Source organism: Cinclus cinclus, chromosome 4 (genome assembly GCF_963662255.1).
Source record: "Cinclus cinclus chromosome 4, bCinCin1.1, whole genome shotgun sequence".
In the NCBI taxonomy this organism is placed as follows: domain Eukaryota; kingdom Metazoa; phylum Chordata; class Aves; order Passeriformes; family Cinclidae; genus Cinclus; species Cinclus cinclus.
The window spans coordinates 26,627,748-26,769,368 of NC_085049.1; the positions used below are offsets into that span (position 1 = coordinate 26,627,748).

General features: G+C 41.7%; 7 protein-coding genes across 15 annotated transcripts; 3 read left to right on the forward strand and 4 right to left on the reverse strand.

The window, feature by feature from the left end:
* The first annotated feature begins 1,192 nt into the window (after window positions 1–1,192).
* On the forward strand, window positions 1,193–22,208 carry KRAS (KRAS proto-oncogene, GTPase). Its single transcript, XM_062491839.1, has 5 exons — window positions 1,193–1,267; window positions 2,115–2,353; window positions 7,769–7,947; window positions 9,690–9,849; window positions 22,086–22,208. The coding sequence occupies exons 2-5, from the start codon at window positions 2,243–2,245 to the stop codon at window positions 22,200–22,202; spliced, it is 567 nt and encodes a 188-aa protein (XP_062347823.1). The 5' UTR covers window positions 1,193–1,267; window positions 2,115–2,242; the 3' UTR covers window positions 22,203–22,208.
* On the reverse strand, window positions 21,892–29,729 carry ETFRF1 (electron transfer flavoprotein regulatory factor 1). Its single transcript, XM_062491840.1, has 4 exons — window positions 29,717–29,729; window positions 28,674–28,779; window positions 28,325–28,570; window positions 21,892–22,406 (listed from the first exon to the last, which is right to left on the reverse strand). Exons 2-3 carry the CDS (start codon window positions 28,716–28,718, stop codon window positions 28,355–28,357), a joined length of 261 nt encoding a protein of 86 aa, XP_062347824.1. The 5' UTR covers window positions 28,719–28,779; window positions 29,717–29,729; the 3' UTR covers window positions 21,892–22,406; window positions 28,325–28,354.
* Window positions 29,730–29,832: 103 nt separating this feature from the next.
* On the forward strand, window positions 29,833–58,230 carry LOC134043479 (dynein axonemal intermediate chain 7-like). Of its 5 annotated transcripts, XM_062491841.1 has the most exons (16): window positions 29,833–29,952; window positions 30,428–30,448; window positions 32,425–32,473; window positions 34,053–34,144; window positions 35,120–35,221; window positions 37,479–37,616; window positions 38,358–38,504; window positions 39,403–39,506; window positions 40,596–40,872; window positions 42,600–42,705; window positions 45,015–45,172; window positions 45,871–46,015; window positions 46,270–46,484; window positions 47,064–47,231; window positions 47,414–47,527; window positions 48,112–48,641. In XM_062491841.1, the coding sequence occupies exons 1-16, from the start codon at window positions 29,950–29,952 to the stop codon at window positions 48,385–48,387; spliced, it is 2,115 nt and encodes a 704-aa protein (XP_062347825.1). In that variant the 5' UTR covers window positions 29,833–29,949; the 3' UTR covers window positions 48,388–48,641. The 5 variants fall into 5 exon arrangements, with proteins under 5 accessions (XP_062347825.1, XP_062347830.1, XP_062347828.1 ...); XM_062491846.1 differs by lacking the exons at window positions 29,833–29,952; window positions 47,414–47,527; window positions 48,112–48,641 and adding exons at window positions 49,364–49,523; window positions 58,128–58,230 and having other exon boundaries at window positions 30,274–31,166; XM_062491844.1 differs by lacking the exons at window positions 29,833–29,952; window positions 47,414–47,527; window positions 48,112–48,641 and adding an exon at window positions 49,364–50,376 and having other exon boundaries at window positions 30,274–31,166.
* Window positions 54,655–81,299, reverse strand: ARFGAP3 (ADP ribosylation factor GTPase activating protein 3). Of its 5 annotated transcripts, none has more exons than XM_062491847.1 (16): window positions 81,165–81,299; window positions 75,438–75,556; window positions 74,814–74,886; window positions 72,275–72,406; window positions 70,739–70,825; window positions 69,337–69,412; window positions 69,002–69,058; window positions 67,885–67,931; window positions 66,688–66,833; window positions 64,553–64,678; window positions 63,994–64,116; window positions 61,350–61,487; window positions 60,497–60,620; window positions 59,528–59,618; window positions 56,239–56,360; window positions 54,655–55,586 (listed from the first exon to the last, which is right to left on the reverse strand). In XM_062491847.1, exons 1-16 carry the CDS (start codon window positions 81,231–81,233, stop codon window positions 55,569–55,571), a joined length of 1,548 nt encoding a protein of 515 aa, XP_062347831.1. In that variant the 5' UTR covers window positions 81,234–81,299; the 3' UTR covers window positions 54,655–55,568. The 5 variants fall into 5 exon arrangements, with proteins under 5 accessions (XP_062347831.1, XP_062347832.1, XP_062347833.1 ...); XM_062491848.1 differs by having other exon boundaries at window positions 61,350–61,505; XM_062491849.1 differs by having other exon boundaries at window positions 69,337–69,417; window positions 70,738–70,825.
* A 22,943-nt stretch (window positions 81,300–104,242) lies between these two features.
* On the forward strand, window positions 104,243–111,818 carry LOC134042987 (killer cell lectin-like receptor subfamily F member 1). The gene is made up of 7 exons (XM_062490955.1): window positions 104,243–104,411; window positions 107,969–108,046; window positions 109,169–109,267; window positions 109,861–110,001; window positions 110,360–110,511; window positions 110,965–111,077; window positions 111,686–111,818. Exons 1-7 carry the CDS (start codon window positions 104,330–104,332, stop codon window positions 111,816–111,818), a joined length of 798 nt encoding a protein of 265 aa, XP_062346939.1. The 5' UTR covers window positions 104,243–104,329.
* Window positions 111,819–113,981: 2,163 nt separating this feature from the next.
* On the reverse strand, window positions 113,982–119,797 carry LOC134042988 (C-type lectin domain family 2 member L-like). The gene is made up of 5 exons (XM_062490956.1): window positions 119,626–119,797; window positions 118,887–118,970; window positions 117,941–118,125; window positions 117,131–117,231; window positions 113,982–115,528 (listed from the first exon to the last, which is right to left on the reverse strand). Exons 1-5 carry the CDS (start codon window positions 119,657–119,659, stop codon window positions 115,411–115,413), a joined length of 522 nt encoding a protein of 173 aa, XP_062346940.1. The 5' UTR covers window positions 119,660–119,797; the 3' UTR covers window positions 113,982–115,410.
* Window positions 119,798–125,311: 5,514 nt separating this feature from the next.
* LOC134043359 (killer cell lectin-like receptor subfamily B member 1) lies at window positions 125,312–132,792 on the reverse strand. The gene is made up of 7 exons (XM_062491551.1): window positions 132,711–132,792; window positions 130,629–130,703; window positions 129,986–130,072; window positions 127,793–127,858; window positions 126,751–126,893; window positions 126,009–126,118; window positions 125,312–125,462 (listed from the first exon to the last, which is right to left on the reverse strand). Exons 1-7 carry the CDS (start codon window positions 132,790–132,792, stop codon window positions 125,312–125,314), a joined length of 714 nt encoding a protein of 237 aa, XP_062347535.1.
* Between the last annotated feature and the right edge of the window lie 8,829 nt (window positions 132,793–141,621).

Here is a 141,621-nt window from a genome sequence, read left to right on the forward strand (position 1 = left end):
GGCTTGGAGCACCCTGGGATAGTGAAAAGTGTCCCTGTCCATGGCAGGGGGTGAGACTGGATTATCTTTAAGGTCCCTTCCAACTCAGGCCATTCTGTGATTCTGTATTTCAGTTACAGGGAGTTACAGTTTTAGCCTTTTAATAAGAAATCATGGTTTACTATGCATCTGTTAACTTGTTAAAGAACCCCAAACACAGTGTTTATTAACTTTTTTTTTTATTCAGAGCTAATAAGCATACCTTGCATTTCATTTTGAAGGCTGACCAACATTATTTGCTTTCTAAGTGTCGCAGCAGTTGCACAAAGCCTCTGCTGATGTTTCCATGCTGGATAAAGTAGCTCTTTGTGTGTAACCAGGCACTGCCTGTCCACATATCGAGCCTGTCCCAAGCCTTGCAATGGCTCTCGTGCCTCTTCCCCTCCAGGGTTCCCATGGGCAGTGAGGGAAGGGGGAAACAGCGAGGAAATGCTGCAATTGTACACATTTCCCTTCGCTGCCCTCGAGTGTACACTTCCCGGACAGACTCTTTCCAAATGTCTCCTCCAAGCCTCTCCCTGGTCCCAAACCTGTATCCTCTGGTCCCATGGAACCCCACAATGGGTCAGGCTGGACAGGATCTGATGCCACCTCCTTGCTCCAGCAGGGCTATTCCAGGGCACAGAATTGTGACCAGATGGTTCTGGAATATTCCCGGTGAAGGAAATTCACAGCCCTTCTGGACAATCTGTGGAAGTCATTTTTCCTCCTGTCCAGGTGGAACCCCCCGGGCTCAGTCCCTGCCCATGGCTCTGGTGCCATTGCTGGGCCCCCCGGAGCAGAGCCTGGGCCCTCCCTGCTCGGAGCCCTGCCTGCACACAGGGACACCCAGGGATGAGGAGGCTGAACAGCCTTTCCAGTCCCTAAATCATCTCCGCAGCACCCGCTCCAGGAGCTCCACGTCTCCCTCATCCTGAGGATCCCAGGACTGGATTCGGGAGTGGCCGGATGCGGTCTCGAACCCGCGGCCCCGCGCTCGGCAGCGGGAGGGAGGTGCCGGCGCTGCCGCAAGCGGCGCTGGAGCGCCGAGCGCATCGATCGCGGCCGTCCATCCGTGCATCGGTGCTCGGCTCCCTGGGCAGCGCCCGCCCAGCCCTGCCCGTCCCCCGCCATTTCGCACCGGGACGGGAAGGGAAGGGACGCGGAGCGGGAAGGGAAAGGAGAGGAAAGGAAGGGACGCGACGCGGGCACGGCGGGTGCCGGGAGCTCCCGCGGCGCAGCCAGCCAGGTACCGTCTATCCCCACCCCATCGAGCCGGGGCGACCCTCTTCCTTCCTTCCTTCCTTCCCCTCTTTCCCTTCGAGGTGGGAAGCTCAGCCGGCGCCCCCCTCCTCCTCCGTCGCTGGCTCCCCCTCCCCCGTTTCCCTCTCCTGTCCCGCACCCCCGCTGCTCCCGCCGGCATCCCCCGGTGCCGCATTCCCGGTTCTTCCCGGCGGGAGGGGACAGGTGGCCAACGCCCTGCGGGACCCGGCGCTCGCCCGAGACATCCCCCACCCCTCCCCGTGCCTTCCCGGATTCCGTATTTTTTCCCCCACCCCTTCTCCCAAATCCCTAAACCCGGAAAGTTGGGGCGGCGCGGGCGCGGCGCTGGCGGGGGCAGAGGGAGCCGGGGCGGGGCGGGCGATGCCCCGGAGCCGAGGGGGTCCCGCAGGCACGGCTCGCCAGGCAATTAAAATTTTATAAAGCCCACCTAAACTGTGTAGGGGAAGCCGCCGGGGGAAGCCGTGCTCGTCCTGTCCGGGCACGGGAGGCGCGTTCCCGGCTGTGAGCTTCATCCCGAGGGGAGCTGGGACGCTCCGGGAAACCCGGGCGGGCTTCGGGAGGCACCAGGAGGAAGCAGCGGGGAACTAAATCCCTGCACGGATTAATTCCTTGCACGAAATAACTCTTTTGGCCTTTCCCGGAATACAGTGACTTTTAAATTTATTTAGTGTATTTTGTTTTTTACTTATTTCGTGTTCTTTTAATCTCGTGTGTGACCGCTGCCTGTCGGCCGAGTGCCCGCTCTACATTCCCTGTGTGTGTAGGATTTGAGGAGCAGCATTCCCTCATCCCGTTTTTGTCTTGTCTTGCAGGGAGGGAGCTGCTTCCCGGTAATAGTAGAGGATCCTGACGCTGGATGAGAAGGCACCGGCAGCATCCTCGTTAGTGGGAGCCCAGCCCTGCTTAATGTTGGTTTCTTTGTCATCAGGTCTGCTAAAAAATGACAGAGTATAAACTTGTGGTGGTTGGAGCTGGTGGTGTAGGCAAGAGCGCCTTGACAATACAGCTAATCCAGAATCACTTTGTGGATGAATATGACCCCACGATAGAGGTAAACACTTTGATCTCATACTTCTTGTGAGGGCTGATTATCAGGTAATAATGGTGATTGTTTGCTTTGGATGCTTACCACAAGGACAGGGCTTTATAGTAAAAAGAGCTCAGAGATAATGGCCTGCATAGGAGACAGAATTGCTGTGCTTCTTGATCTGGCTGTGGAACAACAGCTGCAGTAAAAAATTACCAGTTTTGATCAATTAAAAGCGTGGTGTTAATTGCCATGTATCCTTGGGCAGATTGGATGCTAGGATCTCCATGATAAAGTATTTGCAACTCACTTGAAAATGGTTGGTGAAATGCTTCATAGCTTTCTGCAACCTCTTAAATGGGACATTTTCACTCTGATAAGAAGGAAAATTAGTGGTTGTGAAATGTGTGTGCCAGCCTGTCTCACCTCCTATCACTGGGAGCTAATTCATACACAGGGAGAAATGTATTCTGGTACATTACAGTGAATGAAGCAAAAATTTGTGCCTGTTTTAATTTTTCTCTGTTTAAACACACCAGTGCATATTTTCCCTATCTAGAGAAAATGTTACAGGATAGCTTCTGGAATGGGTTATTTGAAATACATAGCTCAGTACCTCAAAGTTTGAAATTGTGTTTAAGCTTTCAAAGTTGTGCTGTTTTGAAGGTTTATAATGAGCAGGCCAGCTCTGCCTTTTAAATATAAGAAAAATACTGGTGTTGTCTGAAATCTCGTGTGGATCGTTACATTTCACAACCTCAGACTCTATAAAAGGAGAAATGGCACCATAACTTACCCCAGGTTTTTATGTTCCCAGCACTGAAGCTCCTCATCTCATGACTTCATTTATATGTTTATCCAGCAAGGCACTTCCACGCTCACTTGAAGGAATCACAAGGGTTTAAATCTGGGCTTAAAATGGAGACTTGGGAAGTGTGTAGGTAGTAATTTTCAGGGAGACACAAGCAAGAGGAGCTGGTGCCCCGAGGTGGCACAAATTTAGTGAGGGCTTGAGCCCAAAGAGAGATGTGTTGACTAGAGGTTGTTTTATGTGCCAATGTGTCTTCTATGTTTCTTGCATGGCCAAATAACATATTGCTTTCAGGTTTTGTGACTAGACATGTACAGAAAACTGACTTAACACCAACAGAGCATCTCTTTCAATGACTAAGATATGAAGTCTTACAACAACAACCCCAAACACTCTAAAATCACACAAAACTTGCTGAGAGGAACAAGCCAAATGGGATTTTACTTTTTCCTGCAAAAGGACCTTTGGAGGCTATTGGTCTCTGATGGTTGTTCATAATTACCTGGGTTTCTCTTAGGCTAGAAGTGTGTTTAAGCACTGCAGAAAGTGCTGTGCAGGTTCCATCTTAAAATTTGTCACTGTGTAAACAATTTAGGAGCACAGAAACTTAAATGCCAGTGTTCCTGGAGGACTTGAGGGATTTTGCTATTCAACCAGCTGAGTGATTTGAAGGACATTAAATGCATTTTAAAATGTAAAGTAATAAAATGAAAATACAGTTCCTTATAGAATGCACCTGAAAATCCCAGAAGTGTGTCTTTTGTTCATGGAATCATAGACTCGTTTGGGTTGGAGGGGACCTTAAAGATCATCTTGTTCCCATGGGCAGGGACACCTTCTACTAGACCAGGGTGCTCAGAGCCCTGTCCAGCCTGTCCTTGGCCATTTCCAGGGATGGGGCAGCCACAAATTCAATCCATGTGTTTTTTAAGAATGACACCAAATTAACTGGTTATTAATCAACCGAATAGGTTGATGCCAAGGATTTGCCAGTGTTCACAGCATGTCACATGCAGCAGCATTAATTTCTCCTCCTTTTACAAGTTCTTGTCTACTAGATCCTATTCTTATCTTGTAAATTCTGAGACCTCGAGGACAGAAACACTATCTTCCTCCTCCTGGTAACTGGCCTTGTGTGTGCCCACTTGTGGGTAAGCAATAATTCAGTGCCAGCAAGGGCAGACTGTGATTTGGAGTGGCAGGCAAAAATAAAAAATTGTGTTTAAATGCTCCAGTTCAGGCTTGGGCAGAATCCCACTTGTCTGGGTAGGGTTGGTAATGGTGCTCCCTGTGTTGGTGCAGTTGTGATGCTGATCAGAGAACAATGGCTGTGGAGTGGGTTTTAGGCAGTATGAGGAGATAAGGCTAAATTTGCCTTGACTGGTAAATAATTAGGAGCGTTCAGTGGTGTCACTACTGTTTGCCACTTGCTACCGTTTCTTTTGTTGCCAAACAGCAGTATACTCCTTTTCCCTGCAGATAATCAAGCTAAATAATTTGGGGTAAGATAGAGAAGATAGTTTAGTGTTTGTTGGTATATTTCATAACTACACAGTTACTGAATAATTCTAAATATTTCCTGTGATTAACAGAATGAAACTCCACACTTCTAAAATTCTCATGAAGACATGGTGTGGTGCAGCAGAGGAAAAGCCACACTAATTACTTAATCACAGCTGCCTTTACAGTGTTAATTTTGCTGCTGTATTTTGGTGGAATAAACCTAATGATTCAACAAAGAACCTGGCTGGAAAACGTCGAGTTTCAGGGCTTTAGTGTTTTATTACTTAAATCTGAGCACAGCAGATGGTAAGGCAGGGGGAGGACTGAAAATGAGTGTTTGGGTGGCTGCAGTTGTTCAGATAGCGATGCTTTATGTGTGTTTCACAGTCCAGTGCTTTATTTGAAGGAGATGTCCGAGCAAGGATTTATAGCCAAGCAATTTTAAGTGTTTTATTTTAAATTAAATGGGTAGCAACCATTGTAAATCTGGTCTGAGCAGTTGGGGCAGTGCCCTCTACCGGCCGAGGTTGAGTAAATCTTACTTGTGATCACTTGCATTTCTTTAATTTTTAGATCTTTTACAATTTCAGGACATTTCAGCCTTAATTTAAACGTCCCAGTGCAAGAGCGGCTTTCCTAGCTGCTTGTCAGAGGTTTTGAAATTGGATTAGCCAAATCCCTTGACTGATTTAGGAATACTGATATTTAAATCCATGTTCTTAAATGACCTGTGCCCTCGTGAAACAAGCACCAATATTTAGTAATAGCTTAGTCTCAGCAGCTGTGATATTTTAGCATTAAATCTTTGGTATAATGGAGTTTTGTGGAGTCATAATTACTTGCCTGGATGGGATTTATTAAGCACTGGGTTTTCTTTTTTTTTAGCTAAATTCTGTATGTAGTTTAAAGCTGAGATTTCATATCACATTTTCTTATCAGTGCTTGTGAGCAGATGGAATTTAACATAACTCCTTTAACATAATTCTTTCTGTTTTTTATGGCTTGCAAAAGGCCAATAAAATCAGGTTAAGTGATCAGTGAAATTTTTAAAAGTTGCATACTATATACTGGGGAAAAACTGGAATTTCACATTTGAAGCTGGGTAGGAATGAGGAGTTAATCTTCTAGCATTATTCTTGCATTGTTTCTCGTTTCCATTTTGTTTTTATTTAATAGTGTCAAATATGATTTCAGATTTAATGTTTTGGAGAGAGGAGGGGGGAAAAGGCTAAAAATCAAAATATTTATTATTTCATTTGTCTGGAAATCATAAGCTTCAATTTTATCTCCTGCATCTTTCTTTTCATTCTGCTTCAAGTCCCCTGGCTAGGCAGTCACAAAGATTTTTCTCCCTAGAAGTGGCAAAGCAACTTAGCACCTCAAAATAGTAAATTTTGTATCTGTGCTGTGCTTTATGCTGGTGCGTCTTGGCTGCTGCTTCTAACATGGGAAGCAGTTCTTAAAAGTGATTTTCTTTTCTCTAAAAATTATGTTCTTTGATGAAAATCACTTAAAGCTTTTGTTTACAGCTCTGTTAAGGGGAATTTTTTTCCCTTTGAAGTCTTTAAGATGGAAAGGAATAGTACAGGCTTTTCAAGAACTGTTTTTCATATTTTTGAGCTAGCAGTCAAATTTCAAGAAGAGAAAATGCAAAATTGTGAACATGTCTGGTATAATGATTGAAGTTCTGCTAGGACTGTGATAAAGGTATCCTAAGACATGGGGGATCTGCTCTTGAATAGAAGTGTTGGAATGAAGATGCATCCTTAGGTTTTGGGGGGTTATTGTAATTGTTTTTTCTCTTTAAGCACCAAGATAGAATATTAACTTTATTTTAGAACATGTTGAAGCTTGTGTGTTTCTCAGCTGTATCAATATTTAAATATGGCTTATAAGTTTCTGAAGTAACTTACCCACTTCTTACCTGAACACTGAATTTGCACTTCTGTGAAACAAATAGTCCCAAAATCATGTTGGAGGCAAGCTTTTATTTTTAAGGTAAACAATAAGTATTGTTTTATCTGCTGTCATGAGCCTGGATGACATTTAACAGTAAATGTGAGATTACAGAGTTGACTTAGTTTAAAATAGTGGTTTTTTACAATTCTTTCCTGCTTGTTTCTTAGCATGAGCAACAGGAAAGAAGAGAGTCTTTTGTAAAATTACAAATTGATAGAAAGTGCCTAGGAGCAGTTGTCCCGTGCCCAAAAATGGGTATAAAGGGAGAAAGGTTGTTCTGAATTCACCTTGCAGCTGGCTAGAATTGCAATTTTAATTCTTTAATTCCCTTCCCAGTAGCTTAGGTTTGCTCCTGTGTAGTGTTAGAACAACAGCAATGATTTGTTCATCTCTGGCTGAGGAATCTGAAAGGTGATAGCAGGAGTTTGTCTTCATAGCTGTTATTTGTTACAAGAGCTGCTTACTGGGAATAAATTCATGGTGCTGGTTGATGACACCTTTTCCAAACTCATTGCCATGGCTTTATTTCAAACACAGAGGTGTTTATAGGAGTTACTGGGCATGTAATGCTCACCTTCTTACTGCTAAAGCTGAGTACTTGTAGAGGCCTGGCACCAAAACAAGGATGTAATAAAATCTAGCTGGTGGGACTTTGTGCACATTTTAGCCACTTGAGTCAGTGACCTGAAAGCTTTGATTTGATAGCATTGAAATAATTTGTTCTGACATCTCTGTGAACCAGCCCATCAGGGTTTTAACATGGCTCTGTTGGTCTGTCCCAGCTGAATAGCTTGAATTTCAAATATATCAGCTCAACTTTGATAACTTAATAAAATATATTATTATACACACTTGCTTTGGCATACAAAACAGATTTCCTGTCCCAAACACTAAAGGCTTTTTATTCTTCACTTCCTTTTCAGTGGCAAAGATTTTTGGAGTTGTCTTACTTGTGTGTTCTTTCTGGTTTATTTTTTTGTACATTATTGTAGCATAGAATGAGGGACAAATTGTAGTTGAAAAAACAAAATTAGTAGATTGAGCAAGCTTGAAGTCAAACCTTTTCAGTCTCTCTTATTGTTGGTAAGTAATTTGATTATCTCCAGATTTACTGATGTTCAAAACCTTACCTGTTTGTGGTTAACCAAGGTGTATTTTTTTCCTAGGATTCCTACAGGAAGCAAGTAGTAATTGATGGAGAAACCTGTCTCTTGGATATCCTTGATACAGCAGGTCAAGAAGAATACAGTGCAATGAGGGACCAATATATGAGAACAGGGGAAGGCTTCCTGTGTGTGTTTGCCATAAACAATACAAAATCTTTTGAAGATATTCACCATTATAGGTGTGTATATGAAGAGATAATCCATCAGCTCATTTATTAGGTGGGCAGGGGGCTTGTTCTTCCTCTATATAATACAGTGATCTCTCATGAAATAGGGAAAATCTGAAAATTAACAAGACTGCAACTTATTTGTGCATCTGTTAACTGGAATTTTGGGTGATCTGAAAATCCGCCTCATGCATAAATGAGGTGTAAATTATTGTGACTTCGTATTCTGAGTCAAGGCTTACCCAAAGATAAGTTCTGTCCATTCCATTGATAAAATCATTTGCTAAGAGGGAAAAATTGAAGGTGTTTTTATTGTACAGACAATAATGTCAGTTGCTGGTTTTGTTAGGGGCTGGAGGGAGAAATACCTGGGCGATGTGGTGAAATGAATAATCTGTGTGAGCCCTGATGTCTGAGAAGGACAGTCACACAAAACTAGAGCTCCAAAATGACAGTAAAAACAAACCTGTTAATAATTTCTTCATGTTATCTTCTTTTGAATAATTAGTTAAGAATTCCAACTCATGCTTACTTTGTCAACTACACTAATTTAGAAATAGAAGCAGTCTGGTGATTACCATAACAGATCATTTATAACTAAGTACCTTTACCTTACTGTTGCCCTGAACTGTCCCTGGGTATTCTATTAGAAGCCAGTGCAATTTGCACCAGAGATCACTGAGTTCATCAGCCTAAGGTTAGTCCCAAACATGTGTTAATCTATCCACAGTTAGGTGGTATAATAATAGTAGTAATACCATCATAAACGAGTTTCCTGTGGAATTAGAGGAGGAAGGGAAAAAGGCAAGAAGGATGTTGCTGTAAGGGGAAGAAGGAGCATAGAGGTTTTCATGAGGAATTTTTGTTTTTAAAGAGAGTTGCAGATTTGCATAAGAAGACCTTCACAGTTTATTTCAGAGAGTGTTGGGAGTTGAGTGTTGGAATTTCTTCTGTGCATTGACAGACCTGTGGGTGACCTTCCAGGCTTGAAGCTGAACAATCATAAAGAGCTGGAAACAGTGTCTATATTAATTAAGGAGCACACTGCTAGATTATTTGGGAAGGCAAAAGTAATTAAATTAGTGATTTTTGTTCAACATTCTTCCAAAGTATGTCTGACATCTTTCAGGATGCTTTCTAACTGGTGCTTGACAGGACTCCTACAAATTTCTCTGTGTAGAGAGCCAGACCAGTGGTCTTCAAAGTTTTGAACCCCCAAAGTGCAGAATTTTTAATGCTGTTCTTAATTAAAAAACAAGATAAAATCACAACCTCCCTGCAAAACCAAACCAAAATCAAGACAGCAGACATGGAGCTTTTGGCAGTATTTTGGCAAATGAAATGAGTATTATGAGTGTTGAATATGAGAGGTAAGTAGTAAGATCTTTAAGCTTATTCTGGTATTAGCTGGTAAAAAGTAAAAAAAAAAAAAGTAAAAACCAAACAAAAAACAACAGGGGAAAAAAAAAGCAAAAGCAAAAAAAAGCACCCCAGTGTAATGACATTAACATCTGTAGTAGTTTGTGAAGTGTCAGGCTGTTGGTTGGTTGGTTTGTTTTTGTTTAGCAAGATGCTAAACTTGATGGTGACAGGATTGGTCAATGTATTTTTAGTGGCCTCCAATAGTGCATATGCAGTAGATTAACATAAAAGGATGGTGTTCAGCTCTGTTAATTTAATGTTTTGACGTTTAATTTAATGTTTTAAAAATCTACCATATAAATTGTTAAATACAATCTCTTCTTTGTTTTTAGAGAACAAATAAAGAGAGTTAAAGACTCAGAAGATGTCCCAATGGTGCTAGTAGGAAACAAATGTGATTTGCCTTCCAGAACAGTAGACACAAAACAAGCTCAGGATTTAGCAAGAAGTTATGGAATTCCTTTCATTGAAACATCAGCAAAGACAAGACAGGTAAAGCTCAATACTTGCCACATGCAAAGGCAGAGCTCTCACCTGAATTACCATAATGTTAATTATTCCAGGCATTGACATTTGCTTAGTCATATCAATGGATGTATTTGTGCAGATTGGAAATCCTTGGGGTGTTTCTTCTTTCTGTCAACTTACTTATAATTGTTAATTGTTTATTGATGAGTGATTGATTTGCTTCAAGTGGGCAGACTCAGAGTGAGACCTGGCCTGCTGTTGCTCTCCTCTGTCAGGTGGTTGCAGTATTCTTAATCTTGTGAGAGGTTTTAATAGAATAAAAGCACTTCCTGTTAGAGGTGAAATGCTTTTTTTTCCCCTCAGCAAGAGGATTAAACAGACAAACAGCTAATTAGTTTATTCTGGTTTATTCTGGTTTAAGTGTTTTCATTAATAACAAAAGATTTTTTCCTTGAGGCATTAATTCTCTAAGTAGGGGGACATGCTTGATACACCTAAGCAATTGACCTTAAGGTTATTTCTGAAATTCCTGAATTAGTTATTTGTGTAAAATGATACTTTTCCTAGGACTTGAGAGCTCACTGTGGGTTTATTGTAGCTCAGTGGTCCTTTCAGTGCCTCTCTTGGGCTGTGTGAGGGCACAGGTGACAGAGAGGCACATCTGAGCTTTCAGGAGAAGAGAAACTCTACAGATAGAGGTGGAACTGGTTCGGTACTTCTGGAAGAAAGCAATCTTGAAAAATGCTGGTTGCAGGTTTCTCTTTTAAGAGCAAATATTTTACCATCAGTACGAATTGGATCAGGCCTGAGTGGCTCCTACTCTGCATAATCAGAAGTGCAGCTTGTGAATCAGGAGTAAATAAGGGCAGAATGTTGCAGTTTGAGTAACTGCTCAGAATTTCTGTAGAGATCCAGCTACATCACTTGGCAGAATCTCCTCATAGCTTGTAAGGCATTTTTGGATCTGAGAAATGAATATTTTATTAGTGCAAACTTGCTCTACCAACCCAAGTTCTTGACAAGTTGAAACCTGGGCTAATTAGTAAAACTTCACAAAGAAATGCTAACATCTGGCAACAAAGAAAGTCTCTGTCAGGTAGGATTAAAAAAAAACTAAAAAAAAAAGAATTACCAAACTCAAATGACTGAGAATAAATTAGGCCACATGAGTGTCCTGAAGAAGGGGGCATTACAGGTGAACTGAATAGTGACAGTGGCTTTGTTTGGAAGGTGCTGTATTAGTGGCTGTCATGGAGATAGGAGGGTAAAAAAATAACTCTGAAATTACATTTAATGTTTGAAACAATAGAAGTGCTGCTCCAACATCTAGGTTTTACTTCGTTCAGACTGTCTTATACAGCATTAGGCTTTGTTGGGGAAATACTCCTTTTGCTTAGCCACTTCTGTTAAAAGGGATATTTTAAAACAAAGATGCCTAGTGGACTGTTTAGAATCTGTTGGATTCGAAAAATTGGCACCACTAGGGATGGCTGCTGATTCTTTCCCAGTGCTGTTCAGAGCATCTTGTGCTATGAAATTCCTTCATAGGATGCCTTGTAAATAAAATATTTTTGAAAAGAAAAAAGGCATTGGAAAAAGAACTGGAATTTAGTTATAGCAAGAGGATCTAAATACTAGTGTATGTGATTGTATATACCTGTGTGTTTATGTGCACAGAATGATTTTTCAGTCACACTGTCCACATATATAAAAATATATATACACATTCACACGCACACACCTTCTTCAAAAGTAATTTTAAATTGGGGGAGTCAAAGCATTTTGTGAGCTGCATATGACCCATGGGCTATAGTTTTATTCACTCTTTGTCTGAAAGTCAATATATAAATAAAACTCTGGTGCTCTCTGTCCTCATGGAGAACTTCCAGATATGAAGAGATGCAGCTGGTGGTCTTCTGGAATCTGGGGGAAGTCTGCCATGAACATTTCAAAGTAGGAACCTGCTTTTCCATTCCTGTCCTCACCTTCCCCAACATGGAAACATCATCACTAATGCCTTGCTGAAAGTGATGAGGCATTTTCCTGCCTGTGCCCGGTCCTGCTGGAGCTCAAAGGGAATCAGAAATGTTTCTGCAGAAGGAAACTGGGAAAAGGTGGAGATGGGAGGGAGTTGTCAGAATAGACTTTCTTGATTGCCAGGATACTTTTTTTTAAAAGGATAGCATTGCATGCTCATGCAGGATGATGTCTCAGTTCATCTAAGTTTTTAAGATTTTTATAAATTGATAGGCAAGGACAGAAAAGAGAAGAATATTGAAATGAAGTACAGAAATAATTGTTCTAGAAGTTAGTGTGTTTGGGTTCTGACTGAGTATAAAGATATGAACTTCAACTCACAGCAAGAAGATGGTGTTTTAAGCCAAATCCCCCTGTGAATTTTCAAACAAATCATTGAATTAATCAGGGAAACCTCACCTTAGTGGGCCACAAAACTTGGGTACAAGGCTACAGATTATTAATACTTTCAGTTGGACCACTGACCAAAATCAGTATAATGTAATTTATGAAAAATAGTGATTGTCCTGTTTCTGAATGTAAGCAAGTGGCTGTACTGGTAGTTTTCTAAGGCCATGAGCAATTACTCAGCCTTTCACAATCCTTATGGAGAAGGGGATGAATGGCTTGGGTTTATTTTGATTGCTGATTTTGCTTTTCTCTGTTTGACATAAGCTTTATATTCAGCTTCTTCCCTGTCTACATGAGCATGTAGCTCTCAATATTATCAATAATATCAGTGAGAGATGAGCGACAAACTTGATTTATCCCCACCAAAGTTTCACCCACCTTTCTTTATTTGGCTTCCCCTTGCCTGGAAATTACACAGGGCAGAGCTGTAAGGCTGTAGCCCCAATGTGGCTTGATTGTAAGGCTTTGTTTCCCTTGGAACATTTCAGCTTTACTGCTGGTATTGGATTTACAGGAAAAGCAGATGAATGAGCATTATTGCAAGCATAATAAAGGGTTTCCCAGAGTTTCAGGTCTCGTTATTTAGAATATATGCTTAAACATACTTTTGAAGTGTGTAATGAAGAAGTAGTTCACCCAAATCACCATAATGCTGTTAAAAAAGCATTTTTAAACTGACATTTATTTCAGCTGTCTGATGTACAGTGGGTTAGGCCCCAGCCTTGTGATCAAACTTAAGCTGAGAACTTGTGCCTGGTCTGGTGAAGTAACTGGGGCAATATTTACAGAAATTCATTCCTACATCTCAGTGAAAATTCATGGCTAACTGATAACTCAGTTTGCTTGAACCATTTTTTAAGGCTTTGTTGTGTCTGTTTAATGATATTGTATCACTCAAAGCCATCTTTAATCCAGTTCCTGCCTACAGGGTTCGTCTTAAAGCTTTGTTTTCAGTAAGTTTTAACTTGGTCAGACTTTTTACACTGGGGGTTGAGTTTTTTCATGTCACTTGTCTGTTGTAAGTTGGATCTTTCCTGGAAAAGCTTAGTCCTTCCCTAAGGACAAAGCTTCAGGGGAATAAACTTCTGCTTGCTTTTAGGAGATCAGCTGTGATCAAGTGTTTAAGGGTGGGCACAGAACAATTTTTGAGTTGCAGGGCTAACTTTCATTAGTGCTACAGAAGTGGAACTTGTGACAGTTCCTGTTTGGGATACTTTGGTCTGTGTTTGAAACAGCCTTTGTTTGCACATGGTCATATTTTAAATGGAATGTTTGGCTGTCATTCAGGAGGCAAAAGCACCTCAAAAACATTGCTTCAAGGTCCTGGGTTCCTTGGGCTGTTTAGATTTTGAAGTTTTTAATAACTACCAAAGGGTATTTTTGCTTCCAGCTCTGAGAGCTAAAAGAACTGGTTAGTCCCATTTTATATATTTGTGGTCATTGCTTACTGAAGGAAAAAAATACTGAAGAGTCTTAAATTAAAATTATTTAAGTTTGTAGGATTGGCATCTGGCTCTTTAAAATGTCACCTTGTGCTAATGATATAAGCAAATATGTGCCTTTCAGAATAATCTCTTTGAGCAGGGTTCATAAGTCTATTCTTGGTGGTGGCAGTAATACCAATTTCTGTTCCACTCTGTCTCTTCATCTCTCTGCATTGCTAAAGCAAATTACAGCTCCTGTTGGTGATGGGAAAGTTGGCAATAAATGTTGGCTCAACTCTTGTTACCTAATTTCTCATGTGAAAGCTCCCTAATCTAATTACACCTTTCTGCTGCAAAACAGTAGATTTGCAAAAATGTTGATTCTTATACAGCCTGTGCTTTGGCACATAGCAGCTGATCAATGTTTGCTGTTTCCACTTAAGAAAGAAACTTCCTGCCAGAAAAACATGGAAGTATGAGCTTTACTTGGATTTTACATATTTAGTGGCTTCCTTTGCATTTTGCAACGTGTCAGACCTGGAATGTAAGACTTGTCCATATTTTACTACCTTCTAAGAGGGCACATTATGCATCTATAGGGAAATATTATCCAAGAAATAAATCTAATTCATTTAATCTCTAAATTGAAGTGGCTGTAGTTCAGAAGAACCCCCAGATAAGGAGCAGTGTGTTAAGTGTTCAATGTGATAACCTGTGGCACAGGTCATGCAAAATGACCCAGTAATTATGGCAGTAAATGCTGGCTGGCTTTTGTTGCTCAGTGCATAATACAAAGATGAAATGGAGAGAGGATTTATGGGAAAATCTGCCAAATAAAAGCCCAGACTGTCCATTGGTAGTAATAAAGCTTTGGGGCTTAAGTGGTTGTGCTGCTTACCATGAGTGTGTTCTGGTTTCATTTTCAAATGATGAGTTTGTATTAAATTAACAGCCTTGTTGATCTGATTGAGGGGAGACAAGTACTGAGATTGATAGTAAGGCAGAGGAGAGAGAGATTTTCTCCTGCCTTCAAAAGCTGCAGTGGAACATTTTTCATCTTGTTCTAATAAGAGCATTGTCACAGATTGATCTAAATCCTTAAATTTATGCACAGGTATGCTATTTTTGAAATATTATAACTTAGAGCTGGTGCTGTATTTCTTTATATTGTATTTGGTTAAAGATGTCTACAGTCTCCACACACTTTTTTTTTTTTTTTAATGCTTATAGTGTCATATCCAAGTGGCCTAAATGCAGAGCTGCAGAAAAGTAACGTGTAAGACCAGAGAAGTAAAACATGTAGCTCTGTGTCATCCATGGAACACAAGGAGCATTTCTGCAGTAGATCAAAATCTGAGCAGCAGAACTTCACAGGTTGTTTGCATTTAGTTGTTGTGATGGGACCATCGTGGTTGCTAAGTCTGGCCCAGAGGAACAGATCAGGTGTGTCTGTTTGATGTAACAAAGCTCTTAAAGATTACAATAATAAGTATTTGCTGTCATGGGTCAGGTTTTTATCAATTTAATAGCACAGTGCATGCTTTGTAAAGTTAGTGGCTTTAAAAACAGCACTGCCCTAAATTTATTATTCTTAGAAAGTTTTATTTCTTTATAACAACTTAGGAAATCACCTGGAGGGCTTTTTTCAATACTTTGTTAGCTTGATCCACAGATTTTTGCAGAGTTCCCCTTCCTACCTAAAGAACAGAACATAAAGGAGCTTGCTTTTCTTTGACCAAACAATAACATGTTCTCACCTTGGCTCAGAGCTGCAAGTGGGTTGTTTAACTATGTGTGTTCATAAGCACTCCCCAGTTAACAATCTAATAAGGTTTAGTGCCTCCTGCATGCATCCATGCTCACAGAAATGTGGGAATAGATTCAGTGACACAAACAGTATCATTTTCAGCAATGGAAGAAAGCAAGTCTTATTCTTTTTTTAGGCTCAGTGTTACCATGCACAGAAGAAAAGCAGGACTTGAAGTGTAGATATTCACAATAATTGGTAATCAATAAATGTTGAATTAAGTATTTATCAAACAGCAAGAGAGCAAGGCCAGCATTTTAGATACATAAGTGAAGCTCCATACTTCTTTCAAGTAAAGCTCATAATTTCAGTGGTTTTGTTATGGTTTTTTTTTCCCCCTTCTCTGGGTGTCCCAGTTTGTCTCAGTCATTAACAAAGCGATTTTTAAGGAGTTGTGTTTTACAATGCAGAGAGTGGAGGATGCTTTTTATACATTGGTGCGAGAGATCCGACAGTACAGAGTGAAAAAAATCAGCAAAGAAGAAAAGACTCCAGGGTGTGTGAAAATTAAAAAATGCCTTGTAATGTAACAGGGTAAGTTTGTCATGTACCAGGGTATGCGTTGCAAATCGCTTGCCAAATAAAACTGATTGATGGTGTCTTGCCAATCAGATTTTTTGTGGCTAATCAATGACATAATCTCAAACTATCAAACCAATCATATTGAAATGTCCTGAATATGGATGTACTTTGTTTCGTGGCGTTTTGATAAATGGATTAACAAGAAGTCTTTACTGCATGTTGAATTCTTCATCTGGGAAACAGAGGCACAGTTCTGAGTGGGAAGAAGTTAGGGGGAAGGAGTTTTATTAAGAGTATATTGCAGATGCTGTTTGAACTGAATGTTGGTTGAAGCCTCAGGCTGATGAACTGAGGGGAGAAGATTATAACACTTATAAATCCTCCTCAGATTCAGAAATAGGAGGTTCTTAATCCAGCAAAACTGTATTTGACGGGTGTACATATTTTTTTAATTCTCAGGCCCTTCCTTATGCCATGTTATTTTTTCCTTGTTTTTCCCCAGCTTAAAAAATTTACCCTTGCCATTTTGAGTGTTTTTTTGGTCAACTGTAATGCCATGAGGGATCCAGAATAAAGCTTCACCTTTTTTTTAACAGCCTTTACAAGAGGTGGGGGTGAAGGAACACAGGAGGAGGAGGGGACTAAACAAAAACCAACAAGAAAGCACCAAAAAACCCCAATAGCTAAATTCTCACAAAATCTATATATTCCACTATAAGAAGAAAGGGAGGAAGTGAGAACAGAAGAAACTGGTATGGAAGAAGTGCTTGTTGAAATCACTTCCAGTGCTTTTTTAGCAAACCATCAGAGCAGCTCCTTGCAGATACTCCTATCCCACTAATTCTTTACCTCTTTCTGCACCAGTGCAGAGAGTGAGTTGTTACTCCTTATATACTTGTTCAAATGGAGGATGACCTGGAATTTCCCATTGTGTAAAAGAAAAACTATTCATTTTTCAAGGTGTGTGTACTTCAGAATATGTAGCAGAGAAGTAGTAGAATTTGGATTGTATCCTCCAGAGAGTGTCACAGTTTGGGAATATTCTCCTCAGTGAGGGAGTTTGGTATCTCTTTCTGGGGAAGAAATTTTAATTCATACCAGTTTTTACTAGATCTGCTCAGACTTCTCAGTCTCAGCTTTTAAGTGATGAATGACTGCTCAGAGGTAATTATTTAGGTTTTTTTCTTTTCTAAAGAAAAAGGTGGAGTCCACTTTCCTGGAGATGTTCAGGAAATGACTGGATATGGCACCTAATGCCATGACATAGTTGACAAGATGCTGATTAGTCAGAGGTTGGGTTTCATGCTCTTGGAGGTCTTTTCCAACTTTAATTATATGATTCAATCACTTTGTGATCCTCTTTCCATCACAGGTTTCCTTTGCTGGGAACTGGGAACTTCAGTCACAAAGCTCCCTAGTCTTGCATCCAAATATTATTAAAATTGATGCTATCAAAACACCTTGTTTTATCCTTCCCTAGCTATCAAAAAATAGCAAACAGAAACTGGGCAAGATGACTTTTGATGAGAGCAATAGAAATTAAATTGCTTAAGCCCTGTAACCTTCTGGAAACCAACTCTGCAGTTACTTGTGTGTTACTGATGGAACCATACCACAAAGAAGCTTTTTTTTTTTTTTTTTTTTTTTAAATGCTGGGACTTGAAAGATCCTGAGTCCTGTCTGCTTTCCCTTCCTGTTGGGAGAATGAGATTAGGATTTTTGGAAAGAATGTAAGGTTCTTATTTTTCTCTCAGTGAACACATGCTTTCTTTCTGCCAGCATCCTAGTTTCTTTCTGGTGATGTCCAAGGGAAGTATTTTTGGGGGGGTTTGGTACCATTTTTTTTGTTGTTGTTGTTCCCCATGAGTGAAATCTTTTGTCAGCAGGGGATGTTGTTGTGTATTGGATGTTTGTTGTTGTGTTCTTTTTTTTTCCCTGCACCCTGTTTAGAAAATGGTCTTGGATCTAAGGCTCTAGAACTTCAGAAGTTTGCTTAGGGAAGAAATCCTTTGCCTTTATTCCCAAGTGAATTCTACATGGTATTGATAGGCATGTTTTAGCAACTTTCTGTTTAGGGAGTTAAGCTGGAGGAAGCATATTTCAAAATTATGGCACAGCTGTTCAGTAGTGATTTGAGTGGAATGAGAAGTCTGATAATTAAACCAGCCTGGCTTGTATTACTTTCCAGTCAGTAAAAAGAATGTATTATTTTAGTCTGATGTGTAGTAGGTGGCTAAGGAAAGCAGCACCTGATGGTGTGAGCCTTACAGCTGGGATTTTAGACTTCAGAAATATTCATTGTAACACAGAGTGCCATGAGAGTATTTTGTGAATAATCAAGTTGGATGGCTCAGAGTGTTTTTCTACCTCTTGAAATACTGTTTTATCTTCTTGCTGCCTGTGGGATGCCATCTTAAGTTGTATTAGTCTTGCACAAGGAAACTGAAAACTTTTACTGCCCAGAATGTCATGAACTGCTGAAGCTTTCCAAGAGTTTCATTCCTTTGGCTGTTACACAATAAAGCAGAAAGGACAAAACATCTTTTGCTCCATTTGTAATTTCCAGCTAGCAGGAAGAAATTTCCAAAACTCCATGAGAAATCCTCAAAAGAACTCATTCTGTGAAAGTGAGAGATTTTTTTATAAAAAGCATGCTACAAGCAGACATCTAGATAGTGTAGTCCAGGTTGAGCTGAGTTAATAGGGAAAAGTTCTACATTTGAATTTAGAAATGCCTAAATTCTTGATTAGACTGCAATATAATAGTTTCTCTCCATAGTGCTACAGAGGTGGACAAATCACTTACTCCTCATGACTGATAGGTGTGTATGTATATATGCATTAGATATATTAAAAAAATAAAAAGAACTATTACAATTTAGAACGTGTTTAAGGGTTATTTTTTGGGGCTGGGACTTCAAGGCATTCCAGTTCCTTATGATTTTGGTGTTTGTTATTGCCAGCCAGACTGGTTGTCCAGTCTCGTGTGTGCTTGTGGTCATGCAGCCACATCTCCAGACTTCTCTGCAGCCATGGGACCATGTGGGCCTCCAAAGCAAACTGTAGGCAGGAGGATGCTGTTCCTGGGGGATCAGTTCTGTTCCTGTTCCCTCTGCCCTTTGGAAGAGCAAGGTCCAGGAGCAAGGCCTGTCAGTGCACCGTTAGTGAAGAGTTTAGTTCTGAGCCTGCACAGAGAATTGTGACTTGCTAAACTGAGCCTGGATGTAAAGCTCCCATTCAGTGCATCTTAGATTCCCCAAAGGCTTGCACACAAGAAGTGCATTGTCAGAAGGAGGAAGGTCAGCTGCCTGCAGTCTACTGAAAAGAGCTGACTGGAAAAGTTGGCAGCCTTTGATCTCACAGCACTGATGCCTTCAGGGACCTTCTGGAGACAGAGTATCCACTACTTACATTTAAAATTTAATGGGCAGGCTGAAAAGTGCAAGAGCTCCCTTTTCCCTTTGTTTTCTACTTCTAACTCACACGTGGTCTAAGCATAGTTTTGTATGTCATGTTCTATTCATGACCTGAATTGAAGACAAACTGTGGTAGGTACCACAATAATGTGGTAATAATCAATAATTAGCGAGGCTTGGTCTACAAAGGTGTAAATGCAAGGATGAAAGCCAGGTCAGTTCTGTAACAGGGCCTAGTGAAAAGTGTTGCTGCCCACAGCTCTTTTAACCCAAACCATTCTATGTTGCAACATGTGCTGTATTTGAAAGATCATCTTCTTACTAGGTAGAAAAAAAAAATTCAGCCTTTATTGGGAAGTCATGGGTTTAAAGGTTCATGATAGTATCTCTGGTTATTTCTTTGTACAAGTTATTTTCTCTGCATTTGTTTTAAAACAAGTTTAATGAGGAAGGATTTCTTGTTTGAAGACTTAAATTGCAGCTTTTAGGTGTGTCTCATTTGAAAGCACCAACTGAAAGCCAATTCTGAAAGGTGGTTCTATAAGGCAGTGTGAACACTTTTGGGCAGAGGTTGTTCTTACATGGCTCTTGAGTTTCAGGAATGAAACTGTTGTTCTGTCTGTTGTGATAGATTATTAGTGCTGTCCTTCTTCTTAATACTGAGACCTGCAGTGGAATCATGAAATGATGCTACTTCTATAGCATTTTCCTACTTGAGCATTGCTAAATATTCTCTTTTTGCATTAATGCCGAAGCTGTTAGCAAAATACGCTAATTCTCTCTAAAGTAATGGCAAGTATTTTTAATTTTCCAAAAACAAATGAGTGACATGACCTTTTGCAGAAATAAGCTATTCTCCCACTAGGCATGCTGCATCCATTTTATATTGGTCATTAGTGCCTCAAAATGCAGACCAAGTTGTTGCAAGGTCTTGTAATATGCAAAAGTGTGCTATTAATATTGGGAGGTACACTGCCAAGGACTTAGAATATCAGTTGTGTGTAAATGTTTTATGAACTTGAAGGTTTGAAATAAATTTAGCTTATACTGAGTGCTGCTTTTTAGGTGAAGCTATTTCACACTTCCCTGTTGTTTGGACTTTGCATATTAAGTTTCATCACCACTTAGAGTTTGGCTGTAACAGTAATGAATTTGGTGATTTTTGGCTTTTTGTTTTTTCAGAGCTCACTTTCAATTCTTTACTGAAGTAGGCATAGAGGAGGAAATGCAGAGTGCTACTTTTTTTTTTTGGCAGCTTGAAGGGAAACTTGTGTGGCTGAATTTCTAGACCCACTTCCATAGTGATGAATTTGGCTTCAGTGATTCAGTAACATTTCTCAAAGATACAAGGAGTAAGGCAGCAAAGAATCAAGAAAATTTTTATCTTGAGGATTGTCTAACTGCCTGTTCTCAAATTATTAAATGTAAAGGCAGACTGACAACTTGAATACTTTAGTGGGACTTGAAGCAACCTCAGAGCAAGGCCATAAATTGTTTCCCATAACTAAATTGTACCAAAGTACGTTGTAGAGCCTTGTACTTGATAGTGGTCCATATCAGGCTTTTGGATTTGCTAGTCTCTCTAGATCAGAGTTAATACTGGTCAGCTGTAATTACTCCTGAAAATAATGAAAAACTACTCAGGGTGAACAATCTTTAGCTTTTGTGTCCATAGCTTAAGTCTTGGAGCCATGGAGATTTTAAGGGACTATACAGCACCAGAGAGAATGTCTTTCAAGTGTCCTTAACTTTCAGAGTTGAATAGAATGATTTGTCAAATAACTTATCATTGGGACATGGGATTGATTTGATTGATTTGCATGTGTAAATATTTATAAAACTGTGGTGTGATTACTTTATCAGTGTGCCTAAGAAATGATCAGAATATGTGGATTAACCATAACTATGTCTTTGGTATTGAATTATTGGTACAAATATTAGAATTCAAATTGCAGAGCTGCATACAGACCATTAAAGCATAAATAAAGATAGTAATGCTTCACAACTTCTCTTTGAGAGTGGGGATGCCCTGGCACAGGTTGCCCAGAGAAGCTGTGGCTGCCTCATCCCTGGAAGTGTTCAAGGCCAGGTTGGATGGTGCTCTGAGCACCCTGGGACAATGGAAGTGTTTGGGTTGGAACTGGAGGATCTTGAAGGTTCCTTCCAACCCAGGCCATTCTATGATAATACATACTTATAACCTAATTGTGAAGTGTTATTATATAAACACACATTCTGTACATGATGCTTTTCTAGGTTGAGGTAGGGTAAGGTGTGCTCCTGGAGATGGAGATGAGGGCAGCACACTCTTCATTACCTTCCTTCCAATATCAGCAGTGGAATTCATCTGTGGGGCACCTGTGAGTAACTGCAGGATACCCTAAGCCCACTTTTGGAGCAGCTGAGGAATAGGGCAGCAGCTGTCAGCTCCTTCTGCCACCAGGGTAGTTCCTTCAGGTGGTTGTGTCAGTGCTGCTCAGAATTCCGGAGAGGAACTAGTCCTGCAGCCAGGATTCATTGTTCAAAGGATGGCAGGTAGGCAGCAAAACGTGCTGATGGAACCCCTCTCAGGAGCCAGGGGGCCAGGGAGGGACACAGGCTGTACCTCAGCAGGCCTGTGAGTCTGAACCTGATCCTAATTGGTACTTTCTGTTATCTTTTCAGGGTGTGGATGATGCCTTCTACACATTAGTCCGAGAAATCAGAAAACACAAAGAGAAGATGAGCAAAGATGGTAAAAAGAAGAAAAAGAAGACAAAGACAAAGTGTATAATCATGTAAATACGGTTTATCCTTATTCTTAAGAAGTACTGAAGTAATTTTGTACATTACACTAAATTATTAGCATTTGTTTTAGCATTACTTTACTTTCTGCTTCATGATCCTGTTAGCTTTACCTGAATGCTTGTTTTAAATGACAGTGGAAACTTCATTCCTCTTAAAGTGCCAGTATTCCTTGACTGTTGGTTCTTGAACTAGCAATGCCTGTGAAAAAAAAAAAAGCAAAAAAAAACAAACACCCCAAAACAAACAAAAAAATACCCACAAAAAACCCAAGAACTGTCTTAGGACTCTTTGGTGCATGCACGGTTGCTAACTTCCTATTTTTCTTACTGATTGTGAACTTCTGTTCTGTGTGCAAAGCAAACAAATGATGCTCTACACATTTTAACATCCCCTATAAATTTTTGGGCTTATAAATTTGGTTGGGAAAAAGGACTAGTTAGCAGAAGAAACTTTCATTTCAGCCTTTACTTTATTTTAGACTGATTGCAATAGAGAGAGACCAGAAGCCTTTATAGTCTTCCTGTAGATTTTGCTTCTAGGCATCTAGTCTTGTAGCATTTCAGATCAACTGTAATGAATGTAAAGAGAAAACTTTCAAAAAAAAAAATTCACTGCAATTTGTCACAGTCGCTCCTTAAATACTCTATTTTTTCTATAAAAATTTTAAAAAAAGAAAAAAATCTAAAAATACAACAATGCACACCTGGCAATGGAAAAAGTAAAAGTTCTAATTAGGTTGATTTGCTATTGTTAATGCATTGTTTTAAGAGCTTCACTGACTTTTTGTGTCTGAAGAGCAAGGTGAAATCCCTCTGTGTTAAAGCTTTGAGTAACTTTGTTCAGTAGGGTCAGGATTTCACCCTGAGTGTCCCTAGGAAATACTAGAATGCCTTAACAGAGAAACTGATTCAAATTCTTAGGTTAATTCATACATGGACCCAGAATTTACCATAAGAATTAAATGAAAATCAATCCTAAATTACATAGTGGAGTAAAACCATTCTTTCCCCCCCCCTCCCCCCCCCAAGAGTGGCATTAAATATTTCCAGATGCCTATTTTGTGCAAAATAGGGGAGAAATTCTAAATTCTAGCAACATCAGATGAGAGAATGAAAGAGTTGAATTTAGCTGCTTCATGCAAATAATTCAGAAATCCACTATGCCATGGAAGTGGTATGGAATTTGCACAATCTGTCAGCATAGAACATGATTTCCAGAGTCAGTGTTGTTTGTGTGATGTCTGTGAAGTACTGATGCAATGATTGGTGAGTGGCATTCCAGTGTCTAGACTGTCATGAAGCTACACCAAGAGTTTAATGTTGTCTTTCTCTGTGATTAAGTTCTCTTGTGATTTTTGTTCTTTTCTCCCCCCACTTTTTTTTTCTAATTGGAATGAATGCAGGATTTTTGCAGGAGCTTTCACTTTTTGGTATTGCAGTAGCCTAGTTATCCACTGAAGTAGGAGCCAGTAATTCCAATGTTTCCAGTTCCTGGTGTCTCCCTGTAAATGTGGAGTTTTTTTCAGGAAAGCTTTGGTCCCTTAAGGTGCTCTTCTTCACAGGAGCTAACTCAGCTGCAGAGTGACACTGGGAGGTGTGACTCTGGTGTACCCAAAAAAATAAAACACAAGACATTGAAGTAGGATTGTTGGGGACACTGGAAAACTTGGAATAGGGAATAACAGAATTGCCCTAACCTAAGGTTATTGCGTGGAAATTTTACATAGGTATGTAAAAATTGCACTGTGTAACTTGGACTATTTCTGTGAAAAGCATTATTTTACTTCTACAAAAAAATCCCAGAGTGACTGTTGTAGATAGGGACCTGCAAAGCTGGCAGGGAACACAAGAGTGTGTGGATTGTTCCATATTGTTTAATTTCATTGTGGCTGGGAGAAATCAGGCCTTTCCCTGCTGTGCCCCCATTCCCACCCCTTCACCAAAACCCAGACCCCTCCACTCCTCTCAGCTTCAGTGTGAAATGTAAGTTATGAAATAATCTGAAAAACAGTAACAGGAGAACAGAGAACCTAACTTTATACTGTAAGGACCAATAAGGAGTAAGAACAGATTCTTAATGTCACAAAATATTTCAGAGCTTCCAAGGTTAAAATGTGTTGGAGAGTTACTTGCACATTTTTATACACTCTTGATAATACAAGAACATAGCAAAAGTGGGTTGTAAGCCTTGAGCAGATGGAAATAATTTTAAGGTTACTTTAATTTTGGTAACTGAGTCACACTGCATGTCAAATTAGGGCTGGTCTAAAATTCTGATGTTAACTAAAACCTGTTAGGAGAATTTGTAGCTGAAATGTCTTACTCATCAAAAGTGGATTTCTATAGCTCCACTATAAAGCTATATATGAACCAATGTTGGGGTTTTTCAGCAAAAGTGAACTGTAGCTGCCAGTCTAATTAAATTAGTACAAAATCCATTTAGATTAGCCCTTATTTACTTGAAAAAAAATCCAACCCAACCCCATCCTTGCCACTGTTGTGCAGTTTTGTCTTCCTGTTTGTTGAGATTTAGTGAAGCACGTTGGATTGCAGCTTGCACAAGTTGCTCCATCATCACTGCCCTGCCCTGTCCGAGATGCTTCCACAGAACATCCCTGGGTGCTGTGTGTCCTGAGAGCAGTTCCTGAGCGAGCCTGGGAGTCACTTCCCATGGCACCACGTCAAACTGCCATGTGTCAGGGAGTAACACCTTCTTACAGTAGCTTTATGTAACTCTGCTAAATACCTGGATCCTTGGTTTGCCCCAGAAGGAATTATTCTGACCAGTTTCAGTGCCCTGAAAATTTTTTGCTACTTTTTTGCTGTGTGGGCTTTGTTACAGTAACAGGATAATGGGTAAATACTGATACACACAATCTTCTGCTCTTGTCTAGACGATGAAGCAATACAATTATTATCTTCAAAGACCATCAAACTGTAAAACAAATCATTGTGTCTCAAGTTTACATAAAGCTACATAGATGGTAAATCTTTCCTAACATTTCTTTATTCCACTGTCTTGTGTTTTCATGTTGAAAATACTTCTGCTTTTTCCCCTTGAGTGCCAACTTCTTACTAGAATGACTTCTTAATGTAATATGTTTACCTGGAATGTATTTTAACTATTTTTGTATAGTGTAAACTGAAACATGCACATTTTGTACATTGTGCTTTATTTGATGTGGAACATATGCAGTGTGATCCAGTTTTTCCATAATTTGGTTGTGTGGCCTAGGAATGTTGGTCATGCCAGACATTAAGTTAAAAAAAAAAAAGGAAAAAAAAAAGACCACTGTTTGTTTTAAAATTTTTAATGTTTTTAGGAGTATGTGCTGTGAGGTGATCTGGAATTTGTCATTTTTTTTGTCAAACTGTACTGCTCCTATTTATTGTAATGTAATAAAAAATAGTTATTGTGAGTGTCTGTCCCAGTTTCCTTTTCCTCTGCAAGAATTTCAGGTAACAGAGCATCCCATGAATTCCATGTGCTTAGCAGTTCTCTCCATTCTTTCTTGTACTTCTGCTGGTGCTGCCTGTCCTAGAGCTGCTGTCATTGCTCCCTTTGGTGTCCCTGTCTGAGAGGGGCAGCTGCTCAGAGCAGGTAGAAGTGCAGAGGAGCTCAATTGATGTGGAAGGAGTTTTTCACATCAGTATGGTGGCAGAAACTGGAGCACACCTGTTTCATCACAAGGTAATGTACTCTGCCATCACTTTTTAAATTCTGTCCTAGAATTCTGTGAGGATGGTGCTGCATCCCCTGTCCTCCTCAGGCCAGCTGTATTCAGCACCTGGGCTGAGGTCCTCTGGAGCTCTTTAGGAAGAGTTCCCAGGAAGTGGGGCTATCTGAAGAGCTCCTGCCTTGTAACCAACAACCTTGGAAACTCATTTTGCCTGCCTGAAGAACACCCCCAGTGGAAGAGCATTTTTGCTTTTGAAATTTCAAAGGAAGTTACCAACCTGGATTGTGGTCAGGATGGAAAATAGCTGTGACTAAACCCACCTCTCTTGTGACCCTATAAAGAGTGGGCCTAAGTGAGGTCCTCACAGCTCTCCTGGACTGCAGTGGGCAGTGACCAGAAATCCTCTCTGTGTGGTTCCTCAGAGCCAGTGACCTCGTTTGCTGTATTTGGAGGACCAGCAGTGACAACAGAGCGTGGAACAATGCCCCCTTCCTTGAGGCTGGACCCTTCAGCCACTGACAAGATGCAAAGGTATCCAAGGTGAGAATGCTTCAGTGAATTCCAAGGGAATTTTATACCTTGTACATACTCCTTCAGGACTTTTTGCGAGTGTGGGTGTGCTATAGAAAATGTACAATGGATAGTGCTCTCAGAGATTCTAAGTACTGTAGATTTGCAAGTAACTCAGGCCTATGAGTGAGTTGCTGTTGTGCTTATAGGAAATTCTGTGTGAATCTTCAGTTAAATGGTTTTAAACTAAACTGTGAGCTAAGTGCTGCTAAGTTTAAGTGCTGTTAAACCTTCAGGCATAAAACAGTGGTCAGATCTGGGGCGGGGTCACTCTGAATTTTGATTTAATGGGAGAATCTATTCCTTTTATCCGTACCCTTTTCCATCCTTACCCTTCTTGCATCCCCAGCATCCTCAGAGATAAGTTTTGGTTGATTTTGATTTTAGATTGATGGATTGTACATTTTAGTTTGCTTTTTCTCTATGTGCTTTAACCCCCTAGTAAATTGTTCAATGACTTCATCATGATCACTTTCACATTAAACCTGGTTTTGCTGATGCCTTTCCTGGCAATTCTTTGAGTGAACTTAAAACACTCCTTGGTGCCAGTGTGAAGACTCACTACTGCAAACAGCTCTACTGCAATGATTCCTTACCTGTATTTCAGAGATTATTTCTCTCTCCAATGTCATTTAGTTGATGGAAACACCTAACAGAGTATCAGCTCTGACACAGGTTTGAGTTGAGCCAAGGCCTACGGAGACAGTCTGGAGCATATAGCCATGGCTAGCCAAATTTCTCTTCCAGGGGCAAAGATCAAGTTTTCTATTCCTGCTGCAGCAGTTACACAACAGCAGAAATCAGCAGTAGCAGGAATTGTCTTCAGGGCCCAAGTGCTTAAAGCACTATTGTTCAAACAGCCCCCCCTTTCCTGACCCTGCAGTTGTCTCCCTGACACAGCTCGTCTTTCCTGACAAGGTCGTGCCTCTAGTTAAAAGCTTCAAGAATTTACTTCCATAGAATCACAGAATAGTCAGGGTTGGAAAAGACCTCTGGCAACCATTTAATCCAACCCCCCTGCCCAGGCAGGTCACCTGGAGCAGGTGACACAGGAACAAGTCCAGGTGGGTTTGTACTATCCACAGAGAGTGACACTCCACACCCTCCCTGGGCAGCTCTGTTCCAGGGCTCTGCCACCCTCAGTGTACAGAAAATCTTTCTCATGCTGAGGTGGAACTTCCTGCATTATTTTTATTGCCAGTGCTCCTTGTCCTGTTGCTGGGCACCACTGAAGAGCCTGGCACTGTCCTCTTGGCACCCATCCTTGAGATATTTATATGCATTGATGAGATCCCCTCTGTGTTTTTTCTTTAAACTAAACAGGCCCAGCTCCTGCAGTTTCTCCTCACAGGAGGTGCTCCAGACCCCTCATGCTTATGGCCTCTGCTTGAATCTCTCCAGTAGCTCCTTGTCTTCCCTGAACTAAGGAGACCAGAACTGAAAACAGCACTCCCTCTCCAGGGCTGGGAACCTCAGTTTTGAGAGGGTGCTCATTTCCAGTGGAAACTGATCGTTCAATGTGGAGGGTTTTTAAAATCAGATTAATCTTTCAGGCAACAAGCACAGCACCTTGAACTGACACCCAAACACACAGCTGCGGGGTAAGAGGAGTTTCTGTTCAACATATACATTGAAGTGAAACAGAACAGGGCTGTGCAACCACTCCTTCCTGCAAAATTGTTTCATAATTGAAGTTTTAGTTTGAGGAGATCAAAAGCAGCAGAGGAAAACCTATCACCCATAATCTGCACACCCCAAACCGTTCAAGTGACGCCTGGTGGGGAATCAGCTCCCTGATTTGTGCTCTAGAGGGGTTGAAAGGATTTACATTTCACTTCTTTTGCAGTTAGAGCTCTTTTATTGTTACCTTTCCTGGGGTGTGTGGTTACAGGCACAGTCAGGGCTTGTCGTCGCTGTAGTAGCGCTGTTTCATGGCTCGGTATTTCCTCAGGAAGTACAAAGCCTCCAGCTCCTTTATAACAAATTCTCCCCGGGCAATCAGTTGCTTAATTTTTTCAGGGTCTGTCTCATCTTTGTTTTTTAGAAAAGCTGCTTTCAAACGGCTTCTGAAGTAGTCTGCTCCTTTGGGATACTCCCTTCCAAGGTACAGCAGCTTGGAGAGAAAAGAATAAAGTGTTTTTAATTAACTGAGTGCAGAGTGAAAGGGGGTTCATTTTCTGGTTAAGGAAAGTGCTGGTGGCATTTAAGGCACTTACATTTTTGTATAGTTTTATCACTTCACCTCTTAAAGAATTGGCCATTCTCACATTTCAGTGAACTCTGTCCTTGTGTGATTTTTTTGGTTTGTTTGGGTTTTGTTACCTGAAGGATAATCAATTTGAAGTTAGCCTTCTCTGGGAGTCAGTAAACCACCTCAGCCTTCCTAAAACGTCTGTGTCCCACTGAGCCCCATTTGCTCTAATTCTGGTTCTAATCTGTCTCTTATTTTTCTTTCTTTCTTTTTATTCCATTTAACTTCTCACTGTCTTCTCCCCTTCTCCCTCAAACAGAAAACAAGAAATTTCTAATAACTTTCAACAACTGGGACAATTTGTGCTCTTCACTGGCTGCTTTCTCACACCCTTACAATTCTGTACCTGCTGGCCTGGCTGCTTCTGTGGTGTGCTAAAAAACTGTAGCTTCATATATACACATATAAAGTGGTAAAGATAAAAAATAGAATACACATTCAACTATTTTGTATATTCATACAGCACTGTTTATAGTACCATATTTTGATGTGTTTATTTTTATCTCCTATATATTTATGTATTACATATTCCTATATTGTATATATAGATATATCCATTTTATATATACACACGCATATTTCTGCAATTGTCACATTCATAAATTTTGCTTTTTTAAAGACTCTTCAGGTGCATTACAAATTGAGTCCAGTGTGCACCGGCAAAACGTTAAAGTGACAAAGTAACTGATTTTTACTTCTGTAAACACAAAATCACCGAACGGTCTGGGTTGGAAAGGACCTTAAAGATCATTTCGTCCCAACCCCCTGACGTGGGCAGGGACATCTCCCACTATCCCAGGTTGTTACTGGCCCCGTCCAGCCTGGCCTTGGACACTGCCAGGGACGGGGCAGCCAAAACCAAATCGCAAGCGACTGGAATCCAATCCAGGTCCCGCTGCGGGGCCTCCTCGGGCCGCCGCCTCCCCCTGGCTCTGCCTGCCACCCCGCTCCCCGCGGAGCCATCCCCGGTTCCCCGCGGATCCCGGCAAGGCCGGACCGCCATCTCACCCGCTCCTCCCGGAACCGTCGCGACGCCGCTTTACGGCAGCGCCGCTTTACGGCAGCGCCGGCAGTGAGCTGCGCCTGCGCGGCCGCCGGGGCCTGCGGGGAGCCCCGGGATCGGCATCCCGAGGGACACGGGCACCGCCAGGGGATCGGCATCCCGGGGGACACGGGCACCGCCAGGGGATCGGCATCCCGGGGGACACGGGCACCACCCCCACCCTCCCCCGCCGCGGGACATGGTAAGGGGTATGGGGTGCGGGTTACATGGACGGGGAAGGAAGGACGGTGGGATGGGGAAGGATGAGGTGTTGGAGTAAAGCAGGACATTCCTTCTTAGCTACCAAAGTCCCAGGAGGTGGAAGGAAGGCTTTAAGGCTGAAAGAAGCGCCTGAAGGACGCGTTGTCTTATGTGTGAGCCCTGGTGTCAGTCCTTGTGCAGTGGTTTGCTGCTGTGGTTGCTCCGTGTGGAACCAGCCGGGAGGTGGCTCGCACTTTGTCGGCAGAATGGCTCTGTGGTAACCAACTTCATTCCAAGAGTCATGTGTTAGTGGCTAATTTTCTACAGTATTGAAATTATTGTCATTACATTTTTTCAATAGATGATCACATCCAATTTTAAAGAATAGTAGTACTTTTTTCTAATTATTCCTTTCTAGCTGATTCGTTGTTGTCTGATGTTACCTTTCCTTTTTTTTTTCTCTTCTGATCTTTTAGGGTCCAAAACCGAAAAAAAAGGTAGGTAGACAGAAACACATTGTAGTTCACTGTTTTGCTAATTTTTGAAATTGATTTCCTGTTTTTTTTTCCCCAAGGCAACTGGTCAGGGTTAATTGAATCTGAAGGAGGAAGAGGCGTCTCCAGGACACTGAGCTTTTGTGCCTTTTGCAAGGAGGCCAAGTGTTCCTGCAGTACTGCCACTGTTTGTTTGGCTTGGCAACGGGTGTCCAGGCAGAGAGGCGATGTCCTGGCTCTGTTCCAGCCATGGTGTGTAGCAGCAGGACCAGGACAGCGACTGTCCCCTGTGCTGGGCACTGGTGGGGCTACACTTTGAGTCCTGTGTCCGGTTCTGGGTCCCTCACTGCAAGATGGACATTGAGGGCTGGAGCATGTCCAGAGAAGTGAAAGGAGCTGAGGAAGGGACTGGAGCACCAGGAGCAGCTTGGGGGGCTCATCCTGGAGAAAAGGAAGCTCAGGGGTGACCTTCTGGCTCTGCACAATTCCCTGACAGGAGGGTGAAGCTGGGGGAAGTCAGGCTCTGCTCCCAGGGAGCAAGGGACAGAACAAGAGGAAACAACTCAAGCTGTGCCAGGGGAGACTCAGGTTGGACATCAGCAGGAATTTCATCATGAAAGGTTTGTCAGGCACTGGAAAGGGCTGCCTAGGGGATCTTGGATTTGCCATCCCTGGAAGTGTCCAAGGAAGTGGCATTCAGTGCTCTGGGCTGGATGATAAGGTGAGGATCAAGCACAGCTTGGACTTGATGATTTTGGAGGTCTTTTCCAACCTGATTGATTATGGGATTCTGTTATCTGAGGCATAGTCTAGACTAGAATAGTCTAGAATAAGGGGGGTGAAGGGACAACAGGCAGGAGTCCATGGGAAACTGAATTGCCTAAATTTATCCTGTGGGTTATTCTTAATTCAGTGATAATGAATTTAATCTACCCCTCCCCAGCTATGCATCTCACTCTTCTCAGTGCTCTGTTAAGTCATAGGAATATGAAAAGAAGTTGACTAAAATGATTGCAAGTGATTGAAACATGCAGATTTTCCATTTTCAGCTTATTTATTTGTTTATTGATTTATTTAACAATCAAAGTGGAAAGAACGAATTCTTCCCTGAAATCCTAGTGGGTAAAATTGTGAGTTTTACTGACTCTGTTTTGGGGTAATTTTGCAAATAAATGCTTTGGTAACAAGTGCAACAAGATGCACTCAGACTCTGGTGACACTTAGTCATTACCTTTGTATTTGTCCCAGCTGCATGACAATCTCTGTAATCCAAGTTGCATTTATATATATATATATAGAGAGAGAGAGAGAGATTAAGCCAATATATTTATTGCCATGCAAAGTAGTGTGACATGAACAAGTAGTTATTTGTATCTGAATGTGTGATAGTCAGACTCAAAGTGTGAAATAAGGGTATTTGTGATACACTTGGTGTGTGAAGAAGGACCAGTGGTCAGATATTTCTGAGAACCTCAAATTTAAAATGTAGTTATTCTAGGATTATGCTGGAGGTGAACAGTGAACTGTCTGGAGTTGCAGTGAGATTTTATAACAGAAAAGAGAACTCTGCTAATTTGTCTTGTAAATTAGATGCTTCTAGATGCCAGGCTTGTCCTAAAATACATTTTCCGATATTTCCTAAAGTGTTTGAAGTTGTAGCATCTACTTTCTTAGCAGATCTGCCCATTATTAAATTTCTGCATTAAGCTAAAACATTTTAATACTCTCGTATTGTGGCTGTGGTTGGGAATGTCTAGCAAAGAAAAACACAACTAGTTGTAAGACCTTATCATAAAAAGGAGAAGAAAATTGAGTCCAGAATGTGTATTACTACTCTGGAGGCTTCATTGGCTGTCTAGGGAGTCTAAAATCTTAATTGAGGGGTCACATTGGAAGGGCAAAGTTACAGAGTTATGGAACTGCCAAACTGCATTAAAATAATACTGACTTTTTTTTTCTCCCTTATTGCAAACTTGAAGTCCGATGGCAAAAGTGAAAAATCGAAGAAAGGGGAAGGGAAACTGAAAGGTACTGTGCACTTCATTTAGAGGGAATATGACGGACAAATAGCTTATTTCAGATAAATGGGCAGAAAGTATATTTGAATTGCTCTCTCTCTTTCACAAGTACAAATGATTCCTCCCTTTTTTCTGGTGTGAGCCAAGTTCCCTGTTCCTCAATGCTGTCTTCTCTAGTTATTCCTACTGAAGTTAGAAGGTTGGGAAGTGTCTTGGTTTGAAAAACAGGTATTTGCTAGGGTGGGCAAAGCCTCCCTTTGGAATAGAGAATTCGAATCCCCTCCCTCCAAATTATTATAATTTAGATAATTAAAGGAGCTTTCAGGCAGAGGTCTAGGAATAGGAATAACAGTTCTTTACTAATATGTATAGCAAGACAAATGAACAACAATAATAACTACAGCAGTAAAAGTAAACAGAACTAGGGACCTTGAGGGGCTTTGTTTTACAAAACCTGGGGCAGTCTGATTCCAGTGCAGAACTCCGAGAGCACCAAGCTGGAGCATTGGAAAATCCTGGGCTGGTGGTAGCAGTCCAGATGAAGCAGACTAGTTGAAACAGTGATCTTGTAGAGAAGGTGTGGTGGCCTTTATCCTCTGCAAAAGATCTAGTGGGTAAGGGCCTAAATCCCACATTATATTCAGGTGAGAATCCTTGGCTCCTCCCTCTGGGCGGAGCATCTCACAATGGGATGCAGTAGGTCCTTGATTGCCCACTAACAGAGAGAGCTCCTGGAGAGAGTTATCTATGGGTCATGGCAAGGCATTGATGGGCCCATAACAGTTCATGGAGATGGTGATAGAATAGATTTTGGGCACATCCTGGATTGTAACCTAGGACAGGAAGAAATAATTTGCCATTAATCCATACTGGTGGGGGTTTGGGCATGCTGTGACTGCTAATCACTGGTAGGATTTTGTGGTGGGAGTAGCAGCTCAGTTGAGCACAGGCAGCTTGGGGAACTACTGCTGCTCTTGCCTCAGTGCAGCACACACATTTGACATGATTTACTTGGAGGTGATGACATCAAGTCACTGTTCGGGAACATCTGGGTTGAGGCACAGGCTGTGCCATCTTAGACTGAAGGCTTAGAGGTTGAATTAGTAGTAGTTTTCACATCCTCTCTAATTTTCTAGTCCCTATGGCACCAAGAACAAGCCAGAACTATGGAGTAGCAGATCCTGAAGAGAATTTTAATGAACAAACAGCTGTAAAATTGAAATTGTAGGAAACCAGTGGTTGTAGGAAAGAAGAAGAGGAATTTGGGATTAAAGCACTGAGTTTCCCTCAAGACTTTGGATTGAAAACCTGTGTCTATTGAAGCTGTAGATGGACAGAGCACTCTTGCTGCTGCACTTGCTGGTCCTTGTTTCCACTTTTATCATTACAGACTGATAGGGGCAGTGCCAGAGAAAATGTGTTTTAGTAAAATTCAAATTTATTTCGATCAATCTTCATGTGGGAGATTTCAGTGCAGTGAAAGACAAGCATTTATAGTGGTTTTATCATTACAGCTGGTAGACAAATAAGTTTTTAGATTTTACTTAGGAAAGCATAGTAATGCCCTTGATCTCTTTCCCAATCCTCAGATGAGGCCCAATTACAAGCTGAACAAGAAGAAGCAGAAAGGCTTGAAAAGGAGAGACTACATCAAGAGCACTTGAAAAAGCTTGAGGCAAAGGTTAGTCTTTTACTCAATGAAAAAATCTAATCCTATTTCTCAACTTGAGACAAGGCCTGTAAAACACCAGTAATTTATAGGAATTAATTTCCTCATGTACCTATTGTTGGGAACAGTATTGAGGATATTTTCCAGTTTTGATAAATTTAAATATATTACCTTATGTGATATGTGTTTCTTCAGTTTGATTAAATTCTTTAGTGTTGTTTTTTTTTTTTTTCCATTTCCACTGTACTTTCAATTGAATGTATTTTTCATGTTCCCCATGAGGATATATGGTACAAATTCCTTAATTGGTTTCCTTCTCAGGCAGATACAGTGATTTGTGTTTGTGCATATATATATATATATATATATATATATATACATATATATGTGTGTGTGTGTGTGTGTGTATTAGACTATGTATGTTTATTTCTCTGAGCAGTGTGGCATTCAAAACAAAAACTGACTGGAAGTAGATAAATATTTTTGTGTTTAAAAAGGAAGAAAATAAATTTACAACTAACTAATTTTTTTTGAGAGTCACTCTTGTCTACTCCTCTTGTACTTCACAGAATATTTTTTTTCTTTATAGGGAGAAGATGTTCTTAAAATAGTAGCAATTAAAAGGGAGAAATAACCAAAACATCTTGCACACTTTTTCCAAATTATGCTTACATTTTTTAGCAGCTCCCATTAGAGCTGTCTCCAGGATGCTGTTATGGAAACTGTTCAAGTGAGAGGTTACAATCATATATCAAATTATGTTTATAATATGGCTCAGCAGCTACTGTGATGACAGTGACATACTGCAAACTACTGCAGTCTTCTCAATTGGATGTTTCATTAAAAAAAAACAAGTTTTCAGTCTTTAGGATTTATTTAAATAATAACTCATTCAAATATCCCCAATTTGTTTCTTCTATGTGAAATAATTGTAAGAAATAAGCCAAATATTTAACTGGTCTGTTTGATATATATATTTTTTAACAGTATCAAGACCAAAGGGAGTCTGAACTAGCAGAACTTAACTCACTGGAACAGAAGTTTCTTTCTGCACAGCAGTGGAAAATGGATTACAGAGAACAAGCCAAGGTAAGCTTCCTTGCCAAAATCTACCCAGAGGTTTGGCAAGGGAGAAACTAGCAGTTTCCAGTTCCTTAATGTAGGTGTGTGCTATGGTAGCATTTCAAATTCCATCTCAAAGCAGTGACAGGCCATGTTCATTCTCTTATCTTCTTTACTTTGGAGCACACAGAAAAGAAATGCGGGCAAAGAGGAGCCTGTTTGGTGATCAAAGTATCAATGCCCCACACCTTACCCCAAGAGTCATGAGGAATTGTAATTTCAGATGTTCTGGTGTATCTGTTCTTCCTCTTTTATTTCTTTCATTAATTCATTCTTCTTTTAACCATTTCACTAAAAAAAAGTTCTGCCAGGGCTTAAAAAGAAATTCTGTAGAGCATTTGTTTCAGTGGTTCCTGGATATCACAGGTCATCCTTCAGAGAGAGAAGTTTGCTGGATTTTTTACGGGTGTGGCACAAACCCAGGTCAGGGCTGGAAATGTATGAAAATGCAGCTGAAAGTTGGTGTTTGCTGTTGAGGGTGATATCCATGGTGGCTGAATCATCACACAATGGCATTATGTACCTGTCAAGTTCAATTTTAAGTGTTAAGGTGTGGAAATTCAGTAGATTTTATTCTTGTGAATCTTTCAGACACATCACTCAGTAACAGTCTGGTAATGAGATTTGGTCAGGTAAGGAATAAAGGTTTAACGTCCTAGAGACTTGTGGACACAAGGATTCTCTCTTTGTCTTGTGTATTGCTTAATCCTTTAAAGTTTCTGCAGAACAACTTCACAATCATAGGATAAATCATGTTAGAGAGGACTTCTGAAATTCCTATACTTCAACCTCCTGCACCAAGCAGGACAAAGTCTGAAGTTAAATCAAGGTGCTCAGTTGGGCTTTGAAATATTTAAAAGTTGGAGGTACCACAGCATCTTTGACAGCTTTACCACTCTCGCTATAACAATTTTCTCTGAATGCAATTGGCCTGTTACAGCTTGTGATCATTGCTAGCTGTTGTCTATGGATGTTTTTGACAAACTAGAACTATTGATTTTAAAATAAGTTCGATAAAACACTGGTAGATTATGGGAAATACCAGAGTTTCTGTTATTCTGTTGTTAAGATTATTAGGGCAAAAGAAATATATAATACCAAATACTGAGTTTTCACATCTGTTTCTGGATAATTTCAGTTTAGATGAAGACATGCATTTACAACTTACCATGACATTTATCCTTTTTCTCAAAAAAAGTGCTGTTACTTCTAAGAACATGATGTTAAAAGTGAAGCTATCGTTTAAGTGCAAATATGTAAAAAAAAAAAAAAAAAAAAGATAGATGTCTTATTACTGAAAATTGATTAGTCTTTTACACAGGAGTTTCCAGTGCACTCAGTACTCCCCTGTTGTTGCTTTATTTGAGGTCAGTGAGAACACTGATGGAAGTGGCTGGGAGTGCAGTCCTATAAGTGCTTTTGCTTTAAAAGGTACATTTTCCTTTGTAATGCAATTTTCAGTAGCATAGGGTTATTAATCTCCACAGCAAACAGGAGGGCAATGTTTCCATAATATCCTATTCTCTGGATGAAAAATATTCCATTATGGGTGATAAATTGATCCCAGGAGCCAATGTTAGGCTTATGTTTGGCGTTAAGTGGGTTTAGTCTGCCACTGATTTTTTCTTTCCACCACTTGTAGGAATGACCAAGAGTTGATTTGAAAATAAAATTATTTTTAAAACCCACTAAACTAGGATTTCACATTCCTACCAGGGGTTTCTGCAACAGAATTGATGCTGGTGAGGGAGAGGACATCTCCTTCAGAGGCAGAGAAAGGAGGAGTAATCATGTTGCAGTAGAGGCTCTTAATCAACTTTATTGCCAGTGCAGGAATTTTCTGTTTTCTTGGCAGAATCTGATCCGAGACCCGCCTGCCTCATCCACCTGCACCTTCCTCATTTCTGTTCTCAGTCATTTTATTCTTCCAGCCCCTCCCTTGTGGCAGGTACTGAATTCATTGCTTTTGTGGAGCAAAGCAGAGCCCACTGATAAATAGGTATATAGTGAGTGTGAGGTGGGCAGAAGCATGTTAACAACATTAATATCAAAGTAAACCTTTTTTTCCTGGCATAGGGATAATAAACCAGGTGGTGTTAGTATCCTGTTTAGATGCAGGTGTGAATTTGTAACTATAATATATTTGTCTTTCAGAATCCTCCTTTTTCTTGTTATAGCAGTGTGCAGTACACCTGTATCCACTTTTCTCTGAACTCTTCTGTAGTGGGAGCATTACCTCAGCTGCGATGGGACTCCTGACCCCACTGTACCTCAGGAAATCAACACTTTCATGAGCTTGTGGCATGATAACCAAGATGAGGATGTTGAGCTTGTGATGGAGAAAGAGGAAGTGGTCCTAAATGTAAGTGTTAAAATGATTTATTTCAGTTTAAGCTTAACATCCTTAACAGCCCCCTGTAACTCTATTTTCCCTTTTTCCATGGCCAAATGACTGAAAGACCTTCAACACCTAGAAGTTTTTCTTATTTTTTTCTATTTTTCCTTAATTGCAGATTTGTTGTTAACCCTGAAGATGTGTTTTGACTTTCAGTATGCGTTTAAGGGATTTGTGTGCTGTGTTTCTACACTGAGGTCCAGCATTCCAGCACCCACATTCTCTTCCATTTTAAACCAGAGCATACAAGCTCATGTCAGATACAAATGGTTTGGTGGACAACAGCCTCATTTTGTAACACTTGTGCCAGTAAAATGTCATGTAAGAGCAAAAGTTCCCAGAACTGATTTTTCCCAACAGAAGTCACCAGCCATTGATAGCCTGTGAAGCAATTTTAAGCAATCTGTTCCTGCTCTGTAAATTTAGGATTTTATTTTCATTTATGCTGACTTTATGATGTTTTTCAGAAAGTTAAATGGTGTCTTCTGGAAACTGGGGGGCAAGTTGCATGTGTAATACAGGTTCTGTTGGGCTGGTTTGGTTCTGAGTTAGATTTCCTATCTGTCTGTTAAAAAAAAGGGTTGCTTTTGTGACCAGAATCTGTTTAGGTACAAAGAAAGTAGGTTTGCCTCATTATTTATGACATAACACACAATATGTAAAGGATGGTGTCAAAACAGATAGTTTTCCTATGTAAATGTCTTCTAGTTGATTGAGAAGTTGGAATCTCTTCTATTGGAGGCATCACCAGATGAGATCTCAGAAAAACAACGAGACCAGTACCAGGAATTTATTCTGCAATTGCAGGATCTGCTTCATAGGAAGTATAATGAGGCTACACAGAACCTGCTCAAAGTGAGTGAGATTTACTGTTTCAAAGTTATGATATGTGCACAAAAGTTTAACTCCAGGTGTCTTTTAATGATGGTTGGCTTTGTTTGGTCCTAAACTGTCACAGAGTCGAGTCTGTGAGTTTCAATGTTTTAGCACTCACCAGACTGTGTAAGTATTCAAAACTCCTAAAAACCTGAGCTTTACAGTGGAAAATCCCATCATTAAGTCAGACAAGAACAAACTACTGGGAATTTTTGTGATATTTGGAGATGATGAAAACAAGAGGTGATCTTGGGAAAGGTGAAGAGTACTTAGACAAGACAGTGAAGTTGTGGTGGCGAATCAGTTTTTTGAGCTGCCTGTGTAGGTAGTGACCTTGCTATTTCAAGACTATTAATCATATATAGAAAGTGTGTTTAGCAAAGGAATATTAGTGAAATAGTGAACCAGTTGTATGTGCACAGTCAAAACTCCCTGCAAAATAAGAAATGTTGAATTATTGTTGATTGAATTTAGGATTAAGCTCCCAATATAATTATTTCACAAGTTTGATGTTGCCTAAATGCTAAAATAATCTGTGCAGTGACTCTGGGGTAGGAGTGCATTATTGTTCAGTAAATCCTTTTTCTGTTTTTTTATAATTTATCCTGAGAATTAGGGAAATAATGGAAAAAACCCTGTTTGGCAGTACTTGGTTCACAGAATGTATGAAGTCAGAGGAAAAAGAAGAATGTAGTTCAAATTTTAAGAAACAGATTTGAGTTTATAACTATTGAGCTTCAGTACATAAATACAACATAGCTGGGCTTGGCCTGGTGTATTTTCATTCTTACATGTATTTATTTATTTATTCAAGTAAATGTAGATAAATCAAAGTGAAATAAATAACACATGATTTAATTGGCTTTTTTCTTTGTAGACAGCTAGTATGTATGAAGATTCTGAAACTGGGAATATGCATACAGCCATAAAGGATAAATATAGTACTTTTTGTATTTGGGTCAATCTGAAGAAGAAAGCAAGGTACAGCACACTGAAATTATTAATTTGAAATGAGGCCTGACTTTGTTGAGTAAACACCAAGAATCAATTTCTCATCATCTTTTTGTTGTTGTTGTTGAATGGATCCATTCTGCAGACTCTCAGTGCTGGCTGTTGCTAAGGAGTGGTTTAGATATCTATAAGTTTCTTTCTTAAACAGCAAAACCCTATCACTGCCAGAACAAATTTGGAAGAAAAACAGTAAAACTTACATAGTGAATTGAAATTCCTCTGGAAGCAATGTTTCTTGATGATGCATTTAATATTTTCTAAGTTGTTCCAGTTGCTTGCAAAGCAGTGAATGATACTTTGTGCTCAGTTGGAGAAATTATTTTAGAGCCTGGGATGCACTGTCATATCTGAATCTAAGTTTTGTGTTTTTATTTGATTACCATTTAAATGGTACATTTTCAAAATGAGATTTTTGAGCAGACTTCCTACTCCCACTCTATAAATAAAAGGGATAAGTTATTAAAAGGATTTTAGCTTGACTAAGGACTTGTTGCTGTGAATTTTGTTAAGATAAGGAGAAGGGTGGATGCTGAGCAATGTCAGACTGACCTGCAGGAGGAGCCCATATGGGTTAAATGTTAAAGCCTTTTGGCCAGCAGAGAGATGGACTTAAATATTCAACCAGCAATTAAAAGCTAAGTGTTGCTTTACTCGAAAATTTTTAGAACTTGTGACTAGTTTATCTTACCCAAAAATAAGTATTATTAGAATTATTTTGACAGGTGCCGAGAGTGATGTAACACAGCTCTGCAGGGATTTTCCCAATAAATTAGTGAGTTTTACCAGGAATGTAGTTTCTAGAAGAGCTGCCATCTGATCCTGCCTCATTGTCATTCTGTCAAGACTTATTTTTGAAACTTCTGATCCCCTTGATGCAGTTGTGGCTTTGCTGGAGGGTCTTACAGACAGCTGCCAGCACAAGCACTGTGACATCCCACAACATTTCTCATTTGGTTCAACAAATCCCAAAGGAAATTTGACCGTTTGTGAGGAAACACCAAATGAAGTGCTGCCAATCTTACCTGGGCCTGTTGTTGTTGTTGTCACTCCCCTTCCCAGGTTTAGGAACCACGTGTTCCAGGAGGCCGGGCACGGCTTTGACCTGCCCAAATCCCTGGCTCTGAGCAGCCTGGCTGTTCGAGTGCTGCACACCCGCTACGACCACGTGTCTCCCCTGTGGGTGCAGTGCCAAGGGCTGCCACGGCAGGAGACCTCAGACAGTCAGGAGTTAGCTGAGCATCCAAAAAACACTGGGCAAGAACCAGCAGAAGAGGAGGAGAAAGGCAAGGAAGAGCCCAGCGTGCCTGCTGCAGGAATGTCTTCTAATGGGAGAAAGGTAGGTAAAGAAACTCCTCAAAGGATACTCTACACTGCTCTTGTTGACTTGGAGCTCAGTCACAGTGTCCCATGCAGGACAGCCAGTTCCTTAAGTGTTGCATAGGAAAATGCAGCTTATGTCAACAGTGTCATAGATCTTCTCAAGGGTGGGGAAAGTAGAAAGGGAAGTTTAGACAGGGTATGCAGTTGGCATTTGGTTGGTGGTTTTAAGAGTAGCATCAAGCACAAAGTGCCATTGCAAGATATTTCTATATATCTCTGGCATATGTACAGATGAATGGATTCTGCTTCTGCAAAACTGACAGCCCCACAAAATCCCTGCAGGAATCCAATTTTAGGAAAATTTGCAGCACGCAGAGTAAGATTCATAGTTCAGCAGGTGTTAGCTGTGCTGGTGCCTGGCTGCTCCATGTCTGTGTGCTGACCCTTTGGTGTTAGAGGGCTTTTCAAATACTATTTCTGGCTGCCTGTCCTCTTCCTCAGCTCTCTTCCATGGAATATGTTGGCTTTAGGTGTGATGGAGGTTGCTTGGTTTTGTCCATACTGCATTTGGGGTTTTCACTTTGTGTATCACCAGTGACTTTCAGATAAATGCCTGTGTTTTCTACCTAAAATTTCTGTAGAAATAACTGATAAAACATCAATTTCTAAGCCTTCTTAGTATGTTTGGAGCAATTTCAGAGGATATTCTGGGTGGAAAGGGAGCCACAAGGATCCTTGAGTCCAGCTCTTAAGTGAATAAATTCTGGGATCCATACAGGGATCGAACCTCTGTTCATGATCATGGCTTTTCTCTTTTTCAGTCCCCAACACCTTTGTAATGAATCAGTGCATGAAATCCTACTTCTCTTGGTTTTTTTTTTTTCTTTTTCTGTATGACTGATCTTTTGTCACTTTTCACCACTTTTCTCAGACTTTATTTAAGCTCTTTCATTTTATTCTCTCTTTTACTTTCCCAGGTCTTGTGCTTTTTCTCTCCATTTTGTGAATTTTCTTCTTCCCACTGAAGGCTCTGCTTCTCTCAGCCTCTGTCCTCTCACCTTCCTGTCCTGTTTGAGGAGATGTGTGTTTTTCCCACCAGCTGCCAGGCACAGCCAGGGCACAGAAGGTGCTGTGCCTCCAGAGGAGTCTGCTGTGGCATAGATGAATCCGTGTCTGGGTTGGATACTTGTCTGGAAATCCAGGGGAATGTTTCTCAGCATCCTCCTATCTGGCTGTGCCTTGATCTCCCCCACATTCCTGTGTGTAAATACAGTGAAATACAGTGTAAAAGGGAATAAATATCATGGGCCAGGCACAGGCCAAAGCTGCAGGTGGGTTCTGGCAGAGTTTCAGTGTTGGTGTGAATTCAGCCTCGACTTGCATTTTACTTTCTGCCACTCTGCTGGCTGTAAAATCAGCAAAGCCACAACTTTTGAGTGCACACTCTGATGAAAAAGTGTTGGGTGCTTGTTTGGTACTCAGGGACCTCAAGATGAAATTTGCTGTGGAAATGAAGTAATTACTTTGTCTCTATAAATCTAGTTACAGATTAGAAAGTGCTTTAATCAAAATATTTTTGCTAGCTAGGTAAAAATTATTTCTCTTAAAGCCTTGACCCTGTAGCAAGATTGATAGGAATGTTTCTGTATCCCTTCTCTTGGGCCTTCTTGCTTGAGGTGACACCTTCTTCTTCATTGTGTTTGTCCCTGACTAATGGGAAAATGTCTCTTGCTTTTTGTCTAGGAGAGTGCTTCCTCACTGAAAGAAAAGAGCAATAACACAGATGATGTTAAAGAGACAGAGGAGGAAACTGAGAAGAATTCAGATATTTTGGATGTGCCACCACAAGGTATGTGGTTGTTTTTTACATGCAGCACCACAGAAGTACTTAGGCTACGTATTTTATATGTTAAAAATTGTTCCCTGTGAGGTGGTGAGGCCCTGGCACAGGTTACCCAGGAAAGCTGTGGCTGCTCCATCTGTGGCAGTGTCCAAGGCCAGGCTGGATGGGGCTCTGAGCAAGCTGGGATAGCAGAAGTGTCCAGGGGGTTGGAACTGGACTTTAAGGTCCCTTCTAACCCAGGCCATTCTATGGTACCTGGAAACACTGCAGCATCTCCAAAGTTTATAACTATCGGGATGTTTTGATAATACTTGAGTTTTGTTGACATTTTTATTAATGATTGTTAAATGTGGAAAGATAGTTACAGGACAGATAGGAAAGTGGACTTTGTCCCCACACTTATTTTTATTTATTTATTATTTATGCTTATGTACATGTTTATCATGTTTATATAGAGATGTGTATTATTATACATATGTTTATGGGTGAGACACACAATCTTTATGAATCTGCCAGGCTCTGGGGATTCAGAAAATTATGATTTCAGTGCACATCATGGTAGGCATTGGTTGTAGTGTGAGGTGTTACTGAGTGTTACCTGAATAGCTGCTTGAACGGAGAGGGCCTAATTCTAGGAAATAAAACTGTTTATCTGTCCCACATGAGTTGCAAATTTCTCCAGTGTTGTGGTGTTGTCCTTTGGTTTAATAACAGTGAGTGTTCTTGTGGTACTGACTTAAATAAAACAAGTGCATACAACTATTAACATAATTTAGCTCCACTTTACATCCTTTTTCTTCTGGTAAAAAAGCCAAATCCCACCCTACAACACTTGTGACTGAGCACAGTCCAGAGAACCAGTTGTCAGACTAGACTCTAAAAGCAAGGTTTTTCAAGAGAATATAAAGGACTTGGGCCTCATGTAGAGGAATTTGTATTTTACTTCTGTCAGGCTTTGAAAACCTATACTACAGTATTAGGTGAAGTGGATGTGCACAGATACCAATTATACCTGAGTGTTTTCCAGCTTGTTCATCTGTTTTAATAAGGAAAGAAGGAAAAAATGCTTTTTCTGGCATGCTCATGGTTTGCAAACCCTTTCAATCACTTTTGAGAATAGCATTGAAAGGATGCTCAGTTACCTTAAGTTCAAAACAAGGAACCAGGTAAATGAGGGTTAAAAACCAGAAATCCAACAACAGAGAAGAGTGACAGTTTCTCTGGATTTACCCTTACTGTACCACTGTTAAGGAGATAAATTACCTTGGGATAATAAATAGTTTCTTTAGAAGATACTTATTTTTTTGTATTATTTAAAAAAATATATAAAATAAATATATAAAATATAAAAAAAAGTTAAAGTGTAAACTACCACTGTAAAATGCAGTGAATTGTGGTTTTTTACTTCTGGTAAATTCAGAATAACTGAAAGGATGTTATGGTGGTGTGTGATGCAGTAGAATAAAACCTCTGCAGAATGTAACTAAATCTGACATAAAATTAACACTATTTTGACTTTTTTTAAGCTTGAAGACAATTTATAGAGAGGGTTGTCATTTTTTGATATGGTCTTATTCACTCAGAGCAAATTTTATAACAATTACAGTAGCTGTTTTGAACACTTTTTTTCTTGATTCCTGTCACTAGTAACTTCTCTATTCCTGTACCATCCCATGTCATGTTTTATGTGGGCTGGTTTGGGTTTTTTAAAGAAATTTTTTATGGCCGCGGTGTTTCTGCCTTTGGCTAACATTTTCCAACTAATTAAACCTTAAATTCATACATTTGTGATATATATGTAATTATGCATAGGAAGAAAAGGAATTATCTTTGTTTTCTGAAAATTGTGTTTCATGTTAAATCCCTCTTGCTCTTCCTAATTACCATGTCTTTCACCTTCAGCACATGACCTTTTGATGCCTTATTTTTATATATCTTTTTATTTGCTTCATTTCTTTTCATGTCAATACAATCTTACTTAACCTGTCCAGAATCTCTACTGTATTATTGTGCTTGTGAAGTTCTCCTGTGGGCAGTGATGGATTCATTTTGTCAGTAAAACCTCATTCCTATAGAAAGCATTTGTGAAACTGGCCACAAATCCAAAGGCTCAGCTCCAAACCAAGAAGAGCCGTTCAGTGCCCGGCTCTCTGCCTTTTCCCACATGTCAGTGATTATTGAAGAGCACCAGCAGATGGGGCTGAGATGCTGCGGAGTGGAGCACTTCCAGCACACCCAGTGAGGATCGGGAGAGGTGGGAAATGCGGGTGAGTTGGAGCACCGGGTTAACTCCTGCTGTCTGGTGAATTTTCCAGAAGAGGAGGCACTGCTGCAGGAGGAGCCAGGAGGCAGAGAAGAGGCACCAAGGGTTGTTGATGTGCAGCAGCTGGTGCCCGTGGGGGGTGTGTACCACATCGATGCCCTGCAGTTGCCACCCCAGGCCCAGGACGTTGGGGACTGGAGCATGGTGGAGGTGAGGGAGGACAGGGATCATCAGCCCCAGCGCCCTGGCACCCCTGGGGAGCTGCTCCTGAGGTTTGTCACTGCTGGCACAGGCACTGGACGCAGCTTCCTGAGCAGCAAACTAACGAGGCAAGGTTTGCAAAGCATCAGTTTTTCATATGTGAAAGGTAAAAGCACGGCAGTACCAAAAACCACTGCTGGCTCAGCTGTTCTCGAGGTCTTGAGGCTGGCTGGGGGCTGTGGGCACTGGGCTCTGGCTTCCTCTAGTGCTGAGCTACGCCCCAGAGCGCACTGGGAAGCTGGAAACCTTTAGTTTGGAAAACCAATAAGGCAAACTCAGAGAGCAGGCCTGTGGGCAGGCCAAGAGCCCTGGGATGTTCATAGCCAGCCCCTGTGACCCCTCCTTCCCTCTGACACCGTGGGGACAGAGTGGAATTACAGCTGCTCCTGCTTTCTGAGGCTGTGGAGCTGTTAGAAGGGACTGTGCCACCCTGCCTTGAGGGTGCCTTCAGCAGCACAGGAAGGGGTCCGAGGCCTGGGGGTAGCTACTCTTCTGTTGCCTTCAAAGTTGTAGTTGGAAATGTGCAATATTAGCAAACCCTTTTAAATAGTACGTTAAACTTTGCAGTGGTTAGATGAACTAAAAAAAAAAAAATACCTGCATTTTCTGATAAACCCCTTACCTGTCCTTTTCCTCTCTTGCTAAAGCTTCAGGATGTTGGATTGGAGGTGTATCCATATTCCCCAGGAGAGGCTGAAGATGGCACACAGGAAGCAGTAGAGATAACCCTGAGGCTTCCTGATAATGTGATTTATTTTAAAGTGCCCATGGTAGCCCGATGGGAGCCTGCAGGTATGAACTTAGGACATAAATTTATTTTAAAATTCAGTAGTGGAATTTATACATGAGTTGGAGTGTTGTTGCAATCTAGCTGTAGAAATAAGGGCCTGTTTGGAGCCCAGAAATAGTTGGGGGACTTCAGTGTTAATTGATTTGGGTTTTTAAATTTTTTTTATTATTATTACTTTTTTGGTTAGTTTTACTTCAGCACTACTGGCAGAAGCCTTCCATGTACATCACTGTATCTTTTCATCCTCTTTGTCCAGGCCAGCAGTGGAGAGCTGATGGTATCAACAACATAACCTATAAGGCAGAAGAAAAGAGCATCACCTTTAGGATGGGTGCCTTTTATACAGTAGCACTTCTCCAGGATGCTCACCTGAACCTGCCCTATCAGGCCTGGGAATTGCACCCCACTGGTGTGGATGAAGGACTCTTCACAGTTACTGCAGTCTTTGCAACCATTCAGATACAAATTAAGGTACTGTCAATAATTTTTTAATCAAATATTTGCAGTTAAAAACCCCCATAACTTATACAGTGCCCTTGATTAAGAATCTGGGATGCTTCCACAGGAGCGATTTGAATCTCTCTTCCTTCCCAAGCACTGCACTGGTTATTTAACTTTCAGTTATTTACTATGAGAAGGCAGCTGTGCATTTGCTGTGGAATGTTTCAGTCAGTGCTTTGGTGCTGGTGCTGCATTCAGGCCTGTTCCACCTGCTAGAGACCTGAAAATTGTTCCTCTTTCCTCCCAGCTCTACCAAGAGAAATATAAGGATTTCTAGCAGCCTACTGCTAATGCTCTTTGTTTCTTCTCAAAGTTCAAGTTACTCATGATTATCCATCTGTTCACTGGTGTACAAATCAATACACCAGTGTCATTTCTGAATTCCTACACAAATCTGGCTTTCTTTTGGATCTATAAATGAAAGGTCACAGCCCAGAGTAGTAGATGATGTGGACATGACCCAGTATAGGAAAAATATCAATATTTGAAGCCTAAACCAGAAAGGTGCTTTCCTGACCAGTAAGTTGCTGTCACTGGTTTGTACAACAGGATAACCAGTGTATGTTGTCTTCAGTAGTGGTGGAAGAAGAGAAGGTGCTTTCCCACATCACAGGAAAATGGATGAGTCCTTTTGCCCTCAGAGAAGCTTTGAAAAGAGCTGGAGTGAACATTTTCCCAGCAGAGTACTCTCCTGAGTATGTGCCTGTGCCCAGGAAGGTGAGTGCCAGAGAGTTTCCTGGTGGCTTTTTCCCATTTTCCACTCGGGTCCCCCTTTCTTGCACTGGGACCTGCTGTGCTGGCAGCTGAGCCAGGGACTGAGTAAAGCAGGCTCTGACCTTGCTGTAACACAGGGAAATGGAGTGAGATCTGTTTGTCTGATTTGTACTTGTGCACTGCAGGCTGCCCTGGCAGAAGTCAAGGCCTATGAACAGATGGCTCTGCTTGCAGCTGCTTTTGCTTTTGCTCACAGCAAGTGGAATGGAGAAGCAGGGCCAGAACGAGTTGTGTTCAAGGTTTGTGGAGTCAGACCAAACTTCCAGGACAGACCAGCACTGATCCCTTCCCCAGTTAGACAGAAAGAATTAACTCACCCATGGTAGCTTCAGCCCCTGCCTCAGTTCAGAGTCACAAGCTGCACTTGAGAGAGCTCTCAGGGGACAAGTCTCAGCAACAAGGACACTTGCTAAGGAAAATGGAACTGATAAGGCACCAAGGGAGGCTTTAGTCAGAGCTGGGGTGACAGCTTCATGCTCTTCAGAGGCCCCTTGAAAACCAGCAGTCTGCTCTGCCAGCTTCTTAAGGAACAGCTGGACTTTTCTTCCTGCCTCTAGGGTTTCTTTTGCTCCCTACTGCAAAGGAGGGAATAAGCAATCTCAGTGTTGATTTGTCCCCACCTGGGAACTAAAACACAGGGTTAAAACTTCTCCCAGCCAGCCAAACGCTCCCACGTGTGGCTGGAGAAAGGTAACACAGCCCGCTGCTGAAAGCTGCAGTGGCTCTCACTCTCAGGTTAAATGCATGTGACACACAAATATTGGAATTTGTACTCTGGCAAGGGCACAGGCTTCACCTCACCATTCATTTTTTCCTGCAATAGGTAAGTGAACATCTTACAGCAGGTTCTGCCAAAGACAAGGTCTGGTCTCTTTATATGTTCAGTGGTGAGAAAGTGCAAAACCTCAGGCTCACTGAAACCAGTGAAGCTTTTTCAGAAGAGCTGGAAGAAGAGTCTGAATTTCACTCCACACTCTACCATATGCTCAAGGATTCTGCCAGCAAGGAAGCCATGGGTAAAGTGGAAAGAGCTGGTTTCCTGTTTATTGATTCTGTGTATCAGCTGCTCCTTGCTACCAGAGTTTTAGCATACTCTTAGATACTGCATGCTTTCCTTTAAAACTTTATTATCAAAAGCTTTCAATAAAGTTACATTTCAAGTCTTAAATCCTTTTCTATGCAAGTCATTGAAACAGGATCTAAAATGCAAACATTTTATCTTTGTTCAAGCAAAATAAATTCTTTATTCTCTTGTGGCTAGACCATCTAGACATGTTTATTGTTAGCTACTTTCAACATTGCTGTTCTATTGTAAACCTCAATAGAACTGAGACCCTTTTAGCTGCTTTTAAAGATGACTTTTTGTCATAATGGGAAAGAGACACTTCTTTTTCATTTCAAGTCATGCTTTAAATAAAAAAAATTCATCTCCTCCCCAAAAAATACCCCCAACCCAGCAAAAGAAATCCAGCATGTAACCTGAAATCAATGCCATCTTCACCTCCTGCCCTGCAGATGTGGCAGTGCCGCTCGGGCAGCGGAGCCAGGGTTAGACCGGGGGAGGCCCGTGGTGTTGCAGTCCTGTGTAGGGCCACAGCAGCTGCTGCAGGGATGTCCAGGAGTCCCCAGTGCCCACAGGGGCTGCATCTGCTGGCCTCTGCAGGGACAGCCCCGTCAGGAAGCTGGTGAGAGCAGCCAGCAGCACCAGGATGGACATGGACACCCAGAGGGTTTTGTTAGCGTTGCAAAAGGAATCCTTGAAGTGGGATGCCCACGCTGACATCAAATTGTACCTGGGCAGGACAGGAAAGCGCAGAGCCCATCAGTGTTTCTTCAAACTCTTCCCCCCACACCCCAAAAAGACTTGAAGCAAACTAGGTCCCACAAGCATCAAAAGTAACAGGTTGTTACTGTTGTGGGAGCTGTGCAGGGGGAGCTTCTGTTTTAAGTCTAAAACACAGCCAAGGAAGCTAATTCTTGATAAGCTGACCCAGCTCACCAGTCCACCCATGCTCCCTGTACTTCACACTGCGTTCCCAGAGAGCATTTCCTAGTCACTTGTCACTGCTCCCAAGGGTCAAAGAAGAAAAGATCCCAGGGAAGCCATGACATGTCTCCAGTTGCTTCTTTTTCCTGCCAAGTACCCTGGGGTGAGTGCAGCAACCCCTGAGGATGGAGAGAGGCTTTGGATGAAGTGAAGAGGCTTGGGGAGCCCATTTTCCAGAAGGTTTGAAGGTTTGTCCAATATTTGGTGCTTTTGTGCATTTTATGTCTGTTTTTTTTTTTTAATGGATGTTTGAGTTCTAGGATTAAGTTCTAGGACACTTAAAAGGGCATTTTCTCGTGCGTGGCATCATTTTTTATGTTTTTTTTTTAAAGTTTTGTTCTGTGGGGAAAAAAAAATTTTCATGCTTTGTATTCAGGATATGCAGACGCTCTATTGACCCTCCCACACCAAGCAGTCCAAGTGCACAGTAGTTAATTGGATTAGTTGTTATGTAAAGAATAATAATTAAATCTGTTGGTGCTTCTGTTGGTACACTCTTAAAATTTCATGTTCCTGTGTACCTGGGGCTTTGGCCATACTTATGGAGATGTAAAATAAGCACTTGGATTGCTCTAGACATGTTGTGGGAAATGTGTGTTAGGAGAAGCCCCCTCTGAATAAACTGTTGTTCTGTTGTAGAGATCTGCAGCAGTGCTGGCTTTGGCAGAGTGGTTGAAGGGTTTGTGAGAGCAGAGCAGGGAAATGGACAAGTCACTCCAGTAGGGTGATGTCTGTCTCCTTATATTAACAGAATATAACAGAATTGTAACCCAGCTGTGAACCCAAAGCCTGTGGCAATAATTGATAGCAATAACTGTACCTTTTTACCTCGGGGTCACTGGCAAGCATGAAACAAGAACTGACCCAGAACTTTTTGTTGGTGCCCTGGCAGGGAGAGTAGCAGCCAACAGTGTTGGAAGAATTTCTGTGAGTCCCTGTGAGATCATGATTTTCTTAACAACTTCAAAATTAGTTTGAATAGAAAAATGTGGGTTTTTTTACACAAAAACCTCATGTGCAAAGTGTGCAAAGATGATTTAATGAGAGATTTTTTGAAACATAGAAATGTGCTGATACGTTCTCGAACTTCTCCCCTTTCCTGCCCCACCATGTGGGACCAGGGCAAAGGGAGGGAGCAGAAGATCTGCCTGGAGCTGGAGAGGGGCAGCAGAAAGGCACTGTGGGCACAGGGACCTCCCTGTGTCACAGGGCACCTGTGGGAACAGAACGGACACTTTGGGGGCGAAATGGAAGTAATTTGTGGCAGAGTTGAGAGCTGGGGGAAGATCTGAGTTCATCTACAAGGAAGTAAGTATATTTTAGATGTATATTTTTGAGGAAAAGCTGAGGTGATGTTTATGGGAGAGAAGGAGTCACTATTTTACAGGAAGGAAAATGTTGGGAGTAAAACTTGATGTAATCTGTAGGGGACAGAATTAATATTTTGGGGTAAAAATGAGGTACTCAGAAGCAGACGTGCAGAAAATCTTGAAGGCACAACCTGATCAAATCTCTAGAGCAGAGGTTGAACATTTTGAGAGGAAATTATGTAGGTGATGAGTAGTGGGTGTGTAGGGAAAATTTGGGGGTTAAATCTGAGGTAATCTCTAGGGGAGAGCATGAACATAGTAAAGTAATGTGAGGGAATCAGTTATGACCAGGTAGGGAAATTTGGGGGGGGGGGGGGGGGAGGGGAGGAAATGAAAATAATACAAAATAATCTGTAGGGCAGAGAATGAACATTTTGAGGTAAAAATGAGGTCATCAATAGTAGGCAGATGGAAAATTTGGGGGTAAAGCCTGAGAAAAGCTACATGGTAGAAAATCAATATTGAAGTAAAAATGAGGGAATCAGTAGTGGATAGGGGAATTTGGGGGGCTAAATGTGAAATAATCTAAAGGTTGACAATGAATATTTTTAGGTAAAAATGAGGCAGTAAGTTGTATATAAGTAAGGGAAATTTGGGAGTAAATCTTAAGTAAATCTCTAGTGGGAGAATGAACACTCACAAACTGAGGCAGTCCCTGGGGGTAGGCAAGGAAATTTTATGGGGCAAAACTTTGCAAAATCTGTGGGGCAGAGAATGAACATATTGAGGTAAAAAGGAGGTGAGTGGGAGTGGACATCTAAGGAGAATTTGCGGGGCAAACCCTCCTGATATGTCAGAACAATGAATGTTTTTGAAACAAACTCTGATGTGATATGTAAGGGGGCAGAATGAACATTTTGGGGATAAGACAGACTTAACTTGTGTGGTTTTGTTTTTAAAATCTAGTTAGTATATAGAGGACAAAATGGACATTTTGGTCTTAAAATCTGACTTACCCTGAAGAGGAAAGAATGCATATTTTGAGGGAAAAAGGTGGTAATCACAATTGGGCAGGTAGGGAAAATGTTGGGGGAAAATGTGAAGTAATGTCCAGAGCAGAGAATGAATACTGGCTTGTAAAAAATGAGGGAGGTAGAAGTGGACAGACAGGGGAAAAATCTGGAAGGGAAGCATGAAATAATCCCCAGGGAAGAGAATGAAAACTCAGGTAATCACTTGTGGACATATAATGAAAATGTTGGGTGTAGAAACTGGTATTTTCTCCAGGATGGAGCATTACTATTTTGAGGTAAACATGAGATAACTAGTAGTGAACAGGTAGAGAAAATCTTGGGGTAAAACTTAAAATAATCTGTATGGCAGAGAATGTAGATAAGGGGAAAAAGAGATAATCAGTAGTAGGCAGAAAAGGGAAATTTGGGGGTAAACCTTAGGTAATCTCTAGATGAAAGAAATGATAATTTTGAGGTAAAGCGAGTTCATCAGTAGCGGACATCAAGGGAGAATCTGGGGGCAAAACCTGAGATAATGTGTGAAGATGAGAAGTATTTTGGAGAAAAAAATCTGACATAATTTGTAAGGGACTGATGAAGATTTTGGGGATAAGACAGACAAAACCTGTGTGGTTTTTGGTTTTTTAAAAAACTAGGTAATATATTGGAGAGAAAAATGGACATTTTGATCATAAAATCCGAGTTAACTTGCAGGTGAAAGAATGTATATTTTTGAGGAAAACTGAAGCAATCAGTAGTGCACAGGAAGGGAAAATGCTGTGGGTAAAAACCAAGGTCATCCCAAGGTGAGGGAATGACTGTTTTGAGGTGAACTTGGGACTCACCATGTCCTCCTTCCTTGGCAGCAGCCAGTTGGGAAGGGAGAAGAGGCCCCAAGTGGGACCAAGGAGGAGGGAGGGAGCAGAGGAGCAGCCTTGGGCCTTTCATTACAGAGTCACGGAATCCTTCAGGCTGGAAAGACCTCTGAGATCACTGAGCCCAGCCTGTGACCAAACACCACTTCATCAACCAGGCACTGAGTGCCACATCCAGCTTTTCTTTAAACACCTCCAGGGATGGAGACTCCACCCACTGATGCCCAATCTGCCTTTCTGTGAAGAATTTCTTTCTGCTGTTCAACCTGAGCCTTCCCTGGCACAGCTTCCCATTTCCCCTTGCCTGTTCCTCGTTTCCTTGGAACAGAGCCTGACTTCCCGTGCCTGCACCCTCCTGTCAGGGAGTTGTGCAGAGTCAGAAGGTCCCCCCTGAGCCTCCTTTTCTCCAGGCTGAGCCCCCAGCCATTCCTCTGAGCGCTCCAGTCCCTTCCCCAGCCGTGTTCCCTTCTCTGGAGAGTAAAAGTGATCACTCACAGTTGCAGCTGATCTTGCAGGGAGACAAAGGCAGTGCCACTGCCACTGAGTATCTGTGGAACTGTGAGCAGCAGAACAAAGAACGGCCTCAACTTTTCTGCTTTGTACCCTCTCCACGTCTGCTTCACCATTACTCATCAAGAGAATCCAGTCTTATATGGATGGATATACAAAAAGTCCTGACTTCTGTAGAAGCACACCCTGTTTCAGGTGGCTTCAGCCTTCAGCTTCAGCCCTGATTCACAGTGACAGCTGGACTCCTCTGGCTCCAGCAGGACAGCAGAGGTGTACAGGCAGCTACACCAACACTTACAGTCTTCTGTGATGGGGACTCACTCAGCTCATTCTTGCACTGCAAAATCCTTCTAAAAGTATCTTGAACGGCTGACCAGAGTGACAGCATTAAAAGCAAGAGCAAAAGATTCTGTACGCAGCTTACTTGGGGAAGGGGAGTACAGGACACAGAATTAACCCTCATTCTGATGTTTAAACATTTTTTTCTTTCAAGTTATCCATCAGAAATAAACCCCTAAACTACAAAGTATTTAAAAAAATATCTTTCCCCCTTCCCTTATATGCAGTTTCCTTACAGGATTTTAAGAGCGAAGCTTAACTTGCATGGTTCACAGTTGCTGCTGCTGTTTTTGGGGAAAGCAAGATGTGGAACAGTGGGGAAAGGGAATTAAGGGAAGAAGAGCTGCAATGAAACACAGCTGGTAATCAATGCCAAGTCTCCTTTAGAAGCTTACTACAAAAGCATTTATACATATATATTTTTGTATTTTTTCATCTAGGAGTGGTTTGAAACAATGCATAAAGCCAGGACACAATTACTGCAGTGTAGCTGATGTTACAAATTGTTACAAATGAGGAACCATGACAGGGGACAGAACCACCCGTCCTTATGCTCCCCTGCCCTAATTTTGGCATCTGCATCCATCCTCAGATGTCTGAATATGCAGCCCAGGCACTGGAGGAACATCTCTTCTGCAAGTTTGGATGCTGTTTGTGTATCACAACTCCAAAAAGTTGATCTTAATTATTTGTAATAAATTTATGTGTACACTCAAATGAAGAATGCTTTGAAACCCAAAAACTGCTACCTGTAATTAGGGAAAACCACAGCATGCCCTGAGCACTACGTTTTTCTGTTGCATTACCAAAATCATCTCTATAGCGTGGGAAAGGAGGTGGGAAAGCAAATCTTTTATTTCAAAGCTGTACCATTAGGCAGAACAAATGCTCATCCGGGAACTCTTAAAAAAGAAAGGTAATTTTTTGATGAATAAATTTAATCAATAAATCTAAACCAAACAGCCATGAGAACAGGTTATCAGAAGTGGGAATAGAGGCAGGTAGGTATGAGGCAGGTAGAAATTAAATCCCAAATACAGGTACACTGTTAACTGTATTTAACACAGTATCTCAGTTCAGTAGTTTATTTTCTACCCCAACTTCAGTGTTCAAATTTCTAAATCACTACAGCAGTTTAATAGGAAAGCAAGTTTAACTACCTGAAACTAAAACTAAAACTAATTTTACCAGACCGCTGTATATACAAAATACAGATGACAGTGTTTAGAAAGCTGGATACTGATGATCACACATAGAAACTGAATTCAAAAGTGAGTTTATATAATTTTTTTTATTAGATATCAGCAGTTTACAAATTTGAATTACGAAAATTACAGAACAGAATTAACTTCAAATCATTCTTGGTTGTAAAGTCTTTTCTTTAAGGTCATAATTTTATGCAGGATGTCATCAGCAATAAATTCTAGACTGTCTAAAACACAGCCCCACTATTACCTTATTCAGTAACTGATAAATTATCAAAAATCTAAGATTGTGCTAAACATTTTAACAAGTATTTAATTAACTACTCTATTAGGCCCTTAGTATAGTTCAAGTTTTTTTTTTTTTCAATTTTTACACAATACAGAATTTTTAAAAGCACTTAAGGATTCTATATTGCAGTTTTTTATGTAACTTTCATATTTAGGAATAAATAAGACAGTCCCCACAACAAGGTGAAATCCACTATCCAGTATTACCACATTTTGACTTCTCCACCCTTCACATCTAAGCACAGAACCTTCTAGCTGGAATACTGTTTTAAACCACTAATTCCCCACCATTTTAATGCACATCAATTTATGACTTCAAGAGCTTTTACTTCCTGGCAAGCACAGGTTTAATTTAAATGTGTATTTTGCTACAGTCTACTAAACACCACCACCTCCTTTCTCATTCCTGCCTCACAGGCAGAGCCAGTAATGAAATAAAGCTCCCAGTTTATCTAACAATAAGGTTGTTAAGAAATAAAGACTGGAAAGGAAGAAAAAAGAAGTAGTATATGCAATGTAACAAGTTGCTGCAAGATTTCTGCTCTGTTAAAACGAAACAGCACTAAGAAGAGGCTGAGTCAGAAATCTGCTCTAAGAAATGGGTAAAAATATCATCAGTCTTAAGGCAACCTTCATTTGAATCAGCAGAATGATTACTTGTGTGCCTGAAGAAGAATCCTTCTTTAGCTTCAGTTAGGAACCATATCGATCCTAGAAAAGTAGAAACAACACACCAGATATGAGTGGGTCTTCCATGGAAAGAAATCAGCTTTACTTTCATTTGTGCAAGGAAGAACAACTGAATTCTTCAAGACTTTCACAAAATTGACCAGTGCTTCCAAGAACTGGAGTTTAGTGCTGAATTCCAGAATAATCAACATGATCTTCAAACACCTGAGAGCTCCCAGTGACCGCATACAGGAATTGCCAAGTGACTGGAACACAAACCATGCTGGACACTGAGACCAGGGTGGATTATTTTGTGCAAAAACATGGATCAAAGGTCAATGAAAGAGCCAACAAAAGAGTTAGGCTGGATGATCACTGCAGATCCCTTCCAACCAAACTATTTCATTCTGAGTTAGGAACAGTGATGAATTTAAAAACAGAGTAACAACAACTAACTTTCATGATGGGATTTTTTGTTTTAATTGTAATAAAAAAGATATCCCAATGAAGGTGAGCTAGCAGATACAGATTTTTTAATTATAAAGATTTACTGTCTACTTTGAGAAGTCTACAGAGCTCAAAACCAAATTCATTCTTTTCTCTCTTAAGACAACTCAGTAGCAGGATCCATGGTACTAAATCCCTACGGAAAGGCTTCAACTGATGGTTCATAGATTGTGACATTTTTACTTACCTGTATAGATGTCATGACTCCATTAGCAAGGACAGAAAGTTTTCCAGCCACAGATTTCACTCCTTGTTTAAACTGAGCTATATCAGGAGCTGAAGGCAAGACATTGGTAATATTGTAGCTTCCTAAAAGGAGAATACACATGGGAGAAACAGAATTTTGTATTAAAATCAACCTTATTTTTCCATCCCTGAACTACAGTGTTTGACTAGGAGCACCAGACAGAGATCTCAATGTTTTAAATACATCTTCCCTTGGACTGTTTTCAGGTTTTCATAATTCTACCTGAGAGTGTCATCCTCTACACTCTGTATTCCCAGCTAAGCAATTCATGATGGGATAGTAGGTGATCTCTTCTGTACTTTCAGTCTCTGACGATGGTGTTTTGGATCCTCAACAGATGTTATCCCCTTGCAATTTAAAGATGAATACATTTCACAGGTGGCCAAAGTGATGAACCCTATTTGTTGCATGCAGAGGGGTGATTTCCATGCTGTATAAACACCTATATTTTGCCTTAGTACAACTGAGGCTTCGAAAACTCCACAGAGATTACAGTAAATGGAAATAAATTAGGTTTAAAACTCTAGAACAATGCTGGCAGTCTGGCCTTCCTTACAGTCAAAATATTTGGGACAGAATTAGCTCTTCTGTTATTATTGGAAAGTGCAGGTCTAAAGGTAACAGAAATCAAAGATAATTAATTAACTACTCTAATTGCACTCTAATCACATGCTAAGTATTAACATGCTAACAGTTACCATTACCCACTCATTGGTGAAAATAATTACAGTCCTAGCAAATATGGGATACTGTCAAAGGCACAAATCCAAGTGAACTAGAATCACAGAAATGTGATCACAGAGTCAGTCACAGAATGGCCTGGGTTTGAAAGAACCTCTAAGATCATCCCATTCCATCCCCTGCCATAGGCAGGGACACCTTCCACCATCCCAGCTTGCTCAGAACCCCATCCAGTCTGGCCTTGGACACTGCCAGGGATCCACAGGCAGCCACAGCTTCTCTGGGCAACCTGTGCCAGGGCCTCACCACATTCACAGGGAACAATTTCTTCCTCATATCCAATCTAACCCTGCTCTCTGTCAGTGTGAAGCCATTCCCCCTTGTCCTGTCACTCCAGGTCCTTGTCAAGAGTCTCTCTCCATCTTTCCTGTGCTCTCCCTTCAAGGCACTGGAAGGCCACAGTGAGGTCACCCCAAAGATCCCAGAAATAAATGGGGCTCCAGGGAGTAACCATCCCAAACCAGACCACTTAAATGGAGACTCCTTTTAGTCTTTCAACCAGAGGTGGAAGAGAGAGAAAGAGAGGGAACCTGTAGCTCCTCTGTCCTGGGAAATTATAGGCACCTGCCTCCTTAGAAGTTGAGACAGACAATCCCGGAGATAATTTGTTTTACCTAAGGTAAGAGGCTGGTTTGTAGCACAGATACCTTGTCACATTCAGAGAACTTCCCACTCCAATCCTTCAGCCCAGCATGGGTTTATTGATTATAAATCCCCTTTATTATAGGCCCTCTTTATAGATTGTCTTCAAGATTTGCCTCAGACAGCCCTATTTCTGAGCTGCAATTTGGTCTTATTACAATCTATTCCACTCATCAAATGCTTCAGGCATTTTTGTTACTAAAATCAGTCACGAAATAAAATTTGCAGATATAAATAACCTGAAAAACTCCAACCACTTCCCAGCCACAAGAATTCTCTCATCGTTTGCTGGTTAAGTTCAGTTGCTCTGAAAAAGTTCTTGTAAACAAGGCAGGAAAGCAATTGCTTTTCTTGTGGTTTCCTTCCAAATCAGCACCTCCAAGTCAGCCACTTGACTTTCATAAGCATCAGCTTTGAAATAATGCAAAAAAGGTCTTTTCTTGCAGGTCCCTCTTTGGTTAAAACAGCATTCTGCACACAAGCAAGGAACTGAACAAAGCAAGGAACACTGTTGTACGCTGACAGCTCACCAGTGCTCATAAAAACAACCTCAGATGCAAAGGATGTTTTATCCCAGCAAGGACTCCAGAACTACAGTGGTGTTTTTGTTGACAGCATCCTGATTATGTTTATTTTATGAAACTAATGATAGTCTGGGCATTAATTCCACACCAGACAAAGTGTCAATGCAGTAGCATTTCTCCAAGAAGGGTGACCCCTCAGTTTTTGGGGTGAGTGGTGTAGCAGAGACATGCAGGAAAGGAAGTTTCTGTAAATTTGATAGTGTGAATTTATGATACCATGTTGCAAGTTGTCTTTCAAGTGGTTAAAGCAACTTACTGTGATTTCTGCTTGGTATCTTCTTCTTTTTTTTTTCACATTTCAAATTGCTAAACCCTGGTTTTACCTAAGCAGCTGGTAACAGGAGTTATTTCTCTGCTAGTCACTGTATACAAACTTGCTTTCAGAGGAACAAAACTAAACAGTCACATGTTTTGGGGTTTTTCCCTCCTACTTTTCCAAAGTAAAATCAGATGCTCTACACTGTTTGTTTTCCCAGTCTATTTGAATAATTACTCACAGATTTCAAGCTCTTCAGTAACTCTTCTTTTTTCAATTTCTTCAAGAGTTAAGGAATGAAACTTAACTGATTAAGCCTATAGAATATTTCAGTATTTCCCACCTTTTCCATTGCACATTACTGCACAATCCAAGAAGTGTTGGAAAGAAAACAGGAGACATTTTCAATACCCTAAGGGGTTCCTTTTCACTCCATCTAATCTTTCTCCCTTTCTGATTTGATGAACTACACTTTCCAGTGTGAGGTGCTCCAACAAATCTTTAAAAAAGACAATCCAAGTGAAGGTCTTCCTTAATAATTTTGCAAGGCCAGAGGTAGAAGCAAATATTCCACTGAATGGGTATGCCATGCAACAGATGACATGGGAATTTCAACTCTAACATTTTATTAATGATTTTTCCTGGATCCAGTATTATTATGACAGCTAACGAGCTACTTATGGTAACTGATCAAAAAAATCTACCTAAGAGTCCTTTTAGGTGCTACCTCATTGGAAACTATTACAGATTTCCTTTGATAAATGTTATTTACAAAATAGTCTGTTATTTGCAACACATCCTCCCCAAGATAAAATACTGAACTTACAGAATCAAAAACAGAGACCTTGAAATTTAAGGAGTTAACTTTTAAACAATGACTACACCTGCCATGCCTGTTGGAGCTATTAGCATTTTGCCTGCAGAACTCAGTGATGATGGCTGTGATTAGAAGCAGAGTCAGGGCCTGCATTCCCCACATACTCCAGTTTCTCACTCTCATATGTACCTGTTGGTTGTTTTCTCTGGTCTTCAAACAAGTCAGCTGAACTTATGGACGTGCTTCCAGAGAGCCTTTCTAGCCGAGCCCTTGCTTCATACTGGAAAAGAATTGAGAATAAAAAGGATTTTATTAGCTTGCTGCTACCTTTTGAGGTCATGCAATATAAATTGAGAGACTACAGACATTTAGAACTGAAGTGGACCATACTGAAAGTTGTGCCCATTTCAGTTTTCACATTACCTACACTGAATTTGCCACCATCTTATTTCTGGGTTAGCCAAGAGTGACAGCCCCAAAGGTCCCACTCTGTTCGTTACCCTACAACTGCTAAAAACTATGCAACCATTAAAAACAACTAAAAAATGTGAAAGGGAGGGGGAAGCACTGCAGTTTACATCCTGCTGACCCTTCCAACCACATGACAATTTTAAGTCAACTTTTTCCAAGTTCCCTACAAACAGTAATTATATTTTTAATAAGTATTTACAGTTTTAGTTTTTCATTAAAAATCTCACCAAGATGCAGCATGATACTAATCTCTTTTTTTCTAGGCTGATTCAACTCCATGCAATTCACTGAACAATTTATTTACTTAGTTAACTTTACAACATTAATGATGCTTTCATGTAGCAAACACACAGCAGTAAAATGTTTCAGCAGCAGTTTGTTGGCATCAGTTTGGGAATTTAGAACAAATTAAGCCCGATTCCATCAAAACTCAGGAGTGCTGAATGATAGTCCACCACTTGTATCAGGAAAGAATGATGGAGGTCAACTGCAAATCCTTAAATTCTAAATTATCAGAAATTTGTACATTTCCATCAAACAAATAATCAATGGGAGAGAATTCTACAAACTCACTAATTCTACCAATTTTAACTATTTATTGCCATCTCCCTTACTTGCAAGAATATCATTTTTATAGTCAAAGAATATTTTAACATTTAAAAATACTTATTACTGTTTCCTACTTACATCAGCCTGATCTTGCCTTCCAAAGTACATGTCTGATGAAATGGCCTTGACATTGCCAAATTTTTTCTGTGCCTCATCTATATTTGCAGGAGGTTCATATTCAGGCTTACGCCGAGATGCAGGCCTGGAAGGAAAATAAACTGCATCAGGGAGAGAAACCTCATGCACATCATGGCAGAATGAAAGGAATCAAACAAGAAGCCCTGAAGTGCTCAAACTGTACTGCACACAGAAATGAAAAATATGATTTAAAGTAGGAAGAGGAGAGCTGGAAAACACCAGCCTAGCACATCCCTCCCCTCCCCCCATTCTTACATCTTCTACTTGGTTACAAAGATAAAAATACAGTTGTCACAGAGAAAAGATATTTTTTATCATCACAATCAGACCTGTTGTTTGTGTCTCCAGTACCTTCATCCACAGAACTGAGCCCCCTAAATTTTCATTCATTTGTTAACAAAGTTTCCTTTGATTCACCAATTTTCATTCATTTGTTAACAAAGTTTCCTTTGATTCACCACACAATAAACAAAGCAGGTGTGTGCTCAGAACTGGGCAAATATTTGAGTTTCTCCCCACATTTGTCTACTTCCTCTTTTGCTGAAAGCGTTTGGGAATTACCTCCAGTACATGCACTGAACAGCTCTGAGCACAACAGACAGTGCTTAAAACATAAGGAAGAAATCCAGCTTGCAAAAGAAATTCAGTCAGGAGATCATCTGACTGCTGATGGAAGTTCTGGCCAAATTCTCCTTCCATAGACTGAGGAAAATCCCACTACTATGACCAGGACTCAAATCAGATTAAAACTTGGGCTTTCTGGACAAAAATCAGTTTGGTTTTCTTGGTGTACCTGTCTGAAAATCCTGTGCTTTTTGAAGTTAACAATGTATCAATGTCTTTACTATTATTTTCTTTCTTCCAAAAATCATCTGAATTGTCATCCCATTTGGAGAAAGTGCTGCTCCTCAAATCTGAAGCATCATAGTACCTAGAATAAAAGAAAAACCTTTTAAAAAGTCAGAACTCTGTTACATTATTGAGAAGTCAGAATATATTTATTTGTTGTTAGATAATGACTGCTGTAAGTATTCACTAGCAAGAACTTTTTCACCAAAACTACAGCTGTCAGTGAGTAAACTGGATTTCACAATACTGCTTTAGAAGCTTTGTACAGTTGAATCCAATGGCTCATAATAGGCAGGAAAGCCTTTATTTCTGGTTCTGTATTTTTTAAAATACAAATATTAGGAACTTGTGAGTTTTGCAGCACATTTTATTAAAATTAAATACTAAAACCTCAATTGAAAGTGAGTCTGAATTTAATAAGGCAATCTTCTCTTGCCTTAAAAACCACATCTTTATTGATGTGCTTAAAAAGCACATCAAAACCACAGGGAAAACAGAAAATAAAGGGGGAAAACATGAAGCATATCTATATATATATATATATATGTATGTATGTATATCTATATATATCTATATATATATATACACACACCACCAAGACCTACTGAAATGCCAAAGATTAAGATTTGGTGTTTGAAGAAATTTACCTGAAGTTTGGCTATGACCAGGATGGGGAGAAAGATTATCAAAACCACAGGGGTATAGGAGAATGGAACCATTCAACAGAACAAGACAGTCTGCACCAGCATTTTGTGAAAAATACTCTTAAAAAAGAAAGTTCTCCATGTTTGTGCTATGAATGGTCAGGCCACTCGTTTTTGCAGTTTATGACAAATGTGACACCTGCAGCAGCAAAGTCTCAGCACTGAGCATGGAAAACATGAGGGACAGATCTGGAATGAACTTTCTGGAATGAAACAAAAAGCAGGAGGCTCTCTCCTGAGGTTCCTGAAAAAAGGTTTCTTTCTTTTTCCTGACAAAAAGAAACCACAGCAATTTTATAAATTCCATAATAACAAACCCACAAGGTATTTTTATGGATTTGAAGCTTTCCAGTCTCATGCCACCAAAACCATGGCATTGGGCAGGGCGTGCATGAGCTGATCTGAGTAAAAGTGTTTATTTTCTCTAACCTTCTCCCTCAGATTTTTTGTAGCTTTGCAAAATATTTCTTCAGTATTTGGGGTGGGGGAGAGAAAGAAAAACGGCATTTAACAGAAAACAAAATTTTACATTGTGACATTAATAAAGATTTCATTAACTGTAGCAAAAGCAAAACATCAAAATTCAGGACTTCCAGAGGCTTCAATTTTATGTCTAAACCTTGAGACCTTTACCTTGCTTAATTCACTTACCAGCACTCTAATATGATTATTAGATTATTATTTTGCTTTTGGGCATATACTAAGATGATGCTAAAGCTACTTTGCTTCTATTTCAAAGTCATGGCTTGAAATAAAGGATAATAACACCCTTAACAAGTCCAAATCTGACTGTTCTTTCTTTAAAGAGAATGGACTTGTGTACCACCTCCAATTAGATCCTCCCAGCTCAAACCAGAACAAGAGCAGGGAACAGCCAGGTTACAATTTATCCTCTAATCATTGAACCACAACACATTAAAAAGCCTCCTCCATAATTCATCCTTTGCCTGCTGGTAGCTGATGAATAATTTGAGACCAGTAAAGTCCTTTTAAGGGAACAAACAAGGCAAACACTGAAATGCTGTTTTATTTTACAAGACTGCTGCCACTTTCCTTGGACCCACTTTTGTATTTCTGCTGCAGTGACTGCACTACAAAATAATGACACAAAAGCCTTTGTGCTTTTATTTGCCTGTCTACAAGCAATTAGGTACAATTTCTCACGTTGCTGTGGCATGGATCCAACAAAGGCCATTTATGAAAGCAACACCTGTTTGTATCTCTCAGTCCAGAAACAGCTGGTTCATTGTAATTAGGGCCTGTAAGATTTAATTATTTTATAGTGTGCATTGCATTCATCCTCTGATAACAAATGTTTCAATTATTTTTCACTTACATTTTATGTTCAGATACATAAACGTCTCTGAAATAGGAACACACCCAGCACAACACCTCAAAAAGATTCAAGTTTTTGCATTTGGCACATAGAGAATAATACAACTGTAGTACATCTAATACCAGACTTCGATGCTTGTTTAATTTGAAGACAACAGCACAAGAATGAAAGAAAAAAGGAATTGACAAAAGTCATTCTGACAAAAATTCACCGGATTTGGAACAAAGCAAATAAAACTCTATAACTTCTATAGCAGTTTGCAATTGTCTGCAAGCACAGACTAGACTCTGGATAAGATAAAATCTACAAATACGTAGTTCAGACCACTTTCCCAACAAAGCTACCTCCCCTCCTTCACAAATCCATCTGTCACTGAGGCAAAGCCAACTTTTCCACAACTCTTCTAATGCAGGTGTCCTCTGAAAACATCCTGGGTGTGTTCACAGGTTCAAACTGCCTTCATCTCAGCTTTCAGAAATACTGTCCCTATTATTATGGAACTTGCATATACTTCTGAGCTCATCCAAAACCAAAATCTTACAGAATACCTTGAGCTAGAAGAGAAGTAGGAGTCTTCCACATCATCCACGTACTTCTTCTTTGGCTTTGCAATTGTAGGTGTTTCCTGCTCTATTGTTTGCATATCTGAGGTGACTGAGTGAGAGATGTTACTGGGGACAGGAAAAAAACAAGCATGTAAAGATATAACAAAACTCACACCCTAAAAGAAAAAAAAAAAGAAATCAAAGCCCAAATCTAGTTTCTGAAGTTTGCTGAGAAAGGCCAAGCTATACAAACATTTAAGGAAAGAGGAATTAAAATAAAGGAAACCCTTGGAAAACTGCCATTCTCTCAAGTAGGGACAGGACTTCTGAACACAAAGCCTATTCTGACAGCTGGAAAACACAATCTAGGTTGACATCTGTCTGCCAGGTCAGAACTTAAATCTATCAGAAGCTTCCCCTTGACAAAGAGAAGGTTTTTTGCTGATATTGCTGAAGTTTCCATAACATGCTGTAGTCCATTTCTTCATTTCCTGAGTAAAATGAGTGATAAGTGCATAAAACCACAGAGTATTTAAAATACAGTTTCCAGAACTTCACATACCTCCTGTTGCTGCCCAATCCCATGCCAAGCCTCTCCAGCTCCGTCTTCTTCTTACCAGCGAGGTTTAAGGTTTCTTCTCTTGCTTTAATATCAAGATCTCTGTAGGCCAACCTTAGAGATGATACTCTGGAAAAAAAAAAAAGAGTTACCAGAGGAATGTCCAGTGCTACGCTGAATGATAAGCCCAGAATATTAGGAGAAAATTAACAATATTTATTGTAGCACTGTATTTTCTAATGTCTTCCCTACAGGCACATCTGGGCTCAGCTAAGTCTCCCTCCCTTACCTCTAAACCATCTTAATATTTTCCAGTCACAACTGTGCAGCAGAGACTGAGGTTTTTCATCTTGGTTACAGAATTGCAGAAACACTGCTTAAATTTAATTTGTCAGGTCAAAAGGGATAAAATTTTATTAATTTTAATGAGCAACTCAGCAATATTTTAATTCCCAAGTCTCAACTGGCATGAAGTACAAATGAACTACGAGAAGAAAGGCAAATGAGATTTAGGATGCTGCTGGTAGATGTGCTGCAAAGCAGAAAGGAATAAATGATTAACATCTACCCAGCACTTTAAGCAGTAAGATTAGCAGCCCTTCTCAGGAAATCTATTTTACGAACATCAAAATCTTATTTGCTGTTGATTAAAACAAATGAGAATACTGATCGAGTTTTAAAAAGTAATTTCAGCTATCTATTCTTGTCAGTGCACAGCAGAAGTAAGGAAATTGTCTACAAATTTAAAATCACATCTAAATTTCACGTCTCAGAACTCTTCCTCCTTCTAAATACTAAATTACAAAAGAATCACTTCCACTCCTGCCACATAACAAAGTCATACTGAATTAATTTAGTAAAGCTTATTACTCAAGCTTTTAAAATTAAAAGCACTATACAAATTAGTTGGAAGCAAACACAGTTTTAGCACAGTTCACCCTTCCTTTCATTTTGGTACTGCTGCCACCTGCAGTTAAAATTCCCAAATTATAATCTCAGGGAAATACAGTTCTCTTGCCTCCACTGGGACTGGATCCATAAACTCAGTGTATGTGCATCCCCTCATGTTTACAAGCATTTTTAGGGGGTTTTGACTACTGCAGAAGGGTTGCAGAACTTTTAATAAAAGGTGGCTTGGATCTTTGGATTGATACATTTCTGACACAAAACCCAACACATTACTTGGGACTTCTGTCTAAAGTAAATTAAACAATCAAAGATGATATGGATAAAGAATAATAATACACGAACATCCTTTTTTTTATTATTTAGTTGTTAGTTCAGAGTCTCACCACTGGTTTTTGGCAATCACCAAGAACCATGATGTTGTGGTTAAAACGCTTGTAATGATCCCCTTGTGACTGGCATTTTTAATGCAACCAAAACACTTATATCTGCAAGGACAACATAAAAGTGAGCAAAAGGAATGGGGAGGAGATTACAGATCACAGACCTTGGTATCATGAGCAAAAAGTGATCCTGCAATTATCTAATAACTTAAGAGGTTATAGGAAGGATTCTCTAGCCCCTGACAGGATGTTAAGCTCAACAGTAAAAGTGTACTCTAACCAACTATTTAGTAGTCTAACTTTGATGACAACTAATGAAATATTAAAAACCAAAAGCATATAGCAGAAGAATGTGGAAGGAATCAGGAAGAGCACCCTCTGAGCTTTAGGGCTGAATATTTATTAATTAAGTTGAACCAACAGATTCAAGGCCTCAAACAGGCAATTTGAAACAAACTTCTTCTGCTCTTACCCAGTTAAGCTGAATATCTCCTATGCTCTTAGAAAAATTGTTTTCAATAGTACTGAGTTCACTACACCAAACCAAAATAAACTACGTAACTAGTATGAGATTAAAAAAAAATTAAGAGCTAAGAGTCTTCTAAATATTTATAATAATAAAATAAGTTTTCTACACAAGCTCATCAATTGCATTAACATACATTTAATAGCAAAAATAAAAGGCACTGGGGGAATTACTGCTTGGCTCATCTTAACCATGTATGGGCTTTTTTTTAAGAACTGAAGTTCTACTGGCATATGCTAATCTATGGTAGTATTTTAAATGCTGTCAATTAGCTCATTAAGTTAGGCTTAACAGTTACCACTGTATAATTATTTCATACTTACAGTGGCTCTTCCTTCTCAGTTTTCTTACTACTGTGAAGATCCTCTTGTTCCTTCATTTTATCTACAGCTTGTGCTTGTTTTTCAATCTCATTGAAGCTTTGGCTGCTCACTTTTTGGGCTCCCAAACCACCTTTTTTGGCACCAAGCTGAAATTATTGAAAAACAAAAAGCCAAAAGCCCCAATATTATAACTGAGACAACCAGCTCAGTTGACTCAACAGCCAGATGTGAAAACAACAGCAAACACGCACCCTGTCTGGGAGCAGTCCTTGCAGACAGTAAGGACAATTTGGAGCAGAGAAAAGCCTTCTTTCCAAATTTTGCACTTCAAAATTTTGTTCTTGCTAATTGTTCTTACAAATTTAGCTAGCTTTGCAGTGAAGTCCCACAGAAAAATTGAAGTATTTGGCTTTTAGTTGTTAAATACAATATATAGAACACCTTTTTTTTTTGTTATATAGGAATAATATAATACATTTTGTTGCCATGGAACCATTATCATATTTATAAAACACTTAACACAGCAAATGTGGATACAATGGTGCTGACTCGGTGGCACAGCCCTCAAACTGCTGCTCTTAGTCTCCTCTGTGTTTAATTCCTCACCTGCAACACTGCAGCAACAACAAAATTCACAATGCATTTATCTTCACTTTTTATTGTTTTAAAGCCTTCATGTAAAAGCTCCAGGCCAGGCACACACAGATCTGTACCTGCACCTGTCAACCCAGTTCTGTTGCTCTCACTGGGAGGGAACAGATCTGCACAAACCACTCAGATTAAAAAATTCCTCTTGGGTATTAGGGTCTTCTAGTGGGAGCACAGAATCATGGGATTTAATCTAAATTATCTGCTCCAAAAAAACTTCAAAATTTTCTGTCCTAAAGTGGCCCAGACTTAAAGAGTGACTGACTCCCTGCAACAAAGTGTCACCCTGACAGCCCTAGGGTGGGCATTAGGGTGACTATTAGGGCTGTTTCTTGAGTAGCAACAGCCACACATCCAAAACTTGAGCTGCCTTCCTCAGTTTTCCCCTGCCTTGAACCATCATTCTGAGACACTCAGTTCTCTTCATGCCTTTTTACAGAGACCAGATGCTAAGAAAGTGCTAAAATGCCATGCAGAAGCAAGTCTGTAAACAATCTTGAAGTAAGATCCATAATACAGTTAAAATACTCATTGTTTACATACACTTACCCCCTTCTTAGCTTGATTTGGCTTCTTTTTTATGAAGGTGGTGTTCTCTGCAAGGATTAAATGTACATCAGTTAACATACCATTTTTATTAATTCCAGAACTGCAGAAGAAAAATTCTGTAACATCAACCTCAAAATAGTTTTTGCCATTTATTTTCATGTCTTTCTGCACTGAGGGGCTGAGATACTAAACGGAGCTACAGAACAGAGCTGGGAGTATCTCCAAGAAAATGTCAGGAGCTACCTGATTGGCATCTCTTGAAAACATACAACAGGAGCAAAATAATAGCTCCATTGTCTGTTGCAGGTTCCTGCTAGTTAACGGAACAGGAAAGCAGGACTTGCTTTTCTGAATCAGACTTGGGGTCCACCTGACTTCATATCACTTCTAAGATGAGTTTTTCCTGGTCTAGAAAGGCACTGGCTGTGCTCAAACACACCAGCTATACACATACTGAATCACTAGAACATCACAAGCATTATGAACAGCCCCTACTGGATGCCTGTGCATCCAGAAAAACTACTCTGAGCTGAAATTTATGTGAAAAGGACAATCACAGAACAGAGATTCTTCCCTTAGGACACAACTTGCAATGTCCAAACCAACCAAGAAAAGCACTTGTTTTAAAGATACTAATGAGAAAAGCAGGAAGTGCATCCAGTGAAGTTTTCTGCCATCTCCAGCTCTAAAGTAACCAAACCCAAATAAAAACAGTGATGAAGACCATACCTGTCTAAAGTATTGAAACAGGCCCAGAAAGCACTTCTTTACTACCTCTGAGCTGCTGAGAATCAACAATTTGTTCTCAGAAACCTGGTCCTGCAGGACAAGCCTCACAGTGACAAATCACTGAGGTATTTTACTCTGTTCTATTTCCATCAGCTTTTTTTCCTTACTCACAGTATGATAAACAGCTCAGTGTTAAGTATGAGAGCCTGGTAATTGAAGGTATTGCATTACCACCACAGGATTTTTCCAGTCCAAGATTTTATGTTCAGATTTCTGAAAAGGGAGCAAAATCTATTTCCACAGCTCTTCCCAGGCAGACACTCCCTGTCCAAAGGGATATTTGGGTTCCCTACACTTGCTGCTCTTTTCTGCTGTTTGCACTCATTACCTAATGGTGGCTGTGGTGATGTGCTAAGGCCATCAACGCTTGGTCCATGTTCTGGTCCTAAAAGATAAGGAATATCAAGGTTGAGAATATCACATGGCTCTTTAGAATGCATGAAGTACCAAAACACATCTCACTGTACTCAGGGCACTGCCTGGCAGAGACACCACAGTGTGGTATTTCATCACAGCCTTCCCAGTCACTGAAAGAGGAGCAGGCACCCCAAATTCTTGTGTTATTAATCATTGTTAGTTTATTTAACTATTAAAGCAAGGTAATAAGAGACTAAGAGAATATCAGAAAAATGCAACTTATTGTTAACAGAGAATCAGTCGTACCTTCACAGGATTCTGGAATGTTTTCTGAACTTTTCTGCTGGAGAGAAACTGGTTCTGGTAACATCCACTCTGTATCCTTGGAAAAAAAACCACAAAATCAAAAGTGCACAGAAAATAGAATATAGCAAATAAACATGAGTACCTAGCTAAAGACTGCCTAAGCATCACTGGTTTATTACTATTGAATTCTTACAATCACAACTTTCAGGATTAAAACCTGTACTCAGAAGGGCAGCTATTAAAATTACAATAAATGCCTACCTTTACTAAACACAAGATGGTTTCAATCCACTCCTGAGCACTTTTATTTGCCCTCTCAGGAATTTTGTTTACCATATGTTTACCATCAAAACCATTAATATGCATTTAAAGTATGCTTTAGATTTATTTATTGTATGCTGGATGATTAACTTACTGTGGTGGTTTGCAAAGATTGTTTTTTAAATTTTACCTCTTAAAAGCTGGGCAGTTTTTTTTTTGGACTTGACAAGGACTAATTGGTGTTGGATTTTTAATACTGACACATTGTTACACAAATGAGAAAATTGATGTGTCTTTGTGAAACGCACATGCAAACATAAGAAATCTCAGGAAAACTAACAGTAAATTAATTCGTTTTTCTGTATGTTGTCAGTGTAAAAAGAAAGAAGTGTGTGAAGACAGAAAAAGTAGTCTAAAAGTTTTATTCTAACTTTTGTTCTTTTTTTTCTTATAATTTCTAATAATAAAGTTTTTCTTTATACCATTTAAAGTTAAACCTCTTTTGCCTTTCTCCTAATCCTATCTCACAACAAAAAAAAATTTCAAATTAAGAAACCAAAACCACTACACAAAACTGATGCTTCTACCCAATTAAACCAAAACCACAACACTTACATATAATCACCACACCTTCTCCCCACTAGAAGCTCTTGCACTTCCTGTTTTCTACACATTTTATTTTTGACTGTGAGCAGTCCTCCCAACATCCATGGTATGTCCTCCCACTCCCTTCAAACACATCCCCCTCAACAGGCAGGTGTGTGAGCAGGTCACAATAAATGTTTTAAGAACTGTTACACTTTGCTGACTGAAAACCCAAGGTACAACACAGTACCTATTTATATCACAGCACTTCAAGCAAGAAATCCTGGCTTCAAGTGGAATTGTTATGTCTACAAAAAAAACAGATTTTCATTCCACATTTAGCTATTATTTGGGTCATTTAAAATGATCATCTTAGAAAGTGGTTCACATCCAGGAAGAATTCTGAGATTCAACAGAAGGAAAAGCAGATACACATCAACTCACTGATCTACCTTTTCTCTATAAAGTTCACTTTCAGGGTTTTATCTTCACCATACAGCTCACAGTCAACCAAAGTGTTTAGAAACCAAACAAGAATTAGACAGGTAATTTGTACCTTGGTAGAAACATGGGATGCAAAAAAATCTTCCTCCTCTTTGTTTTGAGGTGATGCTGGTGGCATTCCACACCCATCTGTCCACAGCTGAAATTAAGGGACAGAATTTTACAGGTTAATTGCATGAATGCATTTTTTTCCAATGCATTAAAAAATTTAAAACTACTCTGTTTTGTTTTCAGGTTAAAAATGTGTTGGTTTTTTTCCTTGTCCATATTTTTCCTTGCAAATTTATCCAATGTCCAATAGATTATATTCCTTTTTTTTATTAAATTCATGCATATTTCATGTGCTCCTGGTGGATCAGCCAAGAGCTTTGAGCAAAGCCAGATCTCAGGGCTGGGGTCCCCAGAGAGCCACAGGACTGCAGGACAGAACTCCAAGCTGAGACCTGCACTTCAAGATTACTCACAGGCAAATCATTTCTCATGGCTCTTCCTCTTCCATGTAGGAATAATGACCTCTGTCAGAAAGGATAGTAAAGGCACAACAAGCTCAACTCAGCATTCAACAATCAGCTCTATTAGCAAGTCAGAAAAGGAATTTTTTACCATGTGACAGAGGAGAGCATGGTTGGTACTAAATGCAATTACCTGAATAATTTACTTCAGTAATTTAAATAGCATATTATCACTTAAGTTTGCAGTGCATAGCTAAAAATATTTACTAAATATTTAGTGAACTTTTCAATTATTTAATATCAAACAATTGGATGGAATCTGTAATTGAAGCGAGATAATCACAGCTCCTCAGAGAGTCATTTGGGGAACTTGCCATAAACTTAGATACATACAGTATGTTGTACTTACTTAAACATATTTTACATCTTAACCTGTTTACCAAGTCAAAAGAAATATTCTCTGAACTTAGTGATGCAAATTATATTGTCCACAGTATGAATAATTAAGAATGATCCATTAAATTTCATGCTGTTTGATGCACAGATAAGAGAAAAAAAAAAAATCAAGTCTTCTTGCTTTTAATTTCCACTCATCTGATCAACTTCAAATGAAACAGACACAAACTTCAACAGTCTGAATTAAACAATCAAAACATGTTTTCTGTGTATGAAGAAGAGAACTGCTGTCAAACTTACCTAACACTTCAGAAATCAATTCTGGCTATTTTGCTTAGCTCCTGGCAGCAACCTAACAATGTTTTGGCAGCTTGCATGAACTGCCTCAGCATCTCTGATGGAGAACAGCAAGTTCTACACAACTTACTAATTTCCCAAATATTAATTTTGTAGGGAAAAAAAACCCAAAAAATACATTCTTGATTTGTTCAAAACAAGCCCCACTTAAATCACACACAATCTGTAGCTAATTCCATTACAATTTTTCATGCTGTACTCCTTTAAATACTCAATTTCTGATACGCAAAACCAAAACCGCTACATGGCTCATGGAGAAACGGCCACGTTATCTGAAGATTGATAATATTTTGTATTACCAATTAGAAATTTAAAGTGCCTTTAGAGGGAAAGAAGGTGAAGTTTTTCAGGAATCTCCAGGCCTCAAGACACACACTACTCACATCAGTCCCATGCTTTCTTGTGGCCTGTGCTGCAAGAGATTTGATCTTCTCCTTGTAGAGCTGAGCAGCACGGCTGTTGTATTTGGCATTGGTGTCATTGGTTGTGCACCCATGCTGGTGGAAAAATGCAGACTGGGAAGCAGAACACAGAAAGTGCTGTGAGGAAGAGGCTTAAAAGCTAATGATATTTGACACAAAAATATATTGCCATGCAGAAAACTACTCTGCTCCTCTGCCTAAATCTAATATGGAGTCTAAGTAATCTGCAAAGTACAAAGGGAACTCCTCTCTGATGACTACTTTATACATAAATAAGACAGAAAAAAGCCCAACATGCCAGTGTGATGCTTTAAGAGCATATACAAATGCAAGCTTTCATTATATACAAAAAATCCTTGCTCTGAAATTGAGTGATTAAGTGGAAGGAAGAAGTAAAAGTAATTACCAGTAGCTGTGTTCCACAGGACATTCCTAATATTCTAAAAGACATTGCTTGGATTCATCACTGTCAGGCTGGGGAGATCAATGTATGTTCACTAGTACCAAAATGAGTGTACAAAATTGGTCCTCCTTCAAAAGAAAGGGGGGTTTATGCACATATCTATGTGCCCAGATATGTTTATAGGCATATAGATGTTTATATAAAATGAATAAACGAAGATTGTGCATTTCTGCATGTAAATATATACACCTATGAACTTGGTACTCCGAGGGGCTTCTTAGAAACCCTAATTCCAATTACCATGGAGATTTGATCTGAAAGCACAAGAATCTAAGGACACTTTGGATTTTCTAGCTATCTAAAACACAGCACGAAGCTCAGGACTGCTGCTATCCAGGATTCAGCATCATCAGGCAATTACAGAACATGATTTATGTTAATCTAGCAATGCTTTTAGACAATAGTTAGTAAAACTAGAATTTGGCATTTAACTGGAACCAAAAGGGAATGGCTTTTTAGTGCCATTAAAAGAAAAACATTAATTTTACATTAATTAAAAACATTAATTAAATGTCCAGACAATTTGCCAATCTGCTTTTTCAAGTTTTGAGTATTCATCTTCTGAAGTAATCCAAACCAGACCAGATCATTGAAAATTTAGGGTATCTGGAGAGTTGCTGAGGGTGTGTTGCACCTCTTGGTACAATATATGATAAGAAACAGTGACATCCAAGCAGGAAGACAAAACCCCACAAAATTAAACAATTAAGGTTTATTGTTATTCATCTGCTAATAGGCTTTCCAAGATTAATTGAAGACTTTTTCAGACTTTGCCATGTCTTCTTTCCAACAGTCTCAAACCCCTTACATAGCAAAACTGATATAATTTAATCAAAGCTTTTAAGCATTTGGCTAAACAAGAAACTATTCTTAACATGAAATCTCCCTCTTCTCATTAGTCAAAACTGTCATTTTTATGTACTAAGTGGCACAACAGGAACTTGATGAGGATATTCATATAACAGCAGTACTAACATGGAAAGGAATAACGCACCAAGGACAGGCAGAAGAAAAAGAGGGAGAAGCCACCATGTAACTGCTAGATCTGTAAGCCTGAGATAGTGACTTGTTGCATGCCCAATTAAAAAAAAGTATTTCTTTGGAAAATACGGAAGCAGAACATAAGTAACAGTGACCCTCAACTCAGCATTTTTTGTATGTAAATAGGAAAAAAAAATAGAAAAAACCCTAAAGACTTAAGGAACGATGGTTAAAACTGTCAAGGAAAAGACTACAGAAGGCAAGCTTGGATGAAGCTTCTTAAAGCACAAATGAAAAAAATGTAAGGGATAAGCATTCAGGGAATTAGAAGAAAAGCAGAAATTGCTTTTGAAAGTTCCATGTTCCCACACTGGGTGGGCCAACTTAAGGAAGCACTCTCAGTTATTTGTGGAAAAAGCTGTGAAAAGACTTTCAAAGAGGTTACAAAAGAAAACAAAAAGGGAGATTGAGAACAAGACAGCTGTTAACAGAACTTCAATTTACAAACAAGTTGTGTAAGTACATAAAGTCAAGTTGAAAGGAACAGCCAATGTGAATTGGCCCAAACCATGACACTGCTCGTCCCCCTCCAACAATGTAGCATGCCTTATGTTCAGGTGAAGCCAGATCTTGACTCCAGGGTGACTTTTGGCAGTTCCATGGGGTTTGGCATGATTTTTTCATAAGCCATAGAAGGAATGATGGTCACAGGAAGAGGCCATAAGCTTGCTTTACAAGCCATCTTTGTGCAGCTGTCTCAATTAGACATGTACTGACAAGGAATCCAATCTGGCCTTTTCAGTGATTTTCATCACTGACTTCTAAGGAAAAAAAAAAACAAACGTCTTCAGACTATACCAAAATGGAGAAGTTGCAAGAATGGAGGATAAAAGCATCCAGAGGAATTCTTAAAAAATGGGGAGAGGCGGGCTGTAACAAAGAAAAAGGACTGGAAAAAATAAAAAATAAGCCCAGGAAGAGAGGCAGTAAGGACAGACAACATTTCCCAAGCCTACCAAGCTTCAATGTGGAAAGCAAACACTCGGGAGTACGTACAGCATTTGCATTTCCTCCGACCTGCATGCATCTCAGCTGGAACCAGGACCAATTGGAATCCAGTTCTGTAGACCTAAACACAAAAAATGTTTTTAGTGTTACCATCAATGCTATTTAAAATCACTCTGCTCCTGTTATTTTTGTTTTGGTGGGTTTTTTTTGGTTTTTTGTTTTTGTGGGTTTTTTGCCAAGTGTTTCTCTCCCCACCCTCCCCCCCCCCCCCCTTTTTTTTTTTTTTTTTTTTTTTTTTGTAATCTGTAGTTATTTATCAAACCCCAAAAGGCCCTGAGTCAGCAGCTGGGACACTCACCTGAATAGGACAAGCTCAGGGTGCAGATTTATTGCACCAGCTCTCTGCCTGAGCTCTACCCAAGTACCAGAACCACAGAATAGTTTGGCTTGGAAGGGTAGAACTCAGGTGCCACCACAATGAGCTGCTTTGGGAAGCAAAGCTGGCAAATTTAACACAATTCCCAAGAAGCTGTCAGATACAGCAAAGCCAACACTAACAACTAAGAAGGTTTGAATCAGAAGCTGAGGTAAAAATGGGTTTTACTCTCTAAGCAGGTTTGTAAACAAACAAAACTATGAAAAGATTTACTGTCAAAACACACCAATACTTACCGAATGAAACTCAAGTGAACACCAAGGGACCGGTGGGTCCCTGAGCAATCGATACAGAGAAACACTCCATAGGTGATGCTCGCCCAGCTGGGGTTCTTTGCTCCACAGTCAAAACACACCTTAAAACAAACAAACATCAGTAACAGAACTTGAGCATAACCAGGCCTTAATTACAGGTCAATGGAACAGCCCTGAAATGGTCCAACTTCATTAATTCATTCTTTGGGCGTTAATTGACATGACAACTCCATGTATCCTAATTTTAGACATCTAAAGAGGAGTTACACAATCTGCCCACACAACTATAGCCTCCCCATTCCCAAAAATAGCCACTGTACACAGGTTGAGAAATCAGGTCACAGAACCAACATCAGCCTAATTCAAACACAGCACTTCTAGCACTGCTGGAATAGCAAAGTGGTTAAGAAATATTTCCCCAAGGGCAGGCTCTCCTCATGTTGCACCTGTGAGTCCTCAGAAGGTTATCAGCAGGACTAATGCCATCATTATCTACTTTCCTATATTGAAACCTTGACCTTCAGGGCAATCCAGCTGTGTGAAGAAGGCCTCTGAGCACTGCTTATACGGGCAGCCTTTGCAGATATTCACACGATTCATCACACACCAATTGCCACATCAGCCCTTCCATCATCTGCGCCACATTGGTTAAAAAGCAACCAGGTCCACAATTACTGCATGGACAAACCTAGGAATTTCCTACCCTCTTCCACCACGCTGGACCTCTAACATCCAGCCAAAACAGCAAGAGCTGTGTCTGCGTGTGTTACATACACTTTGCAGGTTAGCAGACCACAACTTTCAAGTCCTTTTTCAGCTATTCTGAATTTTGTGCTTCTTTGACCAAGGAAAGCACGAGCCAGAAGAAAAATTATCTGATACAAATCAATTATCAAATGCAAGGAACACAACAACTTTAAACAGAAACAGCTATTCTGAGTTAATGCCACGTGTACACTCTATTCCTGTATGACAGGACTTTATCTGATCAATGCTTTTTCAGAGGTATCTGCAAAGGCTGCAGAATATTTTTACAGTAAAAGCATCCACCTAATGCCACCTAAAAGTGGCACCTAATAAGAAATAACTCCACAGAGAGATAAGCTTTTACACACAAATTGACAGCATTCCAATTTGCAACTTTATCCTTTAACATCCTCCTATAAACTTAATGCATCCTCAAATAGCAATGGAATTTCCAGCTATATGCAGATATAAAAAAATAAAGTTTACCTCAAGCCAGGTGGGGACATAAGGAACAACATAAACAAGACACAGAGCTTTCAGCACTTCCTTACCAAGCTGAACAACAAAAGAAAAATAAAATGAAGATGTCTTCTTGCCAGAAACTCCCTCTGTAAACCTGGATAGAGATTTTTGTCTCTATTTTTTTGTACATACACAGTCAAATAAGCTCTGAGTCTGGCCTCAAGTCATGTCACCCATCATCCATCCAAATTCATTTCAAGTACATGCCCAGGAGCATTTTGAGGCTAAACTCCTCAGTTTAATGTGGTCTACTTAGCTTGGGCAGTTCAAATTTATCAGGCACAAGCACAGCTCACCAGCAGATCCAGCATTAACTCCTCCAACAACTGAACACTTTAAGGGTGAGCTTCTCTTAGGTAATGAGTGGTAACACACAGAGAAATCATAGAGGTCACAGCTCCTGCATGTGCAAGTCCTGCCTTTCCCTCTCAAAAGGGACGTAATGCTTATGAACATTATTTACATATCCCACTCCTGTGAGTGGAAATGGGGCATTCACTGGCATACAGCAGGAATGAAAGCAACACAGAATGGGTGACAACAGGAAAGGCTAGAGTGAGTCCCTGAAACGAGCTCGGGTGGAAGAACGGCACAGAGGAGGAAAAAGAAGAATGAGTATGACTTCATGTATGCCATTTTCTAAGAAAAAACACAGCTTAAGTAGTCAGAACTTTTTCTTTTTTTTTCCCCAATTTCTTTGAAGCGGGTCATTAAAAAACATGAGACTCATTCTCATTTTAAATTGACTTTTTCAGGCTTTTTTTTACAAGGCCAAAGGAGGATGGGGACAACAAAAAGGAGAAAATTCTACTTGCAACCAGAGGCAACAGAGCAACCCTGGTCTCACTTCTGATACAGGAGAGCAAAGCTGACTTCCAGCTAGAAGTCTTGTGGAAACTCCCTGGAGTACAAATGGGAAACGAGAATCTGAAGTGGGTGGTTAAAAAAAAAATAACATGTTTTTAGAAGTTCAGCCATAAATATACCTGAAGATTCTCATCCTTTCCCTTTCCTTTCTTCCAATTACGAGCACTTTGTAATTTCAACATCTTAAAGTCAGTTGCATCACCTTGGAGTTGGCTGCCACAGCTCAGTACCTTCGCTCACACAGGAGTCCCTACCAGACACCTGTGGAGATTATTCACAGGCAGAAAAACCTACCTTTCAGGACTGAGATGGAAGCAGGAACAACCAATTTTCTTCTGAAAACAAACGAGGAACTGCTATTTCCATCAAAGTTATGCAACAGAAACAGAGGCATGTTTCATTAACACTTAGACTAATTTTGCTTAGTTTTCTCAATTTTTAAAGTGCTTCCCACCACATAAATTTTAAGAAGAATCAGAGTGAAGCAATTAAAATTAATTTCAGAGCCACCCTATGAAATTGTTTCCATTTTAAAAACAAACTGTATTTTCTGTACAGATTTAGGTGCAACCAAAATATTAAAATATGTATTAAAAAGATATTTGAAGGATATACTTAAATAATCCAGTGCTTTCAAAGTACACCTGCATGCTTTTTGTTTATTTTGTGTTGAAACACTTCACAGTGTAGATTCAGTAAGAGTCACTTTGGAAAAAAGCAGCCAAAGACCTAACTGAGATGTTTGTACAAGAGCAAACACAGAGATTTGGGTATAATCCACAGCAAGCAGTCAATAAATCATAAAACATCCACCTTGCACAAAACACCTACATTAATAAATAAATAAAATATTGACACTAGCTATGGAAATGCAGTAATAAACAGCTGACAGAAATGCTATTTTTGACATGAGCAGAAGAGGTGAGTGGGCTCAGCAAGAGCACCTACCCTGAGGTCAGGGCTACACAGAGACTTTCAGCCCCTACACTCTGAACCTCCCCTGGAACAGGGCTCCAGCCCAGGGCAGATCCACACTTTGCCATTCCCAGGCTGTGGATCCAGCTGCCTGAACATCAACCCAGCTGGAACTCAGGAGGCAGCACCTCACTCAGGCAAGGTGATCTAAATCCAAGCAGCTTCTCTTAGTCACCGGCCACTATCCACAGATACGCTTTCCTTCTTCTCTGGCATCAGCACTAGTAATCCCAGCTGCTGATCCCACTGGGAAGCAGCTCTGAACTCAGAGCAAAGGTAGGGACAACTCACAGCACAGCCACCCGGCCAGGAATGCCAACATAAGGGAGGGAACTGCAGTGCTGGCCACGGGAAGGCAAGAGGACTGCTCTTTTGGAAGCGTCATCACCTCAAAATGACTTAAGGGACACAAGATAGTAGAGTCCATCCTGGGGCAAAACCCAACATAAACACAAACCACACCCAAACACACGCTGTAATAACAAAACTCGACTACTGATAAACCACCAGCACAACACACACACTGGGAGTCCAAGCAGAGACAGGAATACCATCATTAACCAAAGAAAAGAACCAGGTGGAAAAGAATGAAAAAACAACATTTTCAGAGGAACAGCTCTATGACAGAATAAAAGAGACTTTCAGCACAGCCTGAGTGTACAAGTAATGAAAAAAAGCTGAGCTGTAAAGCTCAAACACCCAAGTTAACAATATCAAGTAGCCTAAGGACTACGAACATTTTTATGGGTACAAAATACATCCCATTTAATAACTGTAACCTGTTTGTTAAGTCATCAGGCAGCTGATCACCAGTCTGCTGTCATCAGGCAGCTCTACATTACGGAACACTCAAAGACACCAAGAACTCAAAACCTGATCATAAAGGGAACTAACATCAAATTACAGATGTTAATTTCGAGAAAATTATTGAAACATCACTTTCAACATACTCTAACCCACAAATTAAAATGCATGTTTATTTAAATGAGAATTTTTTCCCAAGCTCACATGCACTGAGAACTACTGCAGAGCACCCAGCACACTGTAAATGCACATGCATCACTAGAGCAGGCAGTTCTTCCCAAACTCTACCCATAAACTGCAGTTAAAGCAAATTACTAAACTTTTAATCCAGAACCCTCTTCAATATTTGCATTTTCCCATGTCTTTCTTCCCCAACAAAATAATAATAAAAAAAAAACTTACAAATAAAAGGGGGAGACAGACTGCTCAAGAAGAACACAACAGAAAGGAAACAAACACGAGAGGAGAAACTGATAGAAGAAACAATTTTTACTCCTTGAGAACAGTCAGACAGACGGACATGGGAGAGTTGTGAGAGCTAAGATGTTGTTTTCCACTCTCCCCCTCTGCTTTCTTAGGTCAATCAGACTGGGCATCACTTCATTGTTATCGAATTCTCTGTGCCTGAGCCACTTCTCTACCCCTGGCCCATGGTGAGTTGGCAGCACACATTGTGCTTATATTGCTAAGTCAACACTAAATTTCTGTGTGACATCTGACATGGGGAGACAGATACACCTGAGCAACCACAGGCACCACATCCATCTGATTAAATCTACACAGGAACAAGGAGTCCACTACAGGGGAACTGCTCCAGGCACTCCATGCTTACCAGGCAGGGGCAGCTCTTTCTAATTCTCCTGTGATCCCAATACAGAAAAAGCAACACAATAGCCCTGAACTTCTCCATTTTCAGGCAGAGCGCCAATGAATTTCAGGAGCTTATAAGAGATCTCCTCTCACCCCCGCTATTGGGACTAGGACCTTTCCTTGATAAACTTTTTACCCCATTGCAAAGGCAAATTTTAAAAATACTTTTGTTAGAAACTGAGTGTTCACCTCTGCTTTGAGAAACCAGCTCGGTACAGTCTTAATGAACTGCGTTCAAGGCGTGGAAGTCATTTTTGGACCACAGACAGACATCCGGATTCCTATTCCCAGAAAACAAACCCAACGTGTTTCTTCGCAAGGCTAATCCGAAGCTTCCTGGTGGGCGTATATTTCACGCGTGTTCCCAGGTACATCTCAAAGCCAACACAAACAGGCAGCACACAGCAGCACAAGGCAACGTGAGCCACGACACCTGGCCAGCCACCTTTGCCAGCCCACACCTCCACACGCACAGGACACCACAGAAACACCTTCACACGCCGCAAAAGCCCACCTGAGCACGGGACAAGCCCAACAAGATTTAAAAACGACAAACTTTTATCACTGCAGAAGTGGCTGTGCCACTTCGCTGGATAATAAAAACAGGAGAAAAAAAATAAAAATGAATACACACTCAACCCTACGTTGCAGCTGGCTGGGAACTTGTTTATCCCTCGCCGCGGACCGGTGATACCGCAGCTCCCTCCCCAAGGGCTCGTGCCTTGGGGATGCCGGCCCGAGGGAGGGGGGCAGGCAGGGAAGAGCTCCCCCGTTCCCGGGCCGGCCCCCCCAGGGACCCGCCGGGCCTTTCCGCGCCGTCCCGGGCTGCGGGCCCCGCGCCTCCCCCGCCCCGCCGGCTGTGCGACGTGTCACCGCGGCGGAGCGCTGCCCGCCGGCCCGGCCCAGCCCGGCCCGGCCCCTTACCTTGTTGGTGGGCACGGAGCGGAGCCGCTTGAAGATGGCGGCGATGTCCTGCTTGCTGGGCTCGCACATGGCGCCAGGGAAGCCGGCAGGACCGCCGGGGGAGCCGCGAGGGAGAAGGGCCGGGGCTGCCGGGGCTGCCGGGGCTGCCGGAGCCGCCGCTCCCGGGTCGCTCCGCCCGCCGCGGCCAGGCCAGCCCCGCGCCTGGCGCCGAGGGGCGGCGCGGCCCCGCCCGGTTACCGCGGAGACGGGAGCGCAGCGAGGCGGCCTCGGGGCGGGCGGTGTGAGGGGGTGATGGTGGGAAACCCGCAGCCGCCGCCTTCGCCCTGCACAGAGTCACACAGGAGCGTTCGGCCTGGGAAGGACCTGGGAGATGAGCGAGCCCAACCTTTGAACGCTCGCCACCGTGTCAGCCGCACCGTGGCACCGAGCGCCACGTGCATCTTTTCCAGCAGCTCCGGGAATGGGGACTCCACCGCCTCCCTGGGCAGCCCGTTCCGATATCTAATCACCCTTTCCGTGAAAAAAATCCACCTTATGTCCAAACGAACCCTTCCTTGGCACAGCTTAGACTGTGTCCTCTCATCCTGTCCCTTGTTCCCTGGGAGCAGAGCCTGACCCCCACCTGGCTGCCCTCTCCTGCCAGGGGGCTGTGCAGAGCAATTGGGCTCCCCTGAGCCTCTTTTCCTCCAGGCTAAACACCCCCAGCTCCCTCAGCCCCTCCTCATCAGACTTGTGCTCCAGCCCCTTGCCCAGCTCCATTCCCTTCTCTGGACTTGCTCCAGCCCCTGAATGTCCATCTTGTGTCCAGTTCTGGGCCTGTCACACAGCACTTGGGGTGAGGCCTCACCAGTGCCCACGGTGGTGGATGGACAGTCACTGTCCTGGTCCTGCTGGCCACACCATTGCTGACCCAGCCCAGGTGCCATTGGCCTTCCTGCCCCCGGGCACAGCTCTGGACCAGTAGCCCCAGGCCCTTTTCCTGACAGGCTCTTCCCAGCCTGGAGCTGCTGGGGGTTTTGACCCAGGGGCAGGACTGAGCACTGGACTTTGTTGAGCTTCATTCCTTTGGTCTCAGCCCATTTATCCAGCCCATCCAGATCCCCCTACATCATGGGATGTGGGAATGGGAGTAATCCCCTCCTAGACCTCCAAGAATTTTTTTACTAAACTACAGGCCTGATGTGAATTTTTTATTATTTTTAAGATGATGAAAAGGCCAGAAACAATAAAAATATCTTTTTCCTGTCTCTCCTTATGCTTCACGAAGGAGTAGGCAACAAAGCCAGGAAATTATAAAATTAATTTTTCCTCCTTCTCTCTACAGGTCATCACACACTGCAGAAATCTGAGGGGCGTATGACCCAAGGTACTTGTGAGGCTGTTGGCTGAAGACATTTGCAAGCAGAAGAGTAAAAGAAATGGACCTCCCTGGAAATACCAGTCATGTAGCCTTCCTCTTCCTACAGCTCTGAGACTGAGTTGTATTCAACTATTAAAAAAAAATAAATATTATTATTAAGAGTAATACTGGCAAATTTGGTTCTGACACCTCACTGATTGCCTTGTGTTACCCTCACCTTGCACTGTCTTCTACCACCTGTCTAGTATTTCTAGTATTACCAAATGCCCAGTCTCATGATTTTGCCCGTCCCTTGGGTCTAATTTCTGGCTTTTTTGGGTTTTATGTGCTACATTTTTATCTTGAAGAGAGGAGGGCAAGGATAAGTCTGAAAAAAAAGAGGGTAAGTAGCAAGATCTATGAATCAGGTGTGCCATAAACAGGCTAGCCCACAAAAACTGACACTCATACAAATAATAAATGTTATTTTTCCTCCACTCTCACTAACAGAAAACTAGAGGAAAATAAACCAACCAAAACAAAAGTGCTTTACTGAATCCCTTTATTGACTTCTGTGCATATATATATTACAAAAATGGGGTACATTCCCAACAGCAGCAACATCTGAAGTACAGGTAACTTTTGATACAAGAAATAGTCTAGAAATATTTGCTATACAGACTCTTCCTACTCTGGGTCTGCAAATCCTCTGCAGCCTGTCACAAAGAAGAAAATGGATAAGATCCAAAAATAATATAAAAACAGACAATAAGGTCCTAATTACAAACAAATGCATTTGACCTTCAGGTGCCTCAGTTCCAGTGGAGGACTCAGTTTTAACTGAAACGATGGCATGTGGGAATATTAAAAAAAAACCCCACAAACAAAACAAAAGCAAAACAAAACAACAACAAAAAAACAAACAGACAAAAAAAAACCAAAAAAAAAACAACAAAAAAAACCCCTCAAACAAATACAAAAATCAATTACTGCCCCAAGACAGAAACAGTATATTGTGAGATGCTCTTCTGGACAAGTGGAGCAGAATAATTTAATTCAAGCCAATGAGGAGATGAAACTGAGACTTCTGTCCTAACTACATTTTGTTTCTTGAATCTTCACTATCCCTTTCTTACAAACCTAACTAAAGGCTGTGAGAAAAAGAAAAATCAAGTTTATAAAGCCCAGGCTTTATAAAAATGTTCAGTGCAACCTTTCACATTCCCTGTTTTGTCCATGAGTTTTTGTACTTGCATACAATCCAAAATCTCATCTGCATTCCACATCATTGCAGAATCAAGTCAGATGTGAATTAAAAGTATGTTTCCACCTGGTAATTTTTATTGTCTAAACTAGGCCCAAATCCACCTTTTGATGCAGGAGCTTGAGCCCATGTCTTGATACATGCACTGATACAGCTGGATGGTTGCTGGTATTACAGGATTAAGAAAATTCCAAATGAAATTAATATATATTTTTTTCCATGTATGGAGAGGTTAGAGGTTTAACAGAGATCTGGGATGACATAACAGGAGAGTGATCAGACTGATGGGATGTCTTCATTTTGTCTCTTCAGCCAAAATTATGTAAAATAAAACAAGCACTACGTTGAAGAAGCAGAACCTTCCTGTGCTGACTTATCTGGAAATAAAAGAGACAAAAGCTGCTAGAATTAGAGTACCTCACTGAAGCTCAACCTGTTGGGAGTGTTATTGTGGCTGCCTAAAAATACCAGCCTTTGGTTTGGGGGCTTCCTTGCGCCTCCTGCGCTGAATGCCAAGGTATTGTATGGAAATCCAGCAGGGCTGGGAAGGGCTTACCTGTGTGGCAGCAGGGTCAGAGGCTGTGACATTTCACTGCCAGCAGGATGGTCATGAGGAGCAGAACCACAGAACAGAAGGACAGGGCGAAGACAACGTAGCACCAGGGGGAGTTCTCCAAGCAGGTCACTGCCAAAGGGACCAGGGACAGGGGTGTCACTGTAGCAGAAGCAAGGCAGCTTTTGTTTTGAGTTATGGGAATATGAAAAATCATCGTGCCTCCTGCTATAGATACAGCACCTATATATCTATATAGGTTTGTATACATACAAACCTGTGTGTAACTATTAAAATCACACTTTCAGTGTCAGAAGAAACCTTTTCCTGGCCAGTTCTAAGTTTTATCATCACAGCTGTTGAGAAGAAACCTAAAGATACAACCTCTTGCCTTTAGTGGGAGAGAACAGTTTTGCCAGCACTGCTGTGCCAGAGCTCTGCTGCATGCACACACAGCACTGCCAGTGCTTCCCACTGGCTAATATGCCCTGCCTTTTCCTTGGAAAATGGTTTGCAGTGGTTGTGCTATCCTGTGTTAATTGTCTGAGTTTACACAACTGAAGACCCACAAGGAAAGCTTGAAGGTCCCATTCAGGCTTTAAAAAAAGATTTTATAGGTAATTTGAAATGCTGGAGACTCTTCCCAGATTACCGTATTTTTTAAGCACAACAAAGACGTGCTTGTTTAATTGGCTTTAAATCCCTGCCTCCATCATTTCCTCCTCCAATTTAATCCTGACTAGGAGCACTGTGTTCATTTGATCTCCATTCCTTAATACTTCCCATTTCAACTGCTCCCCAATCTAAACAAGAATCAGAACAAGCATTTGGCTTCTGTGGTTTTAAAGAAGTTCCAGTTAAGAATGTGAAGGGGCAGAGCTCTTCTAGTAGCATTTATCCATATGTAGAGCATATATGGATTTTTATATTCCTTGAACAAAATTCTAAAAACATGGATAGTGCAGCCAGAATCAGAGAAGGGAAGGGAGGAGGAACTGAGGACTGGGATGTAAAAAGGAGCCAAAAAGCAGACAGGTCCATGGCCCTATATCAAAACTGCATTACTGACAACACTTTCCATGTTGCTTTCCAAGCCTGGATTCACTGGGATAAAATCATAGGGCATTTCAATGAAGCCAGTAAAATAGTTTTGTCTTTGTAACAGGGTCTCCATCTGGCCCACTACCTTGTCTGCCTGACTGCCACTTTTATTCAGAAAAAACATCTGAAGCTTTCAGTTTCTTTTTCTTTATTGTGAGGTCAAATTAAACCCCAATGGAAATATTTGTTTGCACTAGCATTTCCCCACAGCTAACATTTTTTGCATACATATAGTAATTGCTTTTATGTGTCACATGAATGCAATATTATCTTCTTCATTTTCACCTCATACACAAGAGTCAAAATTCATATCCAATATATTATTTCACTTTGTGGAACAAAATTTTATTTCAGGGCTACTTACATGGTTTGAGACAGATTAAAGTATCTTAAAGTTTTAACTTAAGGAAAGACAGACACATTTTTTCTGGAATTGTCAAAAAGCTATTCAGAATATTTTCTTTTTGGCTATTACTTTCCAAAAGTAACTCTGTCTTGCTTCAAATACTAATGTTGGCCTGTTCATTCACCCAAAATTCATTCAGAAGTGAAAAGCAATACATGGAGATTGTTGCTAAAATGAACAAAAGAGTTTTCAAGGGCCTCCAACACAAAATTAATTTTAAGCATGTTCTGAGCATCCTTTAGGAGTGGGGAGCAGGGAAAAATGGATTAAAATCACCTACAGCAAAGACAGAAAGTGACTCTCCCATACTCTGGAAAAATATGGTGTTTGGCTGCTGAAATATAATGAGAAAACGTGAAGTGTCCTGTGGTGTTGCCGTACCTGAGTGCATAATTTTAGGTGCGCTGTCAGGTCTGTCAGATTTCCATTTCACATTCAACTCAGCATATGTGACTTGATCACCTAGAGGGACAAAAAGGGCTGAAAGTACTAGAACAGTTCTTGCAACAGTGGTTCTTCAATGCAGTATTCCAAATAAATAAATAAATACATAAATACATAAACAATATTAATTTATTACATTTTAGACAATTTTGCAAATCCTTCTAGGTGACTCTCAGTTACCATACACTGAACTACTCTATTGTGAATTATATTTTTATCTTGTTATTCTGTTTCTTACATACACATTTATATATTCTTCAATCTTTAAGCAGAAGTTAATCACTGGCAACCTTTCTTGGCTAAATTAATATTTTTTTTCCTCTTTACTTCTTAATAAAAACCACAAGTGGGGTGTGACATGGTGATAACCATTACAAAAAGCACTTCATACTGTCTTACAAGATTTTTGCAACCAACAGAGAATATAAAAAGTGTTGTCAGGGTGTGCTTCCCCAAAGGTGTGGAATGTGTCACTAACCCCAGCAGTTTTTGGTAATGATGGCAGCAGAAGGAAGGAAGGAAGGAAGAAGCTATATTTTTATATCAACTGCAACACACCACAACCTCTAGGGTTGCCTGTTTGCATGTTTCGCCTCATTCCCCAGGAGCTACTTTCAAAAAATTTGCTCAGTGATAGTGTATGAAATAAGATATTTTTATCTGAAGAAAAGCAGCCTCCTAAAGGTGCCATGGCTGCTGAGATCAACCTTAGATTTACAAAAAATATTGAACCCAACCCATTTTCAGCACTAAGCATCTTTCACAGGCAACAGCTGAGAGGTCAGAACAATTTAACAGCATCTGGCACAAGATGAGGGTTTGGTTTCCTGTACTTGTGCTCTCAAGTAGAGAAGCAATGGAACACACAAAGAAATCGAAGATGAAGATTGTATTAATGTATACATATATAATTTTATGTCTATAAGAATATGAAAAATATATTAATTACATAGGTGATTTTTTTTTCTGCTATATCTCACTTGGACACACTGGTGCTATTAATAGGTGCCAAATTCAAGATTGATTTAAAGTATGTCTTTGTGGAAGATATTACAATCAGCCTGTGGAAGTCCTTGGTTTAGGATGCTATTTAAGTAAAGCATTTACTGGGACACTAACAGGGATGCAAGATTCACAGAAGTGACCAGAATAGAGATATTACTATTGAAAATGTTTTATAAAAAATATTATGACAGGCTAAACACCATGCTGGCATACTCTAAAACGTAAGAAAAACACTTTGTGTGAAATTTAGTTACTTAGTTAGCCTCATAATTAGCCATTAGAATTGTTTAGATTCTGAATTTCCAAGCATCTTATATTGGCAAATTTCAGAAGTATGATCTTTGCTTAGGGGGCTCTCAAAATAAGTTATACAGCAATTTCTAAGCAAGATTCGTTGAAGTGAATTAAAAGCTGTGTGAAAGCACTTGAAGATATAACACATAACTGGAAATGTAAGGGACGGGTGAGGAAAAAAAGTAGATGGAACAGACTTTTATATTCTCCAAGTTTGAGACATTTTTCACAGTGAGTTGTACTGGGCATGAGGGTGCATCTCCAATAAATCCTTAGAGGACAGTTCTACACTGGAGTTCCAAGGATTGTCCTGGCAGTACAGCTCTTCTGCAGAGAACTGGTCGCGTAATTTAAGGGACAAGGAGAGTTAACAATGAAAGACAAAGATTTCATACCTGTGCAGGTGCTTTTCGGACTCTGTTCTAATGACTGAATACACATATCTAATTTTTAAGAATAATTATTGCTTTACTGGCATACTCAGGACATATTTTTCTTGCCTATTGGAACCTCTGAATATTATAATTTAAAATAAATCTTCCCTGCTCAATTGTCTTGCAACAAGAAAAGATCTATTTTGGATCAGAATTGAAAGAGTAAAACCTGATACTTTTCTTTTAAAATAATGAATTATTTCCTACTGAAATCCATTAATGGCTGTATTTTACACATTATTTTTTGAAAATAATTTTAAGCAAGTTTTATACTTGAAGGTCATACACAAATTGCAGTACTAAGAGTTTTCAAAATTATAGGAAGTTATATTAAATCTTGACTTGTATTTTTCTCAACACAGAACTTTTAGAAGAGAAAAAGAAGGACAGAGAGAGAGACAGAAGGAAAAAAGAAAATCGAATCAGACCTATCACTTTAGAATTTAAAAATATTTCCAGTGTCTAAGAAACGGAATCAAATTAAAATACAAAATCCAAGTGGACTTCAGGAGAGAGAAGTCCATTCAGTGAACTTCAACTGTCAATGAGTTTCCAATAATCTGTATAAAGATCTTCAGAGTCTGAACATTAAATGTTTTAAGAAAGATCCTATTTCAGCCATCTTACTGGAAGTCAGAATGGGATTTTAAAGGTCAATCTTCACTTTTGCTAGAATTCAGCATTCATTCTATCAATAAGCATGAATTTGCCATGCCAATAGATATATATATAATAAACACAGTTGGGTATTAATGGTTAAAAAGGCTTTCCACATGACTTCAGCTGCTTGCAAACAATTTAAGAAAGAGAGAAAATTTTAAGAATATGTCAATGAGGAAAGGAAAATAAGTAATGTTAAGATAAACACTTTTTGTACCTGTATCTGAATCTTCTGAAATAAAATTCACTCTTTCCTTGGGCGACACCGTGGCATAGAGCACCTCACTTGCCATTTTGAAAAGCTGCTTTCAGCTCTCAGGTCTGCCATCCAAAGGGACTCACTGAAGAAAACACACCCTCTATTTCTGACCTCCCCCCACCACACCACATTAGGCCAACAGAAGTGTTTAGATGTCTGCAAAACGGAAGGAAACCAGAACTTTTTTTATCAAATGTAAATTCTCACCTTGTAGCCTTTGATAAACAATTCTTACTCCCTTCTCTTGGTGTATGTTCTAATAAAAACTGATATTTTGATCAATTTTCTCAGAAACTTTCTGCCTACACATAATTTTCATTTGGAGCCTGAGCTGGCGACTTGATGAGTGCGTTCATATTTTCCTCAAACTAACTGGACATTAAAATGTGTTTCAACAGAAAAATCAATTAATAATTATTAGATTGCTCATTTTGTGATTATTAGATTGCTTTGGTTTCTGACTATCAGATCACTTCCTCCTAAACTTCCATAGTTCAGGGTTGAAACCAGAAAGCAATGATATGGGGAGGAACAGAAAGAATATCTGATATTGATGAAAAAATTTATTTTATATATTTTTGAAGTAATGTTTTTTAAATTGTAATATTTCAAAAATATTTAATACAGAAGAAAATTTATTTTTTAAAGTTTGCTTTAAAAATGTTTCTATATGGCCCACTTCCTTTTTTACGTTGGACTTTCCTCCCCATAGAAGTTTCTAAATTCTGGTGGGCTTTTCTATATTTTTGGGGTTTCTGGTTGCTTAGAATGATGCCAAAACTTTGAATTCTTCTCGCGGAGGAACTTGTGCTCTTCAGCCATCTCTACACCACATGCTAATCCTCATATCCTTGGGGTACTACTGAGCTCAGAATTAAACCGGGGCTGAGTCTGACCTATGCTTCCTTTGAATGCTGATCTTCAGATTTTCTCAATAAAGGCAGAAAACATTGTTCTTTGGTGTTATCATGGTGGTAAGTCAAGGAGTGCAATATTTTGCCCTCTTGGACCAGCTTCATAAGAAGGATGAACACTTTGAAGGAGGATGAATGCTATGGCATTTTCAGCTTTTATCACTGAAATGTTTTGAAAATGGGCCTTCACAATCTTGGTAACTGAAAGGTTACCACTTCTGCATTAACCATGGAATGGTTTGGATTAAAATAGGCTTTAAAGACTGTGTAATTCCAGCCCCTCTGCCATGGACAGTGACTCCTTCCACCAGACCAAGCTGCTCGAAGTCCAGCCTGGCCTTGAGGGATCCAGGGGCAGCCACAGTTTCTCTGGGAAATCTGTGCCAGGGCCTCACCACCCTCACAGGGAACAGTTTCTTCCCAATATCCAATCTAACCCTGCTCTCTGTCAGTGTGAAGCCATTGCCCCTTGTCCTGTTACTCCAGACCCTTGTCAAGAGTCCCTCTCCACCTTTCCTGTGGGCTCCCTTCAGGCACTGGAAGGCCACAGTGAGGTCACCCCAAAGCCTTCTCCTGTCCAGGCTGAACAATCCCAATTCCCTCAGCCTTTCCTCCCAGCAGAGCTGCTCCATCCCTCTGATCCCATGGTGTCCCTGCTCTGGGCTGGCTCCAGCAGCTCCCTGTCCTTCCTGTGCTGGGATCCCAGGGCTGGATGCAGCCCTGCAGGGGGGTCTCAGTAGGGTGGGGCAGAGTGGAGCAGAACCACAATGTCCTCTTCTTTCATGGAAAGGAGGGCAGCAAAGACAGAAAGTGGTCCTCTCCCATACTCTGGAAAAACGTGCTCTTTGGCTGCTGAAATACAATGAGAAATTGAAGTGTCCCACAGTGTTGCAGTACCTGACTGGCCTTTCAGGAGGAAGTGGGAGGACTGTGGAGGTACCAGCTCGAAAGCAGAAGTTGGTCAAGAGCTGAGGTTTAGCATCTAGGTGGGTGAGCAGAAGTTTATGGGGTCAAAGCTTTTCTGTCCAAAGCAACATGGAATCAAACCCAGGATGATTTGGGTTGGAAGAGCCCTTAAAGACCATCTAATTCCAGCCCACTTCCAGTTCCAACATCCTTCCCCTTCTAATTCAAGCATCTTCCCCTTCCCTTGGCAGGCAGGTCATGGTACAGTCAAAAAAGACTTTTTTTTCTTGAGATTGCAGCCAAGTTGTTCTGAGGAAGATTCTTTAACAAAGTAATGTGAGGAAGGGATTTGTGTTAGTACTTAGGCATTAAACTGTCCTCAGTGCCAGTAATGCAAAGACAGACTAAATTTATTTTATATATAAAGATGTACCTATTGTTTGAAGGATATTCAAGAATTTGGAAGAAGTTTTTTTTCCCTCCTACATTAATCCTTTGCATTTGAATCACACAAAATAGTCACTAGATGTCTCTACTTCACCATAAAATGTATCAGAATTTCTATTCCATTCGAAGTGATGAAAATTTGAAGTGCTTATGTAGCCTTTTTTTTTTCAGAAGCATGAGTTACATAACACTGATGTTTGATTCCTTGAGTTCTGCAGATAAACCTGCTCTGTCCCACCTAAAGCTCTGCTATAACTATGCTATAGTTAAAGGAAATCCTCTGGCTTAGGCTAAAAAGCACAGCATTTTCCCTCCCTGAAATAGATAATAGCAGTTGTTATTCTTGCACTGGGCAAAGTAGGGAGTAGGAGACCTTTCTTTACTTCATGGTTTTGAACTCTTCACTATGGAGAGTAAATTCATATCATTCATATCCAAAACAAGCACATTTATGGATGTAAATCTCCATGGATATAGGCCATTTTCATTTTAGGTTTTGGTTTCACTTTGAGTTTTTAGCTTTTGAGTATAAACTGAGAAGCTGACTAAAATTGAACCAGCAAAATAAAGGCCACTGAGAATAGCATTTTAGAAGTATTTTCTCCCCCCCACCTCTTTTTTTTCCTTCCCTCTTTTAAGCAATCTCTATGAGTTTGCAGATGTAAACTTAGTATCCCTGGATAATAAATCCTGTATTTTCAGGAAGGTGGAGGCCTTCATCATCTGATTATTAATTACATTTTCCCTTATATGTTTTCCTAGAAGGGGCATAGAAAAACACTTCAAATTCAGGAGTACTGGCTGCTGTAACTTCAAGATTTCCTCTGATAACCTTATTTCAAATATTTGAAGATCTTCCTGAGCCTGAGCAGATCAATCTACAATGTATATCATAAACAACACTAACAACAGGGATGTGACACTGGGTTGAAATTAATAATCATCTGCCAAAAAGTAATGCAGTATTTAATGCAGAATGTTCAAAAAGCCTTGATCCTAAGTATTTTAAGATGCATTAATATAAACTCTGAATGGTTGTTAAATCCCACTGGAAGCATCGATACTTCAGACATGTTTCCTGTAAAAATAGGTTAATGAAATTTTGGATAGATTACATGGAAGTTCTAATACTGCAGGAAACATATTCTTGCAGGAGACATCATAGCTGTTTGTTTTTATTCTTATTCCATGCTGTCCTAGTTTGAACATGGGCTTAAAAAGCTAAACTATTGAATTCTGGTCCATCCCTTGCACAGTTAACCTAAACTGTCCTTTACAAGTTTATTTTTGATTGCATAATTGCATAATTTTGAACTAGTATTATTTGCATGTTAATGAATTAAAAGATATATAAATTGTAATTCTACAATGAATACTGTCTCCTTTTTCTGGAGTTTTTCTGTTTCAATCAATTGAAGCCTGACTGGGTCAAATAGCTCGCAGGAAAGCACTCAGGTAAGGGTGGTGGGTGTTCCATTGGTGACAAGAAACACTGAGGTGGACCTGCTGAGAAAGTCCTGAAGGTCTCACTGATGCCAGCTTCACACCCAGGAATTTCCACAGTCAACTGCCTTAAGCTTCTCCCTGCTTTACTCTGGTGCAGCTGAAATCAGAGCTCACACTCTGCATTTCAAAAGCTGTGCAGATGGTTTATGACTTTTGAAAATCATTAATTTTGATGCAAACAGAATGCTAAGAGGAATGCAGTGAGTCTCAAACTTACAATGTGGAAAGCTCCCTCCCTGAGTTCCTGGGAAGAGGCTCTTTGAGAGAGAAGGAGTTGTAAGGCAGTTTGGGACTTTTAGCTGTTGCACCTTGGATGTTGCCTCTGGGATTTTGAGACCAAGAGACAGAAACTGTCTTGAATAAATTGCACTTAAGTACAACTACAGATTTTGGTTTCTGTTTTTCTGGGCCAAACTGAGCTATTTTCTGTTACCAAAGACCTTCCCCATGCTGGCATTTTTCAGGGATCATTTTTATTGTTACAAGAAAGTTTTCACTTTAGTTCAGCAGCTTTCAGGCAGCACAAGCAGCTGTTTGGCTATCAGTGATATTTGCACACATTGTCCTTCTGCTTGAAATTGCTGTTCAGGATCAGGTGCTGAGGACACAGAATACTGCACACAGAAAGCCACAGAGGGAGGGAATTACGCAAGAGTGACGGATACAGCAGCAGTGGCACATTCACATGAGCCCATGCTAAGTATCAAACATTTCAGTAACTGACTGAAACGTTTCTAAAGGGAGATGGGAAGGTCTAAATGCCTGGTCATGCATGATTCCTTGAAGTCCATCAGAATTGTCATTTTTCTTCTAAGTTGCATAAAAGCTCATCAAACAGATCCCTTTCTTCTTGCAAATACCCCATTTCAACTACTTTCTAGCAGTGTAAGGTAAACCTACAAAATAGAACACACTCCTCAGAGGTATCCATCTCAGACCCCACAGTCATTCAAATTAAGTCTTTAGTTGCCAATTATTTCTATTCAGAGGTTGTTGGACATAATCCTGTTCCTGCTGGCACTAACTGAAAACTCTATAGAAGCTTTGTTATAGGGATCTGCTTTGTCCAGAGATTTTAGGGTACAGAAACTGCAGTGACTGTAGTGCCCAGCAGTGCTGCCCACAACCTCTGAGGTTTTGATGTTCTCAAACCCAGGAGGGTGAACCTCACATCCCTCCTGACCAGGCAGATCTCCAGGGCTCCAGGATAGGTATCACCATAGTAGCTGGGCTGCTGGGGCAGGGCTCTGACAAAAGCAGCAGCAGCTTTTTTTCCCTTCGTCAGGGCTATTTGCACCCACAGACACCTTCCTTCTTTCCCTTGTTAGTTCCAACAGCCCTGAGGGTTCCTGGAGGATCCCCTGATAATCCTCCGGGGTGGGGGGTCATGTAACATTTCATGCAGGAACAAATACATGTGATAACTGTGCCTGAGGTCTCACATTCCAACTTGCTATCCCATTTGTAAAGATCCCTCCTGCAAAAAAGAGAGCACCAACTGGGCATAAATGGCAAGTTAAAGAACTTGTGCTGACTGACACGGAGGGTGATGCAAATGGAAAGTCTGAGTATAGAGAAGAGGTGGGTGTTTGTTAAGACTAGAGACACTTCTAGCTTCACTCTCAAGGCTTCAACTCTGTACCAATGGATGTGCCATCTGTCCTTGATACAGCTGGAAGGCCATGGATGAGACAGGCAGGGCTCACCTCAGCCCTGGCAAGGAGAGAAGAGAAGCTGCCCATGTGTACAAGTTACCTCCACTTCCTGCAGCAACCATGTTCATATTACTCAGAGGCTTAAAGGCTGCTGAAAGCACAGTACCATTTGCTGGTGGCTCAAATCAGGTTGTGCAAGAACTTTCTCACACTCTATTTGCATTAATAAGAGGTGGCTGCAGAATGGGGATCTATTTCCCAGGAAGAAAGCTTTAGAAGGAGGTGGTTAGGAAATGAGCCTGTATGCAGCTCTGTGGATCTTGCACAAGACAGGGACCTGTTGGGACGAGTCTGGAGGAGGTGATGGAGATGCTCTGAAGACTGGAGCCTCTCTCGTATGAGGACAGGCTGTGAAAATTGAAGCTGCTCAGCCTGGAGAAGAGAAGGTGTGGAGACCTCAGAGCTGGATGCCTTCCAGTGCCTGAAGGAGTTCTGTAAGAAAGCTGGAGAGGGAAAGTTAGTGGCAGGAAAGAGAATGGCCTTAAACTGGAAGGGAGTAGATTTTGGATATGAGGAAGAAATTGTTCCCTGTGAGGGTGGTGAGGCCCTGGCACAGGTTGCCCAGAGAAGCTGTGGCTGCCCCTGGATCCCTGGAAGTGTCCAAGGCCAGGCTGGATGGGGCTCTGAGCAACCTGGGAATAGTGGTAGGTGTCCCTGCCCATGGCAGAAGGTTGGTGGAACAAGATGATCTTTAAACCCAAACCATTCTATGGTTGTACAACATAGCACATTGCTCCAGGCTGCTCTGCAGAAAGAAAAAATAAGATGGAAGTTGCAAAAGAAAGCCCAAGGCAGAGTACAGGATGGAAAAAGAGGGTGCCAGCTTTGTGCCCACAGCACTACCAGTTAAGAATGGTTTTGAACTTGTGAACATCTGAAGTCTGATAGAAACTTCCATTGGAACTAGTAAAGTTAAATACTTGCAAAATTTAGTTCCTCTGATTTTTGTTCTGACTGTATAAGAGCATTTACATTCTATTAAAGCACATTTAGTATCCTTTGATTTGTATCATAAAATCTCTAGGCAGTTTCCTGCTTCTTTAGATGGTGCCAAAGCCACTTACAGGAATTTTGATCTTCATTTACATGAAACATGTTTTGAAGTGGAATTTTGAGAAATGGGGTTCAATTACATGTTGCACTCTAAGGATGTTCACTAAAGTAAATGTTACTACAAGTCAGAGTTAAACAGGTTGATTTTCTCAACATAGCTGAGTGATAATGAACCACTGAGACCTGCTAGAACCATGGCTGCTTTTAGGCATGTAAAGAGATTTCTCAGACACAAAGCCTAAACATTGCAAAAAGTCTTCACCAGCTGAGTGACCAGAAACTCTTAAGTTCTTGTGGTTCAGGATTTTATTCATTCAGGTTTCATAGCATTTTTATAGTTCATGGACAACATCACTGACCTAACAGAATATTATAGCATTTAGGAATTGGATGCTTCCTAGCTAGAAGAACAAAATAGGATGTCAAAAGGAACAATGCATTTACACATTGTGCTAACTGTTACCAATTTAGGATCATGTGCAAACTTACTTATTACCCCTTCCAGTCCTGTGTCTAGGTCATTTGCAAAGATGTGGAAGTGAAGGATGGACCCCTGTGGAAACCTCACTAGTGACAGGTTGCCAGCCTGATAGAAATTATAGTTCTCTCATTTTGCTTCTTTTCAACATCTGCCTTTTTGTAGGCTGGCTTCTTGCTGTTCTTGTCTGGTTGCTTATCTCTGCCATTATTCACTGCATCTATCATCTCAATAAAAGGAATATGAATATCCTTCTGAAATAAAGGAAAAATCCCAATGTTTTTGCCTTGGACTCACAACACCACATTGCCAAGAAGGGATTTGCATTTCTCAGAATTGCTCTTTGTTTATTCAGTAAAGCATGTGCTGGACTTCATTAAAGAAAAGGAAGTGATATAGCATTTTATATATGTGTGAGAGCGGCTTTGAAGTTTTCTTTCTGGTGAAATAAAATCTGAAGCGTGAAGTATGTTTGAGTAACAAGAAGCAGGATGAAAAACAAAGCCAGTACTCTGAATGTGCAGAAAGAAGAGGAGCAAGTTTTGTGATCTCTAAAAAGACTGCACACCCACTGCAGGTACACAGCTACTCAGAAAATTCCAGAGGAAAATTATGTTTAAATGTAAATATGCCTGTGTTTTCCTGGATTGCTCCCCTTTGGGACCTTCATCCTTCTGTTGAGTCAGTGCCCTGGGTTTTCAATGCTTGGCACTATCTCTGACCTCCATCCTTGCAATGTTGGTATCAATTTCTGCTGCCAACTTGTGAACAGCCCTGATCTTAACTTGGACAGAGACAAGAGGGGTGTTACTCTTGTCAGACTAAAAGACTGGTTTTCCTTTCCCTAGGTGGGCTGCTATTTTTATGTGTCATTACAGGAAAATATTTTCACTTCTACTCACAACTTGCAAAAACTAATTTGAGAATGTAAAGGGGATTTAGTGCAAGTGAAACAAAAGACCAAAATATTTGAACAGCTTGTTTAGCAGGTGCCCAACTTTTAAAACTGGTTTGTTCCTGTTCAAGAGGATAATTCACTTAGAAGTCAATTTCTGTCAATATTCCCATGGGTGGTCTCTTGCTAATATTTTTAAGACTTTCTTGAGATAACCACAGGGTCCACTGCCTTTGTTTTATTAGAACTTTACAGAGCTCGGCAAATAGATATAGGAAAAAAAATTAAAAGTAATATAGGCTGGTAAGATGGTTATGATGGATTGACCTTTGCTGGCAGCCAGACACCCATCCAGCCTCTCTCATTCCTACTCTTCAACAGGACAGGGGAGAAAAAGAGGAAAAGGGTCATGGGTCATGGTGAAATCAGATAAATCACTTATCAGCTACCATCATGCACAAAACAGACTTGACTTAGGGAAAGTGAGCTACTTTTGCAAATTAAATTTGGATAGTGAGAAATGCAGACAAAAAGATTCAAGCAACACCTTGCTCCTGCTCCTTCTTCCCTTGATTTCACTGCTTTATTCCTGGCTTCACTCTCATCTTCACCTACAACCCCAGAGGCACAGGGGGATGGGGCAATGGGGTCAGTCCACAACAGCTCCTCTCTGCTTCTCCTTCACTCCACACTGCTCCCCTGCTCCAGAGATGATCCTCTATGGACTGCACTCCCATGATTTATCACCACTAGACACTCTATGGACACATTAGAGGTGAAGCCAGGATGTAATCCTGACCCCCCAAAAATCCTGGTTGAACCTTGCTGAATCTGACAGCAGACAGAAATAATTATCACCATTTCAGAGGGAAAATCAGTTAACTTTCCACTGTACCCTCAATTTCCAGAAAGAAATATTCCAGATAAAGCACTTAAAAGACCACCAAGGGCTTGCTAAAATGCCCACTTCAATTTTGTGGAAAAGACCTTGCCTGTGAATTTCAAAGTTAACAAATCTTTGCTGTTAACAAAAAGCCCAGGCTTATCCTTTTGAAGTGCAACAGAAATACTGCCAACTCTAAGATTTCAACAGAGCTGCCTCCCTAATTCCTGGCCTCACAAGTCTCTATTTAAATAATGGCATTAAGTTGCTCAAATGTACCAACAGTTCCTCAAGTGGACAGGAACAAAGCAGAACTAAGGATCAATACATACATTTAAATACCCTTTCCAGCTATTTAATGAGATATATGCACACTATCTTCTTTTGGTAAAGTAAGAAGCAATTTCCAGCAGTTGAAAAAAAAACCCCAGAAGTTAAGACAGCTGATTTTAATGTAAGATAAATGAAACTAAGCGTAAGATAAAAGCAACTAAGTCCACCAATCCAGGAAAAAGGGCTCAGATCTGTTCTCCCTGCAGGAAGGAGCATGTGTGCATTGAAAGAGTGATTTTGAAGACCGTGAGATTGCACAGGAGAAAGCGCAGTGTTAGAACTACCTGTTAGAAGGGCCTGGAGTTTGTCAGGAAAAGGCAGAGGAAGAGAAAATGAAGAGAGAAAAAGTTCACTTGTCTGTGCAATTTACACTGTACAGTTTATTTCCTAATCCTGCTGCTGCATGGCTTCAGTTCAAAGTACAGAGACCATCTGCTGCTCCCTTCTTGTTCAGCACACTCAGAGTCACACTTGGAATGCTTGGGGGGAAGGGTCCTTAGAGATCATCTCAGTTTTGGTGGTTTTTATAGGTTTTGGGGGATTTTCTGTGTGTGTGTTGTTTGCTTCTGCTTTTTGTTTGCTTGGTTTGTTTCACTTTGGTTTGTTTGCAGGAACAAAGTCAAAGGAAAATTTAAGAATAACTGGAATTAACACTGTAAGACTGTAACTTACTGTCCCCTAAGCTCTTTTCAACAGCTTCTGGGGATTTTTTCAAAAGCACCAGGAGCAGCAAGGGACAAAGGTTTGAGCTGAAAGGCTTTCAAGCTTCTCTTGCTAAACGTTACTTCTTTGAAGTGTCCCAGGGAAGATCCTCCCAGATCATAAAATCCCAACCCTCAGGGAACTTAGACATCCAGTTTCCAAACAGTTAATTAGCTCTGAGGTTCAGTTCATGAGCAATACTAGCTGGACATTAATGTAAGAACAATTTTTAACAGAAGAAAAATCAAGAGCCAACATCAATTACTCAGCATAGCAGGATCAATTGTGTGCAGTGCTACTGTCCATTATTGCAAATTAACTGAGAGATCCTGGACTGGGGCCAGCAGAAGCTGCAGAGATGATTTAGGGCCTGGAGCATCTGTGACAGGGAAAGGCTGAGGGAGCTGGGGCTGTCCAGCCTGGAGAGGAGCCCCAGCTGAGAGGGACCCTCATCCCTGGGTGTCCCTGTGTGCAGGGAGGGCTCCGAGCAGGGCCCAGGCTCTGCTCCGGGGGGCCCAGCAATGGCACCAGAGCCACGGGCAGGGACTGAGCCCAGGGGGTTCCACCTGGACAGGAGGCAGAACTTCTGTCCTGTGCAGTGACCAAGGACTGAACAGATTGTCCAGAGAGGGTGTGGGGTCTCCTCACAGGAGATATTCCAGTCTGGACACAATCCTGTGCCCTTGCATGCTTGAGCAGGGAGGTGGGAACATCTGACCCGCTGTGGTCCCTTTCAGCCTGACCCATCCTGGGATTCTCCACTGAAACCTCTCAGTGGTAATAAATTTAGGATTGAAAAGGATTGCTTGTTCTTCTGTACTGCTCTTCTTTCTACTTCCTTGTTTTTCCATATGCAAGATCCACAGAGCGCTGGGCACTCCTGTTAACACCCTGCTTCTCACCTAGCCTCCTTCTCCAGTTCCACTGCTGCAGTTCACTGGCAGCAAATATTACAGCCTGGACTAATTCCAGTGTGTTAATTCCACCCAAGCAATACACAATCTTACTTCTCACTCTGACTCACTCTGTTGCTCAAGCTAGATTCTTATACATCAAACTTTTCTTAAATCTAACTCCCCCTCCAATGCAAACATCATAATTTAGGGGCTGTATCATCTGCATTGTTGTACTAATCTGTTCTGAGACCAATGTGAGAAGAGTTTTTGAATCTTAAAATTATCAAGAAAAATTCACTTCTGCCTCCTGGGGAAAATGTAAAGATGTCACATAGTTGTAAAGAAACAAGGCTAGAGAGCACTGGAAGAGTTGTGTAAGGGAGTGCTCTTTGTTCTTCATTCCTGCCACTGGGTATTAATTCCAACAATTTCTGGAAGACTTGTAAGCTGTGTGTGCTTACAAACACCATTTGTTCATTCAGTCTACAGGATTTATAGATGATCCCACTTTTACAACAGCTTTGCTTCCAATTTCACAAGCAGAAAAAAAAAATACCCAAAAGCATTTTGGCAAAAAATAAATCCATTAATGGCTAAGGGATGAGCTAAGGGATTTCTAAGTCTATGTGAGTATGTAAAGCCAGAAAGAGCTCTGGAATACATGTAAAGAGGGGAACTGATGAATCTGGATTCAGATTTTACAGTTTTTGTAGCAACAACCCAAAAATCTATGAGGTATCAGCAATCAGCCTGGTCTGGTGTCATGGTTAACCCCATCAGCAGCTCAGCCTCACAGAGCCATTCACACCTGGGGAATGGGGAGGAGAACAATAAGGGTAAAAGTGAGAAAGTTCCTGGGTTGAGATAACACTCTAATAGATAAAGAAAAAGCTGCATACACAAGAAAAGCCAAAATAAAGATTTAACTCACTGCTTCCCATGGGCAGCAGGTGCTCAGCCATCTCCAGGAGAGCAGGGCTCCATCCCATATAATAGCTGTGACGTGGGAAATACCAGCACTCAAAACATCCCCCCCATCCTTCTTCCCCAGCTTTAAATACTGATCACGATGCCATATGGGAAATCCCTTTGGTCAGTTGGGGTCAGTTGTCCCAGCTGTGTCCCCTGCCAACTCCTGTGCAGCCTCCTGGCTGCTGGGGTGGGGTGAGAAGCAGAAAAGATGATGTGTTGTCACTGCTCAGCAGTAGCTAAAACACCCCTGTCACACACACTGCTTCCAGCACAAATCCATGGTAGCCCCTGTGAATGAAATGAGCTCTGTCCCAGCCCAAACCAGCACACCTTCAGAAAAAGATGTTGTGCTGAGGGACAGAAGAGCTGAGCAGTCTTCTAGCCCCTGCCCCTGGCCTCCTGATGGGCTCAGGCAAGTCCTTTTACTTTCACCCTTCCAACTGCATCCTGGAGTTGATGCCCTTCTTTGCTAAGTGCTCTTAGAACCACAGGTAAAAGTGATACCCAAAACCCAGACTTTTTCAGCCAGGAGGGTAAGAGACAGGAGCTCTGCTAGACCTGAAGCAAGGCAGGCTGTATCTCTCTGGCAGAATAGAGCACAACAGGGAAGGACTAACAAAACAGATAAATAAATTTCAGGCTGTGAGTTTAAAAGTTCAAATGACATAATTTTGCTGCTGCAGTGTGGGATAACCACGGACACCACCTCCTATTCCTTTATGGCAATAGGTGTCTTTGTTTCAGCCCTAGCTCTGATCATGCCTTCAGGGTGCTGCTTTTGCACCTCATCATACAAACAGGCTCTGCTGTGACACAGCAGAGGCTTAGAATTGAAACCTAAACTGGACATTTACTCATGGGATTCCCCCAGTTTGGGCTGGAAGCCTCTGTGTTGCACCTCAGCCTTTGGGAACTGCCATTTTTTGTTAGACCAGCAGTTCAAATACTTTCAAATCTGCATTATGAGGCAGCTGGAGTCCTGGGCTGAACTGCCTGTTCTGTGGCAGGAGGGGCTGAATTCTGCTTTGCTGGATTCTGCTTTGCTGCCCACATCACTGTTTTCAGTCTACCTTTGCCTCCACATGCAGTGAAGGCGATGCTGTCACACCCACAAGAAAAGGGTGACATCTGCAGTTGTCACCACATTTGTTCTGTGCATGGCTGGAGCTGGTTACTATGCTGACACCAGAACATCACTCAGTGACATCACTCAGGCTTGGTAGGTGGAAGGGGGGAGTCTGTGCATCCAGGAGCATGTCAGGATGGGGAATGACACGAGCTCACATCCCTTTGATTATCCCACAGTGCCCCTGAAGCTCCAGGCTGTCAAGCTCTATATGATGTGCAGAGAAATCCTACACAAAAATCCCACCATCTTTCCTTGCAGGTGCTGCAAGAGAGTCTGAACCCTCAGATATCTCCATGTTCTGCCAAAAAGTCTGAAAATTCAAGGCTAAAAAACCACTCCCCCCTCCTCAGACATATGGATGTTTGATACACAGCCCCTAGTGCTTTAGGGGCCTCACAGGGTTTTGTAAACTGTATATTAATCCAGATTAATTTTCTGGGAGGAAAGAAGAGGCTGAGGCAAGGCTCTACCTGGAGACCCCAAAAGACACAAGGCAAGGGTGGATCATGCAATAAATTAAACTCAACCCAGATTACATCTTGTAAGAGGGAGCTGAGGGAGCTGGGAAAGGGGTTCAGCCTGGAGAAAAGGAGGCTCAGGGGGGACCTTCTGGCTCTGCACAGCTCCCTGACAGGAGGGGACAGCTGGGGGGTTCAGGCTCTGCTCCAAGGGAACAGGGACAGGGTGAGAGGAAATAGCCTCAAGACTGTACATGGTTACCTCTGGATAGTTGTGACTGGTTTAGGAGGCAATCATGTGAGAAAAGACTGCTTAAGTGTGGGCAGTGATGGAAAGAGACTGAGTTCAAACAACCTATTTGGCCTTCTAACTCTCCTTTATGGACTAAAGTTTCAGAAAAAACCCAAATAAGGAAAGTGGGGTTTGGTGGGGTTGTTTTTTGTTTTGTTTTGTTTTGTTTTGTTTTTTCCCTTTTTGTTTTTGTTTTGTTTTGGTGGGGATTTTTTTTTTCCAATTTCAGAGCCTAACTATCCTGTTGTAAAGGATGCTGAGAAGTTCAGGGGATAACTGATTCAGAAGACAAAGTTGTGTTTCGTGTGAGGCCTGATGATATGGGTGCTATGTAGGTGTCTGTGAAACAAACCTCATCAGGCTCCAGTTCACAGTATCAATTTATTATCAGATAATAAACCCATAATGATTTAGATACGTTGCTTATAAATCATACTCAGGCAGCACTTCTGACTAATCTGTTCCATGACTATCAAAGGTTCTTCTTTCCCCCCCGAAACCTTTTTGTTTCTGCACTTAACACCATTACCAGTGTTGAGCATTGGAAGGGAAAAATCAGTAATATAAACGTACAGCCCCAAACTCTGTTTTTTTCAGGTCCCTTTGAATGTAACAAAAACCTGCAAGCAGACTGTATAGACATTATTTTCAACAGACCCATGTAGGTTTGTGGACCTTCTCTGTGTTGAACTCGGAGGAAATTTTCTAAGTGGGAATAAGGTACAAAACCAAGAGTGTAGCTCTTAGCAGGAAATGTCATGCACAGGACTCTGTGTCCAAGGGTTCTAGATGTATTTTTAGGTTTTAGAAGGTGTTTATGTTTCAATTAAAATCTGTGAGGCTTCCTCCTCACCTGAAATAGAGAACAAAAATACTGTCATCAAGATATCCTGCAGCAAACATATGGGTAATGAAAGAAAAAGGAGTTTAAGGTAATAAAGGCAACTCAGGTTTTCCATCTGTGGAGTCGTTGGCTCAAGCAGGGAATAATTCAAGCAATGTAGGACAGCAGCTCCTTGTAGATACTGTTACAGTAAAGTATGGAAACATTATTGTAAAAAGCATTGATCCTTTTTTTTTAAAAAATTTCATTTTGAATTCATGTTAATGCATCATCAATATCACCTAAATTCAGCTGTTAAACCATTAAAGTAATTTGTGGGTGGAGCAGGGTAGAATTTGAGTTATGTTTTTGAAGCTGCCTGGTTGCAGTACATTAACCCCAAAACCCCAGCACATACTGTTACATGTATTTCTTGTTTATTTTTCTTTCAGGTGCACAGGCTGTGTAAGATCATGTACAGGAGCACAAAACAGCCACAGCACAAAAATTGTATTCTCTATTCTCGTGAGAACCAGCAAACCTTTCATACCTGTGTAAGTCTATTTTTGGGCATTCTTTTGAGAATTTCCTCTGCTTTGACCAAGATTTTTTCTTATATAGTAGTGAATATGATGGGTTTTAATCTTCATTTTCTCCTGTATTCTGAAGGGCAAGAAAAGACAGAAAGAAAAGACAAGCTTTAAATCTTCACTGAAAGAAGTAACTTAGTAACTTCCTTGTTTGTGTGTGTGTTTCTCAGCCTTCCTCAGAGCCATAGCAGAGCGCGTGTTTTGGAGGCAGGCAAAGCTGAGACAGGATGCAAATGAGTGTGTTAGAGCTGCTTCTTCCATAGCTCTGAGGGACAGGCTCTTTCCATAGCTCCGAGGGACAGGCTCTTTCCATAGCTCTGAGGGACAGGCTCTTTCCATAGCTCCGAGGGACAGGCTCTTTCCATAGCTCTGAGGGACAGGCTCTTTCCATAGCTCTGAGGGACAGGCTCACGGATGGCCGGGGACGTCACCTACGCCGCCGTGGCGATGCTGCCAAGGGAAAGGCCATGCGTTCCTCCAGGGACATCAAACCCAGGTAAAACCTCTTGGGCACGCAGGTAAACCCAGGTAAAACCTCTTGCTTGCTGTCTTGAGCTCTCTCTCTCTTTCTCTCTCACATTTTAAACCGGGTAAGTCTAGAAGAATGCCATGGGAAGGGCAAGAAGTTGGAATAGCGAACAAAATCCTCGCAGTACAGATCAGCCAAGTTGCTCCCAAATCACAATCACCAAGGAGCAGCAGCTCAGGTCTGGTCCCAGGCTTTAAGTAACAGAATGAGAAAAAAAAAGTGTTCATTGGTTGAATAATGAGCATAGTATTTCTTTTTAAATTAGTAACATGATCAAGACAATGCTCCACTGAATTACTACCTAGCCCACAAATCAGATCATTGGTTATGTTCATGGAAAAGGAGCAGTAAATTAATCAGTAAATCAGGAAAGTAGTAGCAGTCAAAAGTGCAGTCACTGTCCCTGAAGGAAGTACTGAATGTCCCCTAAAAACTTCCTGCTTTTTCTCTTCAATTTTCCAGTGGTGATTTTACAGAATCAAGTTATCAATCTGTGATCACTTCATATATTTGTAAAAAAACCCCAAAGGATTAAACCAGTATTCAGGGTAAGGAGATTATTTGAACTAAATTTTCTGAAGAAGAGAAATTTCTACTACTTGGGGAAAAAATGTAATTAATTAATTAAAGCATTTAGAGAAAATTCTGGATCACATTTAATATGAATGACAGCTTATTATGAGCAAATAGGAAATGCTTGTGGCATCAGACTGAGGATATTTTCATGCTTTCATTATAATTAATGTATTTAATCCCTTAAGGAAACAACACTGTGTAAAGAGCATTTTTAGATGTTCTAGTTACAATGGAGATTAATAGTGATGATGGTGCTCTGAATGCACTTAAATAACAGAAAATATTACCATTTATATATTTTTACAAGACTGGTAACCAAAAGATAAAAAGTAGTTCACTTTATTATATATATGACATTAAATAGTACCTTAGACTGTGTGTTCATGAACCCATGAATGTTTGCACTGCTGTAACCTGTGCAACACAAAGAGGGCTTGCCTGGAATTTTATCCAGTATCCAAAGTGACAAAACTTATTTATGAAGGGAGACAGACATCAAATCTTGATTATAAAGCATCCAAAACTATTCCTTGATCATGCTGCCTAAAGGAAAAGTTCAGTTTTGGACAGGCCAGTTCCAGTGAAATTTATCATTAATATGTGGATGGCTCTTAGTAAACTTGTTGAACTGATTTTAACTCTTATTTTCTCACATGAAGTTACTGGTCATGGTAATTAAGTGATTTCTCAATGCCGTTTTCCCTGTAAATATTTTACTTCTCAGAAATTTCTAATCATTTTTGTGGATGTTCTTCTGTTGATTCTCCAGTGCTTCCATCTCCTTAAAAAAAGGGCACCAGAGATCCACCCAGTATTTCTGCAAGTCTGTGTTATCCTGTCTCAATTATACAGAGACAAAAATCTCTTAACTAATCTTCTCAACTTCCCCACTATTATGTCTGATTATACTCAAATACATTTTATTTGAATGGGCTTGGACTTACAGTTGGACTTCAGCTGTCACTCAGGTGCTCTGAAAAACAAGAATGAGGGGATTCTTGGACGCTCTGCCAGAGTGTGTTGAGGAGGATTTAGCAATGGCACTGTCTGTGCACAGGCTTTGGTAGGTGCAGGTGCTTTTACTGAGCATGTGCTTCAAAACTGATGTTCAAAAGTAGAAAAGTGTTCCCAAATCCCAGCAAGGATAAATACACCTGGGAATCCATTTTCCAGCAGAAGACTACAGCAGCTTTTGTGTCCCAGCTCCCTCACGGATAACTTGAGAGTTGCCTGATTATAAATCATGTCTACACAGAACTTTCCTTGGGAGAACAAACCAAGGAGAGCTCAGTTCCATCACAAACTATCCCACAAGTAGTTGTAGCTTTCTATTGGTTGTGCCCTTAACTCCTTGTTCCCCTCCTTAACCTCCTGGGCTGCTCCAGATGTTGACCAGGTCCACCCGGAGTCTCTCCAGACCCTGGGATGTGCTGACCCACATCTGGGCACAGCATTCCCTAATGGACAATCCCCCAGGAGCACTCTCTGTCTGCACATTGACCAAGCAGAAGCTTCCAATAAACAGAGATGTTTTTCTGCACCTGAAAGTGGGCACAGGGAAGTGAAATTTCAGTTTTAGTGACTGAGATCTCCACCTTGTTGTTGAATTAGGTGAGGGTGTGGAAGCATCCGGCATAATTAAGGTTATGTGGTACTTTAAAATCCCCTTCTGACTTCTGAGGACTTCACATTCAAATAATCATGTGCCCATACACACTGTAATAGAAGAAATGATTTTGTTTAAGTATTCAGCTTGCATGGATTAGTTTTTTTTCTTACAGACTTAATGATATTCTTTGAAGGAATAAATGTGCATTTGAGAGAGAAATTATTTACTAATAGTAACCTAATGTCTAAAGTACTTATTTTAGAAGTACCTCCATTTACAGGGCTAGTGCGTTTTAAAGTTTAAAAGTTCTGAGTGTTTTTGGAAAATTATTTGCATTCTAAGAAGAAAAACTTTTAGGGCATTTGATTTGAGAACAATTACATTTAATTTACAAATTTTCTGAAGTTCATTGAACTAATAAATTGAAATAAAGCAAACAACCAAGTGTATTAGGTCAGATTCTCTAAAGCATGGATTGTCTCTCCTATATGAATAACTCTTATTTGCCAATCAGGTTCTCAGTGAGTTTTTTTACTGAAAAACCTCTCCATACTTCAGCAATTCTCATATGAAATGCTGCCTCATTTCAACCTAATGAGACTCTGTTCTTCTGGCAAGTTTTTCCCTATGGGTGAAATGTAATACAACACTTCTTTTTTAAAAGCCCCAGTGGTCACAAAATAGGGTGGTAGCACAGGAGCTTATTCTTGATATAGATAGATAAAACCTCTCAGTTTATGGAACCAAAAGCAGTGTCCCAAAGGTCCAGATACCTTCCATAACACTAACCAGTAGCTCTGCATTTTTGGTTTTGTTCTGGTAATGTGCTTCTGGAAAAGGATGTCCATTCCTCCGCTGCTACAGGGACCACCTGAAATACCCTGGGATAAACACAAGTCAGGAATGCCCCAGGAATTACCTTGCTGCAGCAGCATTTCTCTGAGTGCTGGTTTTCCTTTTGGCATTTCTCTGCGCCACAAAGCAGTGATGGCTCTGGTGCCCCTCCAGCCCCGTGGTACCTTCTGAGATGGCTTAGCAACAGATGGGATGCTTGCCATGGATAGGGTCCAGGTCTTTCCCATCTTTCAGCCTGTTTGTCTGGCTCCTGCTCCAGCCACACAGCACCCAACAGTTCAAAGCTTATGGAGGAGACTTTTCCTGCCTGACAGCAGGAGGAAGTGGTAAATCATCATCTTGTGTGTCGTTGCCTAGGAAGAGGAAAATGCTGAACAAGCAGCCCTGGAAACACACACCCCTTTTCATACAGGCTCAGCCTTTATTGTTCCTCCACTTGGTGATTTACACAGCCACAAATGTCAGTGTTGACCTTTCCTTACAGGAAACACGATCACATATGCTGAGCTGCATGTGAAGCCCCAGCCCCAAGGGAACAGCAGAGCAGAGACTTCCGCTCCTGGTACTGTGCAATTGTGTTTGGTTACTAATTATAGATGTAAGTTTTTCCTATTGCCCAACACCGAAACCAATTATCAAGAGCCTTTATATGCATTCTCTCAAGAAGGGCTAATCTATCATTTAATCTGCTGCTTTTTCCCCTGAGTTCTCAGATTTTACACTTTCCTTTTAAAAATAATACTGAGGGATGTTTTAAGAATAATTTCTAAAAATGCCTTTGTGCTCTACATGGAAAATGTAGTAAAGCAAAGTAAAATTGTGCGGTTTTTTAGAACCCTCATGGTGGAAGAGTCCCAGGGATACATTTGGCTTTGGAAGCAGGGTAATGCCCAGCTCTCTATGTGCCATTAGTGCCCTGGTGATTCTCATCCTCCCTGTGAAGGACCTGCCTGCCAGGGAAAAAGAACATTATACCAGATAGGTCAGGCAGCCACAGGATGGAGCAGTTGCTCATCTCATACCGGCAAGGTCAGGGAAACAGAGGTTATGGCAGTGCAAATCTGTGTCTCGTGGAACTGGCACCTTGACCCCAAACTTCCTCAGGTTCTGCGGCTTCCTGAGTGTTTCCCTCTGACACAAGGGTGAATGCCAAACCGCTGGAGAGATGCTTGCTTTGATGCACTTCCTTGTTCCAGGGGATGTCAGTACAGGGCTTTTTTTCCTGTGCATTTATGGAAGTTATCTTTGAGTTGTGGGACAGGAACAGTAACGCTCAGGAGCAAAGAGGAGGAACACAGCCCACATCCCTGACACCACAGCCATCCCTGACAGACACCACAGCCATTCCTGACACCACAGCCCATCCTTGATACTTTCCCTGAATTGCTCTGCAAGGTCTTGCAGTGTGTGTGTGGGTAGGTGGGAGGAGGCAATGCTTGAGAAAAATAAGTCAAAGAAGAAAAGGCAAATTTGTAATGGTTGACCATCACTTGCTCTATGTGACCAAATATTTTGATTTCACTTCTGTGTATGCAAAATGAATTCAGATTTTTAATAAGTAAAATGCCACTGCATCCTCCCAACAGCAGACTGATTTTAGGCAGATGATTTCTCTGTTATTACCCCAGTGTTAATTTTAAGAGTGCCAGGACCTTAAGCTGCTCTTCCTCCTGTCTCCCTCCAGGCTGCCGGCACAGGTGCTCAGCCTGGTTCTATGTGGCACTGGTCCTGGCAGTCCTCATGCTCATCCTGCTGGGAATCGTGGCCATACAAGCCAAGCAGGGTGAGTAGATCCTACCTCCTCCTTCATCCCTTCATTGCAGACATGGTTAAACCTCTGAAAGAGCTGAGAGAAAAATTCCCTTAGTGTCACACTAGAAGATGTCAACCATTACAGGAAATGAGAGACTCTTTACAAGGGTCTGGAGTGACAGAATGGGGGGGATGGCTTCACACTGACAGAAAGAAGATTTAGATTGGATATTGGGAAGAAACTTCCCTGTGAAGGTGGTGTGGCCCTGGCACAGGTTGTCCAGAGAAGCTGCGGCTGCCCCATCCCTGGCAGTGTCCAAAGCCAGGTTGGATGGGGCTCTGAGTAACCTGGGATAGTGGAAGGTGTCCCTGACCATAGCAGGGGCTTGGAATGAAATGATCTTTAAAGTCTTTCCAAGCCAGGCCATTCCATGGACATCTTCTCAGAAGAGCTTTATTCACTGAGTTTGCTCATAGCTGTGTCTATACCAGGCAATGTACACAGAGACATCCTCACATTCACAGTACAGATCTGGGTACAAAGACTGCATTTCCTTATCCTTGTTGTTAACTGTGACCTCTCTCTTTTGTTTTATTATTTCTTTTGGCTTTGGGCTGTTCAAGTTTTGAGGGGCAGAGCAGGAAAATCAGAGAGTTTGCCCCAGTATGGTCTGAATAGCAGCAGCAGTGACATTTCTTCAGAGAAGACCGTCCCACCAGTGCTCCTGAAATGGCTCATGGACGAGCTGTGTGAAGATGGACAGGGTGAGGCACAATAGTCCTTTCCAGCATAGAGGACATGTGGTGTCGTGTTGCATCTGTTCCCATTTCTCTGACACCCTGCAGTTTATGGGGACTCACTGATGCTACCCATGAAGCATGGTGTTCCTGCAGAGCAGTGATAACCAATTCTAAACTAACATTTTAATCATGATAATCTTGCTCCTCTTTTGGTATAAAGTTTCCAGTATTTTCATTACATTTATTTCAGCCAGGAGCTGCGGTCAGAAATGCTATATATCCTACTCTTGTCCCAGAGAACACTTTATATACAATGGTTCATAAACAGGGGGAGGAATTCCATCCATTGTAGGAGCTAAAGGTTCCCCCTGTCCACCCACAGGGACAACATGTGAACTGTGTCCCCCCGGGTGGCAGCTGCACAGGGGCAGATGTTACTTCTTCTCCGAGGAGACCAGGAGCTGGGAGGACAGCCAGAAAAACTGCCTGGCCAGGAAATCCCAGCTGCTTGTCATTGAGGATGAAGTTGAGATGGTGAGTCTTGCAGCAGCCCTAAAAGCATGTCACAGGCCTCAGCTAAATATTTCTCAAAGACAAAATGGCCTGGATATCAAGAGTACATGACAGACAAGCATGAGCCCCATCAGGGAAAGGATCTGACTCTCCCTGCCCAGGAGCTGGGTTTGGGAATGTCAGCAGAGCAGAGCTGAAGAGGAGAAGCACAAGAGGTGCCAAGTGTGGAAGCCAGAGTAGTTTTGATTGGGAAGGAGAAATGCTGAGGACTTTCCACTCGTTTCCACTGCTTGGCTCTGGGAAGAGAGGAGGCTGGTCATGTGTATGGGCTGATGTAAGGGGCTGCTCTGCCATGGCTGCATCCCTGTCCTTGCTATTCAAGAGGAAATAAAAGCTGTGCATGAGCCAGGACTGTGACCTGGGCACAGAAGGAAAGCTCTTCTGTCAGGTAACATCCTTCTAATCATTCCACAGGAATTTATAGACAACAAAGACAAAGATACCAAATATATCTGGATTGGTTTGGATACTGAAGACATGGAGAAAACATGGAGTTCAGTGGAAGATCACAGAGTAAAAGAAAAGAGGTGATTATTTGTGGAGGGAGGATGTCTTTGGGAAAAGCAAAGTGTGGTATCCCTGCTTGGAAATACAATTCTCAATCTGAGCTAATTACCCAAAGCACAGATCTAACCCTGTAGCCTCAGATAGATATCCAGAGTCTATTTCATGGCCAGTTCCAGGTCAATAGGTTCCTGCTGGGCACTTTTGGAAACTGATTTCTGCCTCCAGGACCAACCACAGCCATAGCTCATATATTTATTAATGCAGAGATACTATTACACACTCTGCTGAAATCCCTGCCAACAAACTCTCTCACTTTATAGACCATGTGCTGCCTACCTGTGTTGAAGATGATGCCTGTCACATAGCTGTGGGTGGGATCTGTGCAGTTTTCTTCAGCATTGTGGCTGCATGGGGAGGATCCTTATCCTTCCAACACTAATAATCCCAAGCATCCATCCCCAGAAGCCAGCAGTCCCTGCTGGGGTGCCCAACCCAGCTCTGTACAGCTGCTGTGCTTTAAGGGGGTGATTGAGTGGGCATCATCCAACCCTCTCACTCCGAGCACCACCAGGATTTTTAACCAGTGCTAACCCAGCAACCCGCTGCATTCCTTTTGGTCTCTCAGCAGGACAGCTCTAAAAACCATTGAAGCTGACAAGAACTGTGCTGTTTACAGATGGAAAAACGTAATCCAGGCAGACAACTGCCAGACATTAAAGAAGTGGATCTGTAAGAAGAACGCAACTTTGCTGGTGCTCTGAGTCACATTTCCACACAACAGGCAGAGTTTCTTGCCAGAAGACCCATTTTACAGACAAACCAATTTGTGATGTAAATAATTCTTATCAGACTTGCAGGGAAATTTGCATTTGGCTGTGCTGTGCTCTCTAAGAAGTCAGAAGACAGGACTGCAAGCTGGCATATGAGGATTTTGGGGTGCTGAGCCTTCACACAGACAGATTTTGGCAGCAGCTGTCTCAGGAAGGTTAGAGGAGGAGTACTGTGCAGGTGACCTGTGTGATGTGCAGGAATTACGGCCCTTGTGGGGATGAAGGGTGTGCTGGCCCTACTGCTGTCACCGCTGCTCTCAGGCAGCTTCTGAGCTGGGGACTTCTTATTTGAGTTTCAGGATTTTAGTGTTTCCTGAAGTTTGTGTTTTGTTTTGTTTTTTCCTCCTCCTTGGGGTTGTAGTTGTGACTCACAGAAGCCACTTGAGGGTTGGAAAAATGCATTTATTGGACAGTGTCTTATTCAAAGCTGCTGCACAGCTACTGGATGTAAATAGCACACCAGGCATGGAGTGACTTTTAACACTTGTGGTTAATGTGCTGATTGCTCCCATCTTCTTCTGGTGCTGAGCCTTGGAATCTGAAGGGATTAACTAGGGAAGGGGCTTGGACTGTAAGACAACATTGCAGGGCAAGGAAATAAAAGGTGATAACCTTTCTCTCCACCTATATTTTGTATTGTAAATCCCTTTGTATTGTAAATCCCCTTTGCATTGTAAATTCCAATCACAGCTATGGTGTGATGAGGTACCAAGACCAAAGAGTGGTGAAATTAATGCCTGGGAACACACTCAATAAATACATTACTTAGGCATTGAAGTGTCATGAATAAATGCTATTTCTGGGTCTAGAACACAGAAGTGCTAAGAGCAGTCTGACCTAGTGCCTTTATTAGATTCACATATTTGACAAAAATGAAGAAATGTCATGAATTGAAGGTGCTACTCTAACAAAAATGGCACCAACTGGAATTTAAGTCCCTATAGCAATGAGAAAGAGAAACGAGTCTAACATGGCTTTTGAGATGTTGAGCTTTTACCTCATCTTTGCTGTGATGCACAAAAATAAAGGCAGCTGCAGTTTCACAGAGATGTTTTTCCACACCTGTGCATGCCTGGGGAGGATAATGTCCAGCACTTTAGGGGTGCAGATTAAAAAGTGAGCTGTACCCTCAGGGACTTCCCTTCAAACAGCAACAACAAAAAAATCTCAACACAGATTTACCCTGCAGAATGCAGCATCAGCAGCTCAAGACTCATGAGAAACTGTTGTTATGTAAGAGGAAACAACAAAAATCCCCCAAACTCAGCACAACATGTGGGGGAAGGGGGTTGGTTTTCTTGCTCTAGACAGAGAAGCAAAGAAAAGGAGAGAGTCTGAAATGAGTAAGATTATCATCTATACCTATATAATATATGCTTTATAGAGAGATAATTTCTCACTGCTGAGAAATTTTCACTTCAGGGTACTCACAGCACACCCTTCTCCATATAGTGGAGTTGACAATTGCTGGTTTTATGGCAGATCTTTCTTGATTCATGCTGAATTTAACAAGAAAAACTAACTCCTTCATGCTGGCTTCTCTCGAATTAGTTGTGGTGTGTAGGTTTTAACAATATTCTTGAAACATCTACTATTTGGGCCTACTTGCTGTTATTCATGTAATTAAGCAAGTTTTTGCAGGGCCTTACTGAAGCTCTTACCTACAATTTAAGGACTTATTTAAAAAGAAAAAAGAAAAATAAATTATCATTTAAGTACTTCATCAAACTCCACTCTGAGTAAAACAAGTTAGCAGAGTTTGCAGCTTGACCCTTCTTTTCTTAACATCACCAAAGAAGATGTTCATTGCATCTCTGAGGAGTCAGATTCCAGAATAGCTTTCACTGTAACCCTTTGTTAAAAGTCTGACACATTATGACGTGTTAGAAAGGGAAAAACATTATTTTTTTGATCAAATGTCCTGTTCCATGTCAACACCAACATTATGATTAAAGATTTTTTTCATGTTCAAAACCTGAATATTTTACTTCGCTTCAGATCTTTTTTCACCAAAATGGTGCCCGAGATAAAAAATACTTTAAATGTCCCAACATTAAGATACAAGCCACTGTAATTCAGGGGGTCTGTGAAGAAATTTATTAAGTATCTTTTCAGGACTATTGCACATACCATATCCTTCAGAATCAGGTTAATTTAAAAACATTGCAGTATAACACTCTTCCCCCAACATATAAATTAATACTTAATCAGACTTTTCATACTGTAGAGTACTGTTACTGTGCCTATAAAGAATACAAGCAATTAAGAAAAGTGTAATCCAGTAAAATTAGTGATTATATTTAAATAAACATCTGAAAGTCACAAGTTGCTGACAGTGTGTCTTGTGTATCCATGTGCATGGTCCTGCTACAGTCAAGTCCTTCTGCCACAGAAAATAAAGGTGAACTTCCCATTCTTCCTTCTCTAGAAACTTGATAGTTATATTCCTCCCAGGAAAATTTGCTTCCTCTGGGTCAAATGACACTTTTAATCTTTGGATAACCTGCTAGACATGCGTGGGACTCAGACAATCAGAGGGTTTGTGCCCTAATTCTGTTCAGGCTCCCAGCAATCCAAGAGCACTGGAGGCTGCTGCTGAAAATGCGACCCACACAAGGAAACACTGACTGTCCATCTGGAAATGCCCCCCTTGCTCAGAAGCCTCACACCATGACAGGCACAGGGCATGAGGAAAACAAAGAGAAACATCCTTTGATGTTAATTCTCTCATTCCCTTCTACTGATTTTGCCTCCTTGCACCAATGATTATTTCTACCTTTACACATTAATGCCTGTGGCTTCAGTGTCACTCTTCCAACACTTCTGCCCCCACCATCAGTGCAGATGCTCAGGTAAATAAACATTCTTATCTATTGTGAGCTTCTTTTGGCTAAAGAAAGTGCTGTGAGAATAACTTCAGATGCAGTGCAGCTACACAAGTCAGCTTGACAGTGTTATCACCAGGATTTAACAAAATTAAAGTAATATAACATTGACAAAACATGGAATACGATGCAAGGTGCATCCCATCAAATGGAAAGAGAGGAATTTGCTGTGATCCTGTCTGAAACAACAGTGTTCACTTCTGCATTGCCCTGTATCCACGAGGCACTGGCAGCCCTCCAGACAGACCCATTTCACCACCCATCCCTGCACACAGAGCCTGGCAAAAGGAAAAGCAGAACAAAAACCTCCAACTGCACACCCAAAAGGGAAAGAAAGAGCAGCTGCTCCTACAAGAGAAGAGTAAATTGAAAAAACACTGATGGCATAACAAAAAGAAGCTACAGTTGGGAAATAGCTAGAAAAATGGGGCAAGGAAATGACTTATCAAGTTGCTGAAGAGAGCATTTTAAATGGTATCTTTAAAGCCTTCCTCCTTGGGTGGAGAATTCTGGCTACCAAGAAAAGTCATTCACCTGCAGGTAGGAGCTGGGACACATTCCCAGGTCCCAAAGTATAGACATAGCCTGTGCAGGCATAGCAGAGCTCTGAGTGTCAGGGGTGGTGGCTTTGTCCACCTTTATTGTGCTGAGTCGATATTCAGGCTACAGACCCATTTCCTGGTTAAATAACATCCTGAGACTGAGACTCCTTTGGATTCCAGATAGGCACAGCTTCCAGAGCCTTTTACTTCAAACCTGTCAGGGAGAAGGGGAGACGGGATTACTTGGACACCCACAATGAAATACTTCAATAGAGCACAGGCAGCTATGGGCATCTCAGGTTCTCTTTGAAGAAAGCCTGATTTATCTCAGGCAAGGCACCACAGGAGGATGATGTTTTGTGCCTTGAAGAGAACGCCATGGAGATTGTCTTTTCTTAATGGTATCTTGTGCCCAGAATACAAAATCGAGGACTTGTAGTACTCCTGCATCTCGTTTAGTGGTCACTTAGGTGAAATACACCCTTAGAGCAGAGACTGAAACTCAGGTTTGCTCTTCTCAGGGATGTTGTGCCATCAAGATTGGCACCACCACCTTCCACTTCCACATCCTCCTATACAGCTAAAAGGTTTCAGCAGAAGCTGTGAAGCAAATGTACCTCTCATTTCTCCCTTCCTCAGAACCCAAAAAGTACCACAGCTAAGGGGGTGGGGGGAAACCAAGGAGAAAACCTCAGTTTCCACACCATAGGTGTCCCTACATAAGAGGTAGCAGCAGCTCTGCTTTCAAACAAAGTGCTATAAAGTTCTGTGGATAGGCCAAACAAACTGGAATGGTCTCTGGAAAAGCCAAGAGACAAATCCCCACCAGTGCAGTAACACCTGAGCTTAGATATCAAGGTGTTTGGCCTCACCTTCAGGCGGGGCAGTTTGAGGCAGGCAGCGAGGCAGAAGTCTAAGAATGGGAAGAACCTCACTGAAAATGAAAGCATCAGTGGATGTTTGTATTGCAGACAGGAGATAAAAGAGTGGGAAGGACTGCAGTTTTTAATTAGAGGTGCCCACGTGTTCCTCACATCTCACATTAAATGCCTTTGTCAGATCAAGCCTTCAGTGCTTGGGGATGAAGTGAGTATAGTCACACATCACCAGTAATGCCACAGATACTTAATTTTTCCACCCTTTAAGGTAATTTCAGATTTATGAAATCTCAGTGCTTATGCCTATCAATGGTAATTTTGCCAGCTCCTGCCAGCAGCTGCTCCATGATGAGCTGCAGCAGCCTCTGAGGAGATGGGATGGCTGCCAGGGAGAGGAGCAAAGTGCCCCACACTTGGCACTGGTGGCACAGAACACAGGGCCTCTGCCACAGAGCAGCTCATGCAGCATAAATTCACATCTTCCTTTCCCTTCAGCAGCCTCTTTCAGAGGTACATTCTATGAAAATGAAAATATGTCTCCCAAATCTCTTTGCTACAAGTCTCACACAGCTTACATGCAGGTTTGTATTTTTGCAAAATACATTCTATAATGAGGAATTTGTGTTACTGTAATCTTCCCTTCCTCCCCCCATTGCTTTGGTACATTGATGTCTCTTGTTTTAACTTTCACTTTCTCTAATATCTGTTACAATGAGCCTGCCTCATGCTGCTTCTTAACATTATAAATTGATCCCCTAACTTTCACCTGCCACAATTTTAACAACGCCTTGTGAAATCTTCATTTCATTCCATACCCTCTCCATAATCATCCCTCCAACATAACACCAGATATTTCCTACAAGTGACTATTTCTGTATTATTTTTCTTACTCCCCTATAATTGAATATCATCAGCAAAACCCCTCCACATCAACTTACAGTTCATTGTCTAATGCTTTTCCATTTACCCAAAAGAACTCCTCATTTCTTTTATAGAGTCCAATCCATGGGTCTTGCTTTGTTATCTTCATCATAAACCTCTGTAGGAATAAACCCACATGAGAAAAGTTCTACATGTTCAGTCCAGCTATCAAAATATGAAGTCTTTGATCCAGGGCAAAAGCAAAACAACAATCTAGCCTTTCCTACAGAAGAAACAATATTAAAACCTAAATACACAGAGACTGCTGACTGGGATAGGGTTGACTGACCTAGAGAGAGGCTATTTTAAAATATCAAGGTCTGCTATCAGTCTGGAACACATACAGAAGAATATATTCTAGGCCTTTGTGCAGGGTGGAGTCTTTCCTAATATTGTGGTATAATATAGAAAAAAATGCTCCCAGCTGCACTTTGGGGGACTATTTCCTAATTGCAAAGGTCACAATTAACATATTAACCAACTTGTGTGTCATTAACCTGCCACAATATGAGAAAACAGTTGTTTAATTAAAGATAAATGACATGTAACAGTGTTTACCCTGATAGAAGCCTTCAATATGAGTATTTATAGCTATGAGCAGCACCAAATTTAATTCAGACAAGCACTCAAGATATTTTCTAAAACATCAACTGCTCAAACTGACGTTTCCTGTTTTCAGGGAGAGGAGGCACAAAGTTTTCTGCGGGCTGTGACTCATTGTGGTCTTACATCAGCTTCCTAACTGTTCATCTGAGGAGGCTGGAAAAGTGGTTCCCTGGAAGCGAACTGGGGGGGGGGGAAACAGGATCCCCCTTTGGTTCCCTTACCAGCTCCTGATGATTTTCAATGACCAGGAGGGAAGCATTGTGGAAAGAGCAGTGGCTCTGGCTGGAGTTCCAGGCAGCTTCACTCTCTGAGAGGTAGTAACACTTCCTCTGGAAGTACAGCCAGCCTGATGGACACAGCTCCCGGGGAAGGCACACAGGAAGGTCTTTGGCCAGAGAAGGGTTTACTGGGAAAAGACAAAAAACAATCTACGCATTTCTTCCAGCTGGGAAAGGTTTCACTTTCTGACCACATCATCTAAAGTAATCCCAGCCTAGCCACAGCACTGTTACTCCTGCCCAGCTGAAATAATTATTGTAAACTAATGATATTTTCTCGATCCTGTAGCCTTCTGCCTCTTGAAATATCCTTAAAAGGGTGGCCAGGGACACATTTTTAGAAGCAGCTGAGAAGGTGACTTCCACAGCTTAAAAATTCCAACAACTCCAGTTTTTGTAAATGTTGCTTCCTCACAGCTGAATTAATAACTTTGTTTATTATAGTGTCATTTTTGAAGGACTGCAGATTGGTAGGACAATCTTCCTGCTGTTATTTTTCTTGAAGACCAACAGTGATGTGATAAACCTGATACCACAAGTACACTAAGACTGAACCGAGCCCTCCCTTACTCCACTGAAGCATGTGGAGTTGTTTCTGCAGCACTGGCTCACAATTTCAAACAGAAATCACAGATTCACACAGAATTACAGAGTGGTTTGGGTTGAAAGTGACTTCAAGGATCATTTTGTTCCATGCCCCTGCCACGGGCAGGGACAGATTCCACCAGACCTGGTTGTTGTAACCTGGCCATGGACACTTCCAGGGATGGGGCAGCCACAGCTTCTCCAGGCAGCCTGTGCCAGAGTCTAACCACCCTGTGAATACAGAACCCCAAACTCTGGTAATTTCTATTGCTAATTATAGTTTCTTTTAAAATTGCTTACTTACCAAATTGAATACATGAAATCAAAATGACAGCAGCAGTAAGGACCCCAGCAACAGCTCGCCACAGCCAGATATTTGAGAATAGACCTGAAAAAATAAATGTAGGGAATTAAAAAACAAAACAATCCAAACACCAAATAAGAACCAGCTGACAGGAGAGCACAGCCCCAGGCTGGGTGCAGAGACATTTAACTTATCTTCACAAGGCTACTCAGCTAAGAAGAACTCTGAGTTAATGTAAATTTTAGTCACATCATCCAGAACTTAAAGTGATCGAACATGGGCGGACAGTAAGTTTGATACTGACCGGGTTCCTAAACTTGGCATGGATAAGTGAAATAAGAAAAGCCATAGGTTCTGGAGCCCAAATCTCCTCTTGAGAAATATCCAGCCTTAGCCCACAGCCACAGCTTTTTAGTATCCTTTTGTTCCCGTCGCCTCCAGGGCTTCGGAAGCACACACAGCCCTGCCACTGCCGTGTATCCGGCTCGTGGGGCAGCAGCGGGGACGAGGTGTCCCGGGAGGCTCCTCTCCCGGGGTCCCCTCTCCCGGCAGTCGCTCCGCTGCCAGCACGGAGCGTTCCCAGCGCTGCGGCGGCTCCCGGGCGGCATCCCCGGCTCCCCACGCCCAGGGACGCGCTCCCGGTGCCGGCTCCGCGGCTCAGCCCCAGCTCCGGAGGGATGTCCGGGATTCCCCCCCGCATCCCGGCGCGGCCCCTCGGTGTTCCCCGCCTCGGTGTCACCTTTGCTGTGGCGAGCCGTGCCGCGTCCCTCCATGGGCGTGGAGCTGACGGGGCCGGAGCGGCCGGGCCGTGCTGGGGCCGCACCGAGCGCAGCCGCTCCCCTGGATGCCGGCCCCGATCCCCTGGATCCCGGCCCCGCTGCCGGTCCCGGGATGCGCCGGCCCCCAGGGGCATGGCCACGGAGCGTGGGCTCGGTGCCGAGCGGGGTCCGCGCCGGGAGCAGTCACTCCGCGACTCCGGAGAAATAGGAAATGGGGACGCTTTCAAGGAGAAGTCGGCTCCTGCAAGATCTCGCTGGATACTCTGACATCAGCAAATTCCAGGAACTAACACAAAGAGAGAAGGCTCTGGTTTGGTTTGGTTTTGTCTGATGGGGGTTTTTATTTGGTTTTGGTTTTTTTCGGGTGTTTTTGTCCCCCCCAATTTTGTTTAGTTCATATTTATTTTCTTCTTTTGTACAGAGGAGGAGAGTAAAATCAAGTATTTAAACGTTGATTACTTAAACCTCTTTGGAAAACCTGGCCAGTGATTTGCTTTATTTAGAAGAGCATAAAGCCTGATGATGCTTGCTTGCCAGCTATGGGGATGAAGGTGCAATAGAAATTTCAACATTGCTTGAAAGACAGGGCCAGATTTATATCATCCATTTCATCTGGTGGTTTTGCCCAGTAACTGCTGTACTTACAACAGATTCCGGCTGTGTTGCGTGTTCAAACAGCCTGAGGAGCACAGCTCTCTCTCTCCAAGTCATCATGTGGGCTCTGTGTGAGGCTGCTGAGGAACTCAGCAGTGCTTTATCCAAAATAAGCATCCTTCTGTACCTGGGCAGGAAACTTCAAACAGAAAGCCATAGGAATGCAGGGTTACACTTTAAGCTTTCTCTGCAGTCTCCAATTGCTTTCATTGTCAAGGATTCTGAGCAGCGGTGAGTTGCTGAAAATCATCTCCAGGTGTTTATGGTTACAGTTGATAAAGAATCATATAAACTTAATACTTCCATAACTGTAATTTGAATTGCAGTTGATTTTAGCCTTTGCCTGCAGCAGGTGTTTATTTAAGCACTGAACTGGGAGAGCTGGACTTGTCAAAATTCCCAGGAAGGCACTGGAGAAGAAAATAAAAGATAAAAGGATGAAGAAGAATCCGAAAGATATCTGTGACAAGACTTAAGGCATGTTGGCTTTAGGAAGGTTAGGGAACTGAGGATCCCAAGGAGAGGGAACAGGTGATGGGTCCAGAGAGCACAAGCTGGAGACTTTTCCAGAGGTTTTGCATGACATGAATCCAGAGGAGGGGATGAGAGTGGGGTGTGGAATTAGGGCAGCAGAGAGGTTCAGTACCTGCTGGATATCAAGCATGTTTTGCATACAAGGAGACATTTGAACACGGGTGTGTGCACAGCTGGCATTCTAAGAACAGCTTATTCAGCATTTATTCACTCTGAAGGAGTGGCTTGGGCCCCTGCCATTCAGTCCTGCCTGTCACTGAGGTCAAAAATAGCACTGTGGCTTTTAACCACAGAGCATTCAGAAGTGAGTGCTCTCTTCATACTCACCCACAAGTACAGAAGGTAATTCTCACACCTGCAGGAGATTCTCCAGGCAGGCAGAAAGCCCTGAGAAATGCTGTCAACATAGCATGTTGAATAGCTGTGAATCATCTGAAACTCCAAAACTACTGTTATTAACCCCAGATGCTTGTAACTGAGACACTCACCATCACTTTCACATTCCCTGATCATTTTGGCTAAGAAGACTCCAAGCAATTCCTAAAATGAAAGTTGACAATCAAGATAGGAATTTTTTCAAGGCTAAAGGCAGAAACACCCTCCAAACTTTATCACTGGAAAATTACTTTAAAATATTGCCATGATGTAAGGAGAAGAATGCAAAGATTCTAAGGACAAAGCATGGCATTTTACAAGAGGGCTCTCATGGGACTGACTAGAAAAGTCAAGAGTTGGATCCTGTGGTGCTGCCTCCTGCCTGCTGCGACCCCACATGAACTTTGATTACCTTTTATCACTCACTGATCATAGCATCATGGAATGGATTGGAATAGACTTTATCTAATTCCAACCCCTTTTCCATGGGCAGGGACACCTTCCACTATCCCAGTTGCTCAGAGCCCCATCCAGCATTGGACACTTGCAGGGATGGGGCAACCACAGCTTTTCTATGCAACCTGTGCCAGGGCCTCAGCACCCCCTGAGTATAGAACTTTTTCCTAATATCTGCTCTAAATCTTTTCTCTTCTGGTTCAAAACTGTTCACTCTTGTCCTGTCACTATCTGCTCATGTAAAAAATCACTCTCTCTCTTTTTTTATAAGCTCCCTTCAGGCACTGGAAGGCCACAGTGAGGTCACCCCAAAGCCTTCTCCTGTCCAGGCTGAACAATCCCAATTCCCTCAGCCTTTCCTCCCAGCAGAGCTGCTCCATCCCTCTGATCCTTTGGTGTCCCTGCTCTGGGCTGGCTCCAGCAGCTCCCTGTCCTTCCTGTGCTGGGATCCCAGAGCTGGATGCAGCCCTGCAGGGGGGTCTCAGCAGAGAGGGGCAGAATCCCCCCTCCCCTGCTGCCCTGGGGCTCTGGGTGCAGCCCAGCACAGGGGGGTTCTGGGCTGGGGCAGGGCCAGCTCTCACCCGCAGCACCAAGTCCTTCTGCCAGGGCTGCTCCCTCTGCTCATCCCCAGCCTGGATTGATCCCAGGGGCTGTCCTGACCCAGGGGCAGCACCAGCACTTGGTCCTGTTAAACCCCATGAGATTCCCATGGGCCACTTCCCAAGAAAGAACAGAATTTCATTCTAGATAATTTGTGACTCACACAGAGCAAACATCACACTTAGCACCTAGGAAAGTCGCCGTTTGAAGCCTTTGCAGCTACAAACCATAAACAGTTCCAGAAAGTCCAGTGTATCCTTAAAAGGAAACCAATCTGCCAGTGATTGCTGCAAGCTCTGTCACACTATCTGTGCTACCTTTAAGGTGTTCTTTGTGTGTCCTGAGCCCTGTCTGCTGTTCTGACAGCAAATCTGCATTGGCAGTGCATCCTCCCTGAACTGCCCATTTGGCAGTGAGGTCCTTTTCTTGTATTGGTACATTTGTCATTTAGAACCAGATAAAATTGTTTCCATGTGCAATATTGCATGAACTTCTTTTGTTTTCATAAAATATCACTTGTCTCTGAAATGTCTATTCATATCTGTCTCTGCTTAGTTACTTCTATGCAACAGCTTCTGGGCTTTTTAATGGCTTGAGGTGGTTTCTTTTAAGAGCCTTGCCTTCACTCACTTTTTTCTCCTAAAATAAAATCAAAATCCCTTGATTGTGATTTTTGCCAAGATACTCAGAGCATTTTTTCCACCAAGCATATCCTGAATTCCACAGGTGGCTTGAGACATAGAAATAGGACAAGCCCTGATTATCAGCTCTTGGAGGTGTCCCTGTCACAGGTTCTCCTTGATAAAGGTCACTAATGGAGCCAGTCCTGAGTCCAATTCCTCTGAGGCTGGTTCTGTCAGCCTGGCTTGTCCTAGGGAGCGTCACTCATTGCCCAGCTGCAGCAAGAATTAAACCAGCCTGGCATTCTCTGAGCACAGAAGCAGCAAGAGGTCAGGGTGGGATTACTTAGGGATTGCCTGGCCTTGGCATCAGGATTAGACCCTGATTCCACCAGAGTGAGGAGGAAATGTTTCACCCTCCCTTTGAAGTAGGGATGCCAGAGGTAGTCCAAGAATCACAAGCTGTAAAGAGTAAGTTTATTGTAAAACTTAGATCACAAGATCACGGAACTGTGAACAACAACAACACAGAGGCAAAGGAAACAAAGCACTTTCAATCAAACTTCTGCTCTTGGTAGGGATTTCCCTGCAAGCCATAGTTGCTCCTAAGTCCTGAGACTCCCTGTGCCTTTCTGGGTTTGATGGGGTTTGTGTAGTTCCACAGTGGCTCCAGGGTGCCTTCCCCTTCTCCCCCACTGGTGCACAGCTGCTGCCTCTGCTGCCTGCTGAAGGCTCCAACTGAGGGCCAGTGGCTCCCAGGGAAGAGGCTTTTCCCTGACCCTGCCTTCAGGAGAGCCCACTTGAGCCAAAGGGGCACATTCCAGCAGCTGGAATATGAAAGTAGAAGGGCAGAAATCTGTAACACAACATAGTATGATCTCCCAACCTCTCCAGCAAAGTGATTGCAAGCAAAGAGCACCTCCAGCTCAGCTTCCTTCTGTAATAACAGTGCAGATACTGGGGTCTGACTCTGGGATTGTTCTGCTACAGCTCCATGTTCTTACTCTATTCTTTGGGGATTGAATGCCAGGGAAAGAACTTCAAATACATTTCCAAAGCATCTTGATGAGAGCAGTCAGTGAAGAGGACGGCTGGTGTGAGGGTCATCAAAATGTGCTTTCAAGTCAGAAAGAGACAGATTTTCCTGTATGATTCCAATTTCCCTTCCAATGGCCACAAGAGGATGTGCAGAGATTTTTTGATTGTTCAATTCTTTTTCTCAGGGGTAAACCAGGCCATCAGTGCCACTTCCTCACGAAATTCACAGAGCCTTCTCCATCATGCAGCTGATGGAGAGAGCCATGAAAAGCACTAAAAAAGGAGGAATGATTCTGCCTCAAAGAACACAGTATGAAGGATAATTCTTGGAGTCACACAAAGCCCAGGGTCCCAAGAGCCAATGAAGCAGGTGGGGAGAGCTCTGGTGACATTACCTCTTTCCTCATCACAGCTCAGTTTTCCTGGTTCTACCTGTTTTTGGTGTTGGCATGAATTTTTCTGAGTAGGAAATGCTCTGAGGCATAATTTTCTCCAGTGCTCAATCTCCAAGGAAAAGAGGGCAGAGCACGGTGTTGCCATTCCCTGTGGGTCACTCTCATACTTCCCACCAGCTCCTTCACAGGTCACTGTGGTTTTCATTGTAATGTTTTCTGTCCAGTTCAGCTTCTGTTGGGACTCAGTTCTTCAGGCCTTGCTGGTCTCTGCTGCCCTCTATCCTGTGCCCTTTTCCAGCAGATCCTAAATGTTTCCCCTCCCCACACAGGAGTGGGGCTGACTTTATGTCTAAAGCTGTGCTGCTGTAGGATCCTTTCCCTTAGGCTGATTCCCATTTCCCCCACAGACTCTGGGACCCCATGTGCCCGTGGAACAGTCTGGGACAGGGGAAGGTTTATCCACACCCACACCTGACTTTGTCCTGTCAAAACTGGCAAGGAGTGGGCTTGCCCTTCCCTACCAGATCCCAACCAGAAATGTGTGCTGCCCTTCCCTTGGGGCTGCAGGCAAGGCCAGGCTGTGGCCAGCTGGGGAAGGGTCTGCTTGGGCACAGGCAGGGCTGGGAACACAGGGCTGTGCATGGATGTGACTTGCAGAGTCAGGATCTGTTTGGGATCACCGCTGGCCCCAGGCTGGACACCTCTCTGCTGGCACTGCCTTCCTGGAAGTGCCACCTCTGGCACGAGACAGTCCCAGATTCCCCCTGTGTGCCAGTGCCAGCTCTTCCAGAGGGGATCCAGCCAGGCTCAGACACCATCAGGGAAAGGCTGGGCTGAGCTTGGCCATGAGTCTGGAGGGAGGCTGCAGGAGTGCCTGGGAGCAGAGATTGGGCAGCTAAAGAGAAATGACACACATCCCAACCACATTTCCTACAGGAAGCTGGGGATAAAAGGTCAGCCTGGACCCCTTGTTTTTAGCTTGCCTTCTGATGCCTTTTTGACATTGTTGCAGCTTTTTCACACAGGATTTGTGTTGTTCCGCTTCCATAGCAAGGTGCAGTTCCTACTCTATCATATCCAATGGTCAGGCAGTTATAGTCGCTATAAGGTCTGCTTATCCTGAACCTGATGAGGGGAAAAAAGTGAAATGGGATTACATTCCTGACATGCAGTGAAAGGCAGAGTGGCACCTGCTCAGCTCTGTTACTGCCACTGGGATCAGGAACTGCCTTGCTGCCATCTCCCTCCCATTCCTCACTTTTGTTCCCCACATCTCCACAAAAGTTTCTGAGTGATGCTTTCCCATCCAGAAACATTCCCCTGCTTTGATCCCCTCCAGCCAATGGTGCTGACATCATCCACTCTCTTGTCCCTGCCTCCTGTCTCCTTCCTTCACCAGGGGAACTGCATCCAGTCCAATCCTTCTTTCCCCTGCAGAACTACAGCTGTGTCTTCTCCTGCCATCCTTACAGGACAGGTCTGTGTTCCCTGGCACTGAAAGGCTCCCTTGCCTTGGCACAGGCCTGTGCGCAAGCACCTGGATCTCCAGGAATCACGTTCCCCCAAACCACAGTCCCTGATCTCCCTTGGGCTCTCTGCTCTTTGCCCTGGCTTTGGGATTTTCCACTTCCCAGACACTGCATGGCAGGGACTATGCTGGTATGAGCTCACAGGTTGGGGTCATGTTCCATGTTGTTGATCCACTTCCACTTCTGCTCCTCTTGAGAGTAAGTGAGACCAAGTAAGTAGTACCCATATTTTGATTCTGAGAGAAGGTAATTCTGGAAAGGAAGCCAACAATGGGAACACATGAAAATGACATTTTCTTCACCCCTGGCACAGAAGTCCCAGTGCTACACAAGGGAGCACAGAGAGTGTAGGGTGCATCCAGCCACAGCACCTCTGCCCACAACTCCAGAGGATGAATTTCTCCATTTTAGAGGCCCCTTATGAATATAACAATTGTAATAATACACCTGTGGCGCCATTACAGCTGAACAGTGCGGTCAGACAAGTGTGACTTGATACCTGGGGACACTTTTCCCTTCTGATGGAGCTGGCAAAGCCTTTTCAGGTTTTGTCACAGCCATGGCTCTCACAAATGAGTGTCTGTTCAACCTCCTCAGCCTGTGTGCTAAATCCCTGTAAAATCCCAGCCAGCTGGCCAGGGAGTTTGCTCCTTCCTGTGGGATCAGGTCTGGACACAGAAGCTCCCAGGGGCAGGACTCCAAGCCCCAGGAAGCCTCTCCCTGTGCAGGGCTTTGCTCCCGCTGCCAAGACTGGGGTGTCCATGGCTGGCAGCACATCCCAGAGCCCAAGGCCATGTGACAGGAGCTGGCACAATTGTCACTGCTCAGCCCTTGGCCAGGCAGCTCCAGCCCCTTGAGCAGCTGCCCCAGCAGTTGGATCTCACCAGCTCTTCCTTGCTGTCAATGATCACCAGGTCTGAGCCCATGGCAGCACATTCTTCACGGGAGGATTTCCAGTCCTGCTTTTTCTTCTCTGGAGAAAAGAAGTAGCATTTTGTCCCATGTTTTTTCCATGACGGGGGACAGCCTGCAGAAGGGAAGAAGAGGTATGCTAAATCCATGTTCACATTGACCAAAGAATGCCACAAAAAAAAGAAAGAGAGGTCAGAGAGGCAATGCCAGCCACAAAATTGCCTGTGTGCTCCTGATGAGAATTGTCACCAGAGCACCAGGGATCCCCCACAGGCTCTGCAGCTGAGAACAGCCCAAAACCACCAGGTAAAAGACAGACAGGGAGCAGCACAGCAAACATGATCCAGCCTTTGCCATCCTTGCTCAGGACATACAGAGAAATGCTCAGGGCCCAAAAGCAGCTCTCAGATTCCCAAACTCTGGTTTGCCTGATGCAGAATTGGGCAGCAGAGGTGCTACTGAAAGCACCAACATTTGTGTGCATTGCCAGGAAGGGGCAGGAGGAGTAGAAAGTGGGAGCTGGAAGGGTGGATGGGATTCAGGGAGACAGGGCCTGCAGGAAACATTTTGGCTGGGGGTCCAGCAGCTCCTAAAAAGCAGCAAAAATGCCTAAAAAGTGCCTAAAAATCAGCATGGAATTGCACTGAGGTCAAAGGCTGGCAATGGAGGGGCCTTGGGAAAGCAGCACAGGCACACTGTCCATCCCACTCCCTACAGGGGTTGGGTACCAGAGGGATTGTTCCTCCTGTGCCTTCCCTGCCTCAGACTGCTCTGCTCTGGCAGCAGAGAGGCATCAGTTCTTCCCTGTGCAGCAGGAATGCAGAGCTGAGCCAGCACTGGTTCCAAAGGAGGTGCAAACACAAACCCTCCATGGGCTCCAGAGTTCTGGCATGGCGGAGGGGTTGTTTGTTTTCCTTCTGAACAAAATCCTGGCAGAGTACTTTTCTGTCCCACTTAACAGTCAATCCAACAGGAATTTTCAAACTCGCTATGGAATGACCGAGGTTTGCCTACCTGGTGCCTCTTCCGGGATGTGGGATAATTTTGTTGGGTCCTTTTGGTTGCAGGCAGTTGGACCACCTAGAAAGAAGATCATAATTTCTGCTTTCAAAGAAAGACCACTATGCCATGCACTGTCAGAGCTCTGCTAGTACTCTCTGACCCTCCATCACCCAACACAGATTGCAAATTCTGCCTCTTTGCTCATGATTCTATTATAAAAACTGTAGAATGGTAATGTCATGTTCCACTGAATAAAAGGCAACACTTTAGTTCATTTACACACATTTTATCTTAATAACAGTGTATTTGGCACAACAAAACCCTATGGAAAATTCATACAGAACTAAAACTTAGAATAAACTTAAAATGCAACAGTTTTTATTTGGAGCACAAGGGAAACCTGTGTGCTCTTCAGCGTAAAAACTACCTTGATGTAATTTCTCAGGTTTAGATCCCCAGTTTCTTAGGAGTATTTTTTCAGGTCTGTAGCTGTTCTCAGCCACTGAGCCCCACAGAGGAACTATAACTTAAGGCCAGTCCTGGATGCAAGTCTAAGGCCTCCCCTTTTCATGTTTTACTTAAAGCTCTATTCAATGAAAATTACACCTTTTTATTCTCTCTTGGTTTATTTTTTGTTTGTAATTTGCCCCACCTCTTCCTATTTGACATTTTATAAATGACAGGGCACTGTCATGTATCAATCCTGAACTCTTTGCCTTGAAAAAGGAGAATGAATTTTCTCCCCAGGCCCTATTTTTAAATTCCAAGGATGAAAGGCATTGCCATGTATTTCCCATGTGCATCTCTGAGCTAGTGACAAACTGTGGGACTTGAGATTGGAGGGTTCTCAAGATTTCCCAGCTATCAAAGGATGGAGAGAAACAAGCAAAACCATCTGAAATTTAAAAATGATTCCTTGAAAACATTTAAAGGAAATACCAAATAGATCTATTAACATTTTTTTTCTTATGGAAGTAAGATTTTTTTTCTACAAAATATTATTTATCTTATTACATAGCTCAAAATATGTTATGATTGTAAGCAAACTCTTTTAAGATGTGATTTAGTTGCCTCCTTCAAATGAACTTCAATTCAGAATTATTTGAAGATTTTGGTATTATGGACATCTTGGTCTTATGATACAACCTCATCACTTTATGGGATTCTCACTGTTAGCAATGATATTACTGGTAGGCATTAAAAAATCTTTTCTTGTTTCTTCGAAACATTTGTATAATAAATTCTTTGGCATTTCAATGTTGTCAGGTTTTCCTTTGGACTTTGGCCTTCTTTATCTGTTGGAATTTTAAACTTTCAAACTGCTCTACTTTCTTACAGATTTTCTCTTACAGCCACTGTTGGCTGCTAGGGGGTCCATGGAGATCCGATGCTCCAGACCCAGGAAGCCGCCAACCTTCCCAGAGAGAGAGTCCCGCAAGGAACTGCCTTCTAGGGGATCTTCTGGCTGGTCTCCCAGCCGCTGGATAAGCCTCTAGCAAGTGATGGCCGTGACCACAAGTGATCAGCTCTGATCAGTGTTTTCATCTCAGCAATTCCAGCTCTGCTTGTGAGGCTATCCCAGGCCAACCCAGGGACAGAGAGAAGGGAAGCATCGCATGGCAAATTCCACAGAGATTCCTTTATTATCCAGCAGCTCTGTGAAGGGAGTCAGGGATGACTGCTCCCTCCTAAACTGGGGGAAATACTGGGTTTTTTTGGGGGGGAGCAAGGGTGGTACCAAGGGGGGAAGACCAATGGGTTACAAAGGATTAACATGGGTACTATGGCATGGTGGGATAGCTCACCATGATAAGAAAAGGTGTTCCAACCTAAGGAGCATCCTTCCAGGAGGGTTGAGATAAGCTAATCACAGCCCACTCAAAGGACATCCCTTCAGGGCAAGGCCATGGGTCTCCACAATTCCCCCTTCTGAATTTACTAAGAAGGCCTCTGTAACAGTTCTTTTGAAGCAACAAAAAGGCATGAAAACATAAGCAGCACAATCAGAATTATAACAAAAATCCACAAAATACCCTTTAGCAAAGATGAAACCTATCCCATTAAGCCACGGCTAGTTAAAAACTGCTGCCCTTTGCTTTTAATTGTAAATTCTGTTCCTACTGGCTTCATGTGTCATGGCATGGACATCAGTCAGTGGGAGAGAGACAAATTAATTGCTGTTCTAACACTAACAAAAGAGCTTACATGTGATTATGAAATATACTGCCAGGACTAGTACAAGGATTATCACCGCCAGTATAGCAACACGTTTTCTGGAACACCAGCTTTGACCTACAGAGGGACAGAAAAATGAAGATTAGGGGAACAGCTGGACTAAAGCCCCTTTCCTCTGCATTCTAAGGTGCCCTTTTCCGGCTCACACTGGGACTCTGGGGCCTTGCAGACCTGCAGGCTGCAGCCAGGCTCAATGTCCTGGTGCTTCCCCACTAGCTCTGGTCACCTGTGCTCAAGGAACTGAGCAGATCCCAACCTGCCATGGCTTTCAGGAGAGGTGAAAAGGAGAAGAGTCCTCCTAGCAATCAATGCCCACCCTCTGCTTCCTCACCTCCTTTGTCACTTTTCACTGCTGCCGGGAACAGGAGACTGGGCTCAGGCTGTCTGGGTGTCACCCATCGTATTTTTCTATTCCTTTGCCAGGAATGCCAACAAGTGTTTGGAGGCACAGAATGCAACACCTCAGGTGCCCCTGCTCTGAGTGGGGAAAGCAGACAATTGTATCCTCCTGCCTCCTCGTGGTTTTGTGTCACTGCATGGTTGGGGCATCAGGACCAGCCCCTCTCCCCTTCTTGTTTACATTCCCATCACTTTATCAAACAGTTAAACTCACCAGATGATTTGCAGCTTGCTGCAGCATTTGTGTCTTGGGATTTCACTTTCAATTCTGCGTAGGTACAACCTGAGTCTGGAACAAGAACAGAACACAGGGACAGCTCAGAATAAACTTCAATGAAACAAAAATGACAGAAATTGTGAGAAAAGCTGAACACAGGACAGCAACTGATTGATATGACTGTGGTTAACCATGCACAAATTATATTTTTCGCCATTACAGGCACTGATGTCTGCTCCAGGGTGACCACGGACAGGACCTGAGGGAATGGCTGGAGCTGTGTCAGGGAAGGGTTAGGGTGGATATCAGGAAAAGGTTCTTCCCCCAGAGGGTGCTGGGGCATTGAACAGGCTCCCCAGGAAATGGTCACAGCGCCAAAGCTGCCAGAACTCAAGCAGCATTTGGACAAGGTTCTCAGGGATGCACAGGATGGGATTATTGGGGTGTCTGTGCTGGGCCAGGAGCTGGACTGGATGATCCTTGTGGGACCCTTCCAGCTCAGCATATTCTGATTCCGTGTTCCGTGATGACACTTTCACCCTTGGAGTACTTGCTATAGGCAGGAACAGTTGTGGTTGCTGTTCAGGGCAGACAATACCAGAGGGGACAGGGCCACACACCTACATTGTCAATCTTGGCAAAAGGAGAGCAAAGTGCCAAGGGTGGCCTAAGGTTGTTCATCCAGACAGGAATGGTGAGAATGACTAAAACATCAAAGCCTGAAAACTGCAGATTGTGCTAAATTTGGAGGGGCTCAAGGGCTGATCAAACTTAACAAGATAACGTGGAGAATGGTGAAATCTGTTCTGGCATCTGCAGGTAATAAACACAAACCAGCAGGGAAGAAAACAAACGGGGAGGAAAGAAAGGTCAGGGGGAGATTAAAAAGTGGGTAGAAAGTCAAAAAGAAGATGTTGCAATGTTATAAAACTCTCAAAGACATCGTGATATATGACTCAGGGCCCCCTGGGTTCTATCACTGTACAGAGCTAGGACAGAAACCAGGGTTTTGAGCTGTTTTCAGAAGATGGAGATGATAACTGGGAAACCTGGGGCATAAATTCAGTGAACACATAGAATAGTTGGTAAGGGTTTCCCCAAAAGACACAAGCAGAGAAACATAAAACTTATTGGAAATCTATCAAAATTCTGAATAGGAATACATGGGTTAAATTATAAGTAAAATGGAACTTGCTATCAGGTGGCATCTATTGTGGTCAATTGAGCCCTGAACTCCCTCTGCCCAAAGGGGTGCTAAAACCCTGTTTCCTGGGGTGTTCATAACTCCCCCCATCTGAGAAGATGTGTGGAAGGTTCCCACTTTGTGCAGAAGACAAACACTGGATGGCAAGAAACAATTTCTGTCACAGTGAAAGGAGGGTTAGAAAGAAAGGAAAGAATGACAATGAAATACAGAAACACACTGTATGTAGTCTTCTTTTTAGGATGTACTTTCACGCAGACATTGCAAAACCAGTGTGAATATTTATGGTGTTATTTGAAACCCATAAAAGAAAGATAGATCCTCATTTAGAATTTTGCAAAATGTTTGATCCTAAATCAGACAAATCCTGCCATGAAACCTTTCAAACCTGTGCATTAAACAAGCAGATTGTACAGCCAGAGCAGGAGGAGGAGCCCTCAGGCAATGCCTGCTCTACTCAGGGAGCAGGAACAGCAGTGCAGGAGATTGCTGCAAACTCCAGCAACAGCAGCCACTCCATCCTGAGCAGTTTGCTGCAGGAATCTCAGTCTGCTGGGGAACACCAGGCCTGGGGCAGGAGCAACGGATGTACAGCTCTGCAATAGTCTCCTAAATGGATAAAAAATACTCTTAATATCACAGTGCAGACACTCCCTCACACTTGCACCTAAGCATGAGAAAATTAGATCTTATGCTAACTTGTCTGTGTAAATATAAATAACTCTATCTGGACACTCCACCTGCAGTTTCCAGCACTGGCACTCATGCTTCCCTTGTTCTCTTTGGGACTTTGGTGCTCCAAGGAACTCTTCCCACATGTATAGGAGACAGACTGGAGAATGCAAAGAAAGCTCAGTGCTCGGCACTGGACCTACCTTGGACATCAGGGACCGTCAGGATTCTGGGTCCGGTTGGTTCAGGCAAGTTCAAGTCAGCATAAAGGACATTTTGTGCCATTCTTGTTCCACTCTCTTCTTCCCTCCCTCAGCTCTTCTGAGAGTGGGGCTCTGGGCTGGCTACAGCTCAGAGCTTCCTCCTCTTTCTAAACTTCAGCAGGAAGTTCTTGACTCTTCCGGTCATGCATAAACTTCAAATGAAAAGAGAAGTCTATTTCTATTTAATCTTTTGATAGCACAGGTTTTATGTCAGTAACAGGAGGAAATATAAGTTCATGAACTCATTGAGGTCACCTGTGCTGGGAAGTGGTGCTGGCATTTGAAGTGTCTTGATTTCCCAAAGCTTTACACACCCACATGCAAAGCACTTTGCCCTGCTCTGTCCTGAGCACTGTGGGCTCTGTTCAGCTCACAGACATTTTCTTCCTTTCTACAAGGTAATTCTGGGGGCAAATGGGGATTTAGAAATGTGGATATGCCCAGCCTGTTTTGGGAAATGCAAAACATGCTTAATATGCAATGGCAGCAACTGGAATAATGCAGCCTAAACAAAACAAGCCCTTGGCTTTCCAGGGTTGTAACATCCCTTGGGGCAGTTGGGGACACCTGTGTCCCCTCTCAACTTCTTGTGCACCTCCAGCCCCCTCAGTGGTGGGGTGCGATGACAAACAGAGGACTCTCACTCTGTTTAATCTCTGCTCAGCAAGAACTAAAACATCCCTCTGTTCTCAACGCTGCTTCAGTACAAATCCAAAATGTAGCCCATATCAGTTTCTGTAAAGGAAATTAAGCAGCCTAAGGCCCTAGAATTTAAAAGGATGTGAAGGTCCTTGAATGGAGCCTCAGAGGATGGGGACAAAGCTGGTGGAAGGGTTGGAAAGAATGTCCAGTGAGGAGCCACTGAGGATTCCATGGTTTGTCCAGTTTGGAGAAAATGAGGCTGAGGGATGACCTCTTTTCTCTCTGGAGTCCCACCACAGGAAGGACATGGAACTGTTGGAGAGAGTCCAGATGAGGACAACAGATTCCCCAAAGAAGCTGTGGCTGCGCCATGCCTGGCAGTGTCCAAGGTCAGGTTGGACAGGGCTCTGAGCAGCCTGGGATAGTGGAAGGTTTCCCTGCTTATGACAGGGAAGGTTAGGGATGAAATGATCTTAAGGTCCCTTCCAACCCAAACCATTCCACGATTCTATTATTACTGTATTCCTGTCTTTACAGAACTATAAGACATTGCTTTTCTGATTTAGAACAAATTATAGGAAAAAGTTGAGCAGTTTTTCATAAAATAAATACCAACTCTTAGTGAACCTATTTCTTTCACAGAGAGACAATTTTCTATTATGGAAATATTCTCTCAGGGCCATCAGATCAGGAACATCCTCTGCTTGCCAGTGTTAATGGCAGAGGCTTCTTCAAAGGGCCAAGAATGTGTTCTGGTATTCTGCGTCTCATGTCCCATAACCAGAGGCCCAGAGAAACCAAGCAAACACCACCTGTGTGAGAGAAAGAAGTGAAGCAATTTCCGTGGTGGTTGAAGACTCAGAAGTTTGTACTGCGGTCAAATTAAGGTTTGCAGCAGCACTCAGACCTGACAGAGATGTGTCCAGAAATTCTGTGACAGGCAGGTAAGTACTGAGGCCTAAACAACAGACTCTGACTGAGGCTTGAACAACAGGCCCTGAGCCAAAGTTGCCTCTAGATGAACCTTCCAACCAAATGTATGTTATGCATACATGTATATATAATATATAATATATAATATATAATATATAATATATAATATATAATATATAATATATAATATATAATATATAATATATAATATATAATGTATAATGTATATGTATATGTATATGAATAGGTATATGTATATATGTATGTATATATGCAATCATTATGAACTATTCTTATGTGTTTGTTTACTGGCAAAGCATGTGTTTACCTTTCCCTATCCAGAAACTGGGTAAAGCCACATCTGGCCTAATTAGGGAGGTATACAAACAAAGACAACTCCCTTGGTTCCCCCTTGAGCCCTGGCCAGGCTTTGGGAGAAATCCAACAGGGGAATGAAACTAGAAATTAAGTCAGCTTGTTTGCTTAAGAGTATAAAAGCTGGGCTATTGTCACAACAAAGTCAGGAAGCCATTCCACATCTCCACAAAGGTGGAATGGGTTGGAAAGAATCTTAAAGATTATCCAGTCCCAACCCCCTGCCATGGGCAGGGACACCTTCCACTATCCCAGGTTGCTCAGAGCCCCATCCAACCTGGCCTTGGACACTGCCAGGGATGGGGCAGCCACAGCTTCTCTGGGCAACCCAAACTATTCTGTGATTTTTTCAGCTCCACCAAATCTTAATTATTTTTTAATTCAAGTTTTTTTTCTATTTATTCAAATTTATATTAGGGAATTGCATTACTAACTTGCCAATTGTAACATAGACTGAGTGTAGGAAACATCCATTGAGTTCAATCAACTTTTTTGGGTTTTATTGCTGGTTTTCTGGAGTGACAAGCACATGATAACACCAATCCCACAAATTTTGCCATAAAAATAGAGCCCCTCTTTCCTGTGGAATATTGCCTACGCTGATCAGCAGGTTCTGCTGCATCTTGAGGGACTTGACTGTGTGGGTCGGTGCTGTTTGAAGAAGGAAAGTGCAATACCTCACTGAGTTTGTGCTTTTGAACTCCATTTGACAAAGAGGATGCAAATACCATTGGGGGGGGGTGGAGTTAAAAGGGGGCTCCAGCTCCATTCGTAAATTCTTTTATGTGATACTGAGATGCTTCATAACTTACTACTGGAGATAACACACAGGGTAGTTTGTATCGTATTTCTGAGCACTTAGCCACACTTTTCAGCATTTAAATATATACTTATTATTTCTCTGTGGTATTGTGTATTTCCCACAAAATTATGATGGGGAGCAGCAAATATCTTCAGTAAATTAAAAATATTTTAATATGGGTCTATATGGGTGGGACAATGGCCCTGTAAGTCTGTGTTAATAATGAGATGTCTGTGTTAATAATTCTGTTGCAATTCATTAGCACCTAATGAATCTGGCTTCCTAAACTCTAGCTAAGGGCATGAGCAACATCTGACAGCATTTTCCTAACAAATAACCCCTCACACTCCCACTTCACTCCTACTCTTCCCAGCTCTATTTCCATGTTTCCAAGACCAGTCATGTCCACCTTTCAGCCTGTGCAATCCCAAACTCAGTGTGGACATGGCCAAGAAAGACAGAAGGGGAGATTTTTAACATACTAGGCTCTTGTCCAATACTTACATTGTGCAGTCTCTGGTCAGAGGTGAAGAATCTTCTCGGGTCAGTTGAGTCTGATGGGTCTCTGTACCTCATCAAGAAAACAGATTTGGTAAAGATTTCATTACAAGATCCAAATTCAAAGATAAGTAGTCTGCAAATCAGCTACTCTGAAATAGATAAAATATTTTAAATTAAATATATATAATGAACGAAGAATGCAGTAAACACTTGGAAAAACAGCCCTCCTTTGTGAAAGCAAGCCTTTTGGGCTGGTTCTTCACGCCTTGAAAATACTCAGATAATGACTTGTTTTTGGTCATAGTAAAAAGGAAAATTAAAACAAAAACCAAGGATATGTGAGAGAGGCTTAGAAGGAAAATTTCAAATAGAAAACCTCACTTAAATTCCACTTATAGTAACTAGGATGTCTTTACCTTAAGCTATCTGTTCTTTGGGTTCAATAAATAAATTGGATTCAGTGGATGTGCTTGACAGCTGAGCAAATGTGGACTTTTCTGGATTTAATATGCTTGCTTACTGTATCCAGACCTAAAATAATTGGGAGATATTTTCTGATATATAAAAGATTTGAAAAAACCTGTAACTTTTGTGGGACCAAAATTATTTTCTAATATAAACAAAGAGTTTCTGCTACCAAGAAGGAAAAATGCATTGTTAATGTTAAATATATTTTCTGAAAATAATGGAATGTTTAATACTTTTGAAATCAAACATTTCAATTTTTCCTCTCTTTTGGATTAAAGAGGATGTTCTTTTATGAGAAATTAAATGCTTTGGGTTTGCCCCAAATTGCTTTTTAAAAATCATTATTAAACAAATAAGAACAAGTGTTTGCTCTATTTTTACCTGCAGTGATTCACGGCCAAAAGGTTCCTGTCTGGGTCACAATCCAAAAAAGATTTAAAAAGTGGTTATGACAAGAATAATTTTGCAACCAGCTGATGACCATAAGGAAGGCTGGCTACCTTATTCCCTCCAAAGTTTACTAATTTTTAGACAGACATTACAACATATTTTGTGCAAAATATATCTTACTTTTGTGTGAAAGAGGAACTGAAAACAGCTGAACAAAGTAAAATCACTGCAACCAGCAAACACTTCACTGGTGCAAACTCTTTCTCTTTGTATCTGGATAAAATTAAGCTGCCTGTTTCTCTTTTATAATTAAAGCAAAACAAAACAACAGCCTGGTTTCATTTAGCAGCCTTGGTGGCATTTTTCTAAACTCCAGCTGCTTTAACATCAGGTGTCTATCCTTAGTGGTTGCCTGATAGTGGAAAAAACAAGAATTTCAAAGGATGTCCTATCCTATGCCTGACATATTTAAGTGTGCCAGGGCCTCACCAGTCCCTACAGGCAACAATTTGTTCCTCATATCCAATCTCAACCTTCCCTCTGTCAGTTTAAATCCATTCCCCCTTGTTCTGCCACTCCATGTCCTTGTCAAGATTCCTCTCCCCATCTTTCCTGGAGGTCCCCTCCATGCACTACAAGGCCACAGTTAGGTCACCCCAAAATCTTCTGTTTTCCAGGCTGGAAAAACTCAATTCCCTCAGCCTTTCCAGGCTGAAGATTCCCAGTCCTCTTAGCCTTTCAATATACGTTTTTATCAACATACTTGGAGCATGACCCTTGGCAAAGGGGGATGAAAGGAAATCTGTTCAACTTACAGAAAAGCAGATATTGCTATTTTGGAAGGCACCTCTTGTCACAATGTCAGATCCAGGCAGCATTCCATGAAGGCTGAATCCAGATGCCACCCAGCCAGTTGTGTGGATGTGCAGCTCAACCTCACCAGCTCCTGTTCCTTGTGGTCCCAGCAGAGGTAGAACATGCTGGAAGGATCCAGGAAGGTGGGGAAATGCAGCAGTGGAGATGCAAGCTGGCCAGAACAAAAGCATGGGAGGAACAAGAGGAATAACATTCTCTTGATTCCATCATCTCTGCAGTCTCTGAGTCTTGCTGATACCTTGGGCAGCCACGAGAAGCCCAATTTATATGGAAGTGCCCAAGGCTGGGCCTGTTGCCAGGAAGGAGGGCTGGAACCCGACTGTTCTATATTCAATTTAAAATGTAGGAAAGATCAACACTTTACATAATGTGCCCTGGCACCTTGCCTGAGTGAAACTGTATTAAGCCATCTCATACACGTCTTTAAACATTTTAAACAGCTGTTTTGTACTACAGAAACCAAAGCAAGGCAGCCAAGTGTTTATCTCCTACCTAATACTCCTTAGGATGGGTGAATATTGGATTTCCTCACCAAGGAAAAGGGGGTCTTTTTGTCTTGCCATTGCAGATTCTGAAATGAACCCTGATTGCGCCACTGTGGTGGGATAGTTATGGACATATTTGTTGGAAAGAAGCTAAGTCTTAATGCCATGGCTTATCAGAGGAATTTGTTGTGGCATATGGAAAGGACTACTGTAACAGCAATATGGAAGAGTAGAATAAGAAAAATGCCTCTGCTCCATGTGCTATACCTTGGTGGGAGTGAGTCAAAGGAGAATAGTGCATCATCTCTTGTGCTGCCTGAGACATTTCAGCACAATGACATAAAAACAAAAACCCTCAGCAGATTTCTGACCAGTTCTGTCAGGAAGTGCCTTGTCCATCATCTCCAATTTGCCCAGTTGCATAATCCACTACAAAACTTATCCCAGGTCTGTGGGTATTGTAGGACATGGTAGTTTATTCCTATTAACTTGCAGGGGAAATGTAGAAAAGCCATTTGTATTATTTTTCTGGGGCAGGCGCTGGAAGAACAGATGAGCAACAGAGAAGGAGAGTTACCTGATCTGATTCTCAGGGACAGAGTTTAAAGAGATCAAATTGCATACAGATTTCTTGAATCCCAGGTCATGTTGTTGACAGTAACAAGGTCTGCTTTAGACAGCAAGTATATTTATGGTTTCTTATTTCAGTTCTCTAATCAAATGCTCATCTTTTATACTGTCTGCTCCAGAGAGGTCCAAGACTCTGTTTTTGTGGGGAGCCAGGGCTGAGGGATACTGAGTATTTGAAGGTTAGGACAGCACAGGGATATCAAAACTGAGAGACTTTGGCCCCTGCAGGAGATGAACCAAAGACAGAATTAATCATGAAGCGGGGAGGGGAAACGGCAAGGGAATCTGCATCTTGCAGAGCTTCCCATATGAGAAATTTTCACTATGGCTTGTTCTCTACTTTTTAGGCAGAAAATCCCTTCCTCACATGTAGAAGACTGTGAGGATTGAAGATAAAACTGAGACACTGGTGGAATGTTCAACTCTCCTGGAATTACAAGGAGAAGTGGTTTAGCTGTGTGACAAGGATTAGAGTTGCATGGTCTCTTGGGTGGAAAAAGATGTGGTGGTGTTTGCATGGCACTGCTGAGGGGTGTGGGAGAGATGTGGAGGAGCAGGAAGATACCACAGACTGGCAGTGAGCAGCATGCCAAGGAAATTTTTAAAATTATAGATGACCTGAGAAGAGGGAAGAAGATAAAATCTGCTTCCTTTAGAAAACTAAACCTCATACAGGAGCCAAGTACGAAAAGAAATAGGAGAGTCAGAACCACAAGACGCAGTGGAACCTCTGAGTATCTGCCTCAGGCAACACAGACAGGAGAGAAAGCAGTGAAGCTTCACTGAGTTTTCTCTCTGGAGATTATGATGACATGCAACACTCTCAGGAGGTGAAGAAGAAGGAAAATGCTATGCCCAGTACTCTCAAAACATCCCTGATTTTTCCACTGCTGAAATCCTTTGCAGGCAGCATACACATCCCTGATTCACAGCCAACTTCAACCCACACCTCCCCAGCTCAGCAAGTCCCTGTTGCAGTGCAGGAAGCAGCAGAATCCTGTTATATAGAGCTAGTTGAAGCAATGTCAGTATAATTTCACAATATTTGCATTCTGGTGAGGTTATTTAACACCCCTGTTCTTTTAGGACAAATTTTAACAAAAAAAAAATTTCAACTTAAAAAGAAATTTGGTTTAAAAATGTCTGAAGGCTGATATCCAAATAGGTATTTAGCAGAGTGGTAACTACTGTAACTAGGCTAAAAAATATCCTTACGTTCAGGTACTCACTTCTTTCACAGCCTTCTTTTCCATGTCTGAATCCATCCCAGATTCTCTTTATTTCAAAAAGCTATAGCCCCTGTGGAAGATGGTGCCAAGCTGACTCACCTTTTGCCACATATCTGCAGGACTACTTCTTTCAAATCCTATGGATCATATGGAAGCAGCAGAGGAAATGCAAAGCTCCTTCATGAGTCACACATGCAATCCTGAAGGAAAGGGGATGGCATAAGGGAGAATTTTTTTACAAGCTACCTAGTGAAAGGACTTCACCTTTACTTAATGTAATTTCTCAGCTCTTTCACTCCTCTGCACTTCTTTACCCTTAGGCATGTTGCACAAATCCTCCTGTTCCAGGAGTTGTCCCACTGCAGCTGTGAAAAGCCCTTTCCTTCTTCTTAGGCTGAAAATCCTGGATGGCCAAAAAGCCTAAGGATAGAGAGTTGGAGGTTTTCTTTGTAATAAGTAATTTGCAAAGTGGGTTAGCAGGGACAGATACATCAGTGTATCTGAGTATCATCAGTGTATCAGAGGGACATTTACAGAATGGAGAATTGTAGGACTGCAGCTCTGTTTCTCCCTTTTCCTTTTCAAGATTTAAAGAGGTGCCAAAAACAGTTGAAGGCAGGGGCATCCCAGGTGATGCTAAAAGCATTTTGGTACAGATATAAACGGTGTCTACATAGCCATTTTCTGGACAGACTTGTCACGTGAAACCTCAGAGCACTGGAAGCACAGAGAGGGTCAAAGATGAGCAGTTCCCAGGCTGACAAATTGGCTTTTCTTGTCTCACATAGCAAATAGGAGGGCACAGGCACACCCAGAGCTGCAGAAATTGATGCCTGCTGGTAAATCCTTGCATGGTAGAACAGGGATAATCAGGAGAGTCTCTGCTTTTGAAGGCCACCGATGTGGGCTCTGCAAAGATTGTGCATGTGATGTGCTGCAGTTATACCACTCAGCCTCCCAGGAGCAATGGTGAAGTGCAATTATGCAGAAAGCATTCAGTTCCAGTAAGGTTGTTATTTACATGCAACAGTTCCTAATGAGGTTTCAGAGACAGAAGTGGTCTAACAGCTTGGTCACTAAAGCATTTGAGTCCTCACAGCTTGATTACCTAAAGATCTGTATCTGACATCCTGTAAACACCCACTGCTGCAACAGGGCTGGTCCCTGCACATTCTCTTCAACTCAGTGATGTTCAGAACTTCTCAATACTGTGATACCCCTCTCAGCCTTACATCCCAAATCACTTATCTGTGCTGTAAAAAGGCCCAACAGCTAAGACAGAATCATAAAACCATAAAATGGGTTGGGTTGGAGGGGACCTTAAAGATCATCTCATCTCAACCTTCCTGCCATGGGCAAGGACATCTTCCATTAGACCAGACAAGACAGGCCAACGTGCAAAGATAGACAAGAAGGCAGCCACCTCATTTTCTTGGCAAATGTGGTTAAAAAATGGCAACACATTGAGAAGCAGAACATGATGCATGGATTGAGCTTTTCAAGAAAGCAAATTATCAGTG

Bases quoted from the DNA above. Each gene is read 5' to 3' on its own strand.
- LOC134042988 (XM_062490956.1), bottom strand. From the start codon at position 119,659: ATGGAGGGACGCGGCACGGCTCGCCACAGCAAAG. The intron at 118,126-118,886 runs GTAAGTAAGCAA...GTCTTTTCCCAG, and splicing joins GATTTCATGTATTCAATTTG to TAAACCCTTCTCTGGCCAAA. The intron at 115,529-117,130 runs GTAAGTTGATGT...TCTCCCTGACAG, and splicing joins AAAGCATTAGACAATGAACT to GTTTGAAGTAAAAGGCTCTG.
- ARFGAP3 (XM_062491848.1), bottom strand. From the start codon at position 81,233: ATGTGCGAGCCCAGCAAGCAGGACATCGCCGCCATCTTCAAGCGGCTC. The intron at 75,557-81,164 runs GTAAGGGGCCGG...GTTTGTTTTAAG, and splicing joins GCTCCGTGCCCACCAACAAG to GTGTGTTTTGACTGTGGAGC. The intron at 56,361-59,527 runs GTACATATGAGA...TTCTCCTTTTAG, and splicing joins CCAGAGAAAACAACCAACAG to GAAGCTACAATATTACCAAT.
- LOC134043359 (XM_062491551.1), bottom strand. From the start codon at position 132,792: ATGGCACAAAATGTCCTTTATGCTGACTTGAACTTGCCTGAACCAACC. The intron at 126,894-127,792 runs GTAGGCAAACCT...TCCCTTCTGCAG, and splicing joins CATCCCGGAAGAGGCACCAG to GCTGTCCCCCGTCATGGAAA. The intron at 125,463-126,008 runs GTGAGCTCATAC...TCCCCTCATCAG, and splicing joins ATGGAACATGACCCCAACCT to GTTCAGGATAAGCAGACCTT.
- KRAS (XM_062491839.1), top strand. From the start codon at position 2,243: ATGACAGAGTATAAACTTGTGGTGGTTGGAGCTGGTGGTGTAGGCAAG. The intron at 7,948-9,689 runs GTGTGTATATGA...CTTTGTTTTTAG, and splicing joins GAAGATATTCACCATTATAG to AGAACAAATAAAGAGAGTTA. The intron at 9,850-22,085 runs GTAAAGCTCAAT...TTATCTTTTCAG, and splicing joins CATCAGCAAAGACAAGACAG to GGTGTGGATGATGCCTTCTA.
- LOC134043479 (XM_062491841.1), top strand. The intron at 32,474-34,052 runs GTACTGTGCACT...CCCAATCCTCAG, and splicing joins AGGGGAAGGGAAACTGAAAG to ATGAGGCCCAATTACAAGCT. The intron at 46,016-46,269 runs GTATGAACTTAG...CTCTTTGTCCAG, and splicing joins AGCCCGATGGGAGCCTGCAG to GCCAGCAGTGGAGAGCTGAT.
- LOC134042987 (XM_062490955.1), top strand. From the start codon at position 104,330: ATGGCCGGGGACGTCACCTACGCCGCCGTGGCGATGCTGCCAAGGGAA. The intron at 110,002-110,359 runs GTGAGGCACAAT...GTCCACCCACAG, and splicing joins GCTGTGTGAAGATGGACAGG to GGACAACATGTGAACTGTGT. The intron at 110,512-110,964 runs GTGAGTCTTGCA...ATCATTCCACAG, and splicing joins TTGAGGATGAAGTTGAGATG to GAATTTATAGACAACAAAGA.
- ETFRF1 (XM_062491840.1), bottom strand. From the start codon at position 28,718: ATGGCCAATTCTTTAAGAGGTGAAGTGATAAAACTATACAAAAAT. The intron at 28,571-28,673 runs GTAAGTGCCTTA...TTTCTCTCCAAG, and splicing joins TGATAAAACTATACAAAAAT to CTGCTGTACCTTGGAAGGGA.